The 140,040-nt window shown below is 46.0% G+C and overlaps 5 protein-coding genes and 1 long non-coding RNA gene across 39 annotated transcripts; 4 read left to right on the forward strand and 2 right to left on the reverse strand.

The window, feature by feature from the left end:
• The first annotated feature begins 19,031 nt into the window (after positions 1 to 19,031).
• On the forward strand, positions 19,032 to 35,660 carry SELENBP1 (selenium binding protein 1). Of its 5 annotated transcripts, none has more exons than XM_072766542.1 (15): positions 19,032 to 19,257; positions 23,062 to 23,125; positions 26,852 to 26,941; positions 27,625 to 27,714; positions 30,158 to 30,214; positions 30,369 to 30,481; positions 30,723 to 30,908; positions 31,410 to 31,530; positions 32,679 to 32,861; positions 33,544 to 33,722; positions 34,127 to 34,205; positions 34,299 to 34,420; positions 34,658 to 34,750; positions 34,912 to 35,030; positions 35,267 to 35,660. In XM_072766542.1, exons 3-15 carry the CDS (start codon positions 26,938 to 26,940, stop codon positions 35,427 to 35,429), a joined length of 1,509 nt encoding a protein of 502 aa, XP_072622643.1. In that variant the 5' UTR covers positions 19,032 to 19,257; positions 23,062 to 23,125; positions 26,852 to 26,937; the 3' UTR covers positions 35,430 to 35,660. The 5 variants fall into 5 exon arrangements, with proteins under 5 accessions (XP_072622643.1, XP_072622642.1, XP_025838820.1 ...); XM_072766541.1 differs by having other exon boundaries at positions 19,056 to 19,257; positions 23,062 to 23,227; XM_072766543.1 differs by lacking the exon at positions 23,062 to 23,125 and adding an exon at positions 25,683 to 25,722 and having other exon boundaries at positions 19,066 to 19,257.
• A 10,691-nt stretch (positions 35,661 to 46,351) lies between these two features.
• On the forward strand, positions 46,352 to 52,726 carry RFX5 (regulatory factor X5). 7 transcript variants are annotated; one of them, XM_025983028.2, is made up of 11 exons: positions 46,365 to 46,516; positions 47,123 to 47,217; positions 47,393 to 47,521; positions 47,781 to 47,814; positions 48,240 to 48,322; positions 48,581 to 48,700; positions 48,889 to 49,008; positions 49,148 to 49,229; positions 49,502 to 49,703; positions 49,932 to 50,032; positions 50,174 to 52,726. In XM_025983028.2, exons 2-11 carry the CDS (start codon positions 47,165 to 47,167, stop codon positions 51,173 to 51,175), a joined length of 1,926 nt encoding a protein of 641 aa, XP_025838813.1. In that variant the 5' UTR covers positions 46,365 to 46,516; positions 47,123 to 47,164; the 3' UTR covers positions 51,176 to 52,726. The 7 variants fall into 7 exon arrangements, with proteins under 7 accessions (XP_025838816.1, XP_025838813.1, XP_025838815.1 ...); XM_025983030.2 differs by having other exon boundaries at positions 46,385 to 46,516; positions 47,123 to 47,150; XM_072766574.1 differs by having other exon boundaries at positions 46,431 to 46,516; positions 47,393 to 47,511.
• Positions 52,727 to 59,919: 7,193 nt separating this feature from the next.
• Positions 59,920 to 87,548, forward strand: PI4KB (phosphatidylinositol 4-kinase beta). 14 transcript variants are annotated; one of them, XM_072766569.1, is made up of 14 exons: positions 59,920 to 60,348; positions 60,448 to 60,513; positions 60,653 to 61,046; positions 63,159 to 63,337; positions 68,903 to 69,839; positions 76,940 to 77,167; positions 78,425 to 78,652; positions 80,292 to 80,401; positions 80,960 to 81,064; positions 81,274 to 81,397; positions 82,316 to 82,581; positions 85,015 to 85,147; positions 85,396 to 85,516; positions 86,671 to 87,548. In XM_072766569.1, the coding sequence occupies exons 5-14, from the start codon at positions 68,931 to 68,933 to the stop codon at positions 86,850 to 86,852; spliced, it is 2,406 nt and encodes an 801-aa protein (XP_072622670.1). In that variant the 5' UTR covers positions 59,920 to 60,348; positions 60,448 to 60,513; positions 60,653 to 61,046; positions 63,159 to 63,337; positions 68,903 to 68,930; the 3' UTR covers positions 86,853 to 87,548. The 14 variants fall into 14 exon arrangements, with proteins under 14 accessions (XP_072622670.1, XP_072622663.1, XP_072622667.1 ...); XM_072766562.1 differs by lacking the exon at positions 86,671 to 87,548 and adding an exon at positions 74,288 to 74,332 and having other exon boundaries at positions 60,077 to 60,348; positions 85,396 to 86,178; XM_072766566.1 differs by lacking the exon at positions 63,159 to 63,337 and adding an exon at positions 74,288 to 74,332 and having other exon boundaries at positions 60,098 to 60,348.
• Positions 87,549 to 87,786: 238 nt separating this feature from the next.
• ZNF687 (zinc finger protein 687) lies at positions 87,787 to 97,023 on the reverse strand. Of its 9 annotated transcripts, none has more exons than XM_025983103.2 (9): positions 96,829 to 97,023; positions 91,132 to 93,254; positions 90,807 to 90,985; positions 90,333 to 90,509; positions 90,082 to 90,244; positions 89,599 to 89,931; positions 89,395 to 89,507; positions 89,063 to 89,204; positions 87,787 to 88,931 (listed from the first exon to the last, which is right to left on the reverse strand). In XM_025983103.2, the coding sequence occupies exons 2-9, from the start codon at positions 93,235 to 93,237 to the stop codon at positions 88,434 to 88,436; spliced, it is 3,711 nt and encodes a 1,236-aa protein (XP_025838888.2). In that variant the 5' UTR covers positions 93,238 to 93,254; positions 96,829 to 97,023; the 3' UTR covers positions 87,787 to 88,433. The 9 variants fall into 9 exon arrangements, with proteins under 9 accessions (XP_025838888.2, XP_025838885.2, XP_025838887.2 ...); XM_025983100.2 differs by lacking the exon at positions 96,829 to 97,023 and adding an exon at positions 96,180 to 96,301; XM_025983102.2 differs by lacking the exon at positions 96,829 to 97,023 and adding an exon at positions 95,977 to 96,089.
• A 275-nt stretch (positions 97,024 to 97,298) lies between these two features.
• LOC140599947 (uncharacterized) lies at positions 97,299 to 105,031 on the forward strand. The gene is made up of 3 exons (XR_012003032.1): positions 97,299 to 97,483; positions 101,562 to 101,654; positions 103,700 to 105,031. It is a non-coding gene; the product is annotated as an uncharacterized lncRNA (long non-coding RNA).
• A 22,236-nt stretch (positions 105,032 to 127,267) lies between these two features.
• Positions 127,268 to 135,590, reverse strand: PSMD4 (proteasome 26S subunit ubiquitin receptor, non-ATPase 4). Of its 3 annotated transcripts, XM_025983091.2 has the most exons (11): positions 135,468 to 135,566; positions 135,111 to 135,209; positions 131,266 to 131,406; positions 130,188 to 130,302; positions 129,715 to 129,801; positions 129,422 to 129,490; positions 129,034 to 129,249; positions 128,545 to 128,653; positions 128,258 to 128,389; positions 128,115 to 128,182; positions 127,268 to 127,552 (listed from the first exon to the last, which is right to left on the reverse strand). In XM_025983091.2, the coding sequence occupies exons 1-11, from the start codon at positions 135,491 to 135,493 to the stop codon at positions 127,382 to 127,384; spliced, it is 1,233 nt and encodes a 410-aa protein (XP_025838876.1). In that variant the 5' UTR covers positions 135,494 to 135,566; the 3' UTR covers positions 127,268 to 127,381. The 3 variants fall into 3 exon arrangements, with proteins under 3 accessions (XP_025838876.1, XP_025838877.1, XP_025838878.1); XM_025983092.2 differs by lacking the exon at positions 135,111 to 135,209 and having other exon boundaries at positions 135,468 to 135,590; XM_025983093.2 differs by lacking the exon at positions 135,468 to 135,566 and having other exon boundaries at positions 131,616 to 135,209.
• Positions 135,591 to 140,040: the final 4,450 nt, after the last annotated feature.

The raw sequence follows: 140,040 nt of genomic DNA on the forward strand, positions 1-140,040 counted from the left end.
TAGGTCTGTTGCCAGTCTAACATTCCTACACCTGTAGATTAAGAATCTCTTGTCTTGAGCTGCTTTTATTTTATTTACTTTTTTAAAGATTTTATTTATTTATTCATGAGAATACACAGAGAGGAGAGAGAGGCCGAGACACAGGCAGAGGGAGAAGCAGGCTCCATGCAGGGAGCCTGACGTGGGACTCAATCCAGGGTCTCCAGGATCACACCCTGGGCTGCAGGCGGTGCTAAACAGCTGAGCCACGGGGGCTGCCCTTGAGCTGCTTTTAGAATTTTCTTTATCTCTGAAATTTGCAGGCTTCACTCTTATAGGTCAGGATGTTGATCTATTTTTACTGACTTGGGCAGGCGGCAGGGGGAGGGGGGGGGCGGGGGGGGCGGGGGGGGTGTTCTCTCAAGTCCAACCTCTTGGACTTGAATGCCTGTTTCCTTCCCCAAATTAGGGAAATTCTCAGCTATGATTTGGTCAAAGATACCTTCTCTCCCTCTCTCTCCCTCTCTCTCTTTCTCTCTTTATTCTTCCTTGAGGACCCCAATCATTCTAATAGTGCTTTGCTTTATGGTAGCACTGATTTCTCAAAGCCTCCCCTCATGGACCATTAGTTGTTTTTCTATGTTTTCCTCAGCTTCCTTTCTTTCCATCATCTTATCTTCTGTGTCACTTATTCTCTCTTCTGCCTTATTCACTCTGGCTGTTAGAGCATCCATTCTAGACTGCCTCTCAGTTAAAGCATTTTTAATTTTGGCCTGATTAGATTTTATTTCTGCACAAAAAGATTCTCTGGTATCTTTTATGCCCAGCTAATAACTTCATGGTGTTTGTTTGTTTGTTTGTTTTTTCCATTTGTCTTTTTTTTATGGTGTTTTTTTTTTCCATTTGTCTTTTTTTTTCCAGCTAGTAACTTCATAATCATAACCCTGAATTCCAGCTCAGACCTTTTATTTATATCCATATTAATTAGATCTATGGTACTATGTCTGTTTTTTTCTTTTGTTGTGATTTCCTCCTTCTAGTCATTTTGCCCAAAAAAGACTGGATGAATGAGAGAACAAAATAAAAAATATCAACCATGATACAAGAGAAATACACAGTAGACAAATCCAAAGAGTTCAGAAACCAAAAAAAGAGAAGAAAAAGAGAAAAGAAAAAGGGGTGGAAGGGAGAGAATATAATCTCCAAGTGAACAAAACAGGGTGATCCACTTGGTCCTGGGTCTTTTGTTTGTTAGAATATACTAAATCTGGGACGCCTGGGTGGCTCAGCGGTTGAGCATCTGCCTTTGGCTCAGGGCGTGATCCCAGAGTCCCAGGATGGAGTCCTGTATCTGGCTTCCTGCATGGAGCCTACTTTTCCTTCTGTCTGTGTCTCTGCCTCTCTCTCTGTGTCTCTCATGAATAAATAAATAAAATCTTTTTTTAAAAAAATACACTAAATCCTAAAATTGTAAAGAAAGCAAAAAAAAAAAAAAATATATATATATATATACACACCGATTTTATTTGTATCAAGATAAAATTGAATACACTGATAAGAAGCCAGAAATGAAGAATTATATCTATAAAATGTAAATGTAAAAATGAGAGTTAAAAATAGACATAAAAACAAAGAGTTGATAAAATAAGAAACTAGTTGAAAAGGAAAAGAAAAAAGAAAAGGAAAATTTTAAACTGAAAGATAAAAGAATCATGAGAAAAAAACCTTGAATTCTATGTGCTATTTTCTCCTTGTACAGCAGTTTTGCAGTTCTGTGGGTGGAGTCTACTTTAAAAAAAAAACAGCTGCTGAGTTTCTTTTTTTTTTTTAGCTGCTGAGTTTCAAACGGAATTAAAATGGCTTAAAGATAATTCCCTACACTGACAATAGAAAATAAAGCTCTTCAAATAGAAAAATTTAGTTGTTGGAGGAGCATTCATATTTCACACGGTGATTAGAATTAGTTTGCAGAAGATTTTGTTAATTACAGGTGACTGATTTTCCCCAAGCACATAGTTGGAATATCCCAGTCCTGTCAACACTCTGACTCCCTCCCCCAACCCCAGTTCATCTCAAATTGTTGTCTACGGTACCTGGCTGGCTCAGTTGGTTAGAGCATGCAACTCTTGATCCCAAGGTCATGAGTTCAAGCCCCCTGTTGGATGTAGAGCCAAATGTAAATAAATAAATAAATAAATAAATAAATAAATAAAGTAAGTAAGTAAGTAAGTCATTAAAAAAAATGTTTTCTAACCTTTCCTTAATCCCTCTCATCTTGAGCTAATGAGAACTGCTTTCTCTTGTGGAGGAGATGAAGCAATCTTCTATTTTGAATTACTGAGTCGATAGATTTCCTCTTTTATCCCTTTCTTTTCCTAACAGTTTGTTGAAGACCTCAGATGTTTGACTGTGTACCCTCCCTTCAGCCTGCAGTCTAGATTTTGCTGATTGTATATTAATAGTGTAGTTCCTTTTTTTTTTTTTAAACTTGCAGTTCTTTTTTTTTTTTTTTAATTTATTTTATTTTATTTATTTATGATAGGCACACAGTGAGAGAGAGAGAGAGGCAGAGACATAGGCAGAGGGAGAAGCAGGCTCCATGCACCGGGAGCCCGACGTGGGATTTGATCCCGGGTCTCCAGGATCGCGCCCCGGGCCAAAGGCAGGCGCTAAACCGCTGCGCCACCCAGGGATCCCAATAGTGTAGTTCCTCCTGCTGCATTTCCTGCATGTTGGCAGCTCAGTCCAGAGGTCTGATCAGACTCAGATTTGATGCCTTTGGGGAGACCATAGGTGTGTTCTTTCATCAAAGGCCCATAGTGCCTGATTGTCTCTCTTTATTGTGATGTTAGCAGTTGCTTCTGTTCAGTAAATTCTCTTGGTGTTGCAAAACAATAATATTCTAAATCTGTGATTCATTTTCATTCCTTAGCTTGAATATTTCCATAAAGAGATACTTCCCCTCATCTATTTTTCGGTTACCCAGTGCTAAGTATATATAAGAGAGGCAGGATAAGGGGTGCCTGGTTGGCTCAGTTGGTAGAGCACATGACTCTTAATATCAGGGTCGTGAATTCAAGCCCCACACTAGGTGAGTTCAAGCCCCATGTTGAGTTCAAAACAAAAGAGGTTTTTTAAAAGAAGGAAGAAAGGATACATGCTTGATTCTTTCTCTTTAATGACTTTTAGGATGATTTTGCCCCATCATTATCTAAATGTGACATTTTTTGTATTTTTTTGTATTCTTTTACAAGATGTATTTATTTGAGAGGGGGAGGGGCAAAGAGAGAGGGAGAGTACCTTAAGCAGATTCCCCACTGACCGTGGCTTGATCTCACCACCCTGAGGTCATGCCCTGAGCTGAAATCAAGAGTCAAACGCTCAACCAACTGAGCTATCCAACCACCCCTGAACTCATGGATTTAAACATTATTCATTTTGATGCTCATATTATTCCAGATTTGGCCCATGAGAATCCTCCCAAGCCAACTCCTGAGTCCTTTTAACATATCCTCATAATTATTTGAGCACATCCTTTCTGGCACAGTAGGATGTTCCAGGTTCATCTTACAGTTTCTCTGCACCAACCTTGGAATCAGTCATTTCTCTGAGGAGGCTTGATTTCTTTTGGTGGAGGCTGTATTTAGGAACCAAGATTTGGTCCCTAGATGAGCTCATTACTATGGAGATGTTGCTGTTCACAAAACTCCTCAGTGGAGTGAGCTGTGCACATACACTTAACATCAGCATTTATTCCTCTACTTATCTATACGTATTAAAAACTATAAGTTGGGACACCTGGGTGGCTCAGTGGTTGAGCATCTGCCTTCGGCTCAGGGCGTGATCCCAGGGCCTGGGGATCGAGTCCCGCATCAGTCTTCCTGCGAGAAGCCTGCTTCTCCATCTGCCTATGTCTCTGCCTGCCTCTCTCTGTGTGTCTCTCATGAATGAATGAATGAATGAATGAATGAATAAATAAATAAATAAATAAATATTTGTAAACTACAAGTTTACACCAAAATCTCCAATTCCAGTCCAACATCACTAGGTATATTCTAATTTTCTCTCTTTCTGTATTTATAACTCCCTTTTCTGAAAGTGAGAAACCTGGCTTCCATTAGCTTCACTATATGATTTTTAAAAATCAGTTATCTTATGTGTGACCAGTCTCCTGTGACTGCCACCATCTCCATTTGTGCACAGCATCCTTCTCCTCCTCCTGCCCAGAATTTAGTACTCCTTGATGTGCTACTGCTGCACTGTCCCACCCTGTGTCAATGCACTCCTCAGCCTGCATTGGCTCCCACAACCTATATCAGACCATCCCCTCATGATGATATTCTCTTTAGCCTATGGTGGCTCCAATGGCCCACCTCAGGTCACTGCCACTGCCACCTCTCTGCTTAGATATCTTCCTCACATCTCATGCTGGGCTACAGTGCATCCATCCCTGCCTCACACAGATGCCTACCTTGCTTGGCTCCACCTAATGGCTTTTGGACCAAATTGTTTACAAAAGGAAGGGATTTGGGAAGAGGGGGAAAATATATATGTATATATAGTGATGTAGGGTTTGTATTTTTTTTTTTGAAGATTTCTTTATTTTAGAAAGAGAGCGAGAGAGCATGCAAGCCAAGGAAGGAGCAGAGGAAGAGGGAGAAAGAGTCCTCAAGCAGACTCCACACTGAGCAAGGAGCCAACTCTTAAAAAAGAGTAAAGATCATATTTATGTATTTAAGAGAGAGCACAAGTGGGGTGAGGAGGGGCAGAGGGAGATGGAGAAGCAGGTTCCCCGTATAGCAGGGACCCCAAAGCGGGGGCTCCGTCCCAGGACCCTGGGATCACAACCCCAGCTGAAGGCAGATGCCTAACCAACTAAGCCACCCAGTCGCCCCATACCTATGTCATTCTGAGTCAGTGTTCTTTTATATGCAGTGTGTTGTTTCAATATGTAGGGTTTTTTAAATATTTCTTCTCTTGATTTACAGCTTTTAGTATTTATTTTCTTCCCCTGCTCTGATTTTCTTCTTTAGGTCTATGATCTGTGTGTTAGAGCTCCTTATCTTCTTTACCTATCTTTTTAGCATTTGTCACTGTCTCTTGAGTCCTTAGTATCTTTTCGTTTATTTTCAACCTAAAATTTTTTTGGCATCCTATTTCTCTTCAGACATCATCTGTTGTATTTATTCAGTCTTATATTCTTCCTAGCCTTCATCTCTGAGATTTTTTTCTTTTATTTCCAATTCTTTCCTGAGTTTAATCACCTCATAGTTTCATTTCTTCAAATTCTGGCTTATGTTGTCCTTTTATTTCTTGTTATCATTTCCTCAGTATCTTTCAGCTCATTTTGAAATAGTGAATGAGTTTATCTGTTTGTGAGCATGTCTGTCTGGCATGCTTTCCTTTCCTGTAGGGATGTTATTCTCCCTATTCTCTTTTTTCTTGAAATAACTCTGTGTCGGTTTTGCCTTGGAGCCTTTTCTGTTGCTCATTTCTTTCGGAAACATTGATTTTCTTGAACTTTTAGGAGTCTCAGTTCAGGACAGCTTTTCTAACTGCATCAAGCTCCCTCTGCTGTTGTTCTTGTGGAATGCTTCAAAAACCGTGGCGGCATGCTAAGATTTCCTAGCTTGGTTCCTCTTCACTTTTATCTAGATCTTCTCCTCCTTTGCCTCTATTATCCCTGTTCTGATTGATTTTTTCTCTGCTTCCAGCTGTTTTTCCTCAATGTGTAGCACTGCCCTAGAGGGAGCTTTGCTGGTCAGTTGGAGAGTTCCTGAAATCTAGTCTACTTCAGCCCCTTGAGACCTGGGACCTTGCCTTCTCCACCATTGGGTTGGGCATAGCCCTTCTCTGTTTCAACTCCTGTTTTCAAATTAGCCTGTTGTGTTTTCCACTTAATGCTTGCTGGCTCTTTTGGGAATCGCCTGTTCTCAGGTGTGTCTGATGCCCTGTTGTTTTCCTCTGCTCCCTCCCACACAAATAAGTAACACCTCGCAGGTCTTTGAGCCAGCGGTGGTTCTGAGACAGGGGAACTGAAGGTGATGCAGACAGGCTGAGTCCAAGGACCCACAGAAGAGGTACCACAGAACCAGCCAGGAGGATCCTTGGCTTCATGCAGAACGGAAATCAAACATGAACCAGCAGGAAGTGGAAGCAGTTTATAAAATATATATAATAAAGATACAGAGCACCCAGAAGACTCAGAAAAGAAAAGAGAAGGGTTATCATCTTATTTGGGGTCTGAAATTTATATTGGCTATTGTAGTTTGGTGTACATGTCCTCTTAGGCATCTGGTAACTGGTCAGTACAGGGTGGTCAGAGGCCGGGTGTCCTTCAATCCCTGAAGCCAGGGATTTGGTGTCAAGGTGTTTAGAGTCATTAGTCTAGGAGAATGTTCATGATGACCCCGCCCTGTCATTCCTTAGATGTTATCTGTTGTACTGGAAGACTCTGAAGATAATATTATCTCTTTGTCCCTTACCAGGTGGACATGTGATATCTGCATTATAAGGCACATGTATAGTGAGGTAAGGATCCTAGTGAGAATAGAAGCTGGAAAAGGAGCAAAGGGGGAAAAAAACAGCTTTTTTTTTTTTTTTTAAATGGGATCCCTTTAGTTTTCCTGTCTCAAAGGGATCCCATGAAAAAAGCCATTTTTTTCATTTACTCCTTTTCCGGCTTCTATTCTTGCTAGGACTTGCACTCTTCTCCACCCTCACTCCCCCCACACACAAGCCTTAATGTATGCCCTTTTGTAAAGGTCAAGGAGGGAGGGGCAGAGAGAAGGATAGACAGAATCTCAAGCCAACTCTGAGCTGAGCATGGAACCCTCTGCAGGCTTCCATCCCACAACCCTGAGATCATGACCTGAGCTGAAATCAAGAGTCAGGCGCTTAACCAACTGAGCTACCCAGGCACCCTGTAAATTGCTGCAACAAGTTTTTTTAAAGATTTAATTTATTTACTTAACAGAAAGAGAGAGAGTGTACAAGCAGGGGGACTGACAGGCAGAAGGAGAGGGGGAAGCAGGCAGAGCAGGGAGCTGGATGCAGGACTCAGTCCCAGGACCCAGGCTCCTGCTGCAATGAATTCTTAAACTTTTATTGTTACATAGTGATGTTTTTGTTTCTATAGACTGCATCAAAAGATGCCTACCTTTATTACTTCTGTATGGATGTCATACATATAGTACATAATCCTAGATGCAGGACTCAATTCATATATGTAGGGGTGCTGGGTGGCTCAGTTTGGTTAAGCGTCCGCCTTCGGCTGGGGTCATGATCCTAGAGTCCTGGGATCAAACCCAGTATAGGTCTCCCTGCTTCGTGGGGAGTCTGCTTCTCCTTCCCCCTCTGCTGCTACACCCAGCTTGTGCTCTCTCTCTGTCAAAAAATAAATAAATAAAAAATTTTAAGTATATATGTATATATCCATGTAACCACTATTCAGATCAAGTTATAAATCTTTCCCCATAAACCTCCCTTATACCCTTTCCAAGTCAATAATCCTCCCCCGCGAGGAAAGCACTCTCTTGATGTCTGTTAACATAGATTTGTCTCTCTCTTCTTGAACTTCAAATAAACAAATGATGCAGTCCTCTCTTGTGCTTGGTTTTTGTTCAGCCATGTGTCTTTGAGATTCATCTGTGCTGTTGTGTGTAAGAGTAGGGTTTTTTTTCTCTGTGTGGTATTCATTGTATAAATTGGAGTCCATATTTAAATTTTATTATGATAAAATACCTGTTATAATAAAATACACATGGGATCCCTGGGTGGTGCAGCGGTTTAGCGCCTGCCTTTGGCCCAGGGCGCGATCCTGGAGACCCGGGATCGAATCCCACGTTGGGCTCCCGGTGCATGGAGCCTGCTTCTCCCTCTCCCTGTGTCTCTGCCTCTCTCTCTCTCTCCCTCTCTCTGTGTGTGACTATCATAAATAAATAAAAATTAAAAATAATAATAACAATAATAAAATACACATAACATAAAACCATTTCATTTTTTTAAAAGATTTTATTTATTTATTCATGAGAATACACAGAGAGGAGAGAGAGGCAGAGACACAGGCAGAGGAGAGAGAGGCAGAGACACAGGTGATAGTTATGCAACTATCACCACTATCCATGCCCACTTTTTCATTACCCAATCGCCACTCCCCATTCCCCTCAGATGCAGGTAACCTCCATTCTGCTCTCTCTGAATTTACCATTCTAGATAACTTAGAATAAGTGGCATCATACAATATTTGTCCTTTTGTGTCTATTTCACTTAGCAAAATGTTTTCAGAGTTCATCCATATTGCAGCATTTGTCACGATTTCATTACTTGTTAAAGTGGAATGATATTCCATGGTATGTATACACCACATTGTGTTTTCTCATTCATCTATTGATTGGTATTTGGGTTGTTTCCATCTGTTGGCTATTATGAATGAGCACTTTTATTTTAAAATAAATTTTTATTTATTTATGATAGTCACACAGAGAGAGAGAGGCAGAGACACAGGCAGAGGGAGAAGCAGGTTCCATGCACCGGGAGCCTGACGTGGGATTCGATCCCGGGTCTCCAGGATCGCGCCCTGGACCAAAGGCAGGCGCCAAACCGCTGCGCCACCCAGGGATCCCCCAGCACTTTTTTTTTTTTTTTTTAATGCATTCTGGTGGATTATTTTCTTTCTTTCTTTTTTTTTTTTTTTTAAAGATTTCATTTATTTACTCATGACAGAGAGAGAGAGAGAGGCAGAGACACAGGCAGAGGGAGAAGCAGGCTCCATGCAGGGAGCCTGACATGGGACTCGATCCCGGGTCTCCAGGATCATGCCCTGGACTGAAGACGACACTAAACCGCTGAGCCACTGGACTGAAGATGACACTAAACCGCTGAGCCACTGGAGCTGCCCATGGTGGATTATTTTCAAAACGATTGTATTGTGGACTGATTGTGACTGCCCCTCCACCAAACATTTACACATTACAACTCTAATCCCCAACGTGACAGTATTTTGAGATAGAGACTTTAAGAAGGTTAAATGAGGTCCTGTGAGAGTGGTGCCCTAATCCTACAGAACTGGTGTCTCTCTTTATATGAAGAGGAAAAGACACCAGAGACCTTGTACAGTCTTTCTCTTGTATTGTCTCTCTCTCTCCCTACATGTACAGAGGAAAGGCCATTCAAGGACGCAGCAAGAAGACAGCCATCCGTAAGCCAGGAGTAGAGGCATTGCCAGAAACCAGCCTTGCTGGTGGCACCTTGGCCTCAGACCTCCAGTCTGCAAAACTATGAGAAAATAAAATTTCTATAGTTTAAGTCACCAAGTCCGTGGCATTTTGTTATGGCAGCCCAAATGAACTATTAAAGATTGTATCAAACTTTTACCCTCGTAAATAGTGTGTAATTAGAACATGCCTGATATCTCCGCACCCTCAAAACCGTTGGACATTATCAGTCTTTAAATTTTTGCCAATCTGATAGAGAAAAGTATCTCCTTGTCCTTTTATTTATTTTTTTTAAAGATTTTATTTATTTATGCATGAGAGACAGAGAGAGAGAGAGAGGCAGAGACACAGGCAGAAGGAGAAGCAGGCTCCATGCAGGGAGCCTGACGTGGGACTCAATCCCGGGTCTCCAGGATCAGGCCCTGGGCTGAAGTTGGCGCTAAACTGCTGAGCCAACCCGGGCTGCCCTCTCCTTGTCCTTTTAACTTCCATTATGCTGATGAAGAGGGTTATATTCAAATCTCTTCTTCTATGAACTACTTCTTCATAGTCTTTACACTTTATTTTGCTTATTTGTTTCACATTTATTTATTTAAGATTTTATTTATTTAACAGAGAGAGAGCACAAGCAGGGGGAACAGCAGGCAGAGGAAGAGGGAGAAGTAGACTCCCCGTGGAACAGGGAGCCCCACGTAGGGCTCCATCCCAGGACCCCGAATCATGACCTGAGCCAAAGGGCAGACACTTAACTGACTCGTTTTTTTTTTTTTTTTTAAAGATTAATTTATTTATTTTGGAGAAAGAGAGCATTAGCAGGGGGGCAGAGGGAGTCAGGCAGACCCTGTGCTGAGTGCAGAGCCCGACACAGGGCTTAATCTCACCACCCTGAGATGGTGACCTGAGCTCAAACCAAGAGTCAGATGCTCAACTGACTGTGCCACCCAGGCACCCCTGCTTCACTTTCTAAAGTTTTGATCTTTATTCTCTGGGTTTTGTTTTTATATGTGATATGAGATAATGTATCTAACCTGATTTTCTTCCAGGTGAATACGCAGTTATTCCCATACCATGTACAACTAAACATCCTTTGCTTTTGTCAACCTTTGTGAAATAGTAAGTCCTTACATATACTTAAAATCTGCTTGTAGGTGTTGTTCTAGTGATCCATCGCACAGTTATGTTGTAATAAGTTTTAACATTAAATAAGGCAATAACCCTCCAAAAAAGTTTTTAGAACTTTCTTGGCCATTCTTGTACATTTATTCTTCCACATGAACATTAATTTCTTCCATTTCTTCAAATCCCTGGGGATTCTTAATGGAAAATAATGATTAATTTGAGAAAGTTCAACATTTTTTTAAAAGATTTTATTTATTTATTCATGAGAGACAGAGAGGGGGGCGGGGCAGAGACACAAGCAGAGGGAGAAGCAGGCTCCATGCAGGGAGCCCAATGTAGGACTCGATCCTGGGTCTCCAGGATCATGCCCTGGGCCGAAGGCAGGCACTCAATTGCTGAGCCACTCAGGCGTCCCAAAAAGTTTAGCATTTTTATATTAAATTTTCCCATCTAGAAATAAGGTTTACCTTTTCATAGAGTAATTTATTGATCTTTAAAATAAGAGTTCATCTTTTCCTCATCTAGATTGTGGACTTTAAATGATTACTTTTTACTAATTTTGTCAACATAATTCACTGTATAAATAAAGGGAGAGAGCCCATATGATTGTATCCAGCAGATGACCCCAAAGAAGCACTTTCTAAAAATCAGCAGTCATTCGTAATAAAACTGTATGCAAAATAAGAATATAAATAGAAGTCCTAAACATAGCAATTCCTATTTGTCAAAAGCCAACAACAAACATACTAATTGCTGAAAATTCAAATCAGGAATATAGAGAAGTTTGCTGTTACCATAAATATTCAACATTATTTTGAAGATTTCATCTGATTTATTTATTATTTCAACAAATGTTGAATATTTGCTATAAACTGTTTTACATACAACAGTCTTTATAAAGTGGTGAATGAAATCCTTGCCTTCATGGAGCTTTCACCTGAAGGTATAAGACAAGAAAGTGGAAAAAAGTGGCATAGATATTTGAAAAGATGAAATAAAATCATTTATACTTATAAATAATGATTGGGGGATCCCTGGGTGGCGCAGCGGTTTGGCGCCTGCCTTTGGCCCAGGGCGCGATCCTGGAGACCCGGGATCAAATCCCACGTCGGGCTCCCGGTGCATGGAGCCTGCTTTTCCTTCTGCCTGTGTCTTTGCCTCTCTCTCTCTCTGTGTGTGTGACTATCATAAATAAAAAAATAAAAAATAAAAATAATGATTGGTTGGGATTGGAAATCCCAAGAAACTAAAAACTAAAGGAATTTTTAGAGAATTTAATAGAGTGGCTGATAAAATATAAATGTAAATAAGCTTTTCTTTATAGTAGCAAAGACCAATTAGAGTCCTAAAGTTCCAAAGAACAAGTAGAGGTTCGCAATGCATGCTTTCCCCTGAACTGCACGGCCTGACCCATCCTTTCCCAAGTACGTGTCAGGCTGTGAAAGCTCACAGCCAGGAGTTCCCACATCCAGTACTAATCCCTTTTTCCCTCTTTGTGTTGAGGGTCAGTGGCTGGTGCATTAAATTAAGAATATGCAGATTATGACCTGCTGAATGAGTGGGCACAAGACACCCATGTGGTATGGGCAGGCAGCTTCCTCAACATTCAAGCTCCCACTTTGGGGAAGTGAAAACCTCGGGGTCACTTTGATTGAAGGCACAGTATCAGTACATGTACACAAAGGAATTAAAGTCACAGGAATTATTATAAGCTAAGGGAAGGGCAGTCCTCTGTCCCCAGTTCTCAGTAAGCAGGACTTAGCAAGCACCTATTACTTATATAGTGGTTGGGGCAGAGGCCACTAACTTTCTGGGGGTTTACCACTAAGTGGTTATTTGAAAAGATGCCCTGGGGGCACCTAGATGGCTTGGTCGGTTAAGCCTCCAACTCTTGATTCTGGCTCAGGTTATGATCTCAGGGTTATGAGATTGAGCCCTGTATCGGGCTCTGCCCTGGGTGTGGAGCCTGTTTAAGATTATCCTTCTCCCTCGACCTCTGCCCCTCCCCACTCCCTTTCTAGAAAGAAAAAAATGTGTGTGTGTGTGTGTGTATATATATATATACATATATATATATATGTATATATATATATAAACATATATGCATAATATATACATATATATTTAATAAATAAAAGGTACCCCCAGAAAAGCACTGGAGGAACTTGGGATGGAATCCTAAACTCAGGTCCTTATCTAAGTGTCCACACTCTGGGTGTGAGCAGGGTTGTTATATTGTGAAATACCAAGGCAGCAACTCAAAATGGCTGTTTTCTCACTACACTTACATCTAGCCTTTAAGCATTTACTGAGCTGCGAACCCCAAGTTCTAGAAGGGATAGAGGAAGTCTCTTGCTCAACCCCCACACCCCTCCCAGGCGGAGGAACCCTGTCTGGTTATGGATATTCAGATTTTAACCTAATCCTCCCTAAATCAAACAAAAACAGATTGAAGATGAGAAGGGTAATTCTCACATGCTTCCTGCCAAAATTATACTTAAGAGTCTTTGTCAATACATGAGATAATAGAGCAGATTAGAGTCAAATTTTATATCTCTAAGCAAAGGTTACTGAGGCTTGAGGCAAGAAGAGTATAAAAAAAGTTCAGGCTTTTTAAACATATTTGCAAAAACAATAAAATATTAGATTGAATCCAACAGTGTATTAAATAATATAACACAACCAAATAGGGTTTATCTCAGGACTTCAAAGTTAATTCACCATTAGGAAGTGTATTAATGCAACCCACCAGATTAGAGAAGAGAGAATATATAATTATCTCAATGGAAGCAGAAAGAGAATTCAATAATATTTAACAGCCACTCATGAAAAGAATTTTTTAAAAAAAAGTTTTTTATGAAGAAGGCTGACGGGAATTTCTTGAACCTGACAAAGGATATCTAGCAAAAATCCTACAATAGACATTAGTGGTAAAACATTTGCTGTTGCCCCATAATCTCATTAAAGTAAACAACAAGATTAAGAAGACCATTATCACTGCATTTGACTGACTGGCAATCCTTGCCTCATAAATACGACAAATGGAAGGAAGAAAGGGAGGGGAGGAAAAAGAAATGAGACATAGGAATCGAGAGGGGAAGAAAAAATTGTGGCTGGCCAATATGATTGCCCATGTAGATTTTTTTTTTAATTTTTACTTATTTATGATAGTCACACAGAGAGAGAGAGAGAGAGGCAGAGACATAGGCAGAAGGAGAAGCAGGCTCCATGCACCGGGAGCCCGACGTGGGATTCAATCCCAGGTCTCCAGGATCGCGCCCTGGGCCAAAGGCAGGCGCCAAACCGCTGCGCCACCCAGGGATCCCTAAATTTTTCTTTATTGTGATGAGAACTTTTAATCTACTCTCTTAGCAACTTTTATTTTTTATTTTATTTTTCAAAAGATTTTATTTGTTTATTCATGAGAGACAGAGAGACAGAGACACAGGCAGAGGGAGAAGCAGGCTCCATGCAGGGAGCCCAATGTGGGACTGGATCCTGGACCCCAGGATCACACCCTGGGCTGAAGGCAGACGCTCAACCACTGAGCCACCCTGGCGTCCCTCTTAGCAACTTTTAAATATGCAATACAGTGTTATTATTTATGATCACTATGCTGTACATTATATCCCTATGACTTATCTATTTTATAACTGGAAATTTATACATTTGACCCCCAGCACTGATTTTCCCCATCCCCCACACTCTTCTGGGAACTATCAATCTGTGTTCTATGAGTTGTTTTTTTAATTTCACATATAGGTGAGATTTGTCTTTCTATATATGACTTATTTCACCTAACATAATGCCCTCAATAAGGATGTGGAGAAAGGGGAACCCTCTCACACTGTTGAAGGGAATGCAAGCTGGTGCAGCCACTCTGGAAAACAGGGTGGAGGCTCCTCAAAAAGTTAAAAATAGAGCTACCCTAAAACCCAGCAATTGGACTATTAATTTACCCCCAAAGATACAAATGTAGTGATCTTAAGGGGCACCTGCACCCCAATGTTTATAGTAACAATGTCCACAATAGCCAAATTATGGAAGGAGCCTAGACGTCCATGGACAGATGAATGGATAAAGAAGATGTGGTATATACAGTGGAATATTACTCAGCCAACAACAACAAAAAAGAAATCTTACATTTGCAACAACGTGGATGGAACTAAGAGGGTATTATGCTAAGGAAAATAAGTCAATCAGAGAAAGACAATGATATGATTTCACTCATATGTGGAATTTAAGAAACAAAACAGAGGACCACAGGGGAAGGGAGGAAAAAATAAAACAAGACGAAATAAAACAAGAGAGGCAACAAACCATAAGAGACTTTTAATCATAAGAAACAAAAAGGGTTGCAGGAGGAGGGGTAGATGGGTGATGACATAATTGGATGATGGACAGTAAGGAAGGCACATAATGTAATGAGCACTGGGTGTTATATAAGACTAATGAATCACTGACCTCTACCTCTGAAACTAGTAATACACTCTATGTTAATTAATTGAACTTAAATAGATTTTTTAGAAAACATAATGCCCTCAAGCTCCATCCGTGTTGTCACAAATAGCCAGATTTCCTTCTTTTTATGGCTGAATAATATTCCAGTGTGTGTGCATGTGTGTGTGTTCACACACACGCACGCACGCACATAATACATTTTTTTTACTCATTCCTCCATTGAGAGACATTTAGGTTACTTCTATGTCTTGGCTATTGAAAATAATGCTGCAATAAACACTGGGGTGTGTGTATCTTTTCAAGTCAGTGTTTTCATTTTCTTCAGGTATATACCCAGAAATGGTATTCCTGGATCATAGATAAGTTCTATTTTCTATTTTTTAGGATGCTCAATCCTGTTTTCCATACTGGGTCTACCAGTATACATTCCCACCAACAGAGCACAAGGCCTCCCTTTTCTGCACATCCTCACCAATACTTGTTATTTCTTGTCTTTTTGATTATAGCCATTCTAACAGGTGTGAGGTGACATCTCATTGTGGTTTTGATTTGTATTTCCCTAATGATGAGTGATGTTGAGCATCTTTTCATGTGCCTCCTGGCTTTCTGTGTGTCTTCTTTGGAAAAATGTTTACTGATGTCCTCTGCCCATTTTTAAATCAGATTGTTTGTGTTTTTTTGCTATTGAGTTGTATACATTCTCTATATATCCTGGATATCCACCCCTATCATACAGATGATTTGCAAATATTTTCTCTTATTCCATAGGTTGCCTTTTCATTGTGTTGATGGTTTTCTTTGCTGTGAATTTAATAATTTAAGTAATTTAAGTTAATTTCTTTTTGTTGCTGAGTAAACTTACCATGGTGTGGATATACTACAGTTTATTTAATCATGGCCCATTGAAAGGCATCTGGATTGTTTCTATTTGTGGCCATTACAAATAAAACATTCCTGTACAAATTTTGTGTGTACTGTTCTCATTTTCCCAACTGATCCTGGTGCTGTTGCTGGTATTTATGACTTTCCTCTGTTACTTCTCATTCCCTTGCCTTAATAATAGCTAACATTTATAGAGTGTTACTGCATGCCAGACCCTGTCCTAAGTGCTTTATAAGTGTTACTCACTTAATTCTCAAAATAACATTTGAGGTATATGAACTATTATTATTCCTATTTTACAGGTGTGGAAACTGAAAAAGAGACAGGTACACAGCCAGGATATAAGCACTTAGAGTTGAATCTGGCTGGGCTGGAACCAGAACTCAGCCTCTAAACCACTATGTTATATAGCCAGGACTCAAAGATGGTCAGGATGCTTTCCTTACGGAGACAAGAAACCTAGATCTTCGCTCCTGGAGGATCTAAACTCTTGTTTATCTTGAATCTGCTGCTTTAGTCTTCTGCTGACTTTCACCATTAGTCATGGTGGTATAAGGTACCCCTGGGGTGCCCCTGGCCTGCACCCATCTCCCCCCAACCCTATTGTGTGACAGCAACCTTATTTTCTCTAAATCCCCAAGATCAATCATCCCAGCTAACAGCTCACCCCCCTTTTCTGCATGTTCACTTGATGGCATAGAAAGCCCAAAATACCCAGGTCACTGTGGAACTACTGGTGTCTTCTCTTTGTGGAAGCGAATCTCCGTGGGATACCAAACCTCTAAACCAGCAGAGCCCAGAGTCATGGGTCTGCTAGCCAAAATGTGAATGGGTCATAAGGCCCACCTTTATCTCTGTTTCTGGGCCCATCATGTATTCTGGTTGAAAAAATAATGCCATAGGATGCTTGCTCAATCAGAACACAAATTGCATTCTGTGGGCAGCACTCCACTCTTAGAAGGTTTTGCCATAAATGAGTCTTCTGTCAGGCCAACTACTTCTGAGGGATGGTGTACATGAAGATCCATGACTCTTGTGACTGGTCATGTGGTGGTTAAACCATGGGCTCTAGAGCAAATTGGATTCAAATACAGACTTCACTACTCAATTACTCTTGACTTTGAGTAATTTATGAAACTTTCCTGTGACTCAGTTTCCTTATCTGTAAAATGGAACTAATAATAGTATGTTGCTCAAAATGCTTGCTTATAAAGATTAGATGAGTTAATCTCTGCAGGCCACTTTGCACGCTAGACATTGCCAGCTGTCTGTCACTGTACAGTGAGAACTTTGGTCAGAAGCCACATTGTGAGGACCATCAAGGGAACCTACGAGGCATCCAGGATATCCACAGATAGTGGTGGTGGCAAGTGTATGAGAACAGGGAAAATAAATCCAAATATGAAATTGCTCTCTAGAGAGGAAAAAATTTCTGCCCCCTCTTGTTGAAGAGGCCTAACATTAGCATCCTTCACCAGATGGTGAACTGGTTTGGTAGCTTTTGTTGTCCAAGTAGACCTTCAGAATAGCCCCTGCTGGGCCAAACATGGTAAGGGGCTGTTCATTCTATGAAGGCCATGTGCAGCCTGCGTTCTTGCCACCACAGCCACTTCATTCATGGAATGTTTGGGGAGGAAGTGGAATGACACTCACAAAGTAGGATCCCCTAACCACCTGATCATGAGAAGCAGTCTCCAGGAAGGAGACCTTATTTGTGATCATGAATGGCCATAGTGACACAAATATTCTTATATTCTGGGACCCTTCTGTGAGGTTTATGTCCAAGCTGTCTTCCTAAACCCTCGATTTCCCTCCTCCGCTAACTTTCAGGACTGTCTCTCAGAAAGCATTATTTTTGTTTCTAAAGAAAGGGGACATTTATTACTTTTCTGCAAGTTAAGAAAAGAATCACTAATTCTCTAGCTTCGAAAGTGAATATCTTGATAATAAAATTCCGTAAACTTAGAAACTTAAAAAATTCAGTTTTCATAAGTTTTATAACATTTCTTTACTGTGGTAAAGAACCTATAACATTACATTTATCATCTTAATCATTTTTAAATGTACAGCTAGTTCAGTTGTGGGTTTGGGCCACAGATCTCTAGAACTTCAGAAGGGTTTTATTGCTGCAATCATAACACTAACACATAGTGCATGCTCAGTGCCATTAGAAGAGCTTTACATGCATTAAGTCATTTAATTTTTAAAACAATCTATGAGTGTAGGTATTTTTTTTATCTCTCTTTTAGAGATAAGGAAACTGAGGTACACGGAGGTTAAATAACTTGCCCAAATTCATGCAGCTGGGAACTGGTGGAGCCAGAATTCAAACACAGGCAGTGTGGCTCTAGAATTCTTGCTGTTAATGTCCTAATAAACCACTTCTGCCTGGTGATGGTGTATTATGGAGAGCCAGCCACCTGCCATCCAAGCTCGAATGTTTTTTCTTCTCCATATCTTTCCCTGAAGCCAGGGGAGCAGGCTTTTGAAGCCATCAGAGCAGACTAAGGAAGGAGATGCTTTTGGCAAGACAGGGCAATCTAGAGGGCACACTAAGACATTTTGGTTTCTTTCTGCCTTTGGGAAGTTCTCAGGCTCCACCCGCTGTCCTTAGAGGTGAAAGAAGTATGGAGCTCCTGAGACCCTGGGCCAACTAAGTGCGCTTGGGCCACAAAGTGACCCAGTGTCCCATGTTTCATTTCTCTTGGGACCCAGAAGCCCACCAGAGGGCTATTTATCAGGAGAGGAGCTGTTAGCTACTGAAGCAGGCCGAGCCTCGACACCTCTTTTGGCCACCCTGGGGACTCTCCTGGGTTTTACTTGCCATGGTCTCCTGGGTCCCCAATTTGCAGAGCACTGTTGGGTCCATTGAATCATAAGGCCCCAGTGGCAGATGTGCTGAACTGCAACAGAGGCAGCCAGAGAGCCCTTCTTCCAGGACCCCCTGTCAGAACACTGCCTCTGCCCCTTGTACTCCAGGTGTGACCCTGGGTCCACCATTCCTGGGAGCTACTGCAGCATGGCTAGCCACTCACATGCTGGTCTGAGCCCACACAGACCAGAGCACACTCAACCACCATTCTCTTCCTTTGTGTCTGAGCTGTTCCTGACACACCTGGCTCTCTAGGACTGTCATGTGCTTGCTCCCCGCAGCAAGGGTATCTGGCAAAGTGAGCATCTGGCCTTTTCAGTTCAGTGGTGGTAGTGGATTCCATTTCCCACCAAACATAAAAAGGGCTGTACGCCCTTGCCGGCCCTAAACAATGAAACACATTGCGAAGGTTCTATGATTACCTAAGAGCTCGAGATTGGCTGTTACAGGCAGAGTCCAAAATCAGGTGCCTACATTCTTTTTTTTTTTTTAAAGATTTATTTACTTATGATAGAGAGAGAGAGAGAGAGAGAGAGAGAGAGAGGCAGAGACACAGGAGGAGGGAGAAGCAGGCTCCAAGCCGGGAGCCTGACGTGGGACTGGATCCCGGGACTCCAAGATCGCGCCCTGGGCCAAAGGCAGGCGCTAAACCGCTGAGCCATCCAGGGATCCCCCAGCTGCCTACATTCAAACCCTGGACTCTGCTACCCACTAGCTGTGTGAACTGGAGTAAGTTACTTCCTTTTTGTAGGCTGTAATTTCCTTACCTGTAAAATGGGCATAATCAAACAGTTTCTACTTTATAGGTTTGTTGCAAGAATTAAATAAGGTAGAGCACGTAAAGAGCTTCAAGGAGTACCTGACACATAGTAAGCTTTTATGTGGGTGTGGAGATCATTTCTTTGTCTTTAAAGTGCTTAAAACAACAGCAAGGATATACTAAGCATTTAAGAAGTGATATCTGTTGTTGTTATCATACTGACCTGTTTATGGCCTGCTTGTATTTCTATGGACTGGATCCTAGAAGTGGAATTTCTAGGTAGAATGCTATGCACAATTTAACTTTTGGTAGGTACTGACAAATTGCGTTTGCTAGTAAGGCATCAGTTGGCACTCTCACCAATCCTGAATGATGCCTTCTTCCTCATGTTCCCATCATGACTGGATTTTAACCTTTAAAATTTTTGCTCATCTGATAAGCAACAGTGTTACTATATTCTTTCAACATTTTGATGTTTAAGTTATGCATGTATTTCAAGCTTAGTATAAAATTTAGAAAATACATAATTGGTACATAAGGTGAAAAATAAAAGTTGCTCTCTTTAATCCAAGTCCTCAGAGGTAACTAGTGTTTGGTTACATTTGGTAAGTTTTGTATGATAAAAGAAGCTTTATCTCCTCAAATCCTTTTCTATGAACACATAACCGTATATATATATATATGTACACTTAAATTATATACTAAATTAAAGTATACAATTACATACTATGTAATTATAAATTATAGTTTAAATTAATTAGTTTAATATATAAATGAATCAAATTAATTAAAACTCTATGGTTTAACTAATTAATTTTATATATAGTTTTAATTAAATGGGATTATACTGGGATCCCTGGGTGGCGCAGCGGTTTGGCGCTTGCCTTTGGCCCAGGGGGCGATCCTGGAGACCCGGGATCGAATCCCACATCAGGCTCCCGGTGCATGGAGCCTGCTTCTCCCTCTGCCTGTGTCTCTGCCTCTCTCTCTCTCTCTCTCTGTGACTATCATAAGTAAATAAGAATTTAAAAAATTAAAAAAAAATGGGATTATACTATTTTTCTGCTTTTTTCCTCCTAGACCATATTTCTTGGATATCCTTCCATGTTAGTATGTATAAAACTATCCATTATGGTTGCTCAGTGTTCATGTTATGGATGTTTCATACTACATTTAAGTATTCGGATGTTGGTTGCTTCTGACCTTTCACTATTATGAATAATGTTACAATGAACATCTTATTAATATATTTGGATACTTGTCTATTTCCATAGAGTAGGTCACTAGAAGTGGATTTCCACTGAAAATGTTGCTAGGTGTTGCTTTATTTATTTTACAGAGGGGGAGAGAGAGCACAAGCAGGTGGAGCGGCAGGAAGAGGGTGAGGGAGAAGCAGGCTCCCCCCTGAGCAGGGAGCCTGATGCAGGGCTAGATCCCAGGACCCTGAGAACACGATATGAGCCAAAGGTAGAAGCCCAACAGATTGAGCTCTCCAGATGCTTCTAAACTGCTTTATTTTATTTTATTATTATTATTTTTGAAATTTATTTTATTTATTTGGGGGGGGAGAGGCAAAGGGAGACGGAGAGAGAGAATCTTAAGCAGACTCCACACAGAGCCTGACATGGGGCTTGATCTCACAACCCTGAGATCATGATCTGAGCCCAAATCTAGAGGCAGACACTTAACCGACTGAGCCACTCAGATGCCTGCTAAACTGCTTTCTTGAAATGTTTCACCATTTTATACTTTTGCCAAAACCTACAGGAGTGCCCCTGTCCCCATCTTCTTCCAACATTGAATATTAACAACCTTTTGATTTTTGAAAATCTTATATTGCTTTTGCTTCATCAAGTAATTCTTTAATTACTAATGAGATTTGGTATCTTTACTTATGTTTATTAACTATTTATTTATTTATTTTAAAGATTTTATTTATTTATTCATGAGAGACACAGAGAGGCAGAGACACAGGCAGAGGGAGAAGCAGGCTTCCTGGAAGGAGCCTGATGTGGGAGGACTCAATCCCAGACCCCAGGATCACGACCTGAGCCAAAGGCAGATGCTCAACCGCTGAGCCACCCAGGCATTCCTGTTTATTAGCCATTTATTCTTCATTTTCATATCTTTGGAATAATTTTTCTATAGTTTGTCTTTTTCTAATTGAAATGTATTGGAGATCTTTGCATATTAAGAGCAATCATTATTTTTTCAGTCAGAGCCTTTTTAAACTCTGGTTTCTGAGCAGCCTTTTGATAAGCTGACACAGGAAATCCCTTTCCAGACCTCACTTTCCATCTTTCTACACTTGGACATGACCCTGGGGAAATCCTAGGGGAATAGCAGGTGTATGAAAGACAAAGAATCCAGGGTAGGCAGAGAGGCTCTTCTACATGATTCCATGTAGAGCTGAAGACAAGTCTCCAAAGCCTTAGGATTTCTGTGCCTTTGGGACACTGAAGGGAGTATCCCCCCCCACACACACACACACTCTTTCCAGGTGGCATTTTTGTGGTGAGGTGAGAAATGGAAGCCCTGAGAAGAAGGGAACTTGTTCCTGTTTGTCCTGAGCTTAGTAAAGAAAGTGTGACTCAAGGATACGATTCCAGGGGACAGAGGTTCTTCTAGCCTCAAATAGAAAGGCTTTTACTTTCCTTTGGATTTTTTATTTGCAGTATTGTAACATGTTCAAAATGGAGGCTTGATTAAAGGTTTTGATGGCTTAATTTGGGCCATTAACCAAGACTGATGTAATTCTTTCTTCCCAGGGCTTTTAACTAAGAAGGTGCAAGCCAAGTGAGCCTCTGTAAAGGTGGAGATGATTGCATAAAAGCCATTTTATGGTTCTTGTCTCAGCTTCTCTGGAGCCAGGCTTGGCACAGAAGGAAGGCTGGGGCAGGAGGGATAGGGGTGGAGGTAATAACGAACTTTCACCTGCATCCCTGTGACTGCTCTTGCTGTTACCTCTTCCAGACTACATAACTGTGTTCAAACCCACTTTACCTTTTCTTCTTGTTGATTAGATATGTGACAAGATATGTAATTTCAGTTCTAGTCAGACCCTTCTTCATTTAAACTTGAATCTGTCTTCCTTTCTCACCTGCAGATTAAAGAGATTTAAGGGGCAGCCCAGGTGACTCAGCAGTTTAGCGCCTGCCTTCAGCCCAGGGCCTGATCCTGGAGACCCAGGATTGAGTCCCATGTCGGGCTCCCTGCATGGAGCCTGCTTCTCCCTCTGCCTATGTCTCTGCCTCTCTCTCTCTCTGTGTCTCTCGTGAATAAATAAATAAAATCTTTTAAAAAATGTATTAGACAATGGGGAAATTTAAACACAGAATATTTGACAATAGGAAAGATTTGCTAATTTGTTTAGATGTGATTAGGATATGGTGGTTTTTTAAAAAAATAATTCTAAAAAAAATAAAAATAATTCTAATCTTGAAGGGATGAATACAGAAATATAATGCAAGAAAGATCATCTGTCCATGGTTTGCTAAAACAATCCAAGGTAGAGGAGGGCTGGGAGGTATAGTGGAAGCCCGATGGGTTATGAGCAGGTTTTTAGGAAAGGTGGGTGGTATACCTGCAGGTTCATTATACTATTATGTCTCTTTTTGTATATATTGAAATTTTCCACTGAGAGAGAGAGACAGAGATACAGAAAAAGATCTCCCTCTCTCCCTCTTTATTCTTTTTTTTGTCTGCAGAGATGGGGAACAGTTGCTTTCTAAACACTTCCCTCTCCTTGATGTTTCCCTTGCTCTTATCATTAGAGACGGGCACCTGATAAAAGTGAGTCACACTTAACACTTCAGGGGGAGTCCCTGCAGCCACAAGGTGAGAAGAGGCCATCCAGTCCCACAGAACTGCACTGATAGCGGTGAAGTTTTCAACATCCATGGAAGTCCACGAGGGAGGACATTTCTGAGCGGGTTGGAGGTGGGCAGGAAACCCTCCAGGTGCCTCTTATATCATGCCCCTTGAAGAAAGCCCCTTAGCAGAGGACATTCCCCACTCCACCCCCAATCTTCTCAGAGCTTTGTTGTTGTTCTGGGTGGCAGGCTTTGAACTCAGCATTTTTCAGAGATGGGGAGGTGCTGTGAAATGAGTGTGAGCAGCTCCTTGGATCCGTAAAACTCTGTTTCCTCTGATGTGAGATGAAGAAAAAGCTATTTACCTGTCCAGGTTTGCTGTGGGCAGTACCTGAGATAACTGCCAGCATGCAGAGCCCGGCCTGGCGCCAGTCACACCTGCTAACAGGTTCTCAGGAAACCCTACCCCCTTCTGCAGAGGGCGTGTAGTTGTTCTGGTAAAACAAGGAGAAATGAACAAGAGAGGGCTCAGAAACTCTGCCTAGCTGGTAAAAACCTCAACCTGTCCAGCCAGTCCCACCTCAGGTCTCCACAGGCCACTGCTACACGTGCTACAGGCCCCTCAGATTATGTGTGGTGCTGCTCGTTGGCAGGCAAGTGTGCACATGTATAGACTGGACGACCTCGTCTAATCCCTGTCTACTCTCCGCCACCCGCATTATCCCATGGCACGCATTGGACATCATGCTACTGGTTTATATGTTCCCCTGTGATACTGGCTGTGTCCCTCAGCATGCATCTCTGTGAAGCAGACACTCTGCCTCGTTCCCCACTCCATCTACCAAATCATGCTCCAGAAGTGTTTGTGGAGCACAAGATTGAATACATGAACGAATGACCATGCACATTTGCATCTCCCAAAGGAAAGGGCAGGCAGGCCAAAAAAAATGAATACCTTTATTTGGGGTTTTTGTTACAAAAGGAATATATGCTTATTAGTTTTAAAAAAATATGCAAGTGCATAAAGTAAGAAGGGAAAATTATCCCTTTCCCTCCATTGCTTCTCTCCCAAGATAACTGTGGTGACACTTGGATGTCATATCTTTCCTAGAACACAGGGGTTCCCCCCTTCCCTTCCACCATGAAGACCCCACTGCTCAGTTCAGGAGACACCTGATTCTTCACCACTCTCCCCATTCCCAAGAAAGAGCCTCTGAGATTCCCCAGAGACAAAACACCACAGCTTTCTGCCTTCCTTCTAGTGCTCCTGGCCTCCAGCACCTCCCCTCTCCCTCCACCCACCCTCCCCACCTAAGCCAGAGCCAAACCAAACACAAAATGGCCCCAGAGAGATTAGAAAAACTGTGAGCTCCAGAGTCCCATGAACCTGGGTGGGAATCCTGCTCTGCAACTCCCAGGTTTTTTTACTTGGCCTCTTCCCAAGTAAAAAGAGGAGGATTTACCTACAAGATTAGGGTGTGACGAGGGTTAAGTGGGGCACAAGGGCAAGAGTGAGTGGGCTCATACAGGTTAATTCTTCTTTCTCCCTAATATCACTCCCCTGGCTGGATTTTTATTGCTTCCATGTCACTTTGGATTTGCTAGAGATGAAGAAAAACACTTTTTTTTTTTTTTTTACATGAAAGTATTCCTGGAGACCTCAGGTTCATCATATCCTCTCCTTTCCCTTCCCTGGGCTTAGTCCTTCTTCCCTTCCCTTGCCATCTTCCCAAACAGTGGTCCCGGGACCCGTTTAAAGAGGCCCAAAGAAGTCTGACTGAGGCTGGAAGGAAAGGGGGGAGCCAGCAGTGGGGCTCCATGCTCCCAGAGACGCAAGAATCCACTTTCTGTCTGTGGAGATGGAGCAAAGCCAAAGTCCAGGCAGCAGTTACATAACCTCCTGGCCGTTCTGCTGCCAGCCCGAAAACCTACCTCTAATATTTACTGTGCTTTTCTGGAGCTTGAAACAGCAGGAAGGAGCATAGGCTGCACACAGCCTTCTTTATGGTGGGGGTGCCCAGTGTCCGGGCAGGTACAGCCTCCTGGGATTAGCAGCCTGGGGCCACGATCCCACCCTCCCCGAGGACAGCCTGGCCAAGGGGAGGAAGCCCAGTGCCCTCCCCCTCTCCCTTCTGTGAATCTAGGAGTCAGCCAGCTTTGGTTGGACTCTGGTTGGCTAGAGAAAGATTGGACAGAGGGAGCCCTTAAGTTCCTGAGAAGTTACATTTGGGGTGCTCAGGCCACAGTGACACTGATTGCTCCCACCATGGGAACAAAGACACCAGGGGCTATGGAATTTCCTTTACTGGCCTGAGCCCTCTCCCTGGACTGCCTCCACCCATACCCCTAATTTGGACAACTTTTCACAAGCACCTTGCAGGCTCTGGAAGAAGCACTCTGGGAAAAAGCAGCAGAGGCTAGGGGTGCCATGCAGGAGCTGCCATGAACCCCAGGTCTGAGTTCAGGAACAGAAGAACTTGCAGTCCAGGATGGAACAGTGCTTTGCAATTCTCATTCAGGACAAACAAAATCTCAGTTTCTTTTCTTTTCTTTCTTTCTTTTTTTTTTTTTTTAAATCCCAGTTTCTCTGGAGGTAATGACACAAGGACTTTTTATAAGAGGGTGAGGATGGGTTTGCTTTCTCTTTCAGATCTTGGGTGTTGGGCTACTTCAAGTCCCAAAGCGGGAAAGTAGAGGAGGCTTAAGATGGGACCTCAGGAGGAAGAGGAGGCCAGAGTGGGGGGGGGGGGAGCAGGCTGAAGACAGGGTAAGTGGAGGCAGCCAGTGCATGAACTCTGCAAAGGCGAAGAAGCAGCCCTAGGAGGCCACCCCTGTAGGACAGCTGTACCCACAAGGCTGACTGCAGCACGACTAGCTGATGGTGCAATGGTGAGGGTGCAGAAGGAGGAGAAAGCCAGGAAAGGTTGAGAGATCCTGGGGAGAAGAGGGTAGGAGGAGATCCCTGCCATAGGTAGCCACAGAGTATCCTCCTGTGTGGGTTCCTCACCCACAGGAACCATTCGGCAGCCTTTTTTTTTTTTTTTCCCTTCCTTCCTTCCTTCCTTTTTCTTTCCCTTCCTTCTGCTGCAGTTTGGAAAGTCGGCGGATCTTTCCGCTGGCAGTGTCAAGACCAAACTTGGTCCCTTTCACTATCCAATAAAAACTTCACCCCATAGCTTTCATCCAAGGAGATTAAAGTGGCTTCTATAGACACAGAGTCAGCAGGTTCCAAGAAGAGTAGAGCAAAGTTTATGCTTGTCAGGTAGCCAGCTTTCAGGGAAGAGGGGGCCCTTGGCTTCAAATGAAGGACTGTTGGGGTGGGTTCCCTTGCACAGCCCTTCAAACCCAGGCTTCTCTGGATGAGGGCAGCCCCAGAGAGGGCTAGCAGGTCAGGCCTCAACCGAACCTTGGCCCTTCAGCAAGCAGCTGCCATTTGCCCGGAGGCCATTACATGTCCCTGGGACACGCCACTCTCAGGCTCAGCAGCCCCTGCAAGCAGGGAACCCTCCAGCTGAAGGACTCCTTTCTTACATAGTTGGAGACCCTTAGAGTTTTATGACTCATCACAGGCCAGTTAGGGACAGTGGCACCATTCTGGGCTTCCCTGGGGCCCTGCTATCCACCTTGGGAGCTGTTGAGAGACCAAGCAGAGAGATGAGGGGGAGGGCAGGACTCCACTTCTACCTCCTGAGATTTATGAGGTTAATAGGAAGTGATGATGGGCACTGCTGACTTTCCTTCCACTTCAAAGCTCAAGAGGCATACGCAAGTCTGGAGAAAGTGAAACCTGGATATACTAAACCTTGCTTCTCATCAGGACAGCTGTGGCTGGAAGACATGGGTGAGCAGTTTGAGGGTGGGTAGGATGGTGCCTTTTGGAGCATGGATGTCTGGAAAAGAGGGTGTTTTTAGGAGAAAGCTGACCCTGGCTATGGATAGGAGCAAATGGGCCCAACAGCCCTGGGTGCATTTATAAGTACAGAAATCCAAGTACAGAGATGAGTGTTTAGAAGCAGGGACATGTGCACACATATGCTTACACAAGCATGCATGCTCATGCACACAGGAACATATATGCACAAGCCCACACGGGATAAACATTCTGGCAGGCACATGCTCACAAAAATACACACAGATATGCACAAGTCCAGACACACAGGAATACCCACACTGGCACATACTCATCCACAAACACACAACACACACACAAGGAGGCAACACACAGGTATATAGACTGTGCACATGCCAGACCCACAAAGTCTCATATGCCCAGACACCCACAGTAGAGATGTGTGCACAGCCACAGCACATATCTACATATGAACAGGCTCCTACACACACACACACACACACACACACACACACACAAACCCTGTAATGCAAACACCAGCCTCCCAGGCCATTTGAGAGCGTCTTGGCCAGCTGCCCTTGGTCGTTCATTCTGGGCTGCAACCCAGGCCCTCCCTCTGCTCCACCCTACTCACCCATTGGTTGTATAAATTCCTTCCCTTTGCCCCTTCCCAGCAAAGCCTGCCTCGGACACCCGCACAGCTTCTGTCTCTGCTCACTCCTGGCAGCCCAGTAAGGATCAAAGCATACCAGGAAGCAGCATGGGTAAGGAGGGGGCTTTCTGCCAACCAAGTGTCACCCACCTCTGGCCCACAGTACAGGAAGTGACAGAAAAGCTGGGTGGGGGAAGCTGGTGGGGTGGGTAGTGGACTCTGCTCTACTGGGCCCACCCCACCTCTATATCTCCCAGTTCAGCCAAAGTTTCTAGAGCTACAAGGAGAGGAGGGCAGAGGGACTGCTGGAATTTGTGGCCCTGGACCCCCACCTGACTCCCTAGCTGGGGCCTGGAGCCAGGGGAACCTTCCTGAAGCTGGGAAAATCTGGTCGAGGTCAGGGAATACATAGGGAGAACCTTTTGTCCCTGGCTGTCACCATAGCTGAAAGACCATCCTGATTCTAGCCCTGGGCCAGCTTTTTACTCCAGGAAGTAGGAAACCCAGGCCTTTGGGGCCAGATCACTCACCCTCTAGCCACCCCAGGCACTCTGAAAGGGAAATTGGAGCCCATACACTCTCACTGGGGCCCTATTCACTGCCTCCCACTCTCCCAGTCCAGAAGCCCCTCTATTCCCCATCTTCAGACTCCTAGATGTCGGCCTGAGGAGTTTGGGTCTGCTTGGGAGTATTGAGGTCCTTGCCCCCCTGGATCTGGGTTTTTCCTAGACTAGCAGAATGCCTAGCAGCCAGCCTGACACTGGAAAACCCAGCGAACTTCCCCTGGGTTCATCTCAAACCCAAAGATTTTCAGAGATCTTGCTTGAGATGCCTAAGACAAGCCAGAAGATGGGGGGGTGCCCCCAGCAAGAACACTGATGCTCCTGGGGCCTGGAGGTTACATGGGGCCTGATTGACTCCAAGAAGTGCTGGGGTGATGTGCAGAGGGGAAGATGCCACAGCCAGCAACACCTCCCTCACCTCTCCATCTCTGTCCAGCTTTGTGGGCCTTGTGTCTCTGTCTTGAGGTCTTGGGGTTTTGAATCTCCTTCTGCTTTGTGTCCAGCAACCTCCTTCCTCTCCCCCTTGCCTCCTATGCCAAGCCCCTGCACAGTCTTCTCAATTCCTTTGGGCTGGATTTCTCATCAACCGCATCCCACCCCCCCCCGCCCCCCGCAGCTCTCTCTCTCTGGCCACCAACCATTGCCTGGGATTTTTGTCCCACTTCTGGCACAATCTACCCATATTTATACCGCGCTTCTCCTTTACAAAAGTACTTCTGAATATATCAGCTTATTTGACTTTCCTAGCCACCTGGAAAAGAAGGTAAGATATTATTACCCCCTTTTAGCCAAAGAGGGGAGAAAGTCAAGAGAGCAGATATCAGATCTGGAGCTTGAAACCAATGAAAACGCTGTTGCCTCCTCCTGGCCATGTTGGCTGCTTTGAGAGGGGACCTGTTTCCTGGCTGAGGGCCTGAGCCCAGGTACCAGGGAAGGCTCCACTCCGACTGCTCCTGCCTCCCCACTGGGGGCCCCTGTGCTGTCAGGGCAGGGCCAGACTGGCTGTGGGCCAGCACAGGGAGGCAGCACCCGTCCTGTGATCTCCACTCTGGGATTTCTGACAGCTCCCTCCTCCAGGTCAGATCCCAAACCTTCCTTCTCCACAGCTGACTTTGGGCCAGTTGGTTCTGTGGCTGCTCTTGCCAGGCTTGACTGATAAGTAGGGCCCCGCCTGCTGGCTCTGTGGGTAGCCTCTGAGGCTCCAGAGTTGGACCAAACACAGATAAAGGAAGTGGGGCTCACGCGAGGAGGGGTGGCGGTTAGAAACCCGATCTAAGGATATCCAGGTGGTGACAGCCCTGAGGCCTCGACCTTCAGCCTCCTATCCCTTACCAGACCTTCAGCTCAGCAATCCAGGTTCTGGCCAGCAGCCCAGGGTCAGAATCCAAGGGGAGAAAAACAGGAAGTGTCCCAGGCCTTGTGGAGATATCTTCTGCGGTGGCCAAGCAGGTAGTGCCCTCACAAGCTGAGGTGCAGTGGGCTCACTGGCTCCCGCCAGGCAAGCACGGAGCTGCAATCTTGATCGCACCTGCCCGTGGACTCCTCCCAGGAGCCCACTGTGAGATTCCTGTCATCTTCCTCTTATGGATGGTGTGGAAGTTGAGGCTGGGAGGCTAGATAACTTGCCCCAGCTCCCCTGACTACTCAGGAGCCTCGGGGACTAGGATGCGCATGGATATCATACCCATTGTGCCCCACAGAGCCTGGCCTGCTCCCCCTCCTCCAGCCTCCCCTGGGTCCTGCCTGCGGGCCTGTCCATCTTCAGATCACACCGGAGAGCTCTTCCAAACACCTGCACACACTCACCAGAGCTTTGAGGGGCAGGGGATTGGTGGCAGCGGTGGGGCAGGAGCTGACACCAGACGTGGCCTGGCCTGTCGCCTCAGCCAGTGGTGCAGGGTGTATGTCGTGTGGGTGTCTGTCCTGGTGTGCGGGGAAGGAGCCCACACCCTCTGGAGAGTGGTCTGGCCGAGTGCCCCATTGTTTCCGCAGCTACACAGTGTGGGAAGTGTGGACCTGGCTACCCCAGCCCTCTGGAGGCCATGAAAGGTCAGTGTGCAAGTGTGAGAGCCCATGCCCCCAGAAAGGAATTCCACGAGCTCACAGGGGTGGGAGAGCTGAGACCCCGGCCTCAAGCACACCCAGAGCCACCTGTCAGCCTTCTCTACCCTGCCCTCCCCACTAACTGCTTTCTACCCTCTAGGGCCCAGGGAAGAGATCGTCTACCTGCCCTGTATTTACCGAAACACTGGCATTGACGCCCCAGATTATCTGGCCACCGTGGACATTGATCCCAAGTCTCCCCAGTATTGCCAGGTGAGGCAGAGCTTGGGCACTGGAGCACCCTGAGACCCGTCCTCTAGCCCTGGCCCCAGCGAGGCCCTTCCCCAGCTCCAGCCTTCTTCACCCTCTTTGGGTGGGATTATACAGGGTGTTCATGGCATAAGGGTACCAGCGGTCCAGGACAGTGATGAATCCCAGCCCATGCTGTACCGCCAGGCCCACGCGGGTCCAGGGCTCAGGAAGGCCCCCCTCCGCTGCCCCCCTCCACTCCCAGGTCATCCACCGGCTGCCCATGCCTAACCTGAGGGATGAGCTGCATCACTCAGGATGGAACGCCTGTAGCAGCTGCTTCGGAGACAGCACCAAGTCCCGCACCAAGCTGATGCTGCCCTGTCTCATGTCCTCCCGCATCTATGTGGTGGACGTGGGCTCTGATCCCCGTGCCCCGAAGCTACACAAGGCATGTTCCCTGTCTCTGTTGCTCAAGGACCCTGGGGGCGGGCAATGCAGGGGTGGGAGTAGTTTTTTGGTTGTGGGATTTTTTTGCTGTTTTTTTGTTTTTTGTTTTGTTTTTTGCCTCCCTTAGGCAAGAGCCTCTGATCCTTTCTCTCAACATGTTGTTGAGTACCATCTTTGTGCCAGGCACTCACTGCTGGCTGCTGGTGATACAGAGATGACGCTGGCAATGGCCCAGGCTGGGAGAAGCTTCTGGTCTCATTGGGCTATGAGACAGGGGGAGAGAAGTCAGTGCTTTCTGCCTGGAGAGTTAGTCTCTCAGACTCTCCCTTGCTGCTCTGTAGAAGCTATCAGACTGAATCTCTGCCATATTCCCACTGGGAAAATTGTGTCCGTGTCTTGAATGAAAAGAAAGTGGGGTCAGCAGAAGTAAGGGAATGGAGGAGTCATGGGTGGGTCCCCCCAGCCCAGTAAAATCCCAATGCCATTCCTTATCCCTCTCCAGGTCATTGAGGCTGAGGACATCCATGCCAAGTGTGGCCTGGGCTATGTCCACACCAGCCACTGCCTGGCTAGTGGGGAGGTGATGATCAGCACCCTAGGAGACTCCAAGGGCAATGGCAAAGGTACGTGCTGGCATTGTAGGCACATCTGTGGGGGGAACAGATCCCAAGCTAGGGGAGGGATAGAATGACCTTCCAGGGAGAACCAGAGGGCTGCGTCTCATTCAAAACTTAAATCATAGCCAAGTAACTTCAGTTGTTTCAATTATTTCTATGAAGATGAAACTTGAAGGATGAATTCACTTCAAAGTTATAGTTAGAACAGTATGCTGTGGAGCATGTGAGCACAGACATGGCCCCAGAAAATGCAGAAATTTAATATCAGCCTTTATGAATTCATGAGCAAGTCTCACAGTCCTTAGGATCCTTAATCTTCACATTTGCTCTCTCATTAAAGGTATGATCAGAACAGACACTTACAAAATGTCTACCACGTGCCAGATACAGCCTATGGAGAGCTGCTACTACTATCTCTGTTTTACAGATGAGAAAGTGGAGCACATACTGGATAAATAACTTACCCAAATTCATACAGCTAATGAGTTGTAGAGGTGGAACTCAGACCCAGAAATCTGGATCTAGAATCTATGTCCTAGTCACTACATTGGGCTGCTTTTCTGCCAACCTTACCTGTGTGGTCAGAGCTCTCTCCTCCCCCCACCAAGGCTTGGAGTGCAGTATCAGCTCCTTTTTCTCAGAGATGGGAGGACACTTCTAGATTTAGTGGCACTTAGGAGTAGGTATCTAGTTGTTTTTGCAAAGAATTGTCAAGGCATCATAGCATACTAAGCAAGGGAAAATATGTTGGGCATTCATGTTGAGTAAGAAGTAAATATAATTTGCTCTAAAAAAATAAAAAATAAACAATGTAGTGAGCAGAATGGAGCCTAGACTCTGGGAGGAATCCACAGAGAATGGAGCAAGAGAAGCAAAGGGTCCCAGACTCTTGCCTCAAGGGGACAGAAAATTTCCCCTGGTGTAGGACAGGAATAACATTGATGGGAAGAGGGGTACCAGAGTCCTCACCTCCCACCCAGAAGACTGGGTGGGACCCTTTGGACACCTGAATTGAAGGAGCTGGCAAACCCAGCGGGAGAAAGGGGTACCAGGCAATAGACTTGGAACCTCTTGGACATACCTGGGGGTTAGGACTGGAAGAGGGTAGCATTTCTACTGCCTCCACCTGCCACTTTACTTCCTTCCCTGCTCAGGGGGTTTCGTGCTGCTGGATGGAGAGACGTTCGAGGTGAAGGGGACATGGGAACAGCCTGGGGGAGCTGCACCTATGGGCTATGACTTCTGGTACCAGCCTCGACACAATGTCATGATCAGCACTGAATGGGCGGCTCCCAATGTCTTCAGAGATGGCTTCAACCCCGCTGATGTAGAGGCAGGTGAGAATCCCCTCAACAGAGGATGCCTGGGTGGCTCAGTGGTTGGGCACCTGCTTTCGGCCCAGGGCCTGATCCTGGGGTCCCGGGATTGGGTCCCACATTGGGCTCCCTGCATGCAGCCTGCTTCTCCCTCTGCCTGTGTCTCTGCCTCTCTCTGTGTGTCTTTCATGAATAAACAAATAAAATCTAAAAAAAAAAAAAAAAAAAAAGAATCCCCTCAACAGGCCGGCAGGAGCCTGGCACACATACTGCTACTTTCTGCTTGAAAACCTATCTGCAGGCAGCCCAGGTCGCTCAGCGGTTTAGGCCGCCTTCAGCCCAGGGTGTGATCCTGGAGACCCAGGATCGATTCCCATGTTGGGCTCCTTGCCTGGATGCATGGAACCTGCTTCTCCCTCTGTCTGTGTCTCTGCCTCTCTCTGTGTGTGTCTCTCATGAATAAATAAATATTAAAAAAAAGAAAGAAAACCTATCTCCAGGCCTTTTAACTTCCCTCCTGTGAACCGAACTCCTGCGATGATGGTGTAAGATTGTGCTGAGTACTCTGACCTGCTCAAGTGTCTTTCTAATGCCTCCAACCCGTTTTTCAACCTTCTGCCCTGTGCTGTGCCCTGGCTTTTGCCCACGGCCCCCTGCCCTGATCCTGAGCCCATCCTTTGCACCCACCCCCCATCCATCCCAGGGCTGTATGGAAGCCACTTACATGTGTGGGACTGGCAGCGCCATGAGATCATACAGACCCTGACTCTGCAGGATGGGCTCATCCCCCTGGAGATCCGCTTCCTGCACAACCCAGATGCGGCCCAGGGCTTTGTGGGCTGTGCCCTCAGCTCCACCATCCAGCGCTTCTACAAGAATCAGGTGACATGTGTCCTCTGGCCCTCTCCTCCCAGCAGCCCTATCCTGTACCTCTGCTAGGCTTTCAGAGCCATGAAGCACTCCTCTCTCTAGGGATGACCCAGACCTCTCTTCCTGGCTCCCCTAGCCCAACTTCTCCAGGAACAAGAACCAAGGCCCCTTGCTCTCTCATCTCTCCTAAACCTAAATTCCCATTTATTCATTCAAAAATATTTGTGAACTTCCACATCAGACAATGTGCTAGGTGCTGGGAATGCAGTAGTGAAGCAAACGTTATCCCTACCCTAAGGGGCTTGCATAGGAGCTAGACCTTAGAGGCAAGGAGGCCCCGCATCTATTGTCTCCCTGTAGACAGTAGGCTCTGGAGAGACCCAGATCCAATCCCAACCCTCCACCTCCCAATACAGGGAGGTACCTGGTCAGTGGAGAAGGTGATCCAGGTGCCTCCCAAGAAAGTGAAGGGCTGGATGCTGCCCGAAATGCCAGGTGAGTGCCCTCTGGAGGGTGGGAATCAGAAGGTTGATTCCTAGCATGTGGGATAAGAGCTCTGAAAGCCTCTGAACCACATCACCACCCCAGGCCTGATCACGGACATCCTGCTGTCTCTGGATGACCGCTTCCTCTACTTCAGTAACTGGCTGCATGGGGACCTGCGGCAGTATGACATCTCTGACCCGCAGCGGCCCCGCCTCACAGGACAGGTGCAGTGCTAACAGCATGAGAGAAGTCTGGAGATGGGGCAGATGGCATGAACTGGCTGGGGGATGATAAGGGAGGTGTGGGAATAGCAGAAATGGAGGCTGAGGGATGGTGCAGGCCAGGACTGTGAGGCTATACATGGGGAACGTGAGGCAGGAGGGAGGAGGGAACGTGCTCTTCCTACAACATCCTCACCTTCCACCACTGTCCTCCTTTATGCTCTGTATCTCCCTACCTAGCTCTTCCTTGGGGGCAGCATTGTTAAGGGAGGGCCCGTGCAAGTGTTGGAGGACCAGGAGCTAAAATCCCAGCCAGAGCCCCTGGTGGTCAAGGTAAGGACCTACCCACCCCACCCCACAATTCACTCCTGGCAGCCCCCAACCTGGTTCATGGGTCCCTCAGGTCCATGCTGGAGAATTATGGGGTGGGGGCATACTCCATGATCCCCCTCCCAGGACCCACGTATTACCACACATAACCTGGTTTTCCCAAGGGGAAACAGGTACATGGAGGCCCTCAGATGATCCAGCTTAGCCTAGACGGGAAGCGTCTGTACATCACCACATCATTGTACAGTGCCTGGGACAAGCAGTTTTACCCTGACCTCATCAGGTGAGAAGCAGACAACCTGGACTTCCCTCTCTAGCTCTCCTCTCCCAGAAAACTCTGGCTTTTTTTTTTTTTTTTTAAGTAAACTCTGGCTTTCTGAAGACTCCTCGGGTACCCCACCTGCCTCCACCCAATAGGTGCTGCTTCTTCCTTAGGACCTACCACTGTATCACACACTCTTGGGGGAAAGATGATAGCCACCTCTGACCTCTCTCTTTTCCCCTCCCTGTTTCCACCAGGGAAGGCTCCGTGATGCTGCAGATTGATGTAGACACAGTAAAGGGAGGCCTGAAGTTGAACCCCAACTTCCTGGTGGACTTTGGGAAGGAGCCCCTAGGCCCAGCCCTGGCCCATGAGCTTCGCTACCCTGGGGGTGACTGCAGTTCTGACATTTGGCTCTGAAGTCCACCCCTGGTAGCCACTCACATCTGAGCCCACACTTCCACAGAGACTTGGCTTCACTCTGCTTCCTCTCAGCCCCCAACCCATGTCAGATTGTCCCACCAAAGCCAAACTGAGGCTGTTGGAATGTATTGAGTAGTGTCTTCATTTACAGACCACTGTTGTGTGCTGCTCATTGGCTGTTTTTACATGAGCTTTTGGAAATTACCAAGAAATAAACTAGTGAACCTATTCCTCAGATCACCTTATCTTTGGGGGCACAGGGTCTGTGACTCCCCTTCAGCTGACCCTTTGTACCTTGCATGGGAAAGTCCTGATATTCCCAGGGGATTACTAGTTCATACCAGTGATGACAACACGATGCCAAGGGTGCCCAAATCTCATTTTTATTGCCAGACAGAATGTGAAGATTTTGGAGGTGGTTGTCACAAGAAGACCTGGGAAGAGAGAGTGTCAATTGGTATCCCTAAACTTTATTATTTTTTAAATCCATGCCTTCTTTAATGAATGTAAAATCTCACCAACCATCCCCAGGAGAATGTAGTGTGCCCCCTCACACACAAAGGACACCCCAAACCCCTAGTAGATAGTGCAATCTGCTGGCAAGAGTACTGGGAGAACACAAAGTTGTCGGGAGTTAGGTGTATCACCTCCCATCTGGACAGGAACATGACCAGGCAAGGAGGGCTGGGAACATAAAGGTGAACCAAACAGACCGGGCTTGACACTCTTGTCTCCTCATACCTGAGTGGTGCTTTAGGACCTTGCCCAAAGCAGAGATGTCTACTTTTTCTGCACTAGGTCTTTAATTCTTTATAAAAGGAATGAGATGGAAGTTTCCAGAACCTAAGAGAAAATAGCTAGTTCTATTGACTCCTTTACTCCCTACCCAAGACAACACCAAGCAACAGTCAGGTATCAACCTACAATTTCTTCTGCCTTCCATAAAGGTGTCTTGTTTTAATTAATTAATTATTAACTAATGTCAAAAAAATAAAAAAAATTAATTAACTAATGTCAATTAATTAATTTTTAAAAGGTGTCTTGTTTTATTTTTTTTTTAATTTTTATTTATTTATGATAGTCACAGAGAGAGAGAGAGAGGCAGAGACACAGGCAGAGGGAGAAGCAGGCTCCATGCACCGGGAGCCTGATGTGGGATTCGATGCCGGGTCTCCAGGATCGCGCCCTGGGCCAAAGGCAGGCGCCAAACCGCTGCGCCACCCAGGGATCCCGGTGTCTTGTTTTAAACATTGGAGCAGTCTAGGACTCCCAAGATGCCCAGGGCACCCCAAGAATGTAACATGTCTTTTTCCTTTGTTGTCTTTAAATATGCTCCTTGAAAGATCTACCTCAACTTAGTCCTCCTACCTTGCCTGCCATCTGGGCCAGTTATCATAGCCTTTGGAAAGCCTTCGTCACTCACTCCCTGGGGTAGGTGCCTCCAGCACTTAACCTCAGCATGAACGTATGTCACATTATGTTAAACTCCCTGCCTTGCATCTTAGCACACACTATGATTTAATGAATAAAGGTATAAAGGAGGTGCATGGGATACGTTAGTTACAAGGAGCCTTGGGATTTAGTGGGTCTTACCAGATGTTTCTCTCCTAGATTTCTTCCCTGTCCTTTTCAATATCCAAATTACTTCAGAAACAAAAAGGATCGTATAGATCTACATCATTTCTAAATATTTCTAAAAGCTTAAAATTCCATTCAACAAAATGAACCTCAAACACTTACCATGCCAGAAACCAAGGAAACTATGAAGCTTTTAGAAATTATGTCTAAAGGACATGGGACATATCTGACAAAAGACTTATATCTAGATTACATGAAAAACTTTCAAAATTCAACAGTAAAAAAAACAAAAATTCCTATTTGAAAATGGGCAAAACACATGAACAGACATTTCACCAAGGAGGATATAAAGACAGAAGTAAGCACATGAAAAAATAACCAACATCATTAGCTATTAGGGAAATACAAATTAAAACCATGTGATACCACTATACATGTATCAGGATCAGAATAAAAAATAGTGATAATACAAAATGCTGGCAAATGTGGAAAAACTGGATCATTCATACTTTACTGGTGGAAATTAAAAATGGTATAGCCACTCTGGAAAATACTTTGGCAATTCCTTATAAAGATCAAGCATCAGGGGGAAGCTAAGATAGTGGCATAGTAGGAAGACCCTAGGCTTGCCTTTTCCCTTGAACACAGCTAGATAAGTATCAAATCATTCTGAATATCCAAGAAATGGACTGGAGGGCTGATAGAAAAAAAAACTGCACAGCTAGAGGGACAGAAGAGGCCACATGGAGAAAGAAGTAAGCAGAGTAATTTGAAAAGACAAAATAGGAAAAAAAAAAAAAAGAAAAGAAAAGAAAGAAAGAAAAAGAAAAGACAAAATAGGGACACCTGTGTGGCCCAGCGGTTGAACATCTGCCTTTGGTTCAGGGCATGATCCTGGGTCTGGGGACGGAGTCCTGCATCGGGCTCCCTGTGAGGAATCCACTTCTCCCTCTATATCTACGCCTCTCTCTGTGTGTCTCTCATGAATAAATAAATAAAATCTTAAAAAAAAAAAAAAGACCAAACATGTACTTATATGACCCAGCAATTAACTTTCGGGCATCTATCCCAGAAAATTGAAAATGTTTGTTCCTACAAAACCCTGTATATAGTTGTTCTTAGCAGCTTTACTCATAATAGCCAAAAACTGGAAACCATCCAAATGTCTTTCAGTGGATTAATGGTTAAACTGATATAGCAGTAAAAAGAATGAACTACTGGTATACACAACTATCTGGATGGATCTTAAGGGAATTATGCTGAGTGAAAAAGGCCAATCTCAGAAGGTTATACATAGTATGATTCAACTTATATAACATTCATGAAATAACAAAAGTGTAGATTTGGAGGGGCACCTGGATAGCTCGCCTTTCTCTAAAATAAGTTAAAAAAATTTTTTTAAAGTAAGGAATTAGAGAACAGATTAGTGGTTGCCAGGGGTTAAGAATGGGACTGGTGGGGGGGTGGGCTATAAAAGAGTACACAGAGAATCCTTGTGGTGATGAAACTGTCGTGTATCTTGACTGTCAGGATGGTTACACAAACCTGAAATATGATAAAATTGCATAGAACTAGATATACATACACACACATATGGAAATTATTGTATATAAAACTGGTGAAACCTGAGTAAGTTTGGTGAGTTGTATCAATGTCAGTTGGCTTCTTGGTTATGATGTTGTACTATGGTTATGCAAGGTGCACCATCAGGGCAAACTGAGTGAAAGGCAAATGAGATGTCTCTGTATTATTTATTTTGCAATGATGTGTGAATCTACAAGTATCTCAAAAGAAAAAATAACACGTAAGTCAACTTGAAGGAGTTTCCACTGGCCAAAGACAGAAAAATTTGAGTTTCCAAAAGAACAATAATTGAAATAGATTAAAATACACCGACTGTGATAAAACCCAGAAGTTAAAAAAAATAATAAATAAATAAATAAATAAATAAATAAATAAATAAATAAAACCCAGAAGTTCACGAAGTCACACATAGAGAACCCTAATTGGTCATCTTTGAAAGATGCTAGAAAACCATCTTGTTATTCTGAAAACTGGAGAACAAAGAGAAAGAACCAAGTATATATTTTGCTTTTCCTCAGGGACTTGCCTTGGGATAACCAAATAGTTGATGAGGAAAAGTTCTTTGTAGAGTTTCAGCTAATACATTTAAAAGGAACGATAGGATTTGAATAACACCAATTTGTAACCTCTAGTGACAATGATCATCAGTGGCTGCTAAAACCACTAAAGGAAACACTAAAATGAAATTTTATAATGGTTAGAGCTGATCAACAAAATCTGAACTCACTAATCAATCTGCGTCACAAAAAGAGACCAGGCATCATGTACCATCTATGAAGTATTCTTGCCAAAAAATCAAAATAAATCTGACCAAGTCTCTAGGTCTCACAATCAGTTTACAGGGAACATAGGAGACAGAAAAACAAGTTTTAAAACTTTTTAAACCACATTACAAAGATACAATCATAAAAATGAAGAATGTGGGAAACTATATAGCAAATGACCTGTTTCCTCAATTAATAAATTGAGAGAGCGTATAGATTAGAAAGATTTAAGAAACACACCAACCAAAACTAAATGCAATGCAGTATGTGGACCTTGATACTGATTTGAACATAATAGAAAAGACATTTTTTGAGAAAGTTGGAGAAATTTGGACAATACCTGTTTGATGATAATAAATTATGTTTCGCTTTTTAGGTATGATAATGGCATTGGGACTGTGTTTAAAATAGTTTTTTTTAGCCATACTGAAGTATTTACATGAATACTAAATTATTTACAGATGCGCTGATATACTGAGTGTCTCCATTAAAATGACCTAGAGTGGGTGAGTTGGAGAGTAGAGGAGATCCAGATAAAAGAAGATTGACCAGATGTTGTTTATAATTCTTAAGGCAGGATGATAGATATATGTATGTGGGGGATTATGTTCTTCCCTTTCCTTTTGTATGTTTGAAAATTTTTCATAATTAAAACTTTAAAAAAAACTATTCACCTGTATCCTGGTCCTGGCTTCATTTCACTATTTCTGACCCTACATCTGAAATAGACACTCCAAAAGGAAGAGTCTCTCCTGTCACAGATGACATAGACACCAGCAATATGTGACCCAATCTTCCCTAATCTCTGCTGTCCCCACCCTGACAGGAACCATCTCTGTTGTAGTCACAAAGATTCCACCCCATGCTCCAGCACCAAACTAGAGGACCATGAACAGCAAAACTGAACTTACCATGTAAAAGTCTAATGTATCATCTAGGGGCTCCTGCCAGCACCATGGTCAGCTCCACAGGTTGTTTTTTTTTTTACACCATCTGGAAAATTCTACAGAGTTTGCTGAGCTCAGGGACATCCCCAGAAAAAATGTAGCCCCAGTCCATCATGACATAGGATGTGACAGAGTATTGGAAGGTGTCCACCCATCATTGGTCCTTTTAGTATGGTTAGTACTCTCACCCATCGTTGGTCCTTTTAGCATGGTTAGCCCTCTCACCCATCGCAATTGGGTAAGTCTTTAAGGACAACATCAAGTAACTGCATTTATGTCAGGGATTATTGAGGACCATTCTCCTCCTTGCACTTTTCATGCATTTGATTGCCTGGCTCCATGTTCTAAATGCCTGCTTCTGGCCATTCTCTGGTACACTATCAGGAGTCCCTTTCCTGACTTACTGATTTTGAGGCCTAGCAAACTCTCTGCTTTAAACACTACTTGACTTAGAGGAATATGTACTACATTATGTTAAGTAAACAAAGGAAGTTGCAGAATTACATATATAAGACAATAGTATAATCCCCATTTTTAAAAAGAAATTGAACAAAAACTTCTAGTTATGTGGACTTGTGTTTCTAAGAACATGGAAAATGGACATGGAGGATACTGACCAGAACATGTTACTCTAGAGGGGTAAGGATTTTTTATGAAACTTATAAGCTGTTTCTAAAACTAACCTGGAGGGATCCCTGGGTGGCGCAGCGGTTTGGCGCCTGCCTTTGGCCCAGGGCGCAATCCTGGAGACCCGGGATCGAATCCCACGTCGGGCTCCTGGTGCATGGAGCCTGCTTCTCCCTCTGCCTGTGTCTCTGGCTCTGTCTCTGCCTGTGTCTCTGGCTCTGTCTCTCTTTCTATCTCTCAAGAATAAATAAATAAATAAAAAATCTTAAAAAAAAAAAAAAACTAACCTGGAAATGTAAATGCATAGTGTTTCAATTATCTATTGCTGTGTAGCAAACCACCTCAAAACTTAGTGGCTTAAAGCAATGGCAACACGACTTTTGTTCACAAATCTGTAATTTGGACAGGGCTCTATGGGAACTGTGTTCAGTGTCAGCTGGAACAGCTTCAAGACTAGAGGTTTAAATCATCCAATGGCTCACTCACTCACATGCCTGGTGATTGATGCTGGTTGTCACCTGGGACCTTGGCTGGGGCTATGACCTACACATGACCTTTCCAAGTGGCTGCATGGCCTCCTCACAACATGGTGGCTAGGTTCCCAGGGTAAGTGTCCCAAGAGAGAACACAGAGGGAAACTGTATCACCTATTCTAATCTAAACTTGGAAGACATACAGCATCACTTCCACAGGCATTCCATTCACTGAGATAGTTACAAAGACTTTCTTGGGTTCGAGACTGAACAGGAAATAGATTCTATCTCTTGATGAGGAAGTGGCAAGGTTCTAGAATAGTCTATGAAGCCAGAAATACTGTTGTGGCCACAATTGGAAAATACAATCTTTCATATGTAGAAACTAATAATGGATAATGTTCAACATTCTGTTTGATAGAATATTAAAACATTCTATATAATTATATTAATTTTTGACACACTTTTTAAAAAATTTTTATTTATTTATGATAGTCACACAGAGAGAGAGAGAGAGAGAGAGGCAGAGACACAGGCAGAGGGAGAAGCAGGCTCCATGCACCGGGAGCCTGACATGGGATTCCATCCCGGGTCTCCAGGATCGTGCCCTGGGTCAAAGGCAGGCACCAAACCGCTGTGCCACCCAGGGATCCCTATAATTATATTAATTAAAACAGTGTGTTATGGGGACCTCTGGGTGGCTCAGCAGTTGAGTGCCTGCCTTCAGCTCAGGGTGTGATCCTGGAGTTCCAGGATCGAGTCCTACATCGGGCTTCCTGCATGAAACCTGGTTCTCCCTCTGCCTGTGTCTCTGACTCTCTCTCTGTCAAGAATAAATAAATAAAATCTTTAAAACAAAACAAAACAAAAAAACAGTGTGTCATGGGTGACGAATAGATAAATAGAATCAACAGAAGAGGAGAAGGTCCAGGAACAGACCCAACTATAAAAGGGAACTTAGCATATGATAAAGGTATGAAAGGAAACAACTATAATAAGGAAATGAGGGCAGCCCCGCTGGCTCAGCGATTTAGCGCTGCCTTCCGCCTGGGTCGTGATCCTGGGGACCCAGGATCCAGTCCCGTGTCGGGTTTCCGGCACGGAGCCTGCTTCTTCCTCTGCCTGTGTCTCTGACTCTCTCTCAATCTGTGTCTCTCATGAATAATAAATAAAATCTTAAAAAAAAAAAAAGAAAAGAAAAGAAAATGAGGGCACTTGGCTGGCTCGGTGGAGCATGTGACTATTGATCTCCAGGTTGTGAGTTCGAGCCCTACGTTGAGTGTAGAGATTACTTAAAAATATATTAAAAAAAAGAAAGAAAGAAAGAAAGAAAGAAAGAAAGAAAGAAAGAAAGAAAGAAAGAAAGAAAGAAAGAAAGAAATGGGATGCCTGGGCGGCTCAGCGGTTGAGCTCAGGGCGTGATCCCAGAGTTCTGGGATCAAGTTCCACATTGGGCTCCCTGCAGGGAGCCTGCTTCTCCCTCTGCCTGTGTCTCTGCCTCTCTCTGGGTCTCTCATGAATAAATAAATAATATCTTAAAAAGAAAAAAATGAAAACAAAAAAATAAGAAAATGATACTTATTTTGAAAAGACTGGCCATCCATTTGGAAAACAAACAAATTAAATTAGATCCTATGGAAGACATGATTGATTGGTTGAACAACCTTTCCTAAAACTCTTTTCCCCTGATCACCAAAGGTAACTTATATCTTTAATTTTATGGTAATAATTCTATTATTTTATCTTTACCACATATGTATTTATTCATAAACAACATATTGTTCAGTTTTGCCTGCCATTAAATGTTTGTAAATTGCATTGCACTGTATGTTTTCTTCTGTTTATAGTTCTTTCGCTGTTTCTTTTCTTTTAGATTTCTATTTATTTATTCATGAGAGACACACAGAGAGAGAGGCAGAGACACAGGCAGAGGGAGAAGCAGGCTCCATGCAGGGAGCCTGATGCAGGACTCAGGACCCCAGGATCACGCCCTGAGCTGAAGGCAGATATTCAACCACTGAGCCACCCAGGTGTCCCTCTTTCACTGTTCATCTATGTAGATACATGTAGCTGTGGCTCATTGTTCCCACTGCCCTATGACATTCCATCATATAAATATACCACAACTTATCACTTTACTGATGATGGACATTGGGGTTTCCAGTTTTTGCTAATGCAAACAGTGAGACTATAAACCTTACTGCCTCTGTCTTTAGGAAATGCCTGTAGGATTGTTGAATCATAGGATATTCACATATTCAACATTATCAAGTAATTCCAAATTCTTTTCCAAAATGATTATAGCAAATTGCGTCCCTGCCAGTAGTGGGTAAGGGCTCCTGTTGGCTCACAACCCTGTCAGCTCTCAGCATTGCCAGACTTTGTAATTGTTGCCAATTTAGCGGGTATGAAACGGTATCTTATTGTGGTTTTAATTTGAATTTTCTTGATTACTATAGAGAGAGAACAACTTTTCATATGTTTATGCTCCGGTTCTGCTTCTTTTATGAAATTCCCGTTGATTTTCTCTGCCCATTTTTCTGTTTGGGTGTTTATCTTTTCATCATAGAAGGCCTTTATAAATTCCAGATAATAATCCTTGCCAGTTATGTGTCTTGAAAATACCTTCTCCCAATTTGTGGCTTGATTTTACATTCTTTGCATAGCAGTTTTTAAAATAAATTTAGGTTTTTAATATTAATTATCTAAATTTATCAGCATTGCCTTTTATGGTTTGCTTTCTCGTGTTTAAGAAATTTACTCCCAATATCACGAGGCATTGTGCAATTAGTATCTAGAGCATATTCTGAATCCAGATAGCCTAGTTTCATATCTTGGCTCCCTCGATAACTGTATAACATTGGGCAAATTATTAACCTCTCAATTCTTTAGTCTTCTTATTTGTAAAATAGGGATAATCACAGTACCTATCTGATAGAGTTGCTATGAGATAAAGTGGCAACATATGTGAGGCCCTTAGAGAAATCCTCAGCACATATTAAACTCTATATAAATACTTGCTATTGTTGTGGTGATGCTTATCAGATTATTTTTACTATTACTTCTCAGAGCAAGGTACATTTTACCTTACTCAGCATTGTATCCCCAGCTCCTAACACAATGCCTGGCATAAATGAATACCTGCCTGTTTTTCCTATCTTAACCCTTTCCCCCCATGCAACCTCATCTTCTACAGTGCTGTCAAAATAATCTCCCTTACAAAGCTATGATACTTTTTCTCCCTTTACCAAAATTTCCATTTATTCCCTGCCACCTGCAAATTCCTAATTTACCCCAGTCTCATTCTCTAATCAAAGTGCCCTAAATCCCCCTTCTTACCAAATAATGGTGTTCGGGGGTATCTCTCCATCAGTCTATACCCATATTTGTATAATGAGTATCTACAAGTATATATACATACAGTCTAGGGCAGTGTCCAAGAGATGGGCTGCAAAGGCAGACTGCCTGTCTTTGGATACTGATCCAGCACTTACTACATATGTAACTGTGGACAAGTCCCTTCACTCCTCCAAATCTCAGTTTCTTTGCCTGTAAAATGGAGACAATAAGTACCTACTTCAAAGAGCTACCATGAGCCTTAAATGAGATGTTTAGCACTTGGGATGGTGCATAGCACACAGTAAACACTAAATGAATTTTTGAATTTTTGCTGTTATTAGAAAACCTTCTTGCCAGTATATCCTTATTCTCACCCAAACTCTGCAATTCCCTGGGTTCTCCCAGTACTCACAGAAGCCAGTAGTACCTTAATGGGAGACTATAAAGGGCAAAAGTGATGAGATTAGGCAGCATTGCTGTCCTCTTCACAAAAGTACACTGATGGGACACCTGAGTGGCTCAGTGGTTGAGCATCTGCCTTTGGCTCAGGGTGTGATGCCAGGGTCCCAACGTCCTGGGATGGAGTCCCACATCAGGCTTCCCACAGGGAGCCTGCTTCTCCCTCTGCCTATGTATCTGCCTCTCTTTCTATGTCTCTCATGAATAAATAAAATCATTTTTTAAAAACTACACTGATAACGAGACCAGAGAATATATTAGAAGTCATGACTGCAAATATAGTTTTAGGTATAACATATCTGTTGTGCAAAACAAAATACAACCATTCAAAAAACTTGCAGGCCCTGACCTCTGAAATCACATGCAAAACTTGGTCTGCATGTGCATTTTTCATGGCAGAAGTTCATTGTTTTCATTTGATTCATGACCTAAAAAAATCCTTAACGAAAAGAGTTAAGAACCCATGACCTATTCATTACTATTCTGAGAGTTCCTGTAGGCATCCAGCACCCCCTGGGGGTGTCAGTCAAAATTCCAATGTTCGCTGAGTGCAGAAGTATAGGGATGCAGATACATTAGCAACTGTTTGTAAGAAAATAAAGTACCCGCGGGAAACCCAGGAACGTTTAGCATTTTAAGTAAATGTGGTACAGCTGCGGAGGTTTTGAGGCCTCCACAGAGAGAACCGTTGAGCCTGTGTTTGCATATTTGTTGTGCGCGCTTGTACGCTGTGTTGAAGGTGGGGTCAGGGGGTGTTCAACTTGTTTTTCATCTAAAGGAGGCTATGTGAGCTTACAGCGAACCTTCATCACACTACCCGTCGTTTTCTAGCTTTCTTATCATCCATTGATTCTTTTCTTCCAGTAGCTCTGACGACCGAGGGTAAAACTGAAACCCGGAAAGAGAAGGCAAAGGAAAAGCAGGCTAGCTCCGAAGGGAGCCCAGCGCCCGGCCTTTGGTCCTGCGGTCCCTTTAAGAGAAGAACCTCTTGGGACCGGCAGTCGCAACCGACCCCAGTTTTAACCGAAACCTAACCCGGACTTCCCCCTCTTCACTCAAATAAGACCAACTTTGGATTTTCCCTCCCCTATTGACCAATCAGAATCTGTTACTAGGCAGACTTTAGGTGCCGCCGGGGCGAGCCCGGCGCCTTCTGTCTCCGGGTGGCAGCAACGACCAATGAGAGAGCAGGTCGCCGGAGTATCTAGGCAGATCGGGACCGTTCCAGCCATTCAGAAAAAAGAAAATAAAGTAGCGCTCTAGCCCGCTGGGCCAGGACCGTGGGGCTGGGCTCGAGTGAAGGTGGCTACGAGGTAGTTTCTCTTTCTCCCTTACCTTGATTGTTGCTTGTGTTGGGAGGCGACGGTTCAAGGGGGGGGGGGGGGGGGGGGGAAGAGGGAGGTACTGTGAGTTGGGAGGAGAGCAGAAGGAGATTTTGGCTATATTTCCAACAGCTCCTTCACCCGTGTGCACGTGCCCCGAATGTGGGACCCCGTTCCCCCAACCGGGCTTCCTCCGCCCAGCCCGGGAGTTCGCCGCCCTGAACCCCCGCCCCTCGGCGACGCGGGATTGAAGCAGGGGGAAGGGAGGAGGTGGGGTGCCCTCGGGATGGGAGGTTAGGGAGATGACGTAGGGCCCGGCGACGTGGGGAGGGGGACCACGGGGGAGCCGTGGCCACATTCAGTGATGGGAACCTGGGCCCGGATTTTTTCAAGGCTGCAAGGGCAGAATATATTCGTATCCTTTCTGACCCCCCAGGAGAATTCAGGCGTGAGGACTAGCTTAGAGAAACGGAGAACTTTGTGTTGTGGTGGTTATTGTTTTTGTTTTCTTTCGGGGGAGGAGGGCAGTACTGGGTCAGAGGCAGAAATGGACATTTTCAACATCGATTCCCAGTCCCCCTATCTCTTCCTTTACAGTTTTCCACATTTAGAAGCCGGCAGAAAGGTGGGACAGACAGAATGGAGATGGCAGAGATCTCTTTGGGTAGATGTGGGCCTGGAGAAGTAATGGGGTAATTTCTAATTTTTGGAGAAGGCAAGCGGTGAGAAAAAGACCACTGAGGAAATTCAGAGGCTTTCTCTCTGTTTCTGTTTGTTTCTGGGTAGGGAAATAAGGTGTCCCCCCACCCACCCCGGGCCAGGGGAAGGGAGGTTAACTCTTCCTGCCTGGTCTCCTCTTGACTCTAGCCCTCATGCGGGGATGGCAGAAGATGAACCCAATGCCAAGAGCCCGAAGACTGGGGGAAGGGCCCCCTCAGGTAGTGCTGAGGCGGGAGAACCCACCACCCTTCTTCAGAGGCTCCGAGGTACCATTTCGTAAGTACTCATCACCACCTCCAAATCTTGCTCCGGAGCTGTAGCACTTCACTTCCTTTGTGGATGAACTGCCTCTCCCTGAGCAAGTGCCTCTGAGCACCTGGAGGGAGGTTCTTTATCTCATAGCAGTTGTTGCCTGACACCACCACCCCACCCCCCACCCCCCTTGTTCTGCATCTCATCCCTCTTACTCTTCCTAACAATAAGACACCAGAGAAAATCTTGTGTGTGACCTCCGACTTTCTCCTCTTCTCCACAGCAAGGCAGTGCAGAACAAAGTCGAGGGAATCCTGGTAAGTATTTTCCAAAAGAGGGCAATAGAGAGGTGCAATTGGTGGAGAGTGAGGATGATGAAGTTAGGCATAACTGACATGTTTATGTGGGAGACGCAGTGTTGTCTTTCCTGTCAGAACATAAGTGGCTTTGCAACTTGTTGCCAGTTTGACCTTGAGCACCTTACCTTATCTCTCCGTGACCTGTTGTGTAGATGCCCAATGAGAATAATATCAAAGCCCATCCTCTCCACTCCCCCTCTCACTGTGGTAGCTCACAAGGGCGCTCCTCAGAGCACAGTGAACACCCAGCCCCAAATCATTTCTGAGGTCCTTTTTCAGTCTGTCTCTAAGGCAGCCAGACTCTTGGTGAAGGATCAGAAAATCCTACCTTGTGTACTTCTTGGCCTTATTTTTTTCTCCTGCCTCTGTTCTCCCTACCTCAGCAAGACATACAGAAATTCTCAGACAACGACAAGCTGTATCTCTATCTTCAGCTCCCCTCAGGGCCCAGTACTGGAGACAAAAGGTAAGTTTGGTGCTAGAGTTTAAGATCTCAGAGGTTCTGGTTCTTAAAGGAAGGCTCACTGGGATGGGGCTGGGTGAATAGGAATACTCATAACAGCGGTCCTTGGTGAGAAGAATGGTCCCTGTCCTGCCCTGGTTTGCCAGGAAAAGGTGGATTCTGGGTGAAGTGATTTGGTCCAGCACTGCTGAAGTGGTAGTCTGGATAGAACCACAACTATTCCAATCTTGGTAAGGCTTGTCCCTTTTACTTCTATTGCAGCTCAGAGCCAAGTACACTCAGCAATGAGGAGTACATGTATGCCTATAGATGGATCCGCAACCACCTAGAAGAGCATACTGACACCTGTTTGCCAAAGCAAAGTGTTTATGATGCCTATCGGTGGGTGAATTGGGGCGTGGGTGGGTTGGTGGCCATAGGACTACCCCCTCGCCCCTGGAGAGCTCCCTGCCTTGATAGAGCCTGACTGCTTAAAGGGTTTCCCAAACCTAATGCTAGGGACCCTCCGAATCTAACCATGACCTCCTTCTCTGAGTGTCTTCCCACTCTGCCCTCCCCCACTCACTCAGGAAGTACTGTGAGAGCCTCGCCTGTTGCCGCCCACTCAGCACAGCCAACTTTGGCAAAATCATCAGAGAGATCTTCCCTGATATCAAGGCCCGAAGGCTTGGTGGCCGGGGCCAGTCCAAGTATCCTTGAGTGGAGAGGTTGTGGTGGGAGGGCCCGGGGAGGAAAACTTAGGGTGTGGAGGGCCAGGAGTGGAAACAGCCTAACCTTCCCATGGGGTTTGGAGATCCCCACTGTTGGCTGCTCTTTAACTTGCCTCAGATATTGCTACAGTGGGATACGAAGGAAGACCTTGGTATCTATGCCACCCTTGCCTGGACTTGACCTGAAGGGTTCTGACAGTGTAAGTTACAACCAACCCTCCAATTGCATTCTTTTCTCCAAGGTGGAGGGCTGACACAGCCAAGGTCATTTCTGCACGTAGCTTCTAGGTATATAGGATATGCCCTTCTACCTTCCCTGTGGCCTAGGCAGAGGATGAAGAGAATTTGTGGGTTTCTGGGATGAGTTACTCCCATCTCCAGTCTGGTCTTGCCACAGTTGACATTGGTGTCTGAAAGGGGCCAAGGGTCCTTTATTTTGGAGTGTGATTGGGCATGTCCTTCCCTACTGCAGCCAGAAATGGGCCCAGAAGTAACCCCAGCACCTCGGGATGAGCTGGTGGAGGCTGCCTGTGCTCTGACCTGTGACTGGGCAGAACGAATCCTGAAACGGTCCTTCAGTTCCATCGTTGAGGTCGCCCGCTTCCTGCTGCAGCAGCATCTCATCTCTGCCCGATCTGCACATGCCCATGTGCTCAAGGCGATGGGGCTTGCTGGTGGGTGGACCCTCTCGTTCCCAAGCAGCTGTCAGCCACTCTCCATGTCATAGGCCCTCCCACCTACTAGGACAGAGACACCTTGCATTTGTCTTCTAGTCCTAGTGACCCTTGTAGGACATAAGAACATGCCTTACAACTGCCTTCTTTCCCCTTCTCAGAGTCACCTCCCTTGTCCATTGTTTCCTCCTCACCTTTGCCTTACTGCATTTTCTGGCACCTCTGCAGAAGACGACGAACATCCCCCTCGGGAGCGGTCATCTAAATCCAAGAATGGTGTAGAGAGCCTAGAAGGTGGAGCCCAGAAGAAACCAGAGAGACCAGCCCAGGTAAGGAAGTTGTTGCCCTGACCTTGCTGCCCTGGGCTGGGGGCTTAGTATCCCTTTTCCCATATTTTCTCACCCTCCCGCGTCTGTATTTGCTCTGATGTCCAGTCTTCCCACTTATTATGTCCTCTTTTTACCTTTTAGCCTCTTAAGGAGATGGAACCCCGGGCTGGGGCTGGCCCCACTGCACGCAGTGAGCGGAAGAAGAGTGTAGTGGAGAGTCCAGCCCCAGCAGCCAATAACCCACAGGTTAATGCCCTGGTGGCCCGGCTGCCTCTGCTCCTTCCTCGGGCCCCTCGCTCACTTATCTCGCCAATCCGAGTCTCTCCACCCATCCTGGCCCCCAAGCTTTCTTCGGGCCCTCTGAAAGTGGCTACACTGCCTCTGCCCAGTAGGGCTGGGGGACCCCAGGCAGCTATGCCCTTCATTAACATGATCTTACCGACTGTTCCTGCTTTGCCTGGACCTGGATCTGGACCCGGACCCGGGCCTGGGCAAGTCCTGCCTGGGGTGCTCGCTCAGCCGCGGGTCACAGAGAACAGGGAATTAGGCATAGGTGGTGACCCGGGACCCCATGACAAGGGTGTCAAGAGGACAGCTGAAGTACCTGTGTGTGAGGCCATTGGGAAGGATCCACTGGCTAAAGCAGCAAAGCAGGATATAGAGGATACAGGAAGCGATGCCAAAAGGAAACGGGGGCGCCCTCGAAAAAAATTAGGTGGAAGTAGGGAAAGGAACTCTCCCCCTGACAAATCAGCAGCTGCCATGGACTCTGCCCCATCCTCACGGTTACCGCAGGAGACATGGGCCTCTGGAGGGGGGAGCAGCTCAGCTGGACGGTCAGGGAGGCCAGGGCCACTGGGACAGGCTGAGAAGGGGATGGTGCTTGTCCAGGGTCAGGAGGATGGCGCTGTGTCCAAAGGGGGAAGGGGCCCCAGTGCCCAACATGCCAAAGAAGCAGAAGATAAAATGCCTGTGGTCACCTCAAAAGTGAGTGTCATCAAGGGCAGTAGAAGCCAGGAGTCTCTTCACTTGGTAAAGGAAGAGGTAGATACTGCAGCACAGGGTAATAAAGACTTAAAGGGGTATGTGCTTCCAAATTCCTTATTCCACGTAGGGAAAGACCCCAAAGCAGCTCCCCCGTGATAGGTATGTGCGGAAGAGTGTTTATACTCATGTTAGCTCTACCTGCCTAGCAGGGGCCCTTCTCTGCAGTTGCTTCTCGTTTGGCTCTTCTTTTCCTAAGGAATTCATTCTCATGTACAGACAGCTGATGCACCCTGTTTTCCTACACAGTATCTGGCTCCTGCCTCTGACCTTTCCAGCTCAGTAGCCTTGGCTTTAGAGTCATTGACAAATCTGTTGCCACTGTCTAACCTAGACCTCTATGCCATCCTGTGGGAAGATTAGGAATGGAGTAAGTACGATGAATGTATAGGCTAGGATTCTGTTGGTTTTAAGTCGTTAAAAGAAAAAAAAAAAAAAGCACCTAACTCAGACTGGCTTAAAGACTTACTGGCTCAGATACTGGAAAGTCCAGAGGTAGTACTGGCTCCAGGAAAAGCTGATGCAGTAGCTCAGTGTGTCTCTAAAACCTGATTGATTTTCCCCCTTGCTACCTTCTGTAGAATCATCTTAAATCTGGGCCACCTAGTGGCTGCCAGAACTCCTGGAATTATACATTTTCTCCTTTACAATCAACCAGAAAGGGAGGGCAGAGGGGCATCTTTATGCCAGGAATCCTAGCAAAGCCTTAAGATTAACTCTGATTAGGCCAGCCTGGGTCACATGCCGACCCCTAACCAATTACTGTGGTCAGAAGGATGATGTATGCTAATTTGCTCATTTGCATCAGGGAAAGGCTGGGATCAGCCTCCTTAGAATCATATAGGTCTCCAAATAGGAACTGATTTGGGCAGTTCCTGGGGAGGTTGCTGACACCTGGGGAGGTTGCTGAACACTAGGAAGTATATGTGGTTTTGGCTGGCTAGGTTGGGATCAGCTACACCTGTTTCCTTTTTCTCTCACCATCTTGCATTTTTCCTTACTGCAGCTATAACCTCTTTCCTCTTGTAGGCTTGGAAGGAATGAGAGGGAAGTCACTCTCCTTTAGGGACTATCTCTTTAGTCTCATTTAGGTGACAATCCCTACATTTCAGAGATGGGGAGCCTTCCCTTTCCTGTTTCTGAATGGTTTTCTCATTCTGCCTCCCTGTCCCTGACCCTACTGCCACTTTCAGCGTGTGGAAGATTTACTTCCTAGTCATTTTATTAAATCCATTCTGTATCCACCAGGTGTCAGTCTCTTGTCATACACTTGTCAGGCTTTAGCCAGGATTGTGGGGTTTAGTTTAGGTGTATGGCAGGAGGTAGCTCTGCACATCAGCGAGCACCAGTAAGAAGGGAATCCAGATGTTATCCTTTGAAAAGGAGTAAACCAACCAGTATTTACTGAGGACCTACTTTGTCTTCTGCATAAGAGTAGCTTCTGTCAGGGAATCTTGGTTCTGCCAAGGAAACAGATTTTCTTTCAGGGAGACTTCATTTGTTTCCACCACAGCAGATTTTTAAAAATTATATGTAATATTTGGTATCTATAAAGAATATATTTAACATGAATAAATTATGAAACATAATGTTAAATGAATACCTTTGACCTGTCACCCCAACTTATACATTAAAACCTTAGAAATACCATTGAGTTTCTTGTGTTTCTGCCCATTCCTCTCCTACTGCCTCTCCCCTGGAGGTAACCACTGTCCTTAATTTTGTGTTTATCACCTGACACACACACACAAATATATGTGTGTGTATATATTTAACCATATATGTATAATATCTTTGAAAATTATTGTTCAATTGTTTTAGCTTTACAAAAAATTTATGCTCTAACAGTCCCCTGCAGTTTACCTTTCTTTCACTTAACATTATTTCTAAGATTCATCTATGCTGTAAGTAGCTATAATTCGTTCATTTTCACCGATACCATTCCATCAAGTACGTAAGCCACAAGTTATTTATGCGTTTGCCTATTAATGGGCATTTGGGTTGTTTACAATTTTTTGCTATTGCAAACAATGCTGCTGTGAACATTCTTGTACCGGTTAGTGACTTTTTTTAAAAAGTAACATTTCTAAAAAGGTTTCTAAGATTGTTCATTTGGTCTGTACACCCTCTGAGCTGGGGAATGTTCCCTCTTATTCTCTGGAAGAGTTGACCTCAGATTGAAATGAGCTGTCCCTTGAAGGTTTGGTAAAACTCAGTTTGAACCATTTTTACCTGGCATTCTAACATATAAAGCAAACACTGAACAACATAAGACATCTGGTAAAATTTTTTAGAATTGTAACCACTGATTCAGTTTAATAATTATAGGCTGTTTGGATTTTCTTTCTGAGTCAAGTTAGGGTGTTTTTCTAGGATTTTGTGCATTTCATGTCTTTTTTTTAAATAATAAATTTATTTTTTATTGGTGTTCAATTTACCAACATACAGAATAACACCCAGTGCTCATCCCGTCAAGTGCCCCCCTCAGTGCCCGTCACCCATTCACCCCCACCTCCTGCCCTCCTCCCCTTCCATCACCCCTAGTTCGTTTCCCAGAGTTAGAAGTCTTTATGTTCTGTCTCCCTTTCTGATATTTCCCACACATTTCTTCTCCCTTCTCTTATATTCCCTTTCACTATTATTTATATTCCCCAAATGAATGAGAACATACAATGTTTGTCCTTCTCCGATTGACTTACTTCATTCAGCATAATACCTTCCAGTTCCATCCACGTTGAAGCAAATGGTGGGTATTTGTCGTTTCTAATGGCTGAGGAATATTCCATTGTATACATAAACCACATCTTCTTTATCCATTCATCTTTCGATGGACACTGAGGCTCCTTCCACTGTTTGGCTATTGTGGACATTGCTGCTATAAACATCGGGGTGCAGGTGTCCCAGCGTTTCATTGCATCTGAATCTTTGGGGTAAATCCCCAACAGTGCAATTGCTGGGTCGTAGGGCAGGTCTATTTTTAACTCTTTGAGGAACCTCCACACAGTTTTCCAGAGTGGCTGCACCAGTTCACATTCCCACCAACAGTGTAAGAGGGTTCCCTTTTCTCCGTATCCTCTCCAACATTTGTGGTTTCCTGCCTTGTTAATTTTCCCCATTCTCACTGGTGTGAGGTGGTATCTCATTGTGGTTTTGATTTGTATTTCCCTGATGGCAAGTGATGCAGAGCATTTTCTCATGTGCATGTTGGCCGTGTCTATGTCTTCCTCTGTGAGATTTCTCTTCATGTCTTTTGCCCATTTCATGATTTGATTGTTTGTTTCTTTGGTGTTGAGTTTAATAAGTTCTTTATAGATCTTGGAAACTAGCCCTTTATCTGATAGGTCATTTGCAAATATTTTCTCCCGTTCTGTAGGTTGTCTTTTAGTTTTGTTGACTGTATCCTTTGCTGTGCAAAAGCTTCTTATCTTGATGAAGTCCCAATAGTTCATGTTTGCTTTTGTTTCTTTTGCCTTCGTGGATGTATCTTGCAAGAAGTTACTGTGGCCAAGTTCAAAAAGGGTGTTGCCTGTGTTCTCCTCTAGGATTTTGATGGAATCTTTTTTTTTTTTTTAATTATTTATTTTTGATAGTCACACAGAGAGACAGAGAGAGAGAGAGAGGCAGAGACACAGGCAGAGGGAGAAGCAGGCTCCATGCACCGGGAGCCCGACGTGGGATTCGATCCCGGGTCTCCAGGATCGCGCCCTGGGCCAAAGGCAGGCGCCAAACCGCTGCGCCACCCAGGGATCCCTGATGGAATCTTGTCTCACATTTAGATCTTTTATCCATTTTGAGTTTATCTTTGTGTATGGTGAAAGAGAGTGGTCTAGTTTCATTCTTCTGCATGTGGATGTCCAATTTTCCCAGCACCATTTATTGAAGAGACTGTCTTTCTTCCAGTGGATAGTCTTTCCTCCTTTATCTTATTTCCACTTTAGTTGCTCCAGAAATTTGCTATTTTACTTGTCTATGATCAGCTACTATTTTGGGCTTTGTCGATCTTCTCTCTCATGTGTTGTTTTCCATTTCATTAATTCTGAATATTATCTGTAGTATTTCCTTTCTTCTACTTTTAGATTTAATTTTATGTTATTCCATAACATCTTGACATTTATCTAATTTTCAAGCTCTGTTTTTTCTGCTGTAAGTTTTTAAGAACCGTTTCTCTACATTCCCCCAATTTTTTGGTTGTATTTTAATTATACCTTAGTCCTAAGAATATTTAATTTACCTTTATGGCTTTTTAAACTTATAAATTATTTGGAAAAGTTTTATGAATTTCCAAATGTCTGGATATTTTAAATTTTATCATTTTCAGCTTAATCATTTGTGCTCAGAGATGTGGTTATCTGATACTAAGTCTTTGAAATTTGTCTGGATTGTTATTTTATATATTTTTTTAATTTTAAAGATTTTTATTTATGATAGACATAGAGAGAGAGGCAGAGACACAGGCAGAGGGAGAAGCAGGCTCCATGCCGGGAGCCTGACGTGGGACTTGATCCCAGGACTCCAGGATCACGCCCTGGGTCAAAGGCAGGCGCTAAACCACTGAGCTACCCAGGGATCCCGTTATTTTATATATTTCTGTAACTTTTGCTCCATATCTAAATGTTTTGTTTTCTGCTCACTCTTGCCTGTGATAGCTTGTTTCTTTGTATGTTTTCAGTTTGGGGGTTTTGAGCTCATATTTTGTTCAACTTAATCTATGGGAATCCAGAGAGCCTTAGTTGGGGGTACTCTCCTCCAGAGAAGATTTGCAATTGCTTCTGCCAGGAGCCAAATGATTCTCCTGACCTGGGCCTGTGTTAGCCCCTCAGGAGCCTCACTTCAGTCTGGACATCCCCAGTTTTCTCCCCTCTCTTTTTTTTCCCCCCTCTCTTAGCCTCTGTTCATAATACCCATATTGGCATTTGTCTGCGAGGAAACCTGCTGCTCTTGCTGCATGTTGCTCATCTTTCATACACTTTTCAGCTTAATGTCATTTCCTTCCTTTCATGGTTTCTCTTACTTTCTAATGAGCCCAGCAAAGTGCTAAACATTATGTCTGTTGTCATTTATCCAGGATTTACTTGTATTTTAATGGGAGAACCCTCTTACCCAGGCTGCTGGAAATACCCATTACTGCAGTTTTTATATTTTCCCTCTTGTAATGTCTATTTCTTCATCCACCAAGTGTCATATGTTTTTTCAGTTTAGCTCTAAGTTGAAAATAATTTATAACTTACTTTTTAAATAATCATTTCTATTAAACCAAGACAAGCTCTACATGTCTAGTTTATGGCCCCAAATAAATGAACTTGTTTATTTTTGTGGATAATAAGCAACTTTCTTCAGAAACGAAAGCAAATGCCACATTCATCCATATACTAAACAGGTGGACTAATGTTATTATATATCTGTCTGTTTCATCTCAAGTTATGGTTCCTCAGGAGGCCTATCCCTTCTTTGCCTAGGATTGTCCTGCTGGCTCTATACTATGAGATAAAGCTAAGCACAATACATATATAACACATTACTTAAGAAATGTTCATGAGGACGTATTTGTTTGCTGGAAAGAGCATGAATTCAGTTCACATCTTAGCTTTACCACTTATGATTTTGAACATTTATTTAGTCCAATTTTCAAACTGTAGATTGCAACCCATTCATGGGTTGTGAAACTGATTTAGCAGGATGCAAAACAATGTTTTCATAAAGTGAAATAGAAAATATCAGGATACATCGCATATATAGTAAGGATAAATATTTCATGAAACCTTTATTTCAATGGAGACACATTTGTGTGTTCTTCAGTGATTATGATATAAAATGTATTTCTTATTGTGGGTTGAAGTAAAACAACCTTGAAAAAAATGACTTAACCATTCTGAAGCTCAGTTTCCATAAAATGGTATATCTCTTTCACAGGATTGTAATGAGGAATAAATGAGGTAATGTTTGTTTTCATACACATCAGGGGCTTGGGCAGTAACTGCTGGCTTATCTTTTCTCTGAAAAACACCCCCAGGGACACTTGTGTGGCTCAGTCAGTTAAGCATTGGACTCTTGATTTCAGTTCAGGTCATGGTCTTAGGGTCCTGAGGTTAAGCCCCACATTAGGCTCTATACTCAGGGCAGTCTGCTTGTCCCATTCCCTCTGTCCTCTCCCATGTTCTCACTGTCTAAAATAAATATATAAAATCTTTAATGTAATGTAAGTAAAAATAGGTTCAGTGTGGTGAGGAATTTTAAAGACTGTCATAAATGTCATATTTTTTTAAGATTTTATTTATTTATTCATGACAGACACAGAGACAGGGAGAGAAAGAGAAAGGGAGAGAGGGAGAGACATAGGCAGAGGGAGAAGCAAGCTCCATGCAGGGAGCCCAACGTGGGACTCTATCCCGGGACTCCAGGATCACACCCGCTGAAGGCGGCGTTAAACCGCTGAGCCACCCGGGCTGCCCTAATGTCATACTTTTAATATGGGATTAGCATTCAGTTTTATAATTTGACAACTGAGGTCAAGAAGAAGAGAAAAGTGGGGTGCCTGGGTGGTTCAGTCGGTTAAACATCTGCCTTTGACTCAGGTCATGATCCCAGAGTCCTGGGATCAAGCCCTACATTGAGCCCCACATCATCAAGCCACACATCATCGAGCCTTGAGGCCAACATTGGACTCCCTGCTCAGCGGGAAGCCTACTTCTCCCTCTCTCTCCACCTGCTGCTCCCACTGCTTGTGCACTCACTTTCTGTCAGATAAATAAAAATCTTTAAAAAATAAATAAATAAATAAATAATAAATCTTTAAAAAAAAGCAAATAGAAAGAAGAAACACTAGTGAAAATATTTACTTAATATTTTTAATTTATTAATTCATAAAAAATAACCTTTTCCAAACAACAACAACAATCTAAAAATCAGTAAGACAGTTGCATTGTTTTACATTTCTGGAAATCCCTTTAATGCCTGACTCGATTCTCATATCTGCTTCTTTTTTTTTTTTCATATCTGCTTCTGCATTTCCTCTGTTGCTATATCAACAAACATAATTTTTTCTCTGTGTGGTAGAAACTAAGGATATGGCTAGAAAACAAGATGAGTCCTCTCCTGACTTGAGTTCAGAATAGAGAGGTTTGGAGACTCTTAGAAACAGAGTAACCAAAAAAGCAAAAAACAAACAAAAAACACCTCCAGAAAAAGTCAGAAAGACCAAGTCATACAGAAATGCAAAGAAATTCACGCTTGGGCCCTTAAAAGCTGTAAACACAGACAACTCAACACTCTCCCGCTTAATATTGTATTTCTGGGGTGAGGGCAGGGAAGGAGGTCTTACTTGGTTAATAAAGGTCTTAATAGGGGCACCTTAGTGGTTCAGCTGGTTAAGCGTCTGACTCTTGATTTCAGCTCAGGTCACAACCTCAGGGTTGTGAGATCAGGCCCATATGGGGCTCTGCACTGGGTATGGGTGGAGCCTGCTTAAGATTTTCTCTCTCCCTCTCCCACTCCATCACCTCCCTCCCCCCTAAAAAATAATAAAATAAAGGACTTAATAACTGCCTGTAGCTATAAAAAAAGTTCCCACTTAAAGTTTGAAAAGAAATGTTCTTGAAATCTTGTTTTGTTGTTGTTGGAAAACAAATCTTAGGGCTTTCACATCCCTTTTCACAATGTTTCAAAAACTAGCCTTAAGAGGGCACCTGGGTGGCTCAGGCTTAACAGTCTGACTTCCACTGGGGTCATGGTTTTGGGATCCTGGGATCCAGCCCCATGCCGAGCTCTGTGCTCAGCAGGGAGTCGGTTTCTCCCTCTGCCCTCCCTCCTTATTCTCTCTCTCTCTCTCTCTCTCTCCCCTAAATAAATAAATAAAGTCTTAAAAAAAAAAAAAAGGCGTTAAGGCCCTTGAGAATCCTACCCCTGGAAGGGAGGGATGTGTGACACTTTAAACTCTAGGCTCAAGCAGGATCATCACCTCTTGACCCTTGCCTGACAGCTGATTGGGAGCTGGCCAAGAGTTACAGGACGCAACAGGTGGACTGGTGATTCCCCGCTGCAGACCAGTGGTGACAAATTCAAACTATCTTTGGCACTCTTGGCCTCTTTCTTTGCTCATCTTTCATTACTGTACTCCAACTTTAACCTAGTTTGCCAGCTTGCCTCTCATAATTTGAGCAAATTCCCATTTCTATTCTTAAACATACTAATTTTTAGTCTTCAGAATGCTCTCTCTTCTTTCTTGATCTGGTGGATCGTGCCCAATATCTCTTCTAATACCTGGCTTACAGTATTTTTGAGAAGTCTTCCATTCATTCATTTGCCATATACTGAGTGGCTGGGCCTTCTGTATTAATCATACTATATTCCTTCAACAATTGGGTACTCCATTTGTTCCATTTTTGTACACACTGCATATTTTACATAGGTACTTTGAAACTACTATTTTTTTATTCGGCCTCCCCATTTGCTTCCACATGTTTTTTTTTTAATTCCTTCTTGAACTTCCTGGTTAACCCAGTCATTCAATGCTGCCTCCCCATTAAACACAGAAACACTGAACCCTTTTCTTTCATCATCCTGTATTATTGTCCCAATAACAGTAATGTAGTACTATGGTGGTAATCTGTACTCTAATCTTCACAACCCTATAAGGTGTTAATATTCTTGGGTCCACTTTGCAGACATAGAAACTAAGGTTCAAAGAGGTTACTTCCGTCCTCCCAAATGAATCGGCCTCTAAACGGCAGGAAGGCGGCATCCACGATCTGGGCTAGCCTCAAAAGTCTAAGTAAGGCCGCTGAGGGTGGGGACTGAGGCTCTGAGGAAGAGCTCCCCATCAGTACCACAGACAAATACACACAGCCAAAGCCAGAGGTCCATTTGCAAGGCGTGTTTTTGTTTATTTGCACGTGGTCTGGTTTTGCTGGGAAGCAGGGGTTACAATCACTCACCTCTCCCAACCTGGCCCGTCCGCCCCTCCCTGGAGGGGTCAACGTCCGGAGGCTGGAGGCCAAGGACTACCCGGCCGGCTGTGACCTCGGAGGCAGAACCACGGCCTCGAGTCGGCCACTAACGGCGGCAGATTGACGCGGTTGGACTACGCCATTCGTGCAGCGAGAAGGGGCGTTATCGTGGCAGCGTCCTTCAAGATGAATAGGAAAAGGGTGGCTAGGGTGACTGTCTTCCCCACCCGCCTCTTCTCTCTCCAGTCCCCGCTGGGCCCCCTGCGTCCATCCCACGGCCTAATTTACTGAGTCTGGTGGAGTAGGGGAGAGCCACTGATAGCAGTTCCGGTAACTCAGTTGCTCACACAAACGGACTTTTTCGCATATAATTTGCATGTTCAGGTACTTCTGGAAGTACCCAATGTGTCTATACTTCTTTCCCAACAGGGCACCCGGACCCGCCAACTGGCCGGCCGCTCTCCGCTTGAGGCCAGGAACCCCGACCCTCACCCGGTAGATCCTACTACTATCCCGGTTTCCTAGCCTCCGGAAGATTGGCCCCTCCTCCCACCCGTAGGCTCCTCCCTTCATCCTCTCCTCCCTCCCCTCTTCCCAATGCGTCTTCCCCGCCCCCTTTTCTATTTCTGAACAGGCATGTTCCGGGCAGCTCACCCGATTCCTTAGATTGCTATGGGATTGGTAGGATCCTGAGCGTCGGAGAAGCAGGAAGGCATACCCTAAGAAGGACTACTGGGACTCACAAGAAGAACTGAGGCCTACTGGCATTTTTTTTTTTTTTTTGGTCTTGCTTTTGCAAGAGGGAGGAGAGGAGGCTGTGCGGCCGGGTCGAACCTGTCCCGGCAGCGCGAAGGCCCCCTCAGGCGGCGCCGAGGGCAGCCCCTAAGCCGGGGCCTGGCTCAGCCGCCGCGGCCGCTGTCAGGGAAGCGCAGGCGGCCAATGGAACCCGGGAGCGGCCGCAGCTGCTGAGGCGGCGGTGTCGGCAGCCCGACCCCGACCGCCCGCACCCCTCCGCTGGGGTCTCGGAGGTAAGCGACTCCCGTGCCTGAGCTCCCTGCCCCTGTGAGTGGGGGGTCCCGCTCCCACCCCGTCCCGCACAGCCTCCCCCCGCCCCCACACCTGGGTTGGACTACAAAACCGCCCTCCCGGTGGCAACTGGACCCTGGGTGCCTTTTCCACCCTTTCCCCTCGAGTCTGGGGTCCTCCGCTGCTTTTTTGGCTTCCTCCTCTGTTTAGCTCCTCCCTCTGCCCCGGGGATCCCCCTTCCTCCACACACACACCCTTATCCCTGTTGCCTCCGTCCCGAATTATTTTCTCCGAAGTCATGAGCCCTTTTCCCATCAGGGTACCTCTTGTAATGGCCATCCTCGTTTGTCCTTCCTCTTCATGTGTTCCTGCCCCAAATCTTCCCCACAGCCTCCGCCTTCATCCCTTTTCCTCTTTTGCCCCTTTCGTCCGCTGTCTCCCTGCAACCGCAGCATTGGGTTCCCATTTCCCTGAGCTCTCTCTTCTCTGTGGCCCTCTATTCATCTGTTTCTGATTCCATTACCTCACCGCCACCCACCCAGCTCCTGGCTTCCAAGAATTGCCTGTTCCCCTCCCCTTAAGGAATCTCGGGCCCTCGTCGTCATTCCCAAAGTACCGTTTGCATTGTACTTTGACCTTAATCCTTACCCTTCTTTAGAATGAAGATTTATGATCCCTGCAACTTTCTTTAACGTCCCTTTACCAAGCCCTCCTCAAATACCCCAGCCGCTAGAGATTTGTTCCTATAGAAGAGATCTGACAGCGTCCCTTCCCATTCAGGAATTCCATCTCTGACACTTTCTCCCTCCAGTTTCAAGGATTTTGCTGATCCTTGTGACCCTTGGTTCTGTTTCTCCTGTAGTCTCTATGTGTTCTCTGTTACATTTTTTATCTCTACATACCATATTATTTCAGGATCAGCTAAACCTTGACCTAAGAAGAAAATGTGTTGGGAGGAGGTGGGGGGAGCCTTAGCTGTCTCACTCAGGCTTTTCTGGACAGAAGCGTGTTTTGAAGGATGCAGCAAGTTTTGAAAAAGTTCCTATTAGATTACACTTTGTTGACTACCCAGGATCAGCCACTAGAAGGGATGAACAGGCCTGCATGGAAACTGTATGAGATTGTGAGAAATTGTTTTGGATTACTTAATATTACACTTGTCTTTAAGGGATCACAGAGTAGAGTGTCTTCCCGCTCCTGTCCAAATCCAGAAGGAGTCCATTTATTGTCTGTAAAAACTGTGGCTGTGGCTTACTGGAATAGTTTCGGTTAATTCCATAAGGGCTTAGGCCTAGGGTGGAGTTGGAGGTAACTGGGAAAAGGAACATGAGACATTAGAAAGAGTTTGTACATGCAGAATCAGGACTCCTGGGTTCAACATGTGAACAACAAGTGACTTCCTCACTTGACCTCTATAGTGAACTTTTTGGGAGAACGGCCCCCTCTGTGGGCATCAGTGCAGTAATAGGCTACTTGTAGGATGTGGGTTGGAGGAAAAATTAGACTTGGTTTATTTGTTCATGAAACATTCTGGGTTTCTCAGCAAAAGGCATTTCTTAGTGGTATAGCTGACCTGAGAGTTTATCTTCATTATGATCTCTCTATTGGGACTTTCTAGTTGACAGCTATCGCTGTACCATTTGGTACAGCTATCCATTTCTTTTGAAAGACAAGCTCCAGGCCTGCTTCCTTTGCCTTGCTTGTTTCCCCCACTACATGTAGTTGCTGACCACTTGTGCTGTTCCTCTTGGACTTGATCCGTAACTCCAGATTCTATAGGTAGAAAGTGTGTTTGTGGGAAAGCTCTCTGAGGAAGATGGCTGGAAAAGAGTACTTGGAGTGAGGTGGGACTCAGGAAACTAGTTGCTCCCTTGTATGGTATGTCTCTCTTGGTCGATGCTAGTGAAGAGGGCATGTGAAGTTCCGTTTATCTTCCGACTCTCGGTCTTTTTGGAAGTAATCACACTTCCTCTTCCCACTTCTCCCTTGTCTCCCTCTTCGTTTGTTAGCTGGTGTGCAGTCTCCTCATCCTCCTTTTTAGGGATAGTTTTACTCCTTGGAAACACTCCCAAAGAGAAATCATATTTCCCCCAGTTTCCCTGCTTCATTCTCAGAGCTGGGTCCACGTTGCATGAGAACATGTTTGCTGATCGCCATCCAAAGCAGCAAATCGAGATTCTTTGATTTGGGGAAGAAGTTTGGGAGGATCCTTTCATTAATTGGCATGAGACAAGAGAGGGCCTAGTCCGAGCACATTTGGGGCTTGCAGCAGGGAGAAACAGTTCAGAGAGAGGTGAGTGCACAGGTTACTTTCTTTGCCATCTGTCTGTTTCAGCAGGGGCTCCCAGAGCTGGCTTGGGCTGTCTGACTGGAATCTGCTTATACCAGCTCCCATGGCCCTGCATAGAGACTTCTCAGCATGATTCAATATTGACTTAACTACCCCGAGATCACTGCCTTCCCTACCTTTCTGCTGCTGGCTTGAGAATGCCCTCCTCCCTGATGCCAGTCCCCCCACTGGGGCTTTGGAGAAACATTTACATGAGCCTACTTCACTTTTGACCCTGAGTTTTTACAAGGAAAAAATAGTAATCTCTACCTTGTCCATTGAGGTCAAGGGGGGAATATGAGCTGAGCCCTACTGAAAGAAAGGTTTGAGATAGACTTTTAAGATACGCAGAACAGGCAGCTAGGGTGGATGCGGAGTTTCTCTGAAAGAGCAGTTTCTTTTTTAAAATTATTATCAAAGGTGGGGTGCCTGGCTGCCTCAGTTGGTGGAGTACACAACTCTTGATCTCTGGTTTGTAAGTTCAAGCCCCCACATTGAGTGTAGAGATTACTTTAAAAAAATCTTAAAAAAAAATTATTGGGGCACCTAGGTGGCTCAGTGGGTTAAGCGTCTACCTTCAGCTCAGGTCATGATCCTGGGGTCCTGGGATCGAGCCCCACAGAGCCCCACATCGGGCTCCCTGCTCTGCGGGGAGTCTGTTCCTACCTCTCCCCCCTCCCCCACCCCCGCTTGTGCTCTCTCGCTCACTCTCTCTCAAATAAATAAAAATTTTATTTTATCTTATTTTATTTTTAAAGATTTTATTTATTCATTCATGAGAAAGAGAGAAGCAAAGACACAGGCAGAGGGAGAAGCAGGCTCCATGCAGGGAGCCCGACGAGGATCTTGATCCCGGGTCTCCAGGATCAGGCCCTGGGCTGAAGGCAGCGCCAAACCTTTGAGCCACCGGGGCTGCCCATAAATAAAAATTTTAAAAAATTATTATCAAAGGCAAACATGCATTTGGTAATAAATCTGATGGTACTTAAGAGTTTATGATGAAATCTATAGTCCCTTTCCATTCATCCCACTCCTGCTCCTTTAGAGTTGGCATCTTAATTATCTGTGTTTATTTCTGAAGGTTATCATTATAGCACTAGATAAAATGCTTGTGCCTCTTTCTTGATTTATTAATTGTTACAAAAGAGGATTGAACTTTAGAGGGTTTACACTTTTTGTTTATATAATTGTCATTTTTATTAATTAGAAGCCTGTGTAATTGTAAATAGCATATGTGAACTTCCCTGTCTTTTTCCATGAATTTGTAACAGTCTCTCTTAACGACCCACCTTGTAGGATGAAGATAGTGGCTTCACTACCCTTTTTTCCAACTCACATGATCCATCTCTGAGGGGGAAAATTGAACTTGCCTACCTGCTTGGAAATCAGATGATCTCTTAAGACAATTCTGTGAAAATACAGGAACATGTAAAAACATGAGAATTGGTCTAAATCAATCCATATTTTTCTAGTCCCCCTAAGAAGGGAATGGTCATTAACTGGGTGAGGGGATTGATTTGGGGCTTTTTCCTGTCCTGTCCTAGCTGAGACCAATCCAGGAAGTCATTTAATGGAGACCAGTACTGGATTGGAGGGTTGTTTGCATGGAATCTTTTGAGGTGATCAGAAGTGGGAAACCAGGTTAAACATCCCCTCCCCCTAGAGTTTTTACAGACATTTACTTAAATGCTAGGTCATACAGAAAACATGTATGTACACCCTCTCTGTCCTCTATAGCCCTGAACAGCCTCTTGACACTCAGAGGAGGATTCCCTACATTGTGCAGTTAGCTGTGGAGCCCAATCAGTTGTTAATGTTCCTCTACTTCCACCCCAGTGCCTAGCAGCCAGCTGGTTGGCTGGTTGGGGAGGGGGTGCCCCTCTTCGGTTCCCTTTGTCATCTAGTTTGAAGGCCAGTTTAGGTTCCCAGTGTGAAATACGGAGCCTCTGTTGTTTAAACATTCTTGAGAGCGTTCTTGAGAGTGTACAAGCCATTTGATATTAAAGATTTAGATTTTCTTCCAAAGGGGAAGGATGATGAATACACCCTGTTCCTTTTTTCTCTCTTTCTTTAGAATGGTTACTTAACAAAGCTTACTTACCAATCCCATTTCCATTTCTTATTGTCTAAATTGGCAACTCAACTTGCTTCAGATGCAGGCAGTCCTTGAGGCTCAGAGAGGCAAGGGAGGTCCAGCTCCAGTTTAGTAGTTTCTAGTGGCAGAGCTACTGGAGAGGAGTCCAGTTTTCCTGCATCTCTTGACATCATCTGGTTCCCTGGGGGAATAAAGACTGTCAGATGGAAGATCTGGTCAGTGGAGAACTCCCCTGAGTACTGTGATTCGGGATTACTGGCTGAGCCCTGGGATTAAATACATACATACATACATACGTACATACATCCTTTCCTCCCCTCCTGGTGCTAGTAATAATCCCAATTGTGATCACTTGGTGCATCTGCTGCATATCCTAGTGAGGACTGAGGTGCTATATGTAGGAAGGATGTCTTTATGTCTTTATATCCCTTGGAAGTTTTGAAAAGTAGATTTCAGGAGCTTTTGATAACTTAGAAGTCTCTGGAGTAGAGGAAAGGGGAAAGGTTTGTCAAGCATAGAGAGATGCAGAAATAAAAGTTGGTTGTATAAATTGATTGAGACTATCATGTGAGTTTTTCAGCAGACCTAAAAGGTGGTGGTCTTAGTTGAATTAGAATGACCCTCTGCTGCGCGGAGTGCCCTGCAAAGGTGTGGCAAGGAGTGATTAAAGCTTTCTTATTATTTCTGTGTAACATGAAGTTGCGAGTAGAGACAGATCCACATAGGCAGCTATGCTGGTTCTACTGCTCAGAGGGCGCTGCCTAATTTTAGGAGAGAGCATGATGAACGAGTTCCCAAATTTTTATTGATACCAAGTTCAAGCTGCATCAGAGAAATTCAGTGATAGGAACTTCTCATTTGACAGAGTTGGGAGAAAGATAAACTGAAGTAGCCCTTTTTTGGTGATCTCTGAGAACAGAAGAGTTTTCCATCTGTCTTCCTGTGAGACTTTAGTGGTGACTGCTGGGAGGCAGGGAGCTAGGCTATATAGTATTGGGCAAAGCAGAGTAACTTTGATTCTTAACATTTCAGAGGTGCAAGAAGAGGCACTGAAAGGGTGGTGGTGGAAAATGAGGCTTTCCAGAGTGATTAGAGAATTTGTATCTCAAGCCTCCTACCAAAGTTACATGCACCCAGATTCACTAGCATCAAAGGCGATGTCACTAATAGTTGGAAATTACCTGCATTTCAGTACTACAGTAGATTCTGCTTTCCTCAGGGATCCCTGGGTGGCGCAGCAGTTTGGCGCCTGCCTTTGGCCCAGGGCACAATCCTGGCGACCCGGGATCGAATCCCACATCGGGCTCCCGGTGCATGGAGCCTGCTTCTCCCTCTGCCTGTGTCTCTGCCTCTCTCTCTCTCTCTGTGACTATCATAAATAAATAAATTTAAAAAAAAAAAAAAAAGATTCTGCTTTCCTCTTGCTCATGCTCTTGAGTTTATCTTAGACTCACTTTAAAAAAAAAAAGATTTTATTTATTTATTCATGAGAGACACACACACAGAGAGGCAGAGACATAGGCAGAGAAAGAAGCAGGCTCCATGCAGGGAGCCCGAGGTGGGACTCGATACTGGGACCCCAGGATCATGCCCTGAGCCAAAGGCAGGTGCTCAACCGCTGAGCCACCCAGGCATCCCTTAGACTCACTCTAATTTGTGTTTTTGTAGAGTTGCCTCTGAGGCCATTGTTGGCTACAGTCAGACTCTGGAGCTGGGTTGATCTGACATTAACAATGTGCCTCTCCCAGTCTTTGCTTTGAAATTTCCTTCTGTTACATACTATTCTAATTTATTCTGATTTGGTGAGGCTCTGAAGAATTGTTCTAGGAGGGCAGTGGCTTTTGTCAGCAAATATTCTCTCACTCCAGAGAGGGATTCTTGATGTGACTCCTGTTCCTCCTTGTTCTTTGGATGTTACAGTCCCATGAGTTCTAGCTGAATTCTTTTTGCCTTCTCCCAGGCTTTCCAATTCCTGGGCTCTCTGTATGATAATGGAGAAAGTCGTGTTAGGGTAAGAGATAGCTGTCAAAAATGTTTTAGGAGATTCTCAGACAATGAATATAGCTCTAATCCACTTTACTTATAAACAATATATGTGTGTGCACACACACACTCATGCACACACACCGTTTACTAAATTGTTAGGTGATTAGGATTCAGCTAATAGTTATTGAGTACTACTGTATGCCAGGGACTGTGCTAGATTTTTTTACACTCATGAAGTTTTTCCACACAGCAACAATGAGAAGTAAATATGTTTTTCCCATTTTGTGGTTGAGGAATCTGAAACTCAGAAGATATATGGTTTGTGTAAGTTCATATACCTCATAATGGCAGATCCAGGGTCTTGAATCCCAGCCTGTTTGACTCCTAAGTTCAGGAGTTTCTCCACAATACTTCAGCTGCTGTGGCACTAGAGAAAAAGGGAATGATGTCATGAAGGCACACAAGCAGAGAAATGGCACACTTCAGCAGGATTGATGATTATTTTAGAGCTGTTTTCTTCTAAGTGAAGCCTTGATGGTATTTGCTGGCCCTTATTCCTTCGGACCTCTGAGTCTGAAAGGAAGGTAAGAGAGTATCTGTGACTAGAAAAACACATCAGGACTTTGATACTAGGGGCGTTTGACCGGCTCAGTCAGAAGAGTGTGCGACTCTTGATCTCAGAGTCTTCAGTTGGAGCCCCACATTGGGTGTAGAGATTACTTAAATAAAAATAAAACTTAGGGACACCTGGATGGCTCAGAGGTTTAGTGCCTGCCTTCTGCCCAGGGTGTGATCCTGGGGTTCTGGGATCTAGTCCCACATCAGGCTCCCTGCATGGAGCCTATGTCTCCCTTTGCCTATCTCTCTCTCTCTCTCTCTCTGTGTGTCTCTCATGAATGAATAAATAAAATCTTAAAAAAAAACTTAAAAAAAAAGGCTTTGATACTAAATTGAGGTGAAATGCTTAGGACCTGTGTACAGAGTGTTATATGAGTAAGGCAATACAATTAATGAAGAAAAGAGAAAGGTTATTGGCAGGCATGTCAAGGGAGACACAAGAAGAGCACAAAGATAGAAAAGCATTTGAAGAGTTAGGGACAAGGGAATAAGACCAAAATTGCTTCCCAGTCTACCTGAAGAATTTGTAAACCTGTATAATGATAACATATAAAGCAGCATTTCGCAGATACAAGATAGGAACAGAGGCTTAGCTGAGTAGCTAAGTGCAGAAGGAAGGAAGAGTAATGGGATCAGCAGTGGAGGTAGTCAGGGAAGGCTTCCTGGGAGATGACTTTTCATCTGATTTTGAAGGAGTCCAGGAAGACAAAAGAAAGGAGAGGCTTGGGAAGATTTCATGGTGGATGAAAGAAAGACCTGAGGATGGCACCACTAACCAGTGTGTGTGTGTGTTTCCCTTTCTGTTCCTTTCTCCCTCCTTCCTCCTGTAGCTTGGAAGCTCGAAGTCTGGCTGTGGCCATGGGAGACATGGTGGTGGAACCTGCCCCCCTGAAGCCAACTTCTGAGCCCACTACTGGCCTGCCAGGGAATAATGGGGGTTCCTTGCTAGGCGTCATCACAGAGGGGGTTGGGGAACTGTCAGTGATTGACCGTGAGGTGGCCCAGAAGGCCTGCCAGGAGGTGCTGGAGCAAGTCAAGCTTTTGCATGGAGGCGTGGCCATATCTAGCACAGACACTTCCCTGGAGCTGGTCAATGGGGATGTTCCGGACAGTGCGATCCGTTGCCTGGATGATCCACCTACCCAGATAAGGGAGGAGGAAGATGAAATGGGGGCCACTGTGGCCTCGGGCACAGCCAAGGGAGCAAGGAGGCGGCGGCAGAACAACTCCGCCAAACAGTCCTGGCTGCTGAGGCTATTTGAGTCAAAACTATTTGACATCTCCATGGCTATTTCATACCTGTACAACTCCAAGGAGCCTGGAGTACAAGCCTACATCGGCAACCGGCTCTTCTGCTTTCGCAACGAGGATGTGGATTTCTATCTGCCCCAGTTGCTTAACATGTACATCCACATGGATGAGGACGTGGGTGACGCCATCAAGCCCTACATAGTCCATCGTTGCCGCCAGAGCATTAACTTTTCCCTCCAGTGCGCCCTGTTACTGGGGGCCTACTCTTCAGACATGCACATTTCCACTCAGCGACACTCCCGTGGGACCAAGCTCCGGAAGCTGATCCTCTCAGATGAGCTGAAGCCAGCTCACCGGAAGAGGGAGCTGCCCTCCTTGAGTCCAGCCCCTGACATGGGGCTGTCTCCCTCTAAGAGGACTCACCAGCGCTCTAAGTCCGATGCCACCGCCAGCATAAGTCTCAGCAGCAACCTGAAACGAACAGCCAGCAACCCTAAAGTGGAAAATGAGGATGAGGTAAAATGCCTGGGAGGGGCAGCAGGGCAAGACAGCATGGAGACAGGATGTCTGACATACAGCTCCTCTGTCCTTTTCTCTCCTTCCCTCTGTTTCATTTCACTGATTAAAGCATGGGATGTCAGAGTGGAAAAAGACCTTAGAACTCCTGTATTCCAACTGCTTCATTTTACAAAGGAAGAACTCCAAGACCTAGAGAGATAGCAGTGCCTTGCCTTAGGTCACATAGTTAATAGCAAAGCTAACACTCCTGACTCTGTTCACTTGTTTTTAGTCAACTTCACTGCCATTCCATTATCTATTTACTTAGTAGGAACTGTGGCAGAGCCCTCCCTACCCTGACTTGAGACCTGGGGTATCTACCAGAACCTCTCAGAGTGGCAGCCGTCAGGGAGTAAAAGGGATGGTGTATGTGCTGGGAGCAGGAGTATTAAACAGAGCCTCGGCTTCATTCTCCTGATCTCTCTTCTTCATAACCCATCTGCCTCACCCCCCAAAGAGCCTGCTTTTTGTTGACTTAAGAGTCAGGTTCATTCCCCATCACTGAGGCACCTGCAGAATGCCCTTGTGCCTGTCTTTCTTCAGGGGAAGGGATGTCTTAGCATTTGGGAGAAGCACAAAGGGAAGAGGGAAGCAGTCTTGGTATAGAGTAAATCTTGAGCATGCCTAGAGTCTAGTCAGAGACCTGGAGGCTAGAAAGAAGAGAAGCCTGCAGGGGCAGTTAGGGGTTTCCAGAGCAGGGAAGAGAGAAGCACATCAGTAGGTTATGCTCACCTTCAATTCCATGTCTGGATAGATAGCTTGGGGAGTTTCCATGGACAACCAAGTGTCAGTGACCTAGCGTCCCAGCCAGACAGTTATGCCTTAGTACCCCCCCCCCCCCCCCCCCCCCACACACACACCGCTGGCCTGGCTTTCATCCTGGCCGCCAGCCCAGCCTAGAAAAGAAGGGAGAAAAGAACAAGGAATTTGCACTTGTTGGAAAATGCATATAGCCATGGTGCTGGCATCGCCCCACCCACGATTTTGATACAAATGGGACTTCTTTTCAGCTGCTTTCAATCAGAGTGCCTAGGGAAGGGAAAAGGCAGGAGGGTGGGAGACGACAGAGCCTGCTTTCTGGAAATTTGAGATTTTGTTATAATAGTGAAGCCAAAAGAGGTAACATTGGGCACTTTTCATGTGCCAAGCAGCATGCCAAGTACTTTGCGTCTCATCCTCAATAATCCTAAGAGACAGGGATTATTTTACCATTGAGGAGACAGGCTTAGAGAGAGGTGCGGTAATTTGCCCAGGGTCTCTCAGCTAGGCCTCAGATCACAGCCAGTGCTCCTAATCATCCAGCTGAGCCTTCTTGCTTATTTCTTAGCATCTGCTTTCCCAGACCCTCAGCTGTTAGAGTCCACTTGGGGAAGAATGGCCTAGGCTCTCGCCATCTAGGTTTCTACAGTTCCATGCACAGGCAGAAGACCCCAACTGTTCTCAGAACCAGAATGGACCATTTTCTTTTCTGGTTGAGTTTGGCAGGGAAGTTAAGTTCAAAGTCATGAAGGGAGCTTGTTGCAGAATAAGAAGAATCATCCAGAGCTGGTGGGACTAAGGTCCTGGAGAGTTTGGGAGTTCTTCTCTTGGGGTCAAGCCCATAGCAGTATGTGCATGAGCAACTTGTAAGTGAGCCCCTTGGTACCTCCTGCCAGGCATGGTTTTTCTCTATTTGTATTGGGTAGTCCTGTCTTAGGACCAGAAAAGCTGAGGCCTTCAAGCTACCTTGTGCTGGTTCTTGGTCCCTCTTCTTTGGATCTAACTACTTCCCAGGATGAGACTGTGGGTGACTCTGAGACACAGGTATTCTCTGAGCACTTAAATCCTCTGGGGTGGCTTCTCTGGCTGCCATTCTTCCCATCCTGGCTCCTTATCATGGATTTTTAGATCCAGGAAAAGAAGGAGGTATCAGATCCCTAGGTATTCCTAGGTTATCTGATGCTGGCAGAATGAGACATCTGAATCCATAGTGCATTCTTAGGAAACATGAGAGCAGAAGTGAGAGAATAAATATGAATATATCTAGGGGTCTGAGCATTGGAGTCTTCGGCACAAAGGTCTCCCAGCCCCTTTGGCAGTTTGAGGATACGTCTGTCAAGGTTTTTGTTCCCCAAATACCAAGATTTTCCTCCTCTTGCTCCTCCTTTTCCCCTCATTCATTCACTCAACAAATGAGCTTATACAGTGTGCACAGCCCATGCCAGAGGCAGTGAAGGATGAAGGATAAAGTACGGCTCTTCCCTCTAGGAACTTGTAATGTGGAGACCACATTATCTAAGAGCTTATTTAGTGTGTGACTCTCAATTTTGTATACTGAAACTTAACAGAATTTATCAGTTCTAACACTTTTTGGTGGAGTTTGTGACTCTCTTAAAAAGCTGTTTCCTGCATTATAAGGAGGAAGTCTACAGCTTCCTAAACAAAGCACATAATTATCTAAAGAGAAGCTTTGGAGGGTAAAGTGAGGGCACAGAAGAGAGGCCCTGGCTGTCTGCTTGTGCAGCTCTCTTCCTGCCTGGAGTCTCCCTGTACAGTCATCCTCTGCCCACATCTCACACAGGGTGCTGTTTACTTTTAATGACAGATCTTTCACACTCTCCACTACAAGCCAAGGTCTTCTCACCATTGCAGCCCCCAAGCCTGCCACTTCACAGCAGTTTTTGTCAGCCTAATCAGAGGACTCTGCTCAGGTAGTCTTCCTTCCCATTAGTAACTGGATGGCAAACATTTTGGCCTAGCATGGGGGCCCAGGGAGCAGAGATGGTTTAGGTACCACCCACCCTGCCTCATGTGGTGGCACTCATGGCAGATCAGCTTTTTCTTTTCAGGACTATAACCTTTGTACAGAGAAATCTGCTGCATGTCACACTAGAAGCCCCAGTGGGCCTTCCAGCCTGATGGGGTGTGATGTCAGCTTCTTGGCCTCAGCTTTTCTCTTGGAGCTGACTCAGTGTGAGTGACTCAAGGCTAGAGTAGGAGAGAGGAGCAGGTCATGATATTCCTCCCTTCCCCCAAGGCTGTTAATGAGTCAGACAGGACCTGTCTGTGGAAGAATCAGCTGGAGCATTGCTCGTGGAGCTATGCTCCCTGCTCTTCCTTCCACAACCAGCTCATGGAAAGAAATTGAACCACTAAGAATAGGCTGTGGCATCCTCATGCCTCAATTCTCCCTCCCACCTCTACCCAAAGCAGAGGAGTAGTTGCCTTGGGAGAATATTTGGCTTGCCTTCTCCCTCAAATTGCCCGTCTCCTCAGATTCTTCAAGGAATGACCTGACCATAGGACTCCAGTTAGAACAGAATGTAAACCATGAAATGGAATCAAGCAGATGCTTGAAATGATGATTGCAGAGTAGAAGCTCGGTGACCACTGCCTCCTGCCCTGGGAGCTCCCAGGACTTTGTCTCCTTGGTCTAGGCCCCTGCCCTCCTGCAGATTTATGCACACATATTACCCCTTCTCCCTGGGAGACCTTGGTGGACAGAACCCAGGATGGGCCCGTGCACAAGCTGCAGTAGAGCTGCTGAAGGCGACTTTTACCACCAGCCCTTTCCCCTGTTGTGCTCACGGACATCAGTAAGACACAGGCATGGGGCGGGGGGAGATTTAGATAAATCTAGGCTGGGACCTAGACAGCTGCTGCTTGCCTGCTCAGCTTTCTCAGGTGGATGCAACTAGGACCAGCTCCCCAACTTAAGTCCGAAAATTGTAATTTACTGAGTGTGGCATGAAATAGCCTGACAGGCAGCTTGCAGAGGTTTGGTAGGTATGAAAGTTATCCATCCTTTCCCCCAGCAGCATCTAGCCCCAGAGGTGTCATGCTCATGGCTCTGGGGGTGTCCCTGTCACATGGTTCAAGGTTGGGACTGGCCTTCCCAGGATGATAATGAAGCTGATGGGAAAGGAGACACCACTGGCACTAAGAGTTTAGCTCTTCTGCTTACTCCCTGACATTCCTAAGAAGCTGGAGGAATACAAGCTTTCCTGTATGGGGACCATGCAGCTTGTTAAATTCAGTCCCTTTGTGGTGATTTCCACGGAGAAGGATTTGGTTGGGAGCCTGTGAGTGGGTGAAGAGAAAGCAGGCAGCTTAGCTGCCCTGTGGCTCCCAGTTGTAGGGTTTGTCCTAGAGGGAGAGCTCTGTGCAGGCAGGGAGAAAAGGGGAAAAGCCAAGGCCCACTGTCTCTTCAACCCTTCTGACCTCAAGATCTGAGCCAGCGTCTCCCACAGTTGTCACGAATTTGGGCAAATGGTGTTTCTGGGTTGACTTTCTCTCAATAAAGCAGCCAGGTAGAGATACACAAGAGAAGCAGTTATGATCCAAGGTGGAGCTAAATTCTTTGCCTTTGTCTCTCTCCCCTCCCTCCCTGCCCCTCCTACTCCCCTTGCCCTCTGGCCCTTTCCCAGGAGCTCTCCTCCAGCACCGAGAGTATTGATAATTCATTCAGTTCCGTAAGTGGGGCCAGGCTGGGACTGGGTGGCAGACTCCCCTCCCCCCCTCGGTGGCCGCATTTCCTCTCCGTCCCCAGGTCTTCTGAGTCCCCAGGCCAAGGCTGGAGTTAAAAGGTGTCTTTTCTTCCTGGGAGATCAGCCCCTTCCTCCCAGACCTCCCCAGTCTGGAAGAGTCCCCCACCCTTTGTCACCAATTCCCGGAGCCCAGGCTCAGTCCGTCCTTCTCCCAGACGTAGCTGGGATGCAGTGCGACTCAGCCACCAGTTCCTGGGTCTCTAGAGCAAACAGCTGGGAGAGAGGTAGAATTTACCCTGGATTGGAACCAAGAATTGCTTGGCAGAAACCCCCATGATCCTGTTTCTTCCCACCACAACCCTTTCCTCATGGCTTCTGCCATCAGATCATCAAATATTTATTCAGTTCTAAATGCTAGGCCCTGTGCTGGAGGAGCAGACTCCAAAAGGAAACAGGGTTTGGCCTGAAGGAAAGTTTTACCTCCCCACAGCTGGTTTCCTTTTTTAGCTTCAACCACCTTTCTTCCAGGTGTGAGTTCTTCCCTTTCCCAGCTCACTGCCCAGGAGGTTCCTTAATCCACATTCTCCTTTCTTGTTCCCTCTGGACTAACCCCTGACCCTCTGGTCCCTCAGGGTCTCTCAGACCTTGTTGTTGGGCAGAGACGTGAGAGGAAATGCTGGACCCTCTGGGAGTTTTGGATGATTTTTTTACATTTTCTTTTTGATTTGTCTTCCCAGTTTTCTCCATTCTGTGCTGATCCCCTTTCAATCATGATTCCTATCTCCTCCCCTGTTGGCAGAGCCTCTCTTGAGGCCTGGGGTCACATCTCCAACATGCCTAAGAAACATAGGGGCCCGACCCGAATGCTGATTTGAGGATGGAAAGGAATTCTACCTTTTCTGATCTGAGATGACTATGAATTGGTTGGGGTGGAGGGTCAGTGACCATTTGCCACCTGAGTGGATGGATTGGGGGATCAGGATGAATGAAGGAGTGTTTCCAAATTTCCTCTTCCTTTCTTTTGTTTTCTCCATGAGGCCCCTGGGATATTTCCAGGGACCACAGAAGCCCAAGTTCTACTATCTTCCTGTCTTTGTCTCTTTTTAACCCTGTCTCCCAGAGCATCCCTGGTTGGTTCTGACACCCTGTTTGATTATTATGTGGGGCCCTGAGACAGCCCCCAGTAGTTTGAGAGGCTGAGACACAGGCTGTTCCTTTAAACCCTGGTTCTTGGGATCTCTGGGTGGCGCAGCGGTTTGGCGCCTGCCTTTGGCCCAGGGCACGATCCTGGAGACCCGGGGTCAAATCCCACCTCGGGCTCCCGGTGCATGGAGCCTGCTTCTCCCTCTGCCTGTGTCTCTGCCCCCCCCCCCTCTCTCTATCATAAATAAATAAAAATTAAAAAAAAAATAAACCCTGGTTCTTTGCACATGCAGAGATGGACCTGGTACTACCCAGCTTTCAAAAGAAGCTCTTTTTTTTTTGCAGTGTGAGGGAGTGGGGGGTAGAAATTCTCAGTTCTCAGGAAACTAAGCAGGACCCACAGAGGGAGAGAAAGGTGTGGTCAGTGGAATACTGCTTTTTCTAAGAGGAGGAAATACTGTTCTTATCTAGCTGAGGGGAGCTGGGATAGGGATGCTGAGTGGCTACCTTTGATAAAGTACCCCTTATGTTAGAAGGACTTAGGCTGGGAAAAGAGCCCTTCTTTGTGTCCCTCTTTTCCCCCACCCTCACCTCACTCCCCAGACGGACTTTGTCCTTTCTGGGCATTGTGAAGTGCCCAGCCTGAGAAGCCAAGTTCACATCAGAGAGCTATTAGGGAAGCCTAGTCCCTGAGACGTAGGGGAAGAGAACCCAAGGAAGGATCACTGAAAGAGACATACCTGCAGGGCCTGTGTCAAGGGCCAAAAGGAGCTATTGCTTTTTCTACTCACTTCCCCGTACCTGCCTCCTTCCATCTGCTTTTTCTGTCCACTTTGATTGTTCCTTCATTAATGCAAAGTCTGCTCACCCCCTTCACATTCCCTGCATGTGCACTGACCCCTTTTAAGACATTGTGGGTGGACAGGGATGCTATGAAAGGTAACAAAAGTCATTTGAATGAAATAAATCCTTCTTTGAAAGAAGAGATAGTGACTCAGAGCACCCCTCCCTAGCTTCATGGGGCTCTCACAGAGCCCCTCAGTGGATACTCAGCCCAAGGACCTGGAGGTAGGTGAAGCATGACATGTCCAGTATAGCCATCTCTTCTCTCTGGATCTTGTGCCCCACCCATCTTAAAGCCTTGAGACAGTTTGTAAGGAACTCAGGTCCAAGAGAAGAGGGGTGCCTCCCAGTGACACCAGATTCATACCCCCTTAAACCTGAAGAATCAGCCTGTGGAGGGGTATGCTGGCTTTTCTACCTATTCCCAGCTGAAGTTGTCAGGGGTAGAGTGATGAGACTCCATACCAGTGCCAAAGGGTAGCTCCTTCCCTAGGGTTCTCCAGACATTGGGATCCCTGGCCTTCATGGCCAGGAGTGACTAAGTGGGTGGTCCACTTTTTTCTATGGTTTCTTCACCGTCTTTTACTTTACTACAACTCCCTGTAGCCCGTCAGACTGGCGCCTGAACGAGAATTCATCAAGTCCCTGATGGCGATTGGCAAGCGGCTGGCCACACTCCCCACCAAGGAGCAAAAAACACAGCGGCTGATCTCAGAGCTCTCCCTGCTCAACCATAAGCTCCCTGCCCGAGTCTGGCTGCCCACTGCTGGTTTTGACCACCACGTGGTCCGTGTGCCCCACACCCAGGCTGTTGTCCTCAACTCCAAGGACAAGGTAGGTAGGCTGTGGCCCAGATCCTACCCGTCATATCTCTTCTCCCATGGTTGTCCAGGTTTGTGTATACTCCCAGGGATGCCCCACCAACATCCTGGACTCCATGACTCATGTGCATGTGTCAATCTTGACTTTACCTCAGTGCTGTTGTGATTCTGAGGGCCCTCTTGTCTCCCTTCTTGGCTCTTGTTTTTCTGGACCAAAGAGGCCTGATCTTTTCAGCTTGATTCTTCCTTCCCATGTCTCATGAGAGAGTTGCTCTCCAGTTTTCTTTCCACCCCTTTGGTAGCTCTTCCCTAGCCCTCCCATAACTCTTAGGCTTTCCAAGTAAAGTGACATGGGAATAGAAAAATCCTCATTTCTTTTTTTTTTTTTAAGATTTTATTTATTTATTCATGAGAGACACACACAGAGAGAGGCAGAGACATAGGCAGAGGGAGAAACAGGCTCCCTTTAGGGAGCCCGATGTGGGACTCGATCCCAGAACTCTAGGATCATGCCTGAGCCAAAGGCAGATGCTCAACCACTGAGCCTCTAAATGTCCTGAAAAATCCTCATTTCTAAGACCTATTCCAATCATAGAAGGAGACAAGAATGCCCGACTCATGTTGGAGAGAATTAGCTGAACTTGTCTGTTGATTGGAATGAGTACTAATGGTTCAGATTCTTCTTCAGAAGAAGCACTGAGGATTAGAACCCTGCTTATTAGAACAGGAGCTGGCTTTTCTTTCCCCAGTCTCTTGTCTGTCTTTAGGACAAGCCCCAGGTAGGCTTTTAGGCCTTTCAAAGGTAGTAATTGATAGTTTTGCCCAAGTATATCATCTACATTTTGAAGCTCAGCTGAAACTTTTTTTTAAAGATTTTATTTATTTGAGAGAGACAGAGAGAGCACAAGCAGGTAGGAGAGGGAGAATCAGGCTCTCCGCTGAGCAGGGAGCCTCATGTTGGGCTTGGTCCCCAGACGCCGGGATCACGATCTGAACCCAAGGCAGACGCTTAACCAGTTGAACCACCCAGGCACCCCTCAGCCGAACCATTTTCAACACCTGTGCATTCTCTCACCCAAATTCTTGAAATGCATGTTCACAGGACAAGTTCTTACCCTGAATGTGACATTCATAGTGTCAAGGGACTGACAGGTGAGGGGGTTAGAGCTAGGAGTGGGCAGCTGGAAGGACTGGGTTAGCAGAGTTGAGATTGGGGGACAGTGGTGGAGATAAGTTGCAACTACTGTTTTCACACACACTACCCCTCCAGGCTCCCTACCTGATCTATGTGGAAGTCCTTGAATGTGAAAACTTCGACACCACCAATGTCCCTGCCCGGATACCTGAGAACCGAATTCGGAGCACACGGTCCGTGGAGAACCTGCCCGAATGTGGTATCACCCACGAGCAGCGGGCAGGCAGCTTTAGCACCGTGCCCAACTATGATAACGATGATGAGGCCTGGTCAGTGGATGACATAGGCGACCTGCAGGTGGAGGTGAGGGAGTTCCCAGGAGGTGGTACTGGGGCCCAGTATCCATTCTCTGGGAGCTTTTATTGTATTTGAGACAAGGCAACACACCCTGAGGCAGGCTGACGCAAGTGCCCACACAAGTGAGATAGGTACTAATGGGGATGAGGGGGGAAAGTTCTGAACAGTGCTAGTCTGGAATATTCAGGTGGAGTTCTTTTTCCTGCAGAAAGAATTTAGGTTAAATAAAAGGGTGAATTTCTAAGCCTAAGGGAGTAAGGGAAACTTAAAATATCTATTGAACATCTCCATAAAGTTGTCATAAGAAAGTAGAGAATAAGTCATATGTTCATTCATTCAAGAAATATAAATGTAGGGCCTTCTTTGTGCCAGCCTAGAATGCTGTGGACTAGCAAACAAGATGGCTCCTGCCCACAAGGAGTTTATGACCTAAAAAGAGAAAGAACAAGACCAGTCAGGAGGTAGCTGTAATATGTGAGATCCAGGTTGTGCTGCAGAGAGCGAGGCATTATGGTGGCACCTGAGGGGGTGGAACTTATTCCAGACTCAGGCCTGGGCACACACCAAGTGATTTCCTGAGGAAGAAATATGTCAGTGGGGGCCCAAAGATGGGTAGGAATTTGCTGGACAGAACATTCCTGGCAGAGGGAGTAGCAAATGTGCAGAGACTGGAAGACGGGACAGCTTGGCTCATTTGAGTAACTGAGGGACATTGTGTGTGTCTGTGATGTGCGGTGTGGGTGAGAAGTGAAAGGGAGGCTGGAGAGGTTGGCGTGAGCCAGATCGTAGGAAGGATCCTGTCAATTGTGGAAAGAAACTTGGACTCTGTGCTGGAGTTGTGAAAAGCCAGAGCCTCATTGTATGTAGGACTGTGACACAACCAGATTTGACTTTGTAAAGACAGATGCTCTGTCCTGGAGCTTACAGTCCAGTTAGGGAGATCGGACACAGACGTTTAATGGGAATCTGTTCATAGGATATACAACAAGGCTGTGTGCAGTAAGTGCCAAGTGGAGCTGAGAAGTGATCTGCTCGGGAGGAAGGAGAAGGGAAGGGCCTTGCTCTGGGCCGTGGGGTCTGGTAGAATGTTTTGTATTTGAGAGAAATGGGGAGATAAGACTGAATGGCTGAGATTGAAGAAATGGTCAGAGGGCCTACTTGGGAGAAACTGTGTCCTGGACCGTGTGGGAGAATGCAGCTGTAGCCATGGAGAACTCCTAGTGGAAGGCCACAAGTCCAGCTTTCTGTGGCAGTCATGGTGGTGGTGCGCAAACTTGAGTACACTGGGGGGTCTTCTGGGGAAAACTTGTTAAAAAATTCAGGCTTCCAGATCTCGTTCCCAGTAATTCTACTTCAGATGGACGGTGGGATATAGCAATCTGAATTTTAGCAGCATTCCAGGTGATTCTGAGGAGGTAGTTCACACTTAGAGAAGCATTGCTGTAAGGGCTGTGTAAGTGCCCAGGTCTTTGGGGTCCAATTGGTGAGGATGGTGTGCAAGTAGGGCATGCTTTCTGGAGCAGAGTCCAGAAGTGGGGAATGATCATGATGCAGAGGCAGCAAGCACGCAGAGTTACTGGAGGAGCAGATGACAGAAGTGAGGCCCATGTTTGGCACTTCTGACCTGTGGCCTCTGCTCTCCCAGCTCCCTGAAGTGCACACCAACAGCTGTGACAACATCTCCCAGTTCTCTGTGGACAGCATCACCAGCCAGGAGAGCAAGGAGCCTGTGTTCATAGCAGCAGGGGACATCCGGTATGGCCAGACCACCCTGCCCTGAGTTCCTCATCCCTCTCAGGCACTGCCTATCTCTGTCCCCTTCCTGTCTGCAGCCTCTTTCCTTCTTCTCTCTCCTTTCTCTGTCCTTGTCCTGAGGCCACCAAATTTGAGGCAGTGAAGGTACAGGTGGAGAAATTACTGGGCTCCCACAGAAGGAAGTTACATTTTAAGAGGACTCCAAAGGGATGAAAGCACCAGAGGAAGGAATTAGAGCAACATTTCTCAGAGCAGGTCTGAGGACTACAACTGTCAGAATTAAGGGAGAGGGAGGAGAGCTTCCTGGAAATGCAGATGCCAGAGCCACACCTGATCTGAATCAGAGTCTGGGTCCCTCAAGGATGGAGGAATGGGGAGGGCCTAGTAACCTGCATTGCAACATGATTACAAACCACCAGGTTAGCAAAACTCTCAGCCCAGGTTTCTATCTCTGTGTGCCCAGAATCAAGGAAAGAGTGCAGGAAATGCCAGCTTAGACAGGGACATGAGGCTCTGGGGTAACTCCTCCAAGCAAATGATATAGTTTCTTCCTGCTAGACGGCGGCTCTCCGAGCAGCTGGCTCACACCCCCACAGCCTTCAGACGAGACCCGGAAGACCCTTCTGCAGTTGCTCTAAAAGAGCCCTGGCAGGAGAAAGTAAGGTGAGTTGGGAAGGGGTGGTCCCTAGGCACCTCCCAAAGCTTAGAGGCAACCACAGGTATTCACTGTGGCATATGTTGTCCTCCAGCCTCTCCCAAGCTGTCAGGGTCCCAGGCGTCTGAGTCCTTGCCCTGTGGGGAGTTTGGTTTGGACTTTGAGCAGAAGCCTTTTGGCATTAGTCCTATGACACCTTTTGCTTCTTTCTTCACAGACGGATCAGAGAAGGCTCCCCCTATGGCCACCTCCCCAATTGGCGGCTTCTGTCAGTTATTGTCAAGTGTGGGGATGACCTTCGGCAGGAGCTCCTGGCCTTCCAGGTGTTGAAGCAACTGCAGGTAAGAGGGAGGAAGGAAGAAAGAGAACTCAGCCCAGCTGAGGTGAGCACACAGATTGTTAAGCAGCGTGTTCCACAGGGAACTCTGCTGGAGACCAGCTTCCTGCCCAGTCCAATGAAAGCTGGTGCTCCTTCCCCAGGAAGTACAGCCACTGGAACAGCTAGCTCCACAGCGACCCCTCGTGGCCCCTTTGTGACATGCACCTGCTATGTTCTCAACTTGGGGGACTGGATTTGTCCTTTAGTCCGGCAGTTGGTTTACAGTGTGCTGAGATGTGGATTCCTTGAACCTTTGGATTGGTCGCCTGCAAGCAACTTCACCTGTTAATCCTCTTCTTTCTATAAATATTGTCATTTTCTTAAGAGGCTTTCTCTGGACCTAAGTCCTTTCCTGTCTTCTCCCTATTATTTGAATTTGGATTAACGGCCCACATTCTCTGTGCTTGTGAGGAGTCTGTGGTTTCCTGTTCTCCCTGCCTTTTGGGGCTTTCTATTTAGTGCCTTTTTTTTTTTTTTTAGATTTTATTTATTTATTCATAGAGACACACAGAGAGAGAGAGAGAGAGTAGCAGAGACACAGGCAGAGGGAGAAGCAGGCTCCATGCAGAGAGCCTGACGTGGGACTCAATCCAGGGTCTCCAGGATCACGCCCTGGGCTGCAGGCGGCGCCAAACCGCTGCGCCACCGGGGCTGCCCTACTTAGTGCCTTTTCTTCCATACCTCCCAGTATCCTGTTGAGCCCTGGACTTCTTTCACAACTGCCTGGTCCTCAGTGGGATCAATGGGTTTTACTCACTTGATGGCCTAGAATCCAAGGCCACAAGGATGGGAACCATCCAAGGCTGGGGACAGAGGGGATTTTAGCCCCTTCCCCTAGTTTGGAAAGATGACAGTGGCATGCATCTGTGTCTCCTCACAGTCCATTTGGGAACAGGAGCGAGTGCCCCTGTGGATCAAGCCATACAAGATCCTTGTGATTTCTGCTGACAGTGGCATGATTGAACCAGTGGTCAATGCTGTATCCATTCACCAGGTGAAGAAGCAGTCACAGCTCTCCTTGCTTGATTACTTCCTGCAGGAGCATGGCAGTTACACCACTGAGGCATTCCTCAGTGCCCAGCGCAATTTCGTACAGAGTTGTGCTGGCTATTGCTTGGTCTGCTACCTACTGCAGGTGAAGGACAGGTGGGTGAACTCCTTATCCTAACCTTGTTCCTTCGTGAGTGTTCTCACTTACTCTTCACCTCCTGTTGCCTAGATGTAAAAGTGGAATGAAAGCACATTTGTGTGCCATTAAACAGGGAGTACAGGGGCAGAGAAGTAAAGGACTTGTGAAAGGAGCAGGGTCGTCAGGGACAAAGGAGAATGAGGACTGGGAAAGCTGTGGGGGAAGGATACTTGAGGCACGGGGACAACACTGTGTACTGGGAGCTTGGGCCCCACTGCCTGGCAGAGTAGTAGGCAGTGGCATCATAGGTGAGCTGAGGTCAGGGCAGAAGAGCCTTCATTATGAGGTCAAGGGGCTTTATTTTGCAGGCAGAGGAGTGACAAGATCCAGGTTGTGTGTAGTGACCCCCCTCAGGGCGCTGAGGGTGAGGCTGGACATAACCAGGTCTTCAACAAAGCAAGAGGTACTGAGGTCCGGCCTAAGGGTAGTGGTAGAAAGAGAAAGAGAAGGTGGGTATGAGGAACATGGTGGCTGTACAGTTGCAACTCCCAGCCCTGAACTCTCTCTCTTGTTCCAGTATTTGAATTTCAAAACTTTTAAGTATCTCTTGTTTGGCCCAGAGCTGTCATTTCTCCCACTATCACACTGACCTTTGTGAGGTCCAGCTTCACATATAGGCAAGCATGTTGGACAGAGATAATTACACCGCCTAGGGTCTTGCTTTCCTAGACTGTCTTCAGTGACTCAGGGTCAGCACCGTGAATGCTCCTGTGAGTTAAACCTCTCACTGGGCAGAGGGCAGCCTCCTGAGAAGGCAAAGATGCAGTGGCTGGTGCTCCTGGGGTTCTAGTGACATGACAGCACATGAAGATCTAACAGGGCTGCTTATCAGAAATCTAACATTTATTAAGTGCCTGCCATTCTTCTATTAAAACCAGACAAAAACCCTTTCAGGCAGGCTTTTCCTTGTGAGGGAAATAAGGGTCCGGGGAGCTTGCTGAGGCTCTGCATGTGCAGGCTGATGGGAAATTTGGTTGCAAGCTTTAGACTGTCCCGGAAGAGGTAGGATTTTGAACCCAGGGCCCAGAGAGCCTAGAGCTGAGCCCCAGATTGAGTAAATGGAGGGCAGGGAGGCAGGTGCTAGTCATGCCGCTGGGCTCTCCTGTAGAAAACTAGTATGTTTGGAAGATTAGAGTCCATCCCTTTAAAGAGGCAGAGGGGGCAGGCAGCTGGATAAACCTTTTATAAGAACTCAAAAAAGAATGGATGTAGTGTAGCTGTGAATGAAATCAGCCACTGGAAAGAAGTGGCAACAGTGAATGACAGGCCCCAGACTGGAGTCAGGTGCAAGGTCTCCTTACCTGCTTCAGAACAAGCCCCGAAGGGCTTTGCAGCCAGGACCTAACTCCAGCAGCTCAGAGAGAAGCTGCCCCTCCGTAGCTTTGAGACCTTGTGCACCAAGGAGCCTCCGTTTCCTCACCTGTGAAACGAGAGGTTGGATGAGGACATCTAGAACCTTTCTTGCTCCCCAGATGGTGCCTGTGTTGGTAAATTTGTAATCCTTTCCTCATGGGAGAAGGACTGAGATAGGGCTGCTTCTCCCTCTGTCCCCCTATTGTGGCCAGTCAGGCCAAACCTAGAGAAGGTGGCTCCAGACCCAGAGCTCTTAGCCTAACAAAGCCTCTATTGACATGGAGTAGGGAGTGGGGGCTCGGAGGGGGAGTCGGTTATGCTGAATGGGCCAGGCTCACATGCTTAGCATGTTAATTGTTCCTCGTTCTGCTGGCCATTCATGTGGGAATCACAAAGACCTGGGAATTATCTCTCTCTAAGTCTTCTTCCTGCAGCAGGCCCCTAGTAATTGCCTCCTGAGATATTTTACATAAGGGATCTTACCATATGGTTAAAGCCTAGTCCTCGGAGGCCCCACACTATTCACTTAAACCCCACTCCGCCCACTCTTCTGGCGGGGCTCTGCTCTGCAGCGGGCTGACAGGAATTACCAATAACACACAGGTAAGTAGGTTCTGACTAGAGGTCTCCCACTGATGCCGGGGCTAGGCCTCTGAGACAATGGGCTGGAGCTACAGAGACCTTTCCTTGCTTCCTTCCAGGTTCTCTATTCAGAGGGGATCGCTTTGGGTGCTAGAAGCATGACTTTTAGAAAATGGGGATATTCTTAAGCTGTTTTAAGTTGTTAATTGCAATTTCAAAAAAAAATCCTAATGATGGCAGTTTCAGACCCCAGATACTTAGTTTACTTCTCTGATTCCCTTCTTTCCACTGATTAGTTCTAGGTTCTAAGAGGTGGGGCCCAGAGTTGTAGGCAGCAACAAATTTGTCAGGAGGCTCCCCTAACCTGGTATCACGTGGTCAGGGCGTTGCAGCTTGAGGCTCCCGCCTCAGTCAGACTTACCACTGCCTCTTTCTCTCCTCTGCCCCCTCCTCAGACACAATGGAAACATCCTTCTGGATGCAGAAGGCCACATCATCCACATCGACTTTGGCTTCATCCTGTCCAGCTCACCCCGAAACCTGGGCTTTGAGACGTCAGCCTTTAAGCTGACCACAGAGTTTGTGGACGTGAGTCAGGAAGGAGCGGTGCCTTGCTGTGTTCTTTCTCTGTCATGGAAGAGGGAGCTGTGGGCTCCCCCCAAATTAGGGACAAACAGAACAGAAATAGCAGGGAGCCAGGGCAGGGCTAGCTGTCCCAGGAAGCTTCCTGGCTGATAAGAGAGTGGGGAAGTCACAGAGTTTGGCATGTTTGTCCTGATGGAGGAAGTCCTGGCTGGCTTGTGAGCCCCTGTGCACACACAAGTCTCCATTCGCAGGTGATGGGGGGCCTGGATGGCGACATGTTCAACTACTACAAGATGCTGATGCTGCAGGGGCTGATTGCTGCTCGGAAGCACATGGATAAAGTGGTGCAGATCGTGGAGATCATGCAGCAAGGTGGGCTGAGAAGAGGCCAGGTGTCTGGGGACAGGGCTGAGCCCATAGTGTTTCAGGTTTTCCACTTATGTTGGAGCCCCGGGGCATGGAACTTCCAAGAAGCGGATTCCACTTCGACTGGGGGTGGGGTGTCCCGGGTTTTCAGCTCTGCTGCCAGTTTGTCCTTTGGGACATTCTTCCTAACTCCTGACCAAGCTGGGTCCCAGGGATGGGGGCGGGGGGCGGTGGGGTGGGAGCCCAGACTGCAGAAACTACCCCTTAGCCACCCTCTGGGAGAGAACAGCCCCATCTCCTGCTTCCAGGTCCCTCCCTGTCTTCCCATCCCTTGTTCCCCTAAATTTTTGTTCCCTTCTGTCCCTCTGGCTCTGTTCTTGCCAACCTTGGTGTTTCTGGTCACCATTTCCTTCCCTGTTGGCCCTTGACCACTGACTACCCTGTCCCCAGGCCCCTTTCTCTGCCCCAACACCCACTCCTCCCCATGAGCTGAAAGTATTTCCTCTCCGCTCACCTTGATCTACTCTTACTGAGCCATTTCCTCACTGCCTTGCCACCTAGAGTCTCTTGTCCAGGATCTCTCCTCTCCCAGCTCTTCTGGGCCCTAGTCTCCATCCCCCTCCTCAAGACTGCCATGCACACTTGGGCTGAGCTGCCAGTCTCCTCCTCCTCCCCATCCCCGTCCCCACCCCACAGGTTGTCGCCGTTGCTCGGGAGCATCCCTGTCTGGCCCCGTGATGACGGTGGCCCAGGTCATCTGTGAGTGTCAGACATAGCATAGGCAGAGGCCTGCAACCAGATAAGTGCCCAGCTCAGGGCCCATTCCCCAGCCCCTCTTCCCAGCCTTCCCTCTGGGTCCTGAGCCTCTGCTCCCTCCACACTCACCAGGGTCCATGTGGTACTGGCCCTTTCCCCTCACACCGTCACCTAGAGGGGCTTAGGAGTGTGGGATGAAGATGGGCTCAAGACAGCACCCTCCCACTCCCCCTTCTCTTCCCAGGCAGAACTGGATCCATGGTCAGGGAGCACTCTGATGTGGGAGGGAAGGGGCACTTAGATAGCCATGGCTCCCTCTGTATCACTTGCTGTGGCTGTTACCACTGCCCCTCCCCCCTCCACTTTCCACCCGTGACCCCATGTGCCCTCACCGCTTCCCCCAGGTTCTCAGCTTCCTTGCTTCCATGGCTCCAGCACCATCCGCAACCTCAAAGAGCGGTTCCACATGAGCATGACTGAGGAGCAGCTCCAGCTGCTGGTGGAGCAGATGGTAGATGGCAGCATGCGGTCTATCACCACCAAACTCTATGACGGCTTCCAGTACCTCACCAATGGCATCATGTGACACTCTCCTTCTCAGGCCCCGGAGTGGTGGGGGATTCAGCGGACCTTCTCTGGGAGGGCCCTTGTCCGAGAAACCCCAAACCAGGAAACCCCACCCATGGGAAATGGAAGGCAAGAAATACAGAGGATCATGTGATAACTGTAGAGCTTGCAGGGGGCGGGGTGGGAGAGCCAGCGGCAGGGCCCAGACTTGCAGGGGCTCCCCTGCCCCCAGCGGTGGCGGTGTCACCACCTGACAGACTGCAGGATTTGCTGCCCTCCAGAGAACAGAGGAGATAGACATGAGGGGCACTGGGGCCTTTCTTCTGGCTGGGGTCCATGAGGTTCTTTCTGCAGGCCATCCGACTCTGTGCTAGGTTCCGGGAGTGGAGGGAGGGGGGCAGGAGTAGGTTCTCGGTCCGGAGGCTTGATCCTATGGTTGGCCTTTGGCCATGCTGCTGCCCAACTCTGTCCCCTCCTGGCTACTGGCCCAGGCCAAGTTCCCCTTGTCAGGTGGGCTCTGGCACAGGGTCCTGCACTTGCAGAGGTTCCCCATCCCAGGGGAGGGGAAGGGAAGGATCACCGCTCCTCCAGTGGATGAGGATATCCACCTAGTTGCAGGGAGTTCCTTGGCCTGATCCCTTCCCCCACCCAGGGAAAGAGTTCTCAACTTTTTATTTTTAATTTTTGTTTGAAATAAAGTCCTTAGTTAGCCGTTTGTGTCATTTCTAGATTGTATTTGTCTCGGGTTGCGGGTAGGTGAAGTGTGAGCAGATGCCTCAGTGTCCTGGGTGCAAATACACCACAGAGAATGGGATAGAGGACGACTGCTCTTTGCCTGCCTGCTTCGGTCAGTGTGTCACCTTGTCCCAGGAATGGCCTCCCCAGCTTTGACCCTCACTCCCCCTCCCTGTCAAGTCCACAATGTCCCGGTCACATAAGAAGACAAGACCGGATGGGGATTAAACCACGAGCAGTTTTAATGGTCTGGTTTTCTCCCTCCCATTTCCCCACTGTTAGTATTATTATTACTACAAGAATAAAGGATTCCTGAGAGCCTGTCCCCTCCTTTCCCCTGGGCTTCCCCTTGACAGGACTCGTCCCTACCAACCCTCCCCCACCCCAGATTTCTGGGTTAAAAAAAAAAGTGAAAGGCACTGCGGGGGAGGGGGGCTTCAACTGCCAAGGAGGCTGAGGGGTGGTGCAGGGGCAGGGCCAGGCCCTTGAGGGTTGAGGAGAAGCATCCTGAGAGCCCCATCAGGGGCCGTACCTGGGCCCATCTAGCAGGCCTAGGAAGTCCCTCCTCCCACCTCAACCCACACGGGGTCTGCAGCAGGAAGCTAATTAGTGTTGGGCTCAGAAAGGAGGAGTGGAGGGCCCACTCTACTAGGACCCAAGGGCCAAACCCGAAAGGGGAGGGGGTACTGCAAATCACTATAATCCTCAAAAGCGTGTGTGTGTGTGGGGGGGGGGGGGGTTGGGGGAGAGGAGCTGAACAAAATGTGAATTAGAATTAAATCCCTAGCCCAGGGACTAGACAGCAGCAGCGGCCCAGGCTCCTGACCCAGAGGGAAGGAGGGGGCTGGTCAGTCCAGGCCCAGGCTTAGTTGTCCCCACTGCCCCCTTGCCGAGCCCTGATGAACGCCATGCCGTGTGTGCGGAAATGGGTCTTGAGGTTGAGTGGGCTGTCACAGCTCTTGCCACAGACCTTACAGGTAAGTGGGCCTCCAGAAGCAAGCAAAGGAGACTCTCCACCCTCCGGGTCAGACCTCAGTGGAAGAGGGGCCTCTTCTTCCCCCTCACCCAGGCCCAGGGCACCCACACTCCCCACACCCCGTTTCTTCTTGTGGCTGATGAAACGGTGCCGGCTCAGAGAGCCAGGGGAGGCGAAGCACAATCCACAGTCGAGGCACTGCTGGGCACCGCCATCCACCCTCAAGCCCACCATGAGGCTCTGCTCCACTGAGCCACTGCTCCGGTAGTGTGGGGGGCCATGGCCTCCAGCTCCAGGCCCACCCCTGGGGGACTTGGCTGGAGGGGTCGTGCTGTCAGGCTCCTCACTACAAGAGTCAGAGGACTGGCGGCGTTTCCGTCCTGGCCCCTGGAGAAGAGAGGAAGGAAACTAAGCCTCCTCATCACCCCAAACTGACCCTAGCACCCCCTCCTAGATTCCTGAGGCCAGGGACTAGAACCCTACGGTTTCTCAACACAGCAGACTGGGCCTCAGCCTACCTGGGCTCTGGCACCAGGGCCCCGAGCCAGGGTACTACCCCGGCCAGGGGACTGGGCCCCAAGTGGCAGGCCATGCCGGACCTGGACGTGTTTCTCCAGGATCAGGCGGCTGCTGAAGGTGCGTTTTCCCTCTGTGCAATACCTAGAGGGGGAAAGTGGGGAGGGTGGGTGCCAGGGGTCCGTGGCCAGAGCAGAGGGAGGCCTCGACCTCTAGTCTACTCAAACGAGACACAGGTCAGAAAGTACTTAGTGGGGCTGGGGGCATGGGGTGGGCAGGTCACTTGCTGGTCAGAAAGAGGAAGGGGATGTGGGCATGAGGGAGCAAGGGTTACCTGCATGGGTAAACTCGCTTGATACCCTCATGATTGACCCTGACGTGGCGCCTCAGGCTGGGGGCGGAACAGAAGGAGCGCTCGCACAGGCGACAGGGAAACTTTTTCACTGACTGGGAGAGCAGAGCGTAGGGAGCCTCAGAGCGCGGCTCCAACACCCCACTCCCCATGGCCACAGACCGATCCCCAGGGAGCCCTGCTCACCTTGCCATGCTCCTTCTTCATGTGAGCCACATACTCGTCCCGTTCAGGAAACCAGGAGTGACAAAGGCCACAGGTCCAGCCTCCAGGGCCCCCACCGCCCCCCTTGATGCCTTTGTTCCCTAGTTCCCGCCGGGCCCGTTTGGTTGGGCGAGGAGGCTCAGGAGAGCTGGGCAGTTCTTCCTCTTCCGAGGATGAAGAGGATTCCTCAGTAGGGGCAGCTGCTCCTCCCCGAGACACAGCCAACTCCTCAGGCTCAGCCTTGGGGCTTGTAAGGGCACCCGCCGCCCCTTTCCCAGCACTGTCCTCCCCCGGGCGCCCAGCCTGATGGGTGTTCTGTGAGAGGGAGACAAGGGGGCAGCCATTGTGGGGGAGGGCCTGGCTCTGCCAGAGGCCTTGCGGCTTCCCCACCAGCACTTCCTGAGGGTTCTATTCCCCAAACCCCCCACAGTCGAGCACCCCGCCTCTGTCCCTTGTCTCCTATACCTTGAGGTGTTCCAGCATGGTCCTTTTTTGGGCAAAAAGCAGAGGACAAGATGGGCACTTAAAGACGCTGACACGTTGGGGCAGCAGGTGTTGGTCGAAGTGTGAGGAGAGGAGGGGTTTGTGAGTGAAGACCGTGTCACACATGGCGCACTTGTAGATCATCCTGTGTGGGCGGAGAGGACAGTGCAGACACCCTGCCCATCAGGACCCCGACCCCATTCCAGCCCACCCTGCTCCCTCCCAGGTCTCACTTGGCCTGCTGCGTGTGGAAGCTGGGGTGCTGGGTGTAGAGGTGGGCATGGGCGCTGGGCGCAGACTTGAAGGCCATGGGGCAGATGGGGCACTTGTGGAAAACCTCGCAGTGCGACGTCTGGATGTGGGACTTGATGGAGTTCACGCCCCCGAACACCACCGCACAGCTGGGGCACCTGGGGGGCAGGGGGCGCTGAGGTGAGGCAGGGTGTCTCCAGCCTGTCCCCCAGGCCCTGCTCCTAGCCGGAGGCCTACAGAGGCCGAACCGGAGCTCTCTCCCCTCTCCACGGGAGCAGGGCAAGAGCAGACCAATCTGAGGCTGAGGGGTTCAGCAGGAGATGGGGCTCTCCCTGACAGGCCAGCTCAAAGCCTGGTGCTGGGACACATGAGGCCATAAAGTCCCAGGGGGTAGGGGGAGGAGGTGGCAGTGGGGAAACAGTCACAAGACTCCAGGGAGGAGAGGCAGGAGGCACCTGTATCCTACACGGCGAGACAAATGTAGACAGGCCTCCCGGAGATGGGTCTGGAAATTGGCCTGTAGGAAGTTGCCCCCACACTCAGGGCAGACGTGGGGAGGCCGGTTCTTATGCATGCGCTGGTGGGCACTGAAGCTGCAGCGATTGGGAAGCATCATGGGGCAGGTTGGACATACCTGTCAACAGGAGTGGAGACAAGGTAAGTCAGCGAGGAGAGGCCCGACCCCATGACCTCCCCTGACCGAGCCCCCAATATCTTCCCAGATCTGACTCCCAGAGCATCAGGCTCCAGCCCCAGGGAGAGCTGGGACAGGCAACTCACAGTGCTGTTGGCCCCAGGGGCCGGGGGCCCAAGCTGCTGGAAGTGGGCAGCCATGCCTGCCTTGTCCCGGCACTGCTCCTTGCACTCTAGGCAGCGAAAGCATGTGTAAGACGAGGTGGCAGGGGCAGCAGGTGGCTCAGATGACAGTGGCAGCACAGGGGCTTCGGCAGCGACGGCAGTAATAGCGCCAGTGACAGCCGCGTCACCCTTGCCCAGGGCAGGCAAGGCTGGAGGTCCGAAGGCAGGTGGGACAGCCAGCAGGGGCGTGATGTCCGGCTGTCCCACCATCTGGTCCAGGGCGACGGGCCTCATGACCAGGTGTGAGCACTGCATGACGAGCCCTTTGTCCTTGTGCTCTCGGGCATGCAGCAGCAGACTGCATTTGTTGAAAAAGACCAGGCGGCGGGCGCAGTGGTTGCAGGTGACCTCAATGCGCATGCTCCGGCGGTCATAGTGCCGCGCCAGGCTCTTCTCCAGTGAGAAGGCGTCCCCGCACTCAAGGCAGCGGTAGCCCGAGGGAGGCAGGGCCAGCCCGGCCTCGGCGGGGGGACTCAGGTTGGGCCGGTAGGCAGGCAGCAGGTTCTTGCTATTGAGAATCTTGTTGAAGGCCTCCACCAGGCTGGACTGGGTCCGCGAGATCACCGTGCCACCCCCTGCACCTGGCCCGGTGGCCGGTTTGGAAGGCTGCACCATCACCACTGAGGCACCGTTCACCTTCTGCCCCCCAGTCCCCAGCCCTGGCCGCCCCTCCGCCTTGGGCAGGGCCTGGGGCACCAGACCTAGCACGTTCTTAGCCATAGTCTTAGGGCTGGTGGCAGTGCCCCCTGGCAGAACCACAGCTTTGCGGGCCACACTGGCTGCCATCAGCATAGCAGTGCTTGCATTCTGGATGGTGGCCACAGGCAGCACGGTGCCCTTCAGCCTCGTGCCGTCACCCAGCTGGACGCTCACCACCTTTGGACCCTCGGGGGTCGGGGTTGCAGGGGATAGCTTTAGGAGGCCAGCCTCAGCCAGGAGGGTCCCCTCAGCCAAGGGGGCAGGAGGATCAGGGTCTGAGGGGACCCGGGTTACAGTCCTTGTGATATTTCCGCAAGATGTTTTAATGGTCTTGATCCGCACCTTGAGAGGCCTTGAGGAGCTGGAAGAAGCAGGGGAGTCATTGCTGTCCTCATCTGCAGCCTCGGCTCCACTAGAGGGGCTCTGGGGACTTTTTGGGGAAGGCTTGTCCACCGGCCCCTCCTCCTCTTCTTCCTTCAGGGGCTGACAACAGGGCACTTTGGGGGAGGCAGGAGGGCTCTGATGCCCTGGAGACTGCTTGAAGAAGGGCAACCCAGCAACCTGGGGAGGGGAGGCGCTGGCAGGAATACCCGTGGCCTCAGGGCTCAAGCTAGAGCCTAGCCCGGCCAGGCCCTGAGGATGAAGGGGGCTGCAGCTGTCTTGCTTCAAGGTCCCCCGTACTGGAGGAGAACCAGGTGGCAGCAAGGCTGGGCCATTCTCCCTGGACAGCTCAAAGGGAGAGGGGAAAGGAGGTGGGGTCATGGCCCCTTCCCGAGGTGGGGAAGGTGCTGGGGGAGGGAGGGGATCAGGGTGCTCCCCTGGCTCAGGCCCAAAATGAGCAAAGAGGTCCAAAGTAGCTTTGCCTTCCATAGCTTTTTCTTTCCAGGTACCCCCACTGAGAGGAGCTGGAGAGTGGGGTGTACTTGGAAGGGATGACTCAGGGCCCCCAAAACCATTTTGCATCAGACGAGGCCCCACAGGCCCTTCCTTAGTCACCCCCCCAGCCCGGGGCCCATCTCCTCCTGAAATCCCAGCTGGGGACTCAGGCTGCTCAGGACACACAGTGTTCTTGACGATGACACTGACTGCAGAGATGTCTGGCGGTGGCAGGCCGTGATCAGAGGCCTGGGCTGGCACCTCGGGGCTGTCCCTGGCAGCTGCTGCCGGTGCTTCTCCAGAGTCACCTCCTATACTGGGATCTGGCTTTCCTGAGCCTCCAGGCCCTTCGTTTTCTTCTGGCCCAGAGTGGATGGCTTCGTTGGCATCGATGTCAGGGATGTCAAAGGCAGCAAGGAGATCATCGAAATCAGGAGTCTTCATATCCCCCATGGCAGCAGGTCCCAGACCTGATGAAAACAGAAAAAAGAGTAAGAAATTGAGCCCTCTGAGGGCAGGAACCCTGGCCCTCCTCCCTCAGGATCTCCATATTTATCCTCTTGGGACAATGCACAATCTCCTTGGGTACACTTTTACCACAGCACAAATCCTAGAACTGGTGGGGGCACCTGGTTTGCCAAACCCTAAAATTGAAAGGTAGGTTATGTGCACATTCCAGGGAAGACGCTGAGATCCAGAGAAAGCAGAAGAAAAGAAACTTCTCAGAGACACAGTAGAGAAACAAGGGTAACAGAGACAGAGGGAGTTCAGTGAACATCTTGATTAAAATCACCTCAGCCCCTCCTGAGCCCAGCACAGAACCAATCAATTAATCAATACCACTATTAAGGAGGAAGATATATACCATGCTCTGGGTGTAAGGGCTCATTCATGGCAGCATGGGATCCATTCATAAATCTTCATGGATCTTCTGGGGGTCTGGAGAGATCTGAAAGCCATGTGTTCAAAGGGACAATGACTTAAGCCAAGATGGAAGAAATGATTCTAGTTGCAGCTTTATCAATGGCCTCATGTCCACTGCCTTAGTTTTGAAAGGTGAGGCAAGTAATCCATACACCACAGGGTTATTCGGAGCATGATACAAATCATAACCCTGCGAGTCAAAACCCGGAGCAGGATTTATTATTACAGCTGGGACAAACAAGCTGGAAAGGAGTAAGCACTGGGAATCTACGACTGAGGTCAGGGACAAGAGTCAGGGGTCAAGTCTGGGGACCTGGGGTCATCACTGGCACCTGGGATCTAGCTTGGTTAACAAGGAGAAGTGGACTCGGAAATCACCCAAGAGAAGAGCCCAAGATGGAAAGAATAAGACACAGGAATAGAAAGAGATAAAGAGAAAAGGGGAAAACCGTGCCAGCAACCTGGTCACAAGGGCCCCAGCCTAGGCCTCTCCTGTCACAAACACCTGCTGCTAGCAAACCTACCTTCCCCAGAGTGCCTCTGCCCTGCCATGGCCCTCCCGGGGCCAGCCCCTCCTCTCTCCCTCCCCATCTTGCTCTCTCAGGGCCAAAGCTCCAGGGTAACTTAGCTGCCTGGCTGCCACAAAGGGGAAAAGCCAAGCCCCCTCACCCGTGTTATTCCTGCTCTGAGCTCCTAATTCACACTCCTCACCTTTTTCATTTTCCCTTGGCAACACCAGTTCAAGAAGTCTTACCCAACCCCAACCTGTCCCAGTGTGTGCGCGCGCGCACACACACACACACACACACCCCACAAGACTCATGTGGCACTAAACCAACACAACCAGCCTAGAGGCTGAGGGGAACCCGGGTCTGTTCCTCACCAGTGTCTCCCCACAAGTGTTTCTATGTCTAGGAAGAAACCAAAGAAGTCTGTCACTACACAGTCTCTGCCCAGGATACAAGCCATTTCGCAGGGCCAGTTCTCTCACCTCCTGCCAGCCTTTAGACGGAAACTGAAGATAGTCCCTGCAGGTGGCAGCTGGCAATGCTGGGACCACGGTAAGGTGGAGGAAGAGGATACCAACAAGAGGAAGAACGGGAAGTTTCCCCTCATCAGCCCTGACTTAATTCTGGTCTCTGGCTTTAAACAAAGCCCTCCACTCCTTGCCTCTGCCCGATGCAGAGCTGGGGCTCTCTTCTTGCCTCTCTGCGCACCAGGAGACAACTGGAGCTCCCTTCCACCCGGGCCCTCAGAAAGTGGACTGCCGTTGGGCAGATCAGTGGGGACTATGAGAAAACATCTGCCCACTCGGCCTACCCAGCAACTCCCCCTTTGGCGTCTAAGTGACTTTAGAGGTCATTCGATAGCCAGGAGCTGACAGTCCACCAAGCAGCGGGAGCTCAAGGCCAGCGCGGCTTCCCCCACCCCACAGCCCAGGCCTTTCTGCGGCTGCTGTGCGCCGACTCTTGGGCTCCGGCCCTCCCCCACTGCCCTCTGTTCTTCCCCAAAAGCCAAAGGAAGGGGCTGAACAGGAAGACCGCGAACTGGCCTGGGTCGGGAGGGGGTTCCACTGCTCTTTCCCTGGCCCGGGGCCTGCAGAGGAGGGCGAGGGGCCGGCGGCCGGGGGCGATTAGGCTGCCGCCAAGCTGGGCAGCGGGGGGAATTAAGTCCCTGCCATCTGCCGAGGGCCAGCGCGGGGAACGTGTCCGGGGTTGCGGGGAGGGGACGGGGTGTACGGAGAAGCCTCCGGGGAAACTGAGGCGCAGCGCGCTTCCCTCGTCCCTACCGGCGTACGAAGGAAAAGACGGCCCGGCCCGCCCAGGCCCTCAGGGAGCTGCAGCGCTGCACCTCTCGGCCCAGGAGTTCCCCGGAGTCGGGGCGGTGCGTGGACAGACAGGAGTGGGGAGGAGACGGCTCTCTGGCCGGGGTCCGTCCCAACTCCGACCCCCTCCCCTCCCGGCCCGGCCGCACAGCCGCCGCCTCCTGCAGACTCCCGCCGCTCCCTAGAGGCTGAGAAGCGGTCCGGAGGCGCGCGGCGGCACGGGGCACGAGCCCGAGTCCGGCCCGGGCCCGGACGCTGACCCTCGCCGGGTCGGGGTGCAGGCTGCGCTCCGGCCTGGCCCGGCTCCCCCGCCCCCGCCCCCGAACACGGACACCATTTTAGGTCGCGACATCCCGCAGCCACAGTCACCGGGCCGTGCTTCGGGCGCCTCTGGGGCGCGGGGCGCCAGGACTTGGGGACCGCGACCCTCCCTCCACGTTTACCCGGCTAGGGGCTGTGCTTTCAACAGGCTGGGAGTTTCACCCCTCCGCCTCACGGGATGGAGGCTGCAGCGGGGCCTTCCTAGAAGCCGCCCGGGGGGCGGCGCGGGGACAGGGGTAGTTGGCCAAGTGGGGGAGGGGCAGGGGTATTTACCCGCCCCCCCGGGGGCGGGGCCAAGGGCGGGTATTACCCGGGGCACGCTTACTTGTTCCTCTCCGAGTGCGGCCCGGGAGCCGGCGGTCTCTCCCCCGCTCCCGCCGCCGCCGCCGCCCTCCCCGAGGCCGCCGCTACTTCCTGCTTCTCTCCCGTTCAGCCTCCCCCTCCTTCAGCTCCCTCCGCGTTCCAGGTCCGGGCTGCCCGCTTCCGCACTCGCCATTGGCCGCCGCCGCCGTCGTTCAGCACGGCGCCCCTCCCAGCCCCGAGCGGGGTTGGCCTGAAGTACTGCCGCTCGGCGCTGGCCCCGCACGGCCCTCCCGGCCTCATTGGGCAAGAGGCCTAGGCCTTCAGAAGACACCTCCTCCCATTGGTGGTGCCGGGCCCACCTGCCCCGTCAGGGCGTCTCAGAAACGACTGGCTGCCGCTCCTGTCGTTCAGAGGGAAGCCAATCAGATGCCCTACTTTCCCCGGAGGCGGTGCCTCTCTCAGGTGCATCTCCACCCCCTCACTCCCCATTGGCCGCAATCCGTGGAGCCTGCGGTTCACTTATGCAAATGAAAAGAACTCCGCTTCTATTTGGTGGGTACTTTGAGAACCTCGCCGACTGAACGAGGCTGGATTGCGGAGATACGTTTGTTTTCTCAAGTTAAAGCCCAATGTCAGTCATGCTGTGCAGAAGTCACAAAATGGGACGTTACCCAAAACATTACGTCATCTGGTTGACCAGTTCCTTGGCGTTTTCCCACTAAATCGCCACATTATCCGGATGGTCCCGGGCGATGGCGTCACCCGCACCTTCTCCAGTGCCGGAGGGTTTGCCGGGGGCCGGGGGTGAGTGAGCAGTGTGGAAGGAGCCGGCACCTGAGCCCGGGACGGCCCCGCACACCGGAAGTGGAGGAGAGGTGACGTTAGGGTGCTGGCGTGGCCTGGGCCATTGCCACCGGGATCTTAAAGCGGCATGCCAGCGGGCTGCCTAAGCACGGAGACAGGGTTTGAGCCGCGGCGCCTCCATTTCCCATTTAATAACTCCCCTTTCCCCGCCCCCAGCACGGGGTGGGGGTGGAGCCGGAGCCGGTTTTCCCGCGCTTTGTTGCCACGCCTCCTGGAGGCGGGGATAGGGTGGGGACGCTGCGCGAAAGATACACGTGCGCTGGCCCGCCCGCCTCCTAAATCTCCGCGGCTCGCCACCCCGACGGGGTTATTAGGAGCAGTGCTGGTACCCTGCCCAGGGCTCACTGCACCTCCGAACCGCTGGATCCGGGCCTCTCTGGCGCGCCCCGACAGTTTGCAGGAGTAATAACCACTGTACTGAGATGTGAGCCCGAGCCTCCGGGAAATCTCTGCTTCCATCGGGTAAGTCGCTGACCTCCCTGAACCGCTTTTATCGTGGTTAGAATGGGAATTATAATACCCACCGACATGATTGTTTTTGTGAGGATTAAACGCGTTTGGAACGTCAGGGACTTTGTAAAGTGGTGGGCAAATGGAATCAGTGGTCCCGTGTGCCTGCAGTGACCCCTGTAGAGGTTTGCCTGCCGTCACCCGAGCTCACAGCGCTCGGCCCCCCTGAACTCCTGCCCAGAGGAGCTTCCTGGACGTGGCCAGCTGGCATTCCGTCCCACCTCCTTCTCTGCGTCTTTCTGTATGGGATTAATAATTACTACTGATGCACACCACTCTGTGTGGGGCCTGTGATGAGAACTGCATGTACATGTAACTTACATAACATTTACCACACCCGCGCGCGGGAGGTACTATTATTATCTCCATTTTATTGGGGAGGAAACTGCGCCACCGACAGGTTAGGTTATGTATTAACCAAACAAGGTCAAAGGCAGTGGAGTTGAAATTCTAAGGGTCTAGAAAGCTAAACACTTTCACAGATTCCTTTGCCAGGAGGGTTCTGAATAGAAGTTTTTCTTGAATTAGATGCACTATTCATTCACTTAAATATTTTAATTCAATCAATACTTGAGCACCATCTGTGAGGAAAATACTGTTGTAGACACTGAGAATACAGCAGTGAACAAAGCAGGCAAAAATCCCTGTTCTCATGAAATACACAGAGAAGACAAACTAAATATGATAAATAAGATAAATAGAAGCATGTTAGAATTGATATTGCTGGAAGAAAAATTAAGCAATGCTATTAAGTAAGCCATGAAAAGGGCAGCCCCGGTGGCGCAGCGGTTTGGCGCCGCCTGCAGCCTGGGGTGTGATCCTGGGAACCTGGGATCGAGTCCCATGTCGGGCTCCCTGCATGGAGCCTGCTTCTCCCTCTGCCTGTGTCTCTCTGCCTCTCAATCTCTCTCTCTCTGAATAAAATAAATAAATCTTTAAAAAAAAAAAAAAAGTAAGCCATGAGAAGAAATGCAAGAAATATAAATGCACATTGCAAAGTGAAAGGAGCCAACGGAAAAGTCTGTATACTGTATGATTCCAACTATATGACATTCTGGAAAAGGCAAAACTGTGGAAGCAGTAAAAAGATTAGTGGTTGCCAAGCGTTCGGATGGTGGGAGGGATAAATTGTGGGAGCACAGTGGATTTTTAGGCAGTGAAGTTATTCTCTGATACCCTAATAGTGGATAGATGACATTATACATTTGTCAGAAGCCCTACTGTAAACTATGGACTTAAGTTACTAATAATGTGTCAATATTGGTTCATTAATTGCAACAAATGTACCACACTAATACAAGATATTAATAATAGGGAAAACTAAGAAGGAAGTATATGGTAACTATAATGTCTGCTCAAATTTTTTTTTTAAGATTTTATTTATTTATTCATCAGAGACACGCATAGAGAGGCAGAGAGAGGAGCAGGCTCCATGCAGGGAGCCCGATGTGGGACTCGATCCTGGAACCCCAGGATTATGTCCTGAGCCGAAGGCGGACCTTCAAACACTGAGCCACCCAGGCATCCCTCAATTTTTATCTAAACCTAAAACTGCTTTAAGAAGTATCCTATTAATCTTTTTTTAATGTGAAAAATAAAGCAGGGAAGGAAGTCAGGCAGTGTGGAAGGATTGCAATTTCAGATAGGACAGAGAGTAAAGGCCTTTCTGAGAGGGTGGCATTTAAGGCTGAAAGTGAGTGAGCGAGCCATGCACCTATCTGCATATCTGTGAGAACGATCCAGGAAGAGAGTAAATAGTAGATCTTGAGGTGGGAGTGTATTCCGGAGGGGTCAGGGGATGGAAGGAATGGATCTGGTCACAGGATGCTTGGGGGCTATCAGAAGGACTTTTTAAACCAATCTCCAACTGTAGATATTTTGAAATGAAATTTAACAATTTGCATTTTGAAATTCATATTTTATATTTCTTTTTTTATAATAAATTTATTTTTATTGCTGTTCAATTTACCAACATACAGAATAACACCCAGTGCTCATCCCGTCAAGTGCCCCCCTCAGTGCCCGTCACCCATTCACCCCCACCCCCCTAGCCCCCTAGAGAGAGTGTCTTAAGCAGACTCTGCTCTGAGTGCAGAGCTCTATGCCAGGCTTGATCTCACAACCCTGAGATTAGGAGCCTGCGACTCTTGATCTTGGAATTATAAATTCAAGCCCCACATTGGGTGTAGAGATTACTTAAAAATAAAATCTTAAAAAAAGATATATTCATGTGGTTCAAAAGTAAGTCAGACTTTTGGGATAGAGAGTGTATTATATATACTCATTTATTTTTGCTCCTTCCTGAAATCTACTGAAATGATAAGACGTTTTTAAAAAGACCTAAGCTCACAAAGAGAATGGGAAAGACAAAATAGAAAAGTGAAATTTGGGAAAGCAGGTGAGCTTGACTATACAGACAAAGGAAAACTGAATTCTAGGTCTCACTGAATTCTGGGCAAAGCTGGGAGACAAGTTGGTCAGACAGCAGGTGCAGCACTGGGGGAGTCAGCAACAGCAGGTACTTCTGAAGGGAATGATAAAGGCACGGTGGAAAACAGGAAAACTATTTGAAAGTCTATGGAGGGTTGTATCCCAGGTCCGCTGCTGCATTCTCTATGGCTTTGTGACTCCCTCCCCCCACCGTGGTGAGAAAGTGGAGTCTTATGCTCCAAGAAAGGGCAGGAACATCCTTCTCAAAACAAAAGGACCAAAGGCAACATTTACATCCTGCTTTCTGAGAACCCCAGCACTTTCCCCAAACTCAGGACCCCAGTAATCAGACCCATACTTTCCAAACAGGAGACTGAAATATGCTTGCTTCAAAGAATCTGATCTAAAGATACGTCAGGGATTCTCTTAGGAAAAGGCCTCGTCAGATCATGCTAGAAAGAACTTTACAACTAACAGCTCCCCACCGAGGCTCAAAAATATTGTCTCCCGCACACCCCAAGAAAGTAAAACTTGGAGGAGGTAAAATCCCGCCCTGCCATTCATGAGGCTGGGATAAGAGACAGAAAGCCAGCAAGGTTAACCAAAACACAAACCACTCTTTCTCCCGAGGTATATAGCAATAAAGTTCATAAGGACTCCCTTCTGTGACTACACTTTCTCACTGACTGGGAAACTTTGTTCTCTAAACTCATGGGCTATAAGAAACATTGCTATTTGAAAGCATATCAGTAAGAATGAGTCAAAAATCCTTTGGCCTGAAGGATCCACGTCACCTTGAGACAGAGAAGCAGTCTAGATTTATCACCCAGGTACAGAGCATCAGATAAGGGGTTTCTGGACATAATACTCCACATCTCTGTTTACTTCACAATCCAGCCCTGAGAGTAACTTCTTTACAGGGATCCCTATTTACCTTGAGCCTCTTAGAACATGGCTTCACTTAAATTTCACTAAAGCCCCACCCTTGCCCCAAGTCCTATAGAATACTTATCACTCCCTTTGTTTGGGGAGATACCTGCCAATTCCCTTGGTCTATGGCCTCCCTCACTGCCCCACAGGCCCATAAGCCCATGCTGGCTGTTGACTGGTTGGGCTAGGACAACTCTTTCAAAGAAAACCTGAGGCGTTGGCCAACCAAAGCAAGGGAGTAAACCAAGAATGCAGTCCAGTGGAATATGGGAAACAGGATCTGACCCAGGCAAGAAGCCAGGAGAAGTGCAGGAGAGTGAAGGGATGACACAGGGGAGAGGGCAAAGAGGTAAGAGAGGATGAGCCCAGGAGCCCTCCAGGATAGGTGGGAAGGGGGGTATTGGCCCCGGGCACTTGCAGAGGAAATGCAGACAGTCAGAGGGGAGTTTAGGGTCAGCTCTTAAGGAGGAAAAGAGGGGATCCCTGGGTGGCACAGCGGTTTGGTGCCTGCCTTTGGCCCAGGGCGTGATCCTGGAGACCCCGGATCGAGTCCCACATCGGGCTCCCGGTGCATGGAGCCTGCTTCTCCCTCTGCCTATGTCTCTGCCTCTCTCTCTCTCTCTGTATGACTATCATAAATAAATAATAAAAAAAAAAATTTTTTTTAAAGAAGGAAAAGAAAAGAAAAGAAGGAAAGAAAGAAGAAAGAAAAGAAAAGAAAGAAAGAAGTAAAAGTAAAAAGCACTCCAAGGGAGGTAAAAAGGTAAAGTATCATAGTGACATCTGTGGATAACATTTACATAGTCAAAATAATGTAAATTCTGAGTATATAATATGGAGGAAGTGGGGGAGGGACATGAGGCTGTGGAGAGCTAAGTCCCCATCTTCTATTTTAGAAATCCATGCATAATATTACAAAGTAAAAAAAATCAAGTATTCACAATATAAGATGTTATTTAGGGATATGGAGATAGCTAATAAACTACCAGGCATGAAACTTGAAAGTGGTTGCTTTTAGGTAGGGGGAAAATCTTGAGCTTAACTGCATATTGGTTAGAAAGGGTTGATTAAAGTTATTCTAAGGTCTTAATTTTGATTGTTAAATGTTCATGTTAAAATTTTTCATTTAGGGGTGCCTGGCTAGCTTAGTTGGCAGAGCATGCGACTCTTGATTTCAGGGTTGTGAGTTCAAGCCCCACACTGGCTGTAGAGGTTACTTAAAATCTTTAATGACAACAACAAAATAACAAGAAAATTTTTAAACTTTTTTTTCATTTAAATATTCATAGACTAGAAGCAGACTATATAATTTCCAAACAGGTAGGGAGGAAAAAAGGAATGGAAGGGGACTCTAATAGCCCAAAAGTAGACAAGAAAGGAGAAATATAAAAGACTTTGAAAATTCTAGACAGATTAAAACCACCAAAAAACATTTGCTAGAAATGAATCTAGTGATATCCCAGTCACAATAAATGTAAATAAAGTGAATTCTCCAGTTAAAAGGCAATTTTTATTTATTAGACTAAATAAAAATTAATATCCAGCTATATATATTGATTACAAGAGATATACCTAAAACGTAAGAAATATAAGGTAGAAATAGTAGAAAATATGTATGTGCCAGGCAAATACGACCAAAAGAGAGCTAGTATAATTATATTAACATTGAACAAAATGAAATAAAATTTATGACAAAACTTACGGGTAAAAAGAGCTATTACATTAATATAAGCTTCAATTCACGATGAAGACTTGATAATTATAAACCTATATGTTCTTAATAATACACTTTGAATTTTATCAAGAAAAAATTGACAGAACACCCAGGAGAAATGGATAAATCCACCACAGTCATGGCAAATCTTAACATATTAAAAAAAAAAAAAAAAAAAAACAGAAGAAAATAATACATATATATATCTGTATGTTTTTCATTAAGAATATAAAAGATTTGGCTCAGGTCATGATCCTGGGGTCCTAGGATCGAGTCCCACATCAGGCTCCCCTCTAGGAGTCTGCTTGTCCCTTTGCCTATGTGTCTGCCTCTCTCTCTTTCTGTCTCTCATGAATAAATAAATAAAATCTTTAAAAAAAGAATATAAAAGATTTGAGCAACACAATTAAAGTTTTGACTTAATGAACTTACATAAAACCCTGTAGCAATTACTAGAGAATACATATTCTTTTCTTGAACACATACATTCTAAACCAATTTATTGACATACAATAAACTGCACATATTTGAAATGTATGATTTGATAAGTTTCAACTTAGTATACATCCATAAAACCATCACCACCATCAAGATAATGAACCTAGGGCATGCCCTGGTGGCTCAGCGGTTTAGCGCTGCCTTCAGCCCAGGGCCTGATCCTGGAGACCCGGGATTGAGTCCCACGTCGGGCTCTCTGCATGGAATGGAGCCTGCTTCTCCCTCTACCTGTGTCTTTGCCTCTCTCTCTCTCTCTCTCTCTGTGTGTGTGTCTCTCATGAATAAATAAATAAAATCTTAAAAAAAAAAAGATAATGAACCTATTCATCAATCCCAATAGCTTATCCCATGCCCCTGTTATCTTGGGTGGCAACATAACTGGTTTAAAGACTGCATTTTCCTTCTCTTACAGCCACTTATGACCATGTGACTACATTCTATGTATACAAACATAAAAAAGATGTAAGTGGTGTTTATTGGATGGATCTTCCAGAAATGCTCCTTAAAGTAGGGGCAGATAGCTGGCATATACTGTCTTTAATCCTCTCAATCCTTTTTCCCCTCTCCCCACTTTATATTCCCTGTTCATAACACAGACTTGATGATTGAAGGCTCTTGTGACCTGGAGGCATGTTGAGGATGGGGAAACACATGCTAAGGATGGGAAAGAGGGAATTGCCAAGAACCTGAGAAGCTGAGGAAACCCTGACACTATATCTACCCTGGACTATCTACATCCAGACTTCTTTACCTTGAGAGAAAAATTAACTTCCATCTTGTTTAAGTTTCTTCTACTTCCCGTCTCAGTTACAAACATAAATGCAGTTCCAAATTGATGGAAGTGGAGTAGCTGCAAGTATCTAAAATGTGGCATGGGGCAGCCTGGGTGGCTCAGCGGTTTAGTGCCGTCGTCAGCCCAGGGCATGACCCTGGGGACCCGGGATCAAGTCCCACGTCGGGCTCCCTGCGAGGAGCCTGCTTCTCCTTCTGCCTGTGTCTCTGCCTTTCTCTCTCTCTGTGTATACACTCTCATGAATAAATAAATAAAGTCTTTAAAAAATTAAAATAAAATAAAATAAGATGTGGCATGTGCTTAGGGGAATTATGTTGGCCAATTGTTTAGGGAAGATCCACTGCACTGCAGGCAGGAAAGCTAGCAGCCCCTGGTACTTGCAAGCCACTTGATCAAATTGTTGCTCATTGTACCTTAGAAAGCCACAAAGAAAGGGTTTCATGTTCTAGTGTGTTGGTGCTGCTTTTAGCAAAATTCTGCATGAGACATGCAGTTGCGCTTGAACCAATCTGTAAGCATAAAAAAAAAAGCCAACAGAAATAACACTGCTAAGGAAAGCACTCTACGCACACACACAACAATCAGGAATATAAAGTTGATGGAGAGTCTCATTATATGGAGGCTGCTGGATTGAAAAAGCCAATTGCTTCTCTATCCCATACTGAAGCAGTTCAGAATGGCAGCTGCTCAACAGGCACCCACTAGGAGAGAACACTGTGACCACAAAACTTTTTCAGGCACCTTTGGCTAAGAGTTCTGGGCCTTACTATGGTGCAAGACTCCCAGCAAAGATGAGACTAACAGCGTCATCTTCCCCTCACTTCCCTTCAAGCCTGGAACAATTGACAGGGTTGGGGGATAGAGGCCAATATGCAAAATATTAATTTCTACCCTCAGTATGATATCTTTGGCCACAGTAACTTATGTTTGGGAATTGACTAGAAGGAATGCCTCTGTGCCTCAGTCAATTAGTGTCTGCCTTCGGCTCAGGTCATAATTCTGGGGTCCTGGGATTGAACCCTACTTCAGACTCCTTGCTCAGTGGGGAGCCTTCTCCCTCTGCCCTTCCCCCCAACTCATGCAAGTTCTCTCTCTCACTCTTTCAAATAAATAAACAAATTCTTTTGAAAAATGACTGGAAGCCTACTAATTATTTCATGAAACTGTTAACAAACACAAAAACAAATCCATATCTGGCCTGCAACAGCCTATGGCTACAAACTAAAACATCTCGGATCCACAACACAGAAGTGGCTCCCTCTACAAGCAGCTGCCAAAGCTGTGTAGCCCTTCAGAAGAGTATCCTCCCCAGAGGCCTCTTCAGATGAGCCATGAGGGATGATGGACAAAGAACAACCTCCCTGAGGGCAGAGCAAGAGGCCATGGAGAACAGTGGAGATTTTCCCCAGGGACAGAATGAAGGTAAGCCAGACAGACCAACTGAGGAACTTACTCTGCTGTTAGGGCAGGTGGTCCTGGCCCCTCCACATTTGATATACCCTGTGGTTCTGTGTGTATATTGCTGTGTAACACAGCACTCCAAAACTTAAAAATAACAATCATTTATTATACCTGCAGCTCTGTGGCCCCAAAGTGTTTGGCTGGGCACCCTGGTTCAGGGTGTCTCTCATGGTAGTCCTCACTCCGCTGGAGCTGGAATAGCTAGGGGCTGACTGAGCACCTCACTCTCTTTGTGTATTCTCAGGGCTTCTGTGTAGGCAACTTTGGGCTTCCTCACAAGATGGTGGCCTCAGGGCAGTTGGAATGCTAACGTAGGGGTCCTTGGATCAGTGTTCCAGCCAACCAAGCAAAAGCTGCAGTGCCTTTCAGGGCATCACTCTGCTCTCCTCTGTTGCTCAGCCAGACACTGGTACATCCAGATTCAAAGGATGAGGACACAGGCAAGCCCCTCAGTGGTCTATAAACCAGTGACTAGTGACTCCTGAGTGTTTCCTATGTTCTTCTGAAAAAAGAGAGAGCTTTGCTTGTGGTTGACATTTCCTATTCCACCGGTGTAAGATGCATTGGCAGTTAATAAGTTGTCTTGTCTTTGGTTTATAGGTTACTAGGGGCACCTGGCTCACTTTAATAGAGTATGTGACTCTAGATCTTGGAACCATGAATTCAAGCCCCACATTGGGTGCAGAGATTACTTAAATAAGTATAGGTTGGGATGCCTGGGTGGCTCAACAGTTGAGCGTCTGCCTTCAGCTCAGGATGTGATCCCGGAGTTCCAGGATCGAGTCTTGCATCAGGCTCCTGCATGGAGCCTGCTTCTCCTTCCTCTGCCTATGTCTCTGCCTCTCTCTGTGTCTCTCACGAATAAATAAAATCTTTTTTTAAGATTTATTTATTTATTCATTCATGAGAGACAGAGAGAGGCAGAGACACAGGCTCCATCCAGGGAGCCCAATGTGGGACTCGATCCCGAGACTCCAGGATCACGCCTGGGGCCAAAAGCAGATGCTCAACCCCTGAGCCACCCAGGCATCCCGAATAAATAAAATCTTAAAAAAATAATAAGTATAGCTGCAGGACCATGAATAGTCACATGAAAGATACTGAGTAGCTGAAGGGATGTTCTGCTGCAGAGTCTAGTAGTTACTTATCTAAACTCCATTCTCTGCACTAATGGGTATTTACCCAAAGAATACAAAAAACACTAATTAAAAGGGATACATGCACCCCTATGTTTATGGCAGCAATATTTACAATAGCCAAGATACAGAAGTAGCCCAAGGGCCCCATCAGTTGATGAATGGATAAAAAAAGATGTGAGATAGATATAGATACAATGGAATATTATTCAGCTATAAAAAAAATGAAATCTTGCCAATTGTAATGACATAGATGGAGTTAGAGACTGATGCTAAGTGAAATGGGTCAGTCAGAGAAAGACAAATAGGATACGAATGTGATTTCACTCATATGTGGAATTTAAGAAATAAATGAGCAAAAGGGCGGGGGGGGGGGGGCAGTGAGAGAGACAAACTAAGAAACAGACTCTTAACTATAAAGAAAAAACTGATGGTTACCAGAGGGGAGGTGGATGGGGGGATGTGTGAAATAGGTGAAGGGAATTAAGGACTGCACTTGTCATGATGAGCATTGGGTGATTAAAATAAAAACTTAAGAGGCACCTGGGTGGCTCAGTCAGTTGGGCGTCTGACTCTTGATCTTGGCACAGGTCTTGATCTCAGAGTCTTTATCTCAGGGTTGTGAGTTCGAGCCTGATGTTGGCCTCTGCACTGGCCATGGAACCTCCTTTAAAAAAAATAAATAAAAACTTAAAAAAAAACAAAAAACCTCCATTCTCCTCTTCTTTAATAAAATAACTTTTAAATGGCCATGTGACAAAACTCTGGTCAGTGAGATATAAGCCAGGGACACCTGGGTGGCTCAGCAGTTGAGCCTTTGGCCCAGGGCGTGATCTGGAGTCCAGGGATCAGAGTCCCACATTGGGCTCCCTGCATGGAGCCTGCTTCTCTCTTTGCCTGTGTCTCTGCCTCTCTCTGTCTCTCATGAATAAATAAATAAAATCTTTTTAAAAATTCTCACAGGGATCCCTGGGTGGCTCGGTGGTTTTAATTTTAAAAAATGAAATATAAGCCAAAGTTGTTGGATGAGAAATATAAGAAAGTGGGTTTTTTTTGTTTTGTTTTGTTTTGTTTTGAAGAAAGCTTTTTAAAAGAAGCAAAACGGGGGCACCTGGATGGGTTGGTTGGTGGAACGTGGGATTCTTGATCTTAGCATAAGCTCGAGCCCTACATTGAGAACAGAAATTACTTGAGTAAATAAATAAATGGGGCAAAGAGTTTATATTAATCTTTTTGCACCCTTTCCCCATCCTCCTGATTTCTGGCTGGAATGCAGATACAGTAGCTTGGAGCTTCATCAGTCACCTTGGACCATGAGTTAACCTTAAGAATCAAAAACCATAGTCTGAGGATGGTGACCCAGAGAGAAGGAGCCTGGACCCTGTTGATGATCGGGGTTCTGTGAACTACCTACCTATGGACTTCTTATACAAGAGAAAAGTAAAACTTGAATCTAATGTAGATCACTGTTACTTCTGGTCTCCATTTTTTGCAGCCAAATGCAGTTTCCACCTTAGACAGCATATCTTTGTCAATTGATTATCCATACAGGCAGGGACTCCTTTGGTTTTGCTCATCATTTTTATCCCCTAAAATTCACATAGAATCTGGCACAGAAGAGGCACTCAGTAAAAACTTGTAGAATTAGGGATGCCTGGGTGGCTCAGTGGTTGAGTGTCTGCCTTCAGCTCAGGGTGTGATCCTGGAGTCCCAGGATCGAGTTCCACATCGGGCCCCCTACATGGAGTCTGCTTCTCTCTCCGTCTCTGTCTCTGTCTCTGTCTCTCTCTCTCTCTCTCTGTGTCTTTCATGAATAAATAAATAAAATCTTTAAAAAGAAAACTTGCAGAATTAATGCCTGGCACTTTAAGTTATAACTGGTTTATTGAATTGTCTGGATTCAATATGATGCCAAGAATCTCCACCCCACCCCATGCCATCAACCACTGCTGTCATCCTGGCCCTGTCAGCAACCTTCCCTATCCTTGGAACACATTTCTTAAGACTTCATGGCTTTTTGGTCATTTTCATAAACTTCAAGTCTTGAACAGCCCATTTTTAAAACTTCGATCTTATATTCATTATCTCCCCCTTCCCTCACTCAGGCCAGACCCACAGTGCAAGACCTGCAATGGCTTGGCTCTTTTCCACCTTCCTTCACCTCCTGACTCTGCCTCTCCAAGGTTGAAACAGTGGAAGAAAGCAGGGGTGCCTGTTTGGCTTAGTGAGTAAAGCCTGAGACCCTTGAACTCAGAGCTGTGATTTTAAGGCCCATGTTGGGTGTAGATATCACTGAGATATATATAGAGAGCACAAGCAAAGGGGGAGGGGCAGGGGGAGAGGGAGAAGTGGGCTCCCTACTGGGCAGGAAGCCCTACCCTGTGGACTAGGATGGTGTGGAGCTCCATCACAGGACCCTGAGATCATGACCTGAGCTGAGGGCAGATGCTTAACCAACTGAGCCATCCAGGTACCCTTAAAATCTTTTCTTTTTTTTTTTTTTTTTTTTTTTTTTTAAGATTTTGTTTATTCAGGGGATCCCTGGATGGCTCAGCGGTTTGGTGCCTGCCTTCCGCCCAGGGCATGGCCCTGGAGTCTCGGGATCCAGTACCACGTCAGGCTCACTGCGTGGAGCCTGCTTCTCCCTCTGCCTGTGTCTCTGCCTTTCTCTCTCTCTCTGAATGAATGAATAAATAAATAAAAATCTAAAAAAAAAAATTTTATTTATTCATGAGAGACACAAGTAGAGACACAGGCAGAGGGAGAAGCAGGCTCCATGCAGAGAGCCCAATGTTGGACTTGATACCAGGACTCCAGGATCATGCCCTGAGTGGAAGGCAGACACCCAACCGCTGAGCCACCCAGGCGTTCCTAAAATATTTTCTTTTTATTTTATTTTATTTATTTATTTATTTATTTATTTATTTATTTATTTATTTTAAAGATTGTATTTATTTATTCATGAGAGACAGAGAAAGAGAGAGACAGAGAGGCAGAGACACAGAGGGATAAGCAGGCTCCATGCAGGGAGCCTGACGTGGGACTCAATCCCGGGTCTCCAGGATCAGGACCTGGGCTGAAGCGGGCGCTAAACTGCTGAGCCAGCCGGGCTGCCCAAATCTTTTCTTTTTTTTTTTTTTTTTTAAATCTTTTCTTTTTAAAGAGAAAGAAGTTGGGGTCCCTTGGTGACTCAGTCCAATAAGTGTCCAACTCTTGATCTCAGCTCAGGTCTTAATCTCAGGGTCATGAGTTTAAGTCCCGTGTTGGGCTCAATGCTGGGTATGGAGCCTACTTGAAATTTATTTATTTATTTATTTATTTATTTATTTATTTATTTATTATTTTTTTAATACACTACAAGAGAACAGTGAGCAGTACAGCAAAGGAGAGGCTGTCCACAGTAAATAAATAAATATATGAAATCCTTAAAAAAAAAGAAATAGTGGAAGAAAAGGGGTGACAGTTTATATGACCAGACTGTTAGAATGTTTGAATAACAGATGCCTAAGTGCTAGCTTTCAATTGGTGGGGAGGTGATGTTTGAGGAGACGCATGGAGCATTCCACACTGCACAACCCCACCATGTTTGCAGCACACACTCCAGCTGACCTCTTGCATAGTACCCTGAATTTCTCGCCCACAGTGCTATCAGGGTCTTCTTGCCCTACAGGGACCTCTCTTGGGGAGGGTCCCATCTAGATGGTTCAAGCCCAAGTACTTTCCATCATGTCTCTTTTGTTCATAGGAAACTCCCACATTCTTCCATGCCAAATGCTGGAAGCACAGGCTAGCCCCTAGCACTGCCATTCCAGATCCTGGTTCCAGCCATCCAAACCATCAGCAGATACTCATCCCTATGTCCATATGCATCTCCCAAATGCCAGAGAATCATATCAAGTTCTTCTGGAACTTGTGCTCTGTTGTACTCTTGGCCAGCACTAGACATGACTCCACCACCCCAGAAACATCCAACCAAGGAGTGAGAAGCCCACCTCTGTTTTTGCAAGTACCCTATCTCTTGGTACTCTCTTTACTTGGTCTGTAGCCTCTGCTCATCTGCCTCACAATGAAAGGGGGTGGGGGGACAAAAAACTCTAAAATAGACCAGCTATTCTATCTCCATACCTCTTCATTCCCTCGTCAAATTTCCCATCTCATAGGCTGAAGATGAGAAGGGCCATCATTGTTGGAGGAGTTGTTCTCTCTTGTATGTCCAGTAGTCTTTCCTTATAATGTGGAGTACCTACATGCTCCTCTTCCCTTCTTAAAGACTCAGCCCAAATCCCAAGGCAACAGGAAAAGTCTCTTTCAAAATGCTGTTAAATAATGCACTACAACCTTTAATTTTCACATCCACCTTATGAGTTAGAGAAATGATGTAACTGAGACTTCAGGAAGAAGCTTCTGGTTAAATATGGTGAATTGAGCACACACATTTATCTCTGTTCCCTCCAAAAACTATATCAAATTGAGAGTAAGGAGGGGCCCCTGGGTGGCTCAGTTAAGCATCCAACTCTTGATCTCAGCCCAGGTCTTGATCTCAGGGTTATGAGTTCAGTATCCACATTGGGCTCCACACTGGGCATGGAGCCTACTTTAAAAAAAAAAAAATGAGAATAAGAAAAATAAATAAATGCACAAGGACAAAGAAGACTAGAGCAAATGAGATGTAATTTTGAAAAAATGGAAAGTCATATGTGTGAGGTTTTAAATCCTTACATTTAAATATTTTCCATTCTACTCATGAGGTTTGGAGTTGGAATCCCAAAGGTATAAAATAATTGGATTCTTAGAACTTACAAAGACTTAAAAATTTAGAAGGTCTTAGTCCTTTGAAAGCAGGGTTAGGAGGACTGGAACATTCCTTTTTGGAGACAATGACTGACTCAGGAGAAAAAGTTTACAGGAACCCCAAATCAGGGCCCTCTCTCATCCACCACATAGTAAGGCCCACCAGCTGGCTTTTTCAGGACCTCTATGAGCTTTCAGTTGCTCTTTTAGATCTCATGCTTAAGTTGGAACAGATAGACAAAGATTAACAGAGCTGAAGGGAGTCTCAAGCATGAAAGACAAGAAAAGAAACCAAGGGTAACAGATAATGAAGGGATCAAAAGATAATTACAAAAAACTGCAATTAATGTTTTCAGAGGGGCACCTGGGTGTCTCAGTGGTTTAAGCATCTGACTCTTGATTTAGCTAAAGTCATGATCTCAAGGTCATGAGACTGACCTCCTGTGTCTGTCTCTGTGTTCAGAGGGGAACCTGCTTGAGATTCTCTCTCTCCCTCTTGCCTCTGCACCCCCTTTCTCACTCTCAAATAAATAAATCTTAAAAAAAAATACATCTTTAGAAAAATAAGAGAAGATAATGCATCCACAATACAAGAAGAGGATACTATTTTTTAAAGAACACTCAGAAAACAAAAGACTTGGAAGTTGAAAGTATGGAAATGGAAGGAAGTAATTTATTAATAGAATCCTAAGATAAAGTTGAGGAAATACCCTGGAGTATAGAGTAAAAATACAAAGAATGGAAAAACATTTAAAAATTAGAGGTTTAATGGGATGCCTGGATGGCTCAGTTGGTTAAGTGTCTGCCTTCTGCTCAGATCATGATCTGGGGGTCCTGGGATCGAGCCCCCGAGTCAGGCTCCCTGCTCAGCGGGGAGCCTTCTGCCCTTTCCCCTTCTCGTGCTCTCTCCCTCTCTCTCTCAAATAGTCTTTAAAAAATGAAAATTAGGAGCAGCCCCGGTGGCTCAGCGGTTTAGCCCCGCCTTCCGCCCGGGGCGTGATCCTAGAGACCCAGGATCGAGTCCCACATCCGGCTCTCTGCGTGGAGCCTGCGTTTCCCTCTGCCTCTCTCTCTCTCTCTCTCTCTCTGTATTTCATGAAATAAAGTCTTTAAAAATGAATAAATAAAATAAAAATTAAAAAATGAAAATTAGAGGTTTAAACTGGGAGATAGGGCAGCCCGGGTGGCTCAGCGGTTTAGCGCTGCCTTCAACCCAGATTGTGATCCTGGAGACCCAGGATCGAGTCCCACATCGGACTCCCTGCATGGAGCCTGCTTCTCCCTCTGCCTGTGTCTCTGCCTCTGTGTGTGTGTGTGTGTGTCTCTCATGAATAAATAAATATTTTTTAAAAAATAATAAACTGGGAGATAGAATATTTGATTCAAAAAAAAAAAAAAAAGAATAGGGCAGCCCGGGTGGCCCAGCGGTTTAGCGCCGCCTACAGCCCAGGGCGTGATCCTGGAGATCTCGGATCGAGTCCCACGTCAGGCTCCCTGCATGGAACCTGCTTCTCCCTCTGCCTGTGTCTCTGCCTCTCTCTCTCTGTCTCTCATGAATAAATAAAAATACTAAAAAAAGAAAAAGAAATGTTTAAAGGCTTTGAGAGATAAAACCAGACTGCATACAAGGGATACTCAGTTGCATACATAGAATGGCATTGGATTTGCTAATACTCCTGAAAACTAGAAAACGATGGGGACAATGACCTCAAAATTCTATATGAATATCATTTTTAGTCTAGAATTCCTCTAAGATGTTTCCAGTCATGCAAAGACAGGAAATTTTATTTCCATGCTCCCTTCCTCAGGAAGCTAGTAGATGATGAAGTACTAAAACAGAGCATGAAACCAGGGAAAATCAAAACATGGTATCTCCGAAATAAAGAGTTGATTCATACAGAAGAGAAATAAAGTATTCCCTGGATGAAGTTGTAGGAAAGAGCCAGGACAATTTTGTAGCAGGCTTCTGCCACCAGACCAGCTTGACATCACATGAGGTCAACAGGCTACTTAACTGTGTTTGACCAACTTGAGAGGTTTAGACTTTAAAATTTTTTTTAATTTATTTTTTTAAAGATTTTATTTATTTATTTATTTATTTATTTATTTATTTATGAAAGAGAGTAAGCATAAATGAAGGATTGGGGAAGAAGAAGGAGAAGCAGGCTCCCCACCAAGCAGGGAGCCCAAAATGAGGCTCAATCCCAGGACCCTGAGATCACCACCGGAGCTGAAGGCAGACACTTAACCATCTGAGCCACTCAGGCACCTGTGCACTTTTTTTGAAAGATTTGCTTATTTATTTGAGAGAGTGCATGCAAGCACTCAAGAGTGGGGGGAGGGGCAGAGGGAAAGAATCCTCAAGCCAACTCGTTGGCTGAGCTCAGAGCCCCCATGCAGGGCTCCATTCATCTATGGGCTTGACTCGGGCTCAATCTCAGGACCCATTAGATCATGACCTGGGCCAAAATCAAAAGTCTGACACTTAACCAACTGAACCACCCAGGCACCCCAAGAGGTCTACACTTCTTACAGAGTGTATGAAACAAAACCAAGAAACAAAACACAAGGCAATTTATAAATTCCGGGAAAAACAAAAACTCACATACGAGGCAAATTAATCATAATATTCGTTTGGCTTGGTTGTGAACGAAATTTACATAGTCATAACTATATAAAAATAAATCCTGGGCACCAGGGTGGCTCAATCAGTTAAAGCATCTGCCTTTGGCTCGGGTCATGATCTTGGGGTCCTGGGAGTGAGCCCCACATTGGGCTCCCTACTCAGCAGGGAGTCTGCTCTGCCCCTCCCCCTACTCAGGCTCCCTCTCTTTCTCTCAAATAAATAAAATCTTTTTTAAAAATGATAAATACTAATTATTCCTAAAACTATGGTCTCCTGGATTTCAGCACCAAATCAAACAAACAAAAACCCAATAACTATGGTCTACTATTGGAAAAGGGGATAAGTGTTGCATGTGGAGTAAAGAATGAAATCCTAATTTTCTATCATAAAAAGTGTACTAAATGAACTAAAGATTTTCCTAATTTTATTACCAAAATTGGTGATGGAATTTTGAAATGAAAAAAAAAAAAAAAAGAATTTTGAAATGACATTTACTCAAAGCAGTAAGTCAAAAATTTATTTTGTTTCTGATGACCAGTGGGTTGTTGTTGTTGTTGTTTTTTAAGATTTTATTTATTCATGAGAGACACACAGAGAGAGAGAGAGGCAGAGAGAGCCACAGGCTCCATTCAGGGAGCCTGATGTGGGACTCGATCCCGGGTCCCCAGGATCACACTCTGGGCTGAAGGCAGCCAGCGCTAAACCCCTGAGCCACCCGGGCTGCCCCTGTTTTGTTTTTTGTTTTGTTTTGTTTTGTTTTTTTAATTTTTATTTATTTATAATAGTCACACCCAGAGAGAGAGAGAGAGAGAGAGAGAGAGAGGCAGAGACACAGGCAGAGGGAGAAGCAGGCTCCATGCACCAGGAGCCCGACGTGGGATTCAATCCCAGGTCTCCAGGATCGCGCCCTCGGCCAAAGGCAGGCGCTAAACCGCTGCGCCACCCAGGGATCCCTGTTTTGTTTTTTTTTTTAATGCAAAAATTACATCATAGATAGACCTAGAAGGTATAATGCTAAGTGAGATAAGTCAGTAAGATAAAGGCAAATATGATTTCACTCAAATGTGGAATTTAAGAAACAAAACAAAGACAAAAAGAAACAAAAAACCAGACTCAAATACAGAGAAATAGTAGTTGTGGAGGGGTAGTGGGTGAGGGAATGGGTGAAATAAATAAATGGGATTAAAAATGTATTTATCAAAAATAATAAAAAAATAAAAATGTATTTATCATGATAAGCACCAAAAACTGTGTAGAATAATTGAATCACTATATGGTACACCTGAAACTAATATATCACTGTATGTTAGTTAAACTTCAATTTAAAAAATGCAGAAATATTCAACATTTATTATAACATTTCTATGTACATTAAAGTATCTATTAAAAGTGTATATAGGGCAGCCCTGGTGGCGCAGCGTTTTGGCGCCGCCTGCAGCCTGGGGTGTGATCCTGGGTACCTGGAATCGAGTCCCACATCGGGTGCCCTGCATGGAGCCTGCTTCTCCCTCTGCCTATTCTCTGCCTCTCCCTCTCTCTGTTTTTGTGTCTCTCATGAAAAAATAAAATCCTTTAAAAATAAATAAAACGCAAATGAATTACTCTGCCCAAGATGTACTGAACCAGTATATCTCTTGAGATCTCGTAGTGACATTTGACCAAATGCCCCAGTGATTTTTGGTGTCCTAATGGAAACTAATAGAAAAACAAATCTTGGATTACTCTAAGGTATTTTCTTTTCTTTTAAAAAAGATTTTATTTATTTATTCATGAGAGACACAGAGAGGCAGAGAAATAGGCAGAGGGAGAAGCAGGCTCCCTGCGGGGAGCCCTGATGTAAGGGACTCAAGGATCATGACCTGAGTCAAAGGCAGATGCTCAACCACTGAACCACCCAGGTGGCCCTAGGTATTTTCAATTATAATAATTTATTTTGCATTAAATTTATCCTTTCAGTAAGAAAGCTACCTTTCATCTCATTCTGTTGTTTCATCATTATAGTCTTAACTTAGTAGGCATATTGTTCTGATTTTTCTGTACTTATCAGATAACGGCCTTGTAGTTTATTCATATTCTATCTCCATTTCCTTCTTAGGATGTTCAATAGAAGAATACTTCACAAGTATTTGTAGACCAATATTGTCATATTGGTCAAAATATGACAATAAAATAAAATCTGAGAAAAAAATATGCTTTAAAAACCTGACATTTATTTTCCCTCAAGCCTTTTTTTTTTTTTTTTTTTAAGATTTCCTTTATGTATTCATGAGAGACACAGAGAGAGAGAGAGAGACACACAGGCAGAGGGAGAAGCAGGCTCCCTGAAGGGAGCTTGGTGCAGAACTCCATCCCAGGACCCCGGAACCATGACCTGAGCCAAAGGCAGATGCTCAACCACTGAGCCACGTAGGTGCCCCCTCAAGGCTTCATTTTTTTTAAGAAGCATTTTAATTTATTTATTTAAGGTGGGGGGCAAAGAGAGAAGGAGAGAAAGAATCTTAAGCAGACTCCACATTGAGTGCAGAGTCTAATGTAAGGCTTGATCTTACCACTCTGAGATCACAACCTGAGCTAAAACCAAGGAGCCAGTCACTTAATGGACTGAGCCACCCAGGCACCCCCTCAAGATTTCAGATAAAATTCCAATGTGTTAAAAAAAAAATTCCAATGTGTTTTTATATCTACTGTTGCTGATTAGAAGCCTGTTGTCAGTCTGTTTTTCTTTTTTTCATTTCAAGATTTATTTACTTTTTTTTTTAAATTTATTTACTTATTTTTTAAAGTAAGCTCTATGCCCAGTGTGGGGCTTGAACTCATGACCTCAAGATCAAGACTCTCAATGTTCCACCGTCTTAGCCAGCCAGGCACCTCTTTTTTTTTTTTTTTAATCCTTTTCTTCTCTTTTCTTTACTTTTCTTTCTTTGGTACATTATTGATATTTTCTTGCACCTTAATGTGTGTAGGAGGAGTGATAGAAGAGGATGAGTTTGGGAGTTTGGAGTATCTTAAGGAGGTAAAAGTGGCAGGATTTCAACACTCCTTGACAGTGGGGATGGAAGAAAATAGAAAAAAACAAAGATGATTTATCTCATTAGGAAAAACAAAGCCAACACAGGAAGAACAATTGTGGGGCAAAGATGGGGTGGGTTGGGTCATTCAAGTGAAGATACCTGTGTCTGAAAGGCTCTCTGGGTTTGAATATCTGGAAGAGGTTTCCATCTATATGTTGAAACTACAGATGCAGGAGTCAGCACATAAAATTATGATAAGATGTTGGAGCACCCCAAGATTGACATGTTGGGGATGTTGAGTGGGAGACAGTACAGAGTGAGAAGTAAGAAATCCCGGGACAGGATCCTGAGGAATCTAACATTTAAGGAAAGAGCAGAGAAAAGAGAAGCCTGAGAAGACTGTTGAAACAGGGCAGCCAGAAGGAACAGGTTCCAAGAAGGGATGTTTAACCAGGTCAAGTGCTATGGAGAGGGCAAGCAAGAGAAGGGCTAGATTTTGTAAAGAGAATGTCATTGGCCACCTCAGCCAGAGAGGCTTCTTCAAAATGCAGAGTCAAGGAAGGTGAGGAGGAAGAGCAGGGAGAGCAAATTGCTCTTTGGAACAGCTTAAGTTTGAAAAAGAGATGGGGTGATGGCTAAAAAAGGAGGAGGCAGGGGTACTGGGGTGGCACAGTCGGCTGAGCATCCCACTCTTGGTTTCCGCTCAGATTGTGATTTGAGGGTCGGGATCTCAGGGAGGTGATCTCAAGTTGTATCTCAGAGTCGTGAGATGGAGGCATCTCTAAAAATAAATAAATAAGTCTCTTTTTTTTTTCCCAAAAAAAGGAGAGGGCATTTTATTTTGTTTTTAAAACATTTGAGGTTTTTTTTTTTTTTAATTACAATACCAGTTACATATTCTTTTCGTAAAACGTGGAAAGAAAAGCAAAGTGCAAAGAATAGACAATTCTATAAACTCAGCTAACAGAGGTAGGTGACTACTGTTCATCCCTAGGTGATGGTCTTTTAATTAACCCACATATGTTTAAATAAAAATTGCCTGCTTTGAAGGATGCTTGTTTCATTTCATATGTTGTGAACATTTTCCATTTTGATATATTTACTATTATCCATTGTTTTTGTTATTACAAAGGAAATAGATATTCATTGTAAGATAAAATGTCAAAAAAGTATAGTCTCAAGCAAGGTTATCTGTGGTGTGGACCTGATCCAAGTCCACAGAGAGGAAAACACTGGCCGAGCAGGTGTTGAAGACAGAAGAGACTGGAGCAAGGTCCTAACTGATGCCAGGAGGTGGAGGCCGAGGCTAGAGAGAAGGAATTCATGATAACAAAGGTGACATCATCTGCTGAGTGATCGGGAGGAAACCCAGGGGTGGAGTGGTCGCTACAAGGAAATGGTGAGAGGAGGGCTGACCGGCTCCCTGAGGAGGAAATGGCTGTTTCATGGAGACTTGCCTTCCTGGGTTTTGATCCTGATTCTGCCCCTTCATTAGCTAAGTCCTTGGCCAAATTACCTGCCCTCTCTGAACCTTAGAAGTTGAGATGAGAAAGTTGATAAAGCAGTGGGTTGAGGGTGAGTTCAAGCTTGGGGTTTAGCCGGACTTATGTGGAGTAAAAAGGGACTTGGGGGATGAAGTTATGCCAAGATGGTCGGGTTTCTTTTTTTCTTCTAAGATTTTATTTATTTATTTGAAAGAGAGAGAGAGAGAGCACAAGCCAGGGGAGCAGCAGATGGAGAAACAGGCTCCCCGCAAAGCAAGGAGCCCAATGCAGAGAGTGACCCTAGGACCCTGGGATCATGATCCAAGAGGAAAACAGACGCTTAACTAGCTGAACCACTCAGGTGCCCAAGATGGTGGTTTAAATGATAGATGAGGTCTTTATCATTAGAGATGGAAGCAAAGAAGGAAGAAGCTAACAGGAAAAGAAAAAAGGAAGTTGGGAGATCCCTAGGTGGCTCAGTGGTTTAGCGCCTGTCTTCAGCCCAGGGCCTGATCCTGGAGTCCAAGGATCAAGTCCCACATCGGGCTCCCTGGATGGAGCCTGTTTCTTTCTCTGCCTCTCTTTCTCTCTCTATGAATGAATACATAAAATCTTTTTTTTTAATTTTAAGAAAAAGGAAGTTATTTTCAAGCAAGTAGTTTTTACATTTTACTACACTGCAAATTTCCATCCCCCACAAATACTATGACATTTTCACATATGTCTTGCCAGTGCTTGTAAAAAGAGAAATAGCAGGTATAATGAAACATTTAAGAACATGGACCCCATAGGGACACCTGGCTGGCTTAGTCAGTACAGCATGTGACTCTTGACCTTGGGGTCATGAGTTCCAGCCGCATGTTGGGCATGGAGCCTACTTAAAAAAAGAAAAAAAAAAAAAAAAAAAGGAGCATAGACCCTATTGCCCAACTTCCTGGGTACTGTCCTATCACTTCCAAGCGGTAGAATAGTGGTTCTCAAACTTTTTGGTCTCAAGATCTCTTTCTACTCTTAGAAGTTGAAGATTCCCCAAAGGCTTTTATGTAGGTAGATTAAATGTATAGAAATTTGATGTATTAGGAATTAAAACTGAGGAAAAAATTAAATATTAATCCATTTAGAATCACAACAGGGGTGCCAGGATTACCCAGTTGATTAGGCATCTGGCTCTCTGTTTTGGTTCGGGCTGTGGTGTCAGGGTCATGAGATCAAGCCCCATGTTGGGCCCCATGCCCAGTCTGGAATCTGCTTGTCCCTCCCTCTGCTCCTCCTCCCTGTTCTTGCTCTCTCACTCTCTCACATAAATAAAAAATCTTTTTAAAAAATCACAACAAACCCATTACATGTTACCATACCTTAGTTTTGATGGAAAAAAAAAAACTATTTTCCAAAACAAACATTTAATGAGATGGGTGTGCTATTTTACATTTTTGCAAATCTCTTTAATATATCTTCAAATAGAGGAAGACAACTGGATTCTCAACCTGTTGCAGTATGTTGTTTTGGTTGAAGTATGTAAAGAAAATCTGGTCTCACAAATATGCTGTTGGGAAAAATTGAGGCATATTTCTTTCTTTCCTTAGTTTTAGTTTTTATCTTAATTTCAGTTGGTTAATACATAGTGTTGCATTAGTTTCAGGTGTACAAGTTAGTGATTCAGTGGAGGCATATTTCAATAGCTTTTTCAGATAATTGTGGATACATTTTTTTGATATTATACCAAAACTTGACACATACTAATTTCTTAAAGGTTAGTTGCAACATAGAATCTGAAGCCATATCAGTAAACTTTTTGTAACCTGTACATTTGAATCCACTGCTTTTTCTTACATTTGGAACAGATCATTTGGAGGATACTGGTTCAATGTGTAATGCAGATCTATCAAATGATGGAACATTACACTATGCAATTCTGATATACAGTAGAAAAAATATAATATCATCCATTGCAAAAATTTTGAGGGGTGCCTGTGTGGCTCATTTGGTTAAGCATCTGCCTTTAGCTCAGGTCATTGATCTCAGGGTCCTGGGATGGAGCCCTGAATCAGGCTCCCTGCTCAGCAGAGAGTCTGTTTGTCCTTCTCCCTATGCCCCTTTCCCCCACTGATTCTGTCTCTCAAATAAACAATCTTAAAAAAATTTTAAAAAATAAAATTTTTTTTTTAGAATGTTGGGGTGCCTGACTGGCTCAATCAAAAAAGCATGCAAATCTTTTCTTTTTTTAAGATTTATTTATTTTAGGGCAGCCTGGGTGGCTCAGCGGTTTAGCGCCGCCTTCAGCCCAGGGCGTGATCCTGGAGACCCGGGATGGAGTCCCACGTTGCACTACCTGTGTGGAGCCTGCTTCTCCCTCTGCCTGTCTGTCTGTCTGTCTCTCTCTCTCTCTGTTTCTCATGAATAAATAAATTTTAAAAATCTTAAAAAGAAAAAAAAAAAAGATAAGGGCAGCCCCGGTGGCTCAGCGGTTTAGCGCCGCCTGCAGCCCAGGGTGTGATCCTGGAGACCGTGGATCGAGTCCCACCTCAGGCTCCCTGCATGAAGCCTGCTTCTCCCTCTGCTTGTGTCTCTGCCTCTCTCTCTCTCCTCTCTCTGTCTCTCATGAATAAATAAATAAAATCTTTAAAAAATTTTTTTTCACTTATGAGCTCAAATTTTCACTGTCAACAAAAACTGTCGTTTCTTGAAGTGAGTCTTTCTTCCACTCATTTTTCTGATGAGGGGAGAAAGTTTGCCAAATACCCAAGACTAAATAACCATAACTTGTCTGGCAGTTGTTCTCTTATGTAAAAATGTTCTGTGAAAATAGTGGCTACTTAATCTCACAACTCAGTTTCTCAAGTGCTTTTCCTCAAGATGGTCGTTGGGCTCCAGTCTGCAGTAGAAGTGCTCTGTGTATTTCCCACTTGCCTCAGAAAATATTAAAGTTGTGCACTCAAGGGTTGAGATGTAATAAAACTAATATGTTTTACTGCTTCACCACGAAGTTTTTGGTCTATTTTTTAAACCATGAGGATGTGGGGGGTAAAGAGTACCATGACTACCGGTATAGTTTGGTGCTATTGCCTTGGATGTATGCTAAGATACCAGCAGTTTCCCCTCATTGCCTTTGCATCGGTGCAAACCTTAACACGTGGAAGAGGCAAATGATGTTCTAGTATCATTATGAAAATAGTTTTGACCTCACAATCCCCCTGAAAGTGTCTTGGGGGCACCCAGGAGTTTGTGGATCAAACTGAGAATCATTGTAGAGGAAGTTACCTGGCTTTGCAAGGTTTCAGTTGCCTTCTTTATCAAATAGAATTAATAATGCTACAGCTACCTCAGAGTGATGGGGCAATAGACCAGGATTGTTGTGAAAATTAAATAATTTAAAACATGTAAAACATTTAAAATAGTCTCTGGCACATTATGTTAGATAAGCATTTGGTAATATTATAGATATATAACTATAATATCCTACCTCATCAAATGGTCTTCCAAAATAAATTTATTGATAATGCATTAGTCCATACTAATGTAACGTAATTGTTGGATATTAGGTTGCTTCCAATTCTTCAACACCCTCATACATAAATCTTTGGTACTTCTCTGATTATTTAAATTCCTAAAGTGTTCAAGGAGTATACCCATTTCTTCACATCAACTGTTGAAAAGTATACAGAGAATATCAAAGTAGGAGAGCTGAAAACTTGGTCTATGGACCAAGTGAATATTTCACTTCAGTGGGGAGCATTACTTAAAGTGGACACAATCCAGGGTGTAGCCAAAAGTGTGAAAGAACGAACTGTGATGATCACAAAATGAATGTGTGGTGATGAATTGGAAGAGGCTGTGGTGTTGGTTGAGTCATCCTCATGAACACTGACATCACCCAGTTAACATACAAAGGGCCAGAAGACTGGTGCATTAGGTCCTGTCATTACTGCCAGAACAGGATTTTGCTTGGTGAACCACACCCAGGCCCAGGAAAGTAACTTCATAACCAACACAAATAAGATTCCTAAGACTTGATGATGGGCCACTTCTTTCAAGTAATATTTAATTCAAAAAATACTAGTCTCCCCTGAAATTTAGAGACAAATACCTACAAAAGCCATTATTCAGAAAGGGAGCTTATTCAATATGAATATAATGTAAACACAAAGTAGGTTTTTGTAGCTTCTTTTTGTGTAATCTTGTTTATATTCAGGCTTTAAGGTCTGACTTCAAGATAATTAGAAACAAAATTCATGGGATCTAGACCTAGGCAGAAGTAATAGTGCAGATCATTGGAGAAGGGTGGAATTTTTCAGTAAAAAATGCTGTAAGAAATGGTTACCCAGGGATGCCTGAGTGGCTCAGTGGCTGAGCGTCTGCCTTTGGCTCAGGGCGTGATCCTGGAGTCTTAGGATTGAATCCCGCATCAGACTCTCTACATGGAGCCTATTTCTCCTCTGCCTATGTCTCTGCCTTTTTCTGTATCTCTCGTAAATAAATAAATAAATAAATACATAAATATATATATATATATATATATACATATATATTTTTTTAAATGGTTATTCATACTTAAAAATTAAATTGGGGTGCCTGGGTGGCTCAGTCAGTTACTCTTGACCTCAGCTCTTGACCTCAGCTCAGGCCTCGTTCTCAGGGTCATGATTCAGGCCCCACACTGGGCTCTGTGCTGAGAGTGGCACCTACTAAATTAAATGAATGAATGAATGAATGAAATTGGATCCTTATCCCGATGTACACAAAAATCAATTCTAGATGGAATACAGAATTTTTTTTTAATTTTTATTTATTTATGATAGTCACACACACACACACACAGAGAGAGAGAGAGAGAGAGAGAGGCAGAGGGAGAAGCAGGCTCCATGCACCGGGAGCCCGACGTGGGATTCGATCCTGGGTCTCCAGGATCGCGCCCTGGGCCAAAGGCAGGCGCCAAACCGCTGCGCCACCCAGGGATCCCTGGAATACAGAATTTCTATGTGAAAGACAAAACCATAAACCTTTAAAAAGAAAACAAGGTATCACTGGATATCTTTCTGACCCCTGGAAAAGTTTGCTGGACACAAAAAACACTAACCTTGAACGAAAATATTGAGAAATTTGACATTAAGAATTTAGTTCACAGGCAGCCCTGGTGGCTCAGTGGTTAAGCGCCGCCTTCAGCCTAAGGTGTGATCCTAGAGACCAGGGATCAAGTCCCATGTCGGGCTCCCTGCGTGGAGCCTGCTTCTCCCTCTGCCTGTGTCTCTGCCTCTCTCTGTGTGTCTCTCATGAATAAATAAATAAAAATTTTAAAAAAATTAGTTCACTAAAAACTACCTTTAAACTGAAAAGAGAAGTCATAAATAGAACATATTTGCAATATGTATAAATGATAATTTAGTACCAAAAAGAGTTAATGAGTTCTTACAAAACAACAATAAAAAGACAACCCAACAGAAAAATTGACAGAAGACATGAAGAGAGGGGAAAAAAAAGACATGAAGAGACCTTTCATAAAAATGGAAATATAATGACCTAGTTTTAAAAACTACAAAAAGGGGCCATTGCGTAGCTCAGTGGTTGATCATCTGCTTTTGGCTCAGGTCATGATCCTGTGGTCCCGGGACTGAGTCCCACATCGGCTCCCTGCATGGAGCCTGCTTCTCCCTCTGCCTATGTCTCTGCCTCTCTCTGTGTGTCTCATGAATAAATAAAACTTTAAAAATAAATAAAAATAAAAATTACAATAAGATCAACCTTATTAGTAATCAGGAAAATGCAAACCAAGACCACAATGAATTAATTTATCGTGATTAGATTGGCAGAAATTAAGATGTCTTTTTCTTTAAGATTTTATTTATTCATGAGAGGCACACAGAGAGAGACAGAGGGGCAGAGACACAGGCAGAGGAGCCTGACGTGGGACTTGATCCTGGATCTCCAGGATCACACCCCGGGGCTGAAGGCAGCGCTAAACCGCTGAGCCACCAGGGCTGCCCAGAAATTAAGATGTCTTAATGATACCAAGGGCTGGAAAGGATGTTGATGAATAGGAATTCTTATACCACAGGAAGAAGCGCAAATCCATAAAGTCACTTTGAAAAACAACTGAGCATTATTCTTTAAAGCAGCCTAAAGAAACTCTTGCACATGTGCATCAGGAGGGATATACAGAACATTCCACTATAACCCTGTTGCTAATAGAAAAGTAATGGTGCAATGCAAATGGCCAGCAATGGGAAAATGGATAAGATTATGGTACATTCACACCATGTAATACAACACAACAGGGTAAAAAGAATGAACGGCTATATGCAACAACTTTGAAGAACTCTAGAAATGAAACGTTTGTTTAGAAAGTTCCTGGGCAGGGGGCGCCTGGATAGCTCAGTTGGTTGGGCATCTGGCTCTTGATTTCAGCTCAGGTCATGATCTCAGGGTTGAGATCAAGTCCTATGTTGGGCTCCACGTTCAGTGCAGAGTCTGCTTGAGATTCTCTCCTCCCTCTACTGCTCCCCCTGGTTGTGCTTGCTCTCAAATAAAATAAAATCTTTTTTTTAAAAAGTTGTCTTTGGGGTACCTGGGTGGTTCAGTCTGTTAAGTGTTTGCCTTCTACTTGGGTCATGATCCTGGGAGTCCTGGCATCAAGCCTGCATCGGGCGCTCTGCTCAGTGGGGAGTCTGCTTCTCCCACTCTCTCTGTACTCCCTGCCCAGCTTGTACACTTGCTTGCTTTCTCTCACTCTATCTCAAATAAATACAATCTTTAAAAAAAATGGTTATCTCTGAGGAGTACGTAGAGGTGGGTTCAAGAAGACATACATAGTGGGATCCCTGGGTGGCGCAGCGGTTTGGCGCCTGCCTTTGGCCCAGGGCGCGATCCTGGAGACCCGGGATCGAATCCCACATCGGGCTCCCGGTGCATGGAGCCTGCTTCTCCCTCTGCCTGTGTCTCTGCCTCTCTCTCTCTCTCTGTGACTATCATACATAAATAAAAAAAAAAAAAAAAAAAAGAAGACATACATAGGTATGTGGCATTAGGAATATTCCAGCTTGCCTTTTTTTTTTTTTTTTTTAAGAATTTATTTATTCATGAGAAATATAGGCAGAGAAGCAGGCTCCCTGCAAGGAGCCCAACATGGGACTTACAACTGGAGCCAAAAGCAGATTGGCTTTTGAGATTGTGAGTTCGAACCCCATGTTGGGTGTAGAGATTACTGTAAATACATACATATGAATAGTACTGACCTTTGGGGACTCTAGCAGAGCAGGACTGGCCTGGAAATGAGGGATTACACACATCTGATAAGTGCCCAAGGGAGCATGAACAAGGCCCTGTAGAAACAGAACAAAGGGCCAAACCCTCACAGCCTCTGGGAACACTCCTGGGGATAACATTTGAGCCCTGTAACAGGGCGAAACATTCATCAGCCAACAGGGAAGAGATAGGGTTCTAGAATATTCTGGGTCTAGACGTCTATCCATTCACTTACTAATAGACACAGGTTGCTTCCATTATCTTGACTATCGTATATAATGTGAGAGGTGCACATATTTTTCAAGTAAGTACTTTTGTGTTTTGGGGTAAATACCCAATAGTGGAATTACTGGATTATATGCTATTTCTATTTTTATTTTTTTGAGGAACCTCCGATCTGTTTTCCACGATGGCACCAGTTTACACCCCAACCCACAGGGCACAAGGGTTCCCTTTCCTTCACATTCTTATCAGTATTTGTTGTTTTTTTGATATTAGTCATTCTAACTGGTATAGGTGATTTGCATTTCCTTGATGATTGGTGATGTTGAGCATCTTTTCAATGTGTCAGCCATTTCTAGGTCTTCTTTGGAAAACTGTCTATCCAGGTCTTCGGCCCATTGTTTAGGCAATTGTTGCTGTTGGTGGGGATTGTGGTGTTGAGTTGTAGAAGTTCTTTATATATTTTAGATATTAACCCCTTATTGAATAGATCATTTGCAAATATCTTCTCCCATTCAGTAAGTTGCTTGGGATTATGTGAATTTTGCATTCTATTCTATAGCCTATAAAAAAACCCTCCTCTAAATGTGGGTTTACATACTTGCATTTAGAGATACACCATGTTTATCTTGTGGCTTCATAAACCCCACCTTGTGAAAGTCAGACCTCAAGATTCCCTGATCTTCAGTATTTTGATTGTTGCTGATTTTACCATCCTGTGCCACTTGCCCAACCAGTTTCTGACCCCTCTCAAGGGCCTCTGTGCCATCAGCACATACTTGTCCCTATTGACTGGAAACACCCCATTTCTTCCCTGTTGGCTGATGAATGTTTTGCCCTGTTACAGGGCTCAAATGTTATCCCCAGGAGTGTTCCCAGAGGCTGTGAGGGTTTGGCCCTTTGTTCTGTTTCTACAGGGCCTTGTTCATGCTCCCTTGGGCACTTATTAGATGTGTGTAATCCCTCATTTCCAGGCCAGTCCTGCTCTGCTAGAGTCCCTAAAGGTCAGTACTATTCATATGTATGTATTTACAGTAATCTCTAAACCCAACATAGGGTTCGAACTCACAACCTCAAAATCAAGAGTCACTGATTGAGTGACTGAGCCAGCCAGGCGCCTCAAGGCCAGTACTGTTTTCTACTCACCCCTGTGGCCCCAGAGCCCACCCAAATTAACTCTCAGCAAAGCTCCTCTTAATCAAACAGTGAAACAGCCCCAGGGCGGAAGTGTCAGGAGAGACTGCCATGGAGATAGAGGGAAGGGGATCAGATCGGAAGGAGATCAGATCGGAATTTAGAGGCCAGGTGCTACAGACACAGAGGACTCCACAGGGGACTCTCTCCTTGTGCCAGGCACTCCTCCCCTCCGTCACACTTAGAGCTACCACTACTGGAAGCAAAAGAGAAACCAAAGTTGCCAAGCTTTATTTCGGTTGTACTGATTACAGATAACATATCTATTTCCCACCCCACACAATACAGCCCCCTGAGTAGGCTCAGCCACCCCTGACCCCAGTCTCATTTCTTATCCTCCTCCTTTTTGTCCTTCTTGCCATCCTTGTTGGCCTGCGAGGCCAGAGAGCCCATGGCATTTCGAATAGCTTCGTTGTTGGGATCCACGCCTGGAAGGTTCTCCAGGACGCTCTGAAGGAACTCGGGGTCCTGCATCACATCATAATCATCCTCCTCCTGTAAAAGGGCAGTGTCAACTTGGGGCAAGGGCTGAGCTATCTGGGGAACCCGCTGCTGCCTGAACCCCTCTCCACTTGACTAGGGGTGGGGACACCTCTGGCCAAGGGCAAAAAGGACCATTCAGGAAAACCCCAGTGCCTATATATGGTACCAACTCACATTTATTACTGACCAAACAGAGAAACTTGAACTTTGCTTCCTGAGCATACAGGATAAAAACAGATGCCATCAGGTTCAGATTTCTTGCTATCAGACACCCACTCCTTCTTCTTTGCCTTAGACCCTCTTTCACCCTCCTGGGAAGACAATACCTATCCACCTGTTTAGAATGCTCCCACCAAGAAGGAAGGAAAATTAAAGATCAGGACACTTACACAACCCAGACTGAGTTCATTCTATTGCCTTAACAGGGTTTACAAACAAGAAATGTGTATCTGTGTGTTTCTTTCCCTCTGCTCCTCATAAAGCTCATCTATGAAACCCTGAAGAATGGTTCCAGGCCTAGAGGGCTAGGGGACTTCAATTGAGATCGGGGTGGGGAGTCACTGCTGGCCCTCACCTTGGCGGGCTCAGATGTGTCCATGGCTGAACTGGCATCGATGTCAGCTGATTCTGCCTGGCCGAACTCTGAGGAAAAGAGGTCTGTTCAGCTCCACTACCCAATCTCTCTGCCTGAGCACCACTTCCCCGGCCCTGGCTCACCTGCACCCTGCAGGGACATCTGCATAGCATAGGCAATCTGCTCCTCCTCAGTCATACTGCTTAGGTCGGGGAGCCCGCTCCGGCCAAACTCCTGCTGGCTGATGGTCATCTTCAGCAGGGCGTCATCGGAGTCTGGAAAAAGGAAGAGAGCGGCAGAGTAGAACTGGCGCTGTGTTCCACACAGACCCACCCCCAAACCGTTCCCCCAGCTCATACACGCCTATGCTGCCAGGCCTCCCCACCACTACTCCAGCATCTACGCCCGGCTCCCTGGCCCCATCCCTCACCTTCGGCCCCAGCCGTAGCAATCCCCGCCTCAGCAGCAGAGGCTGCAGCTGCCCGCCGGGCCTCCTCCTCCTGCCGCTGCCGCTGCTCTTCCATAGAAACACGGAGGGCCTGGCGAAGGGCAGGGCAAGGTTAGATGTTCCACCGCCCCTCTTCGCAGGCACTGGGAAGTCAGCTGAGGGGTGGGAAGGGAACATAAAACGGCAGCTTCTGGTCTGAGCACATGGGGAAGAACCTGGGGAGGTAAGAGGTGACGGGGAAAACAGAAGGACTTGGGCAAAGCCTGGGGTTTGATCAGAAGTAAATAAGACAGTCCGACATCGGTTCCCCTACAGATCACACAGAATTAAGGGGAAAAGGGACCAAAAAGGAGCCTGGGAAAATAAGTTCAGGACTGTCTGGGCCAAGATACGCTATGTGGCATGTGGGTCCTCAATACAGGAGGACAACATAGGACCCTTGGGCTCTACCTGAGGTCAACGTTTGCTCACCAGGGCCAGCTCGGGATCAGCACTGGGATCCACTCCGAATTCAAAGTCACTAGCACCAAGACCCAGCATGGCACCACCTTCACCAGCCAGAATTGGAGAACTGATGAGCGCATCAGCCAAGCTGGGCCCAGGGGGCACTGTCACCAGATGAGAACCGGTTCCATCTTTGCCATTCAATGTGTTTACAAAGGCTGTCAGCTTTTCTGTGTTCACCTCCTGGGGGGAGGGAAGAACACAGGAGGCTCTCCTTCCCGCCCTACTCCCCTTCCTCCGTCATTTCAGCTCTTATCTGTAGCTACTGTCTCACAGTGCAGGCACTCCTCTGGTTAAGGACTGTTCCATTTAATAACCAAATTGAGTCCATGCTCCCCAACCCGTCCTTACTTACCTCTTCCCCAAAATTGATAATGTCAACATTTACTTTCTCCTTCTTGAGACGTTTAGCCAGTTTCACCAGCTAGGAAGAGGGAAGATAAAGTAGGAAATCTGTTCCATACCATGAGGGGAAATGACACACCTCACAAAAGCATACAGAAATCGGTTAACCTCCCCGAGGCCCCCAACAGAAACACTGAATTCTGCACATCCACCTTCCCCCAAAATGATGAACCCAATGCCTAAGGCTCTCCTAAGGCCCAAGAGACCCCACTGCCACATTCCCCAGCTGTCACCTGGACTCACATCCTTCTCGTTGTCCTCCACGGGGCTTCCCACGAAGGCAATAATGCGCATCTTGTGATTCTTGCCCTGCCTGTGCTTCAGAGCCAGCTTGTAAAGGAAGGGGAAGTTCTTACAGTCAGCCAAAGGAATCACTTAGCTCTCTCCTCTGTTACACTGTTTCTTTTCTTATGGTTTCTATGTTCCTCCAGTCTATTCATGTTCCTACAAGGTCTAACCCCTTCTCCACCCTTCCCTCCTTGCTGTGCCTTTGTCGGGACAAGGAAGAGGGGCTAAGCCTTAATTCCAGAGGTCTTTTCCTTCACCCATCACCAGTCCTGGAATTCATCCCACCATATCCTTTCTACTCCTTTCTCTGGGTCACTTCTCTTCCCCTCCTGTGGTTCTAGCTCAAGATACTAGGGAAGAAATGAACAACATCGGGGGCAGAACCTCAGAACAAGGAGGAACAATCAAAGGGATCCAGTAGGACTCACATGAGCCACGCGGATACCAGTACAGAAGGTGATCTTGCCCTTGGGTTGCACAGTGTGGAGCTTGGAAAGAATGCGGCCGGTGTCAGGGGTGAGTGTGGTCAGCACTTCACAATCACTGGGAGGTAGGGAAAGAGTTTCTATAATTTCAGGTCAGGACAAGCGCCTCCAAACCTGTGTTTGACTCATCTTTTCTTTTTTTAGGAAGCTCTACACCCAACATAACCCCAAGATCAAGAGTCACATACTCTACTGACTGAGCCAGCCGGTTGCTACTTGACTCATCTTTTCTTTAAAGACCTTGATAGTAACTGTAATCGCTACTTTTCTTAATCAAACATTCACTGTTTAGAGAGTAGATCTTAAAAGTTCTCATTATAAGGAAAGAAAAATTTGCAACTATGTAAGATATGGCTGTTAACTAAACTTACCACAATCACCATTTCACAACACATACACATATCAAATCATTATGTTATATACCTTAAACTGATGCTATATGTCAATTGTATCTCAATAAAATTGTGGGGGGGGAATCTAGTATTTAATAGATATGAGCACAGAAAGTAAGGGGTTGACTTTGTAAAAAACTTGCCCTCTTCCTCTCAATGTTTCCCTTGAACACTTCTCATGTTATCCTGTTCTCAGGGCCCCAAGAATCCAACTGTGGTGGACGCTTGAGTATGTCTCCCACCCACTCCATTTCTAGACCCACGTGCCAGCTAACAACATATATACTGGGACGGGAGGTTACTCATTTGAGGATTATCAGTTCCTAAAACAAATAACTTTTGGGGTAAAAGGATGTATAATACAGGCCCTGGGGACTTTTACCCAAAATGACTTCTCATTGACTTTTAAACATATTGTGAAATTTCACCCCAGATTTAGTTTCATAACTGCATTAAATTCAGATTAATATTAAACTCATGTTGCTATTTATATTTCTACTGGATAGTGAAGAAGGTAGTCTAGAAAAGGCTGATGGGCAAATGCAAAGTTCAGCAACCTAACACAACCGGTCACATGTAAGAAACTACCCACCCACCTACCAAGCCCCTTCCTCCTCTGCCCCATGTACTTGGCCAGTGTGATGAGGCCCACGTTGTTTTCAGGGTTGCTGCGGGTCTTAGAGTGACAAACTATGTTGACAGCATCTTGTTGGGCCTGCAGCCGGGTGGGTAAGAAGTCCCCATTCCGCATATACTCACTGTTGTCCACACTGTCAGATTAGGAGAGAAGAAAGAGAAGACATATTGCAGGATCTCTGACACAGTCTCTCTAGTTTCAGGGACCCCTACCCTACCCTCCAACACTTCTCTGAGGAACATTGTCATGCATAGCAGTGGCTCTCAGTCTCTGAGAATCACAGAACCACCTACAAATTACACACACACACACACAGACTGTCAAGCCTTACATCGAACTTACTGACTCAAAATGACCAAAGGAGAGGTGCCCGGGTGGCTCAGTCAGGTGCACAGCCAACTACTGATTTCAGCCCAGGTCATGATCTCAGGGTTGTGAGATCAAGGCCCCACATCGGGCTCGGCGCTGGGTGTGGAGCCTGCTTAAGATTCTTCTCCCTCTGCCCATCCCCCCTTCCTCTCTTTTAAAAAAAAACAAAAAACAAAACAAAACAAAGGAGGAAACTTTCTACAAATGATCCTGATAAACACCAAACATTGCAATCTGTTCATGTACCACAATCACCTTCTTATAAGCTGCAGTTCAGTGTTATTAAGCACTGTCATGGATGAATATTCTAACTTTGCCTTCAAAATAGAAGTATTCCAAAGGTAGAAAATACTTATAAAATACATGCTTGGCAGCACTGAGTGCGGGAAAGCACAATGCAATCATCTGGTTAAATGTTTAACAGCGGGCAGCCCAGGTGGCTCAGCGGTTTAGCACTGCCTTAGGCCCAGGGCATGATCCTGGAGACCTAGGATGGAGTCCCACATTGGGCTCCCTGCATGGAGCCTGCTTCTCCCTCTGCCTGTGTCCCTGCCTCTCTTCTCTCTCTGTCTCTTATGAATAAATAAACAAAATCCTTAAAAAAAAAATGTTTAACAGCTTAGACAGCTGGACCAAACTATAAAAATGAGGTTTCATGGATCTGGGGTCTCACTTCTTTTATCATTGCAGTTTTTCCCAATCTAAGAAATCCAGATAATGTGAAAAACAAGCTCTGGCTTCTCAGAGACCAAAAGAAGGCAAGAAAGTGAAGCAGTTATATAACCCCCAAACAGGATCAATTCCTGATGAGATTGCTTAGAACTCTAATTGTCAATGATTCCATCTATGTTGCTGGGAGGAAGATGTCCTCCCAGATGAGACACTTCTTTTCCACTGGCAAACAAAATATGGGCTGGGGGCCATCTTTTTCTTAGTATCCTTTAAATGGCAATAAATAGAAACCAAAAATGATGAAGAGAGGTAATTAAGAAACTACTGAAAGAAACAGAAAAGGAGTAAAGGGCAGTGTTCAGGTTCAAATCCTCAATCTGTTACTTATTAATACTATGATCTGAAGAAGTTACTTAATTTCTCTAAGGTCTAGTTACTTCACCCAATAAAATGTGTTTCACTGTATGTAGGTAAAGGTTAGGCTTACAGGATTGCTATGATGATGAAATGCATAGAAAGTACTTAGCACAGCGCTAAGCATGCTAATAGGAAGCATGAAACAGATTAATTCTCATAGTGAAAACTCAATTTACGTAGAGGTCAAGGCTGACTCTACTGACCATGCATTATATTCTTTTTTCCCTGATACACTCTTTCTGATTTTCACCCAGTGGAGAAGCAACAGCTTCTCTAGCTTCAAACATAGTAGTGAACCAAATATAAAAAACAATGGAGGCTTTGAAGACTGTCCAGCTGGAACAGCTACCAAGTTTAAGAGCTGTGGGCAAGAGCAGCAGATGGATGACAGCTGGAAGAAAGACATCAGAGTAAGCAAGGGGACTTGAGAGGTAGGGGAGAAAGACAGTGGGGAGTGTGGCTTCAGGGCTCACACTTCGTCATGCATCAGAACACTGGGAGGGGATGGTGGTATGGTGGTATTAAAAACACAGATGACTTAACACCTAAGTATGCATCCCTAAAAAAGTTTAGTTTTTCCATTCTTGACGTATGTATGAATTGAGTAATATACCTATTTCTTGACTACTTTTGTTCAATAGTATATAATTTCTCCCAACAAAAATTCATCTCAAAATAAGGGCTTATGGGACACCTGGGTGGCTCAGCGGTTGAGCATTTGCCTTGGGCTCAGGGTGTGACCCTGGGTCCAGGGATCCAGTCCCAACTCCCCTGCAGGGAGCCTGCTTCTCCCTCTGCCTGTGTCTCTACCTCTCTGTGTGTGTCTCTCATGAATAAGTCAATAAAATCTTCAAAAAATAAAAAATAAGGGCTTATGATATTATCTAGCCATTCCATAAAGTCTTCATTTAAAAACGAATACAGAAAGGGACTCCTGGGTGGCTCAGCGGTTGAGCATCTGCCTTGGGCTCAGGGTGTGATCCTGGGTCCAGGGATCCAGTCCCACACTGGGCTCCCTGCATGGAGCCTGCTTCTCCCTCTGCCTGTGTCTCTGCCTCTCTCTCTCTCTCTCTCTGTGTGTCTCTCATGAATAAATAAAATCTTTTAAATAAATAAATAAATAAGAATACAGATGCCTGGACTTCCCTGGCTAGGAGTCTGGATTCACAGATGGAGAGCAGAGTCAAATACCTGCAATTTTTAACAAACTCCTCCACAGAATTTTGATGCACAGCAGAGCATGAGGCTCTACAGGGGGGGAAAAAAAAAAAAAGGAGTGGCTCTCATCATTATTCTGTGCCTGGGCTATTACAGTTGATTACCAATATGTCTCTCTGGGCCTAATATTTCTTCCTATACATCAACCCAGGCCAATTTTTTTTCTTTTTTTTTAAGTTTACACACCCAGTGTGGAACCCAATACAGGGCTTGAACTCCTAACTCTTGAGATGAAGACCTGAGCTGAGGTCAGGAGCCAGACACTTAATCCACTGAGCCACCCAGATGCCCCCAGGCCAATATTCTTAACTGCCATTTTGTATACAGCTCTGTCTCCACCACGCTCAGAACTCTTTCAGAAGTCCTCTATTGAAGGGTACCAGAGTTCAACCTCTGAGCTTGACATTTGCGGTTTTCTATCTTTCAAAGAAAGTACCTTAAACCAACAACCTTAAAACCAAGTCACAGTAGCCTATTTCCGAATCCCTAACCACACATTGGGCATTTACACTTCAGCAGCTGTTTCTGCCCTTGCCCCTATCTGTCATGGTCTCTCCTCAGCATTTATCAAAAAGTCCCTTCAAGGTTTCTCTTAAATCCCCTCTTGAAGACTCCTCAAGTACACTGCAACTAACAGATGTACAGTGCTATCCAGTTTATGGAGTAACATCACAAACATTTTACCTACCTGTGTTATAAGGCAAGTGGAGGTCATGATTATTCCCCATGAGAGATTTACTACATTCTCAAGAACATGCAGCTAGTAAGTAGCAGAAAACACAGGATTTTTTATTCCAAATTCTGTTCTTTTCTACCGTAATATGCTCTGTCCCAGAAGTTGCCAGATTTAGCAAATAAACATATAGGACTCCCAGTTAAATGTGAACTACACACAATTAACAAATAATCCTTTAGTATAAATAGGTCCTGTGCAATATTTGAGACATACTTACAGCCACGTTTTATATTAAAAACTACTACTTATATGAATTCAAATTTAGCTGGGCATCTTATTTATATTTTATCTGGCAATGTTCTCTTTCATTCCCTGCCCCCCAAAGAAAACTCTTAGGTGGCTGTTCCATCCAACTGGCAATTTGTGTTTGTGTTCTATTCCATACTATATTCTACTCTTTTATACTTTGAAGAAACTGTTGAAACCTTGCAAAAAGTGTGTCCTCCGCTTGGGGCAGATGAGCCGGAGAAGCAGGACTCTGGCTACCTACAGACAGCAGATCTGGGGCTGGCCTTAAGACGACGCTAAAATACAGCAAGGAAGCAGGGATCGGCCGGTAAATCACTGACAGAGGCCTGATGAGTTGGGGGGGGGGGGTATTCGGGGCCCGTCCTCCGCTCCCGGGCCGGGATGACTCAGGGAGTCGACGGGGCGCCTTCCTCCCTGGACCAGGGCCGCATCTCACCGAACGGCACACCACCCCCACCCAGGCCCAGCCGGCCTCGCGCGACACGCGCCCCCACTCAGTCCCGCCCCTCACGGGTCCCGAGGTAGCTCCTCACCAAACCATAGTGCTTTCCAACACCATCTTTCCACCTTCCTCCCTTTCCGACCGGTTCTTCTAGACTGCCCAACAACAAATCCTTCCATTGGCCCAGCGCTTACCACCAATCACAGGCCTCGCTCGGCCAGCCGCTTCCGCTCCCCTCCGCGTTGCTCTCTGGGAGTTGTAGGCACCGCCCAAATAAAAGGATATGTAAGGGATGGCCGGCACACATCTTTCCTTGTCTTTCCTTCCTTCCCTGGTTGAATTCCCTGTTGGCGGATCTAAGAGAAGCAGTGGAGGAACCTTTGAAATTGCTGTAGATGAGGCTCTTGGGTAGCTTGGTGGTTGAGCGTCTGCCTTAGGCTCAGGTCGTGGTCCCAAGGTCCTGATACCGAGTCCCGCCTGGGGCTCCCCGGAGTGAGCCTGCTTCTCCCTCTGCTTGTGTCTCTCATGAGTAAATAAATAAAATCTTGGAAGGAAGAAAGGAGGGAGGGAGGAAGGAATTGCTGTGGATGTGTCTGCCAGCATCTTCATTTTTTAGAAAGTGGTGGGATGACTAATGAAATTCCAGCTCCGTCACTTCCCCATAGCGCTTTGTGCACCTAACCACTAAGCCCTTTTCCTCCCAAATTTAATTTCTCTCTCTCCCGTTTAATTAAGGGCAAAAAAGGTGTCTTAATCTTTGCAATTCCCTGAGCCCAGTATAGAGCCTGACACATGGTTGGAACCCAGAAAATGTTTGACCGACCAATTCTTGTATAACTCCCAAAAAAGAGGAGACAAACTGGTAAGCCATTTTGATTTGTTAATCAAGAATAACATTCAAAAATGCTTTGGATTACCTTCCCCTACACACACATGAAACTGAAAATTCTAGGTCTCTCTCTCCTGGAAGGCAGAGGGAAAGGAAAAAAGACACCAAGCATGGCTACAGAATACCATACTTGGAAATGGGGGACAGGAGTGTTGTGGATATTACCTAGATGTTGGTTTTAAATGTTTTTTGCTTATTTGTGTTTGTGTTTTTGTTTTTAGAGAGGGGGTGGAGGGGCAGAGGGAGAGGAAGAGAATCTTAAGCAGCCTCTACCCCAGTTCCTCCCACGTGGACCCCGATTCTGGGCTCCATCTCACAATCCCACAATCATGACCTGAGCAGAACAAGAGTCTGAGGCTTAACCAACAAAGCCACCCAGGCACCCCTAGAGATTGGTTTTAATAGCTATGTCAAAAGTTACTGGTAACCATCAGAGCTTGAATAGGAGTAAAATCTCCCTATCATTAGAGGGGGGGGGAAGCTGTCAATATAACCATAGACAGGAAAGGGTAAACAAATAAAGCACAGAAAAATAATTAGTGGCAAGTTCAAACATAACCAAAATATTTTCAAACAAGACAAGAAATGCATTAAAAAATATATCTACACAATGTAGAGACACACCAAACTAAGTGATACAAGGCAAAAATAAAGGGAAAGTGTGAAAAAAAAATTAGTAATAACAAAAAACATGTGTAGCTATATTAATATTGCACAAAACACAATCAGCAAAAATAGCTGAGATCAGATCAGGAGAGGTATTTCAGGGACACCTGGTGGCTCAGCGGTTGAGTGTTTGCCTTTGGCTCAGGTCGTGATCCTGGGGTCCTAGGATCCAGACCCACATGAGGTTTGCCACAGGGAGCCTGCTTCTCCCTCTGCCTGTGTCTCTGCCTCTCTCTATGTGTCTCTCATGAATAAATAAATCTTTTTTTTTTAAGGGAGAAAAAAATAAAACAAATTTTTAAAATTTAAAAATAAAAAAAGAGGGATATTTCATAAAATATAAAACTCATCATCAACAACAACAAAAATGCTCTGGGTTAATCAGGATAATACAGCTCCAAAGACAAGTTGACCATCAGGGATAACTATAAGTTAGTATTCTTCTAAATGTATATGAAGACAAACATTCAACCCAAACAAAGGGCCTAGAAATTGAATGTTCTGGAATGTCATCACTGTTCTGGGAAACCGTGATCCATGATACCTGTGCGAGAAGTGTCACCTTCTCAGCTTTAGTCAGATATTTAATAAGTTGTAACCAGTGCTTAGTTAGTACTCTTTTTAAAAAAGATTTTATTTATTTATTCATGAGAGATAGAGAGAGAGAGAGAGAGAGAGAGAGAGAGAGAGGGAGGCAGAGACACAGGCAGAGGGAGAAGCAGGCTCCATGCAGGGAGCCTGAGGTGGGACTCAATCCCAGGACTCCAGGATCACACCCTGAGCCGAAGGCAGGCGCTAAACCGCTGAGCCACCCAGGGATCCCCTTAGTATACTTTTAAAAGTATATGGAGATATTGTAAAGAATACAAAATATAATGACCATTAAAAACTGAAGTAATGGGACGCCTGGGTAGCTCAGCAGTTGAGCATCTGCTTTCGGCCCAGGGCGTGATCCTGGAGTCCTGGGATTGAGTCCCATGTCAGGCTCCCTGCATGGAGCCTGCTTCTCTCTCTGCCTGTGTCTCTGCCTCTTTCTCTCTCTCTGTGTCTCCCATGAATAAATAAAATCCTTTAAAAAAAACTGAGATAATGGAGAGTACCTGGGTGGCTCAGTCAGTTAAGCATCCAACTGTTGGTTTTGGCTCAGGTCCTGATCTCATGGGTGGTGGGATCAAGTGCCATGTTGAGCTCTGCACTCAGCAAGGAGTCTGCTTGAAGATTCCTCCTTCTTCCCCTCTCCCCACTCTATCTCAAATAAATAAATCTTTAAAAAAATGAGAGTGAAAAATAGGTGCTATATGATTGACTTGATTCAACCTGGAAAATGGAGAACATACTGTCTTTGAACAGGATGTCCTGTTAGCATTATGTCAGAAGCTATTCAGTTAAAAGATATGTGAGTTGTAACAATGCACACAAATGATGAAATCTGATAGGATCACATTTCTGTAAAATAAGAGTTCTGTAATGAAAAAAGCAAAAATGAAACCATTCATTTTACCTGTGATTCAGGTACTATTTTGGGCACTTGGAAGGGAACAAAACAAAATCCTGCCCTTGTGAAGCTTATATTTTATGGGAAAAGGCAGAGGAATCAATAAGCAAGTAAATAGATAAATAAAATATAAACATTAGGTATTTATATAATTAATATTCATTTATATAGTATTAAAGTTTATATTTTTAAAAAATTATTTATTTATTTGACTGAAAGAGCAAGAGAGCACAAGCAGGGGAGTGGCAGAAAGAGGGAGAAGCAGGCTCTCCACTGAGTAGGGAGCCCAATGCTGGGCTCCATCCCAGGACCTCAGGATCATGACCTGAGCCAAAGGCAGACACTTTAAGACTAAAGGTGCCCCTAAAGTTTACATATTACCTTATATGTTAAATTTATATATAAACATATATATAATATGTTGCATCATATTAAAATATATACAAATTTTTAAAATATATACAATTTTTATTCAAATAATGGTGATCACCTCAGAGAAAAATAAACCAGTGTGGATGAGGTTTCTATTTTATATAAGTAGGATATTAGGGAAGCCTTACAGAGACCTAAACAATACCTAGGGGAGGGGTGCCCGGGTGGCTCAGTGGTTGAGCATCTTGCCTTTGGCTCAAGTATCGAGTCTCACATCGGGCTCCCTGCAGGGAGCCTGCTTCTCCCCTCTGCCTGTGTCTCTGACTCTGTGTGTGTCTCTCATGAATAAATATTAAAAAATAACAACAAGGGGATCCCTGGGTGGCGCAGCGGTTTGGCGCCTGCCTTTGGCCCAAGGCGCAATCCTGGAGACCCGGGATCGAATCCCACGTCGGGCTCCCGGTGCATGGAGCCTGCTTCTCCCTCTGCCTGTGTCTCTGCCTCTGTGTGTGTGTGTGTGTATATCTCGTGAATAAATAAAATCTTTAAAAAAAAAAGATATCTATTAGACACCTAGTTGGAGATGTCAAATAAGTGAGTAGATAATAGGAGTTTGCAGTTGAGAAGGAAGGTCTGGGCTGGAGATGGAAATTTGGGAGCTTTTAGCCAACATTGAGATGCTCTTTAAATCATGAGGTGATAGGAGAGTTGGGCAAATTATACAGGGTCTTTAGGCTACTGTAAGAACTTACAAACTTAGGGAGTGAATGCAAACTAAAAGAAAGGGTCCTATGATTGAATCTTGGGGCACTTTAACATTTACAGGTTAGAGAGAAAAGGAGGAACCAGTAAAGGATAGAGATGGAGCAGTGAGTACCTTGGTAAGGACAACCAGGGGAAAGTAGTATCCCATAAGCTAAGTGGAAGGAGTAATAAGCTGTCAGATGCCACTGACACATCAAGAGGAACATTGATATATTTAGCCACATGGCTATGAGTGACCTTAATAAAAGATGTTTTGGTTGGGTGCTGGGGGCAAAAACTTGGGAGTTCAAGAGAGATTAGGGTCAAAAAACTATTATGAGGGACACCTGGGTGGCTCAGTGGTTGAGTGTCTTTGGCTCAGGTCGTGATCCCGGGGTCCTGATATTGAGTCCCATGTCAGGCTCCCTGTGAGGAGCCTACTTCTCCCTCTGCCTGTGTCTCTGCCTCTGTGTGTGTGTCTCATGAATAAATAAATAC

The sequence above is a fragment of the Vulpes vulpes genome, chromosome 8 (genome assembly GCF_048418805.1).
Source record: "Vulpes vulpes isolate BD-2025 chromosome 8, VulVul3, whole genome shotgun sequence".
In the NCBI taxonomy this organism is placed as follows: domain Eukaryota; kingdom Metazoa; phylum Chordata; class Mammalia; order Carnivora; family Canidae; genus Vulpes; species Vulpes vulpes.

Coding starts and splice junctions, on each gene's coding strand:
- SELENBP1 (XM_072766542.1), top strand. Junction 27,715..30,157: donor CATACCAGGAAGCAGCATGG/GTAAGGAGGGGG, acceptor TTGTTTCCGCAG/CTACACAGTGTGGGAAGTGT. Junction 34,751..34,911: donor CAGAGCCCCTGGTGGTCAAG/GTAAGGACCTAC, acceptor GGTTTTCCCAAG/GGGAAACAGGTACATGGAGG.
- RFX5 (XM_025983028.2), top strand. CDS start 47,165: ATGGAGATGGCAGAGATCTCTTTGGGTAGATGTGGGCCTGGAGAAGTA. Junction 48,323..48,580: donor CCCAGTACTGGAGACAAAAG/GTAAGTTTGGTG, acceptor CTTCTATTGCAG/CTCAGAGCCAAGTACACTCA. Junction 50,033..50,173: donor AACCAGAGAGACCAGCCCAG/GTAAGGAAGTTG, acceptor TTTACCTTTTAG/CCTCTTAAGGAGATGGAACC.
- PI4KB (XM_072766562.1), top strand. CDS start 68,931: ATGGGAGACATGGTGGTGGAACCTGCCCCCCTGAAGCCAACTTCTGAG. Junction 80,402..80,959: donor ATAGCAGCAGGGGACATCCG/GTATGGCCAGAC, acceptor TCTTCCTGCTAG/ACGGCGGCTCTCCGAGCAGC. Junction 81,065..81,273: donor CCCTGGCAGGAGAAAGTAAG/GTGAGTTGGGAA, acceptor CTTTCTTCACAG/ACGGATCAGAGAAGGCTCCC.
- ZNF687 (XM_025983099.2), bottom strand. CDS start 93,698: ATGAATGGATCCCATGCTGCCATGAATGAGCCCTTACACCCAGAGCAT. Junction 90,510..90,806: donor TCTCGCCGTGTAGGATACAG/GTGCCTCCTGCC, acceptor CCTGCCCCCCAG/GTGCCCCAGCTGTGCGGTGG. Junction 88,932..89,062: donor GCCCTGGTGCCAGAGCCCAG/GTAGGCTGAGGC, acceptor TCTCTTCTCCAG/GGGCCAGGACGGAAACGCCG.
- PSMD4 (XM_025983091.2), bottom strand. CDS start 135,493: ATGGTGTTGGAAAGCACTATGGTTTG. Junction 129,491..129,714: donor TGGAGGACAACGAGAAGGAT/GTGAGTCCAGGT, acceptor CCCTCTTCCTAG/CTGGTGAAACTGGCTAAACG. Junction 127,553..128,114: donor ACACATCTGAGCCCGCCAAG/GTGAGGGCCAGC, acceptor GCCCTTTTACAG/GAGGAGGATGATTATGATGT.